Genomic DNA, 144,179 nt, shown 5'->3' with positions numbered 1-144,179 from the left:
TGAATATGGAATTCTCAAGAAACGAAAAACTGCAAATTCCAGCTGCAGTTTTATCATTTGGTTTGTAGTTTCAATGAGATGTTTTTATTAGTCAAATGGTAAAGGGTGTCTCTAGTAATTACGCTGGCAATGGGCAGGACTGCAATTGGTTCTGACCCGGATTTTGAACTAGCTTGGTCATGCCTACCAAGCCAGGCCTACTGAAAATATTGATTTTACCTTGCCTAGCCCAACCCATTGTTATCCACACTCAGTAACCTTGGAATCTAGATTTAATAAATTTTGAAAGACATTGACGTCAGTATTCTCCCAAGTAAAACCCTAGAAATGGAAAATGATTTCCATGCCTACTCTTTTCTCAAACAAGGAAAATGTAGGTTTCTATAGAAAGCATTTTCATTTCTAAAGCATTCAACGTTAAATAAGAACTTTCATTACATGGAAGGGATATCCGTTATAACTTCCCGAGAGAAAATGAAGTGATAGGATCTCCACATCTTTGCCGAGTGTGCTCAGGTTTTCAGTTTTGACAAGTGGAGATGATGGTTAGGTAATTTAGACCATTAGCCTGCTGTTTTGTTTGTGCTTTGGATAGACTATGCATAGAATTCTCCTTGATGGACGATATTAACCTTTCAATTTATCACCACAAATGGTTAAGAATGGATACAAAAATGGTTTATATTCAGTTTAAAAAGATCATAAAATTAGTGATTCGAAGCTTCATGAATTCCAATTTGAGATATATTTAGGGCATCCTCAATGGATTATAATAGCTAGTGTATCCTATGCTCCATGGAATTCTATGGGACTCAACAAATCAATGGCCTGCATCACAAAACCATGCACCCCTCTAGTTGGAAAATGATGAAACATAACAACTAGTGTAACATGTCAATAGCCGATTTTATGTTTTTATTTCACTTTTTCACCATGAGGTATAAAATAAATAGCTCTTGTGATGAGTAAAATAGTCTTGTAATAATTGTTTTTCTTTTTCTTTTTTTTTTCTTTGATAACAATATTATTATCATTAGAGGGTATTAACAACAAACCCTCAATGGGCCAGCCTCATTCCAACCTCTTGATAATAATGTTTATCAAACTAATGGAAGTTGAGTTTTATCCATGGTAAAATAAAGGAATTCGTATTCATCACGTCCAAAGTTACTATTGAGAGATGGATTCCATTTTGAGTGGTATGTCTGATTTGCAAGTAAAATCTCCACTTCATTTTATAGAAGGGTCACCTTAGATTTTGTGTTTGAGAATAATTGAAGTGAAAAACTATAATTATTACATCATAAAATTCATGATTTCCTGGCATATCGAGCAAGAAAATACTCTGATGATTACACTTTTTTTCTTTTTTATGGATTCCCACTTATTGGGCCCTAAAATTTTCTAAACAGAGGAAATGATCTAGGCAACTCCATGTCGCACCATTGCACGGATGCCCAAATCAATGACCTTGATTGGCCATCTAACAGGCCCCACTTACACAAGCCATCAATTAAGTGGCCAGATCATCGAATGGTGTTACCCTTACAACACTACACCAAAATCGTTTATTAGGAATGTCCCGTGCTTTGGTTCGGGAACAATTTTAAGCCGTTCCTGATTGCACACGGTTTTAAACCGTTTTTAAGTGTAGGCATAGACCACGTTTTCAAAACCCATGGAGTGTACATGCTTCCACATTTTACGGATATTTTCTCCCCCTTTTTCCTCAATCTTGTCTCGCGTCTCTCTCAAATGGAGATCGGCGTCTGTCCTCCAGTCCACCAAGAACCACCCGGCGTATCCATCTCAAATGGAAATCTCTCTCTCTCTCTCTCTCTCTCTCTCTCTCTCTCTCTCAATCGGAGATCTGGCATGGTGTTTTTGTGCACGATTCATGAAGGAAGAAGTTGCAACCCTAGGGTCTCTCTCTCTCTCTCTCTCTCCCCCCTCATTGAATTGCTGAAAAATGCTATGTTTATGTGATTCTCAGATTGATCTCGGCCATCATAACCCTTGGATTGAAGAAACGGGGCCCTAACTTGGCCTGAAGATATGGTGACCTCGGATTGAATTCCTTTCTATCTGTCAAGAAGCTGCTTTGCATGCTGCCTCATGTCAGCTCCTTGTCAAGAGGCGGACTGATGAGCATTCACCACAAATCTCCGTTACCTACATCAACGGCGTAGAAGAGGTGATCGACGCCACTGCCACCTCAGTCCAGGACATAAGGAAGAGGATCCTCGAGAAGGGGCAGCTCCTCGAGACCAAGCAGATGTTCAGGGATGCCAACAAACCATGGCCTGTCATCATCCCTGAGGACGAGCTCCACCAGAAGGCCCCATGAACCAAGCCAAGAAAAGCAGAAGAGAAAAAGCAGTTGTGTGCATTACCATATGTCAAGCTGTTGGCTCCATCTTCAGTAGAAACTGAATCAGGTATCCATGTGCCTAGGCCCTTCATTTTTTGGAGAAGATAGGACGATCTTGAGCTTTATTTTTTTTTTTAAAGAATGATGTTGAGCTTTATCTGTTTCTTCTCGGTAGTAGCAATTTATCTTGTCAGAGAAACATCTCTACCAAAAAAAAAGAAGGAAAAAAAATGCTGCCTCATGTCATCTTTCAGTTTCCACGTAGCTTTGTTTTATTTTACGTGATTGAATGGATTTTTTTACTTGTTGAACACTGTTAGTTTTTCTGTGTTATCATCACTATTTTGATGGATAATATTGATTTTACATGTAAGTGCTAGAAAGGTTATTGATATTCTTGTGTTTGACGTCCATATTCTATCAACTCTATTTCATGTTTTTAAAAAAAAAAAAAATTTATTTGTGAATATGAGTACTCCATGGGCATTGAAGCAATGTCCAGTTGCATGGAGATCAGGATGCATCATTAATTGGATCTAGGAAATATGTAGTGTGTTAGGAATTGATTTTATGTGGTGCCAGTGAGGTTGAGTTCACTCTGGCTAAAAACAGAATATGCAGGCATTGTCTTTGTACCAGGCACAATGCAGCTCTATTTTCTACTTTACAAAATTTTCCTTTTAACAGAAGAAAAGGAAGCTATCTGCACAAGTATTTGGCTAGGTAGAGAAAAGGCATGCAATAGAAGAATGCTGTTGTCAGTCCTTACATACAAGGCTTGTGGTTATCCTACCTTGTATTCCACTTTCAGTTGCAAGATCCTTCTAACCAGGTGACGCTCCTGCTTCAAGTCACTCTCTGGACTCATGCTTCTACTCTAGCTTGAGTTGACCATTCATCAAGAAAAGAAAAAAATAAATTCTAAGGAAAGGAAAGGAAAATGAAAGAGGGTTTCCCAAGACATGGCTTCTCCTATGGGTGTGTTTGGTTACACCAAATATCCTGAAATTCTGCACCAAATTAGACTGATTAATCATTGAATATGATGAAATTTTGCACCAAATTAGACTGATTAATCTTTGAATACAATGAAATTTCTGATTTGGTGCAACCAAACACACCCTAAACAATGCTCATTACATAAAGGAAAATTTTATATCAGCCATTAAATGTTATAAAAGCCAATAGAATGGACATTTCAGGCAGTTCTTTCTTCTATTATTTCAGTCTTTGAAATACTCAGCATGATGGTTGTTGGTACACAGTGGTAGCCATTACTTTTCCTCTTAGCCTAGATCCTGATATGCGGACTAGTTGACAGCAACTAGTCTCCGAACTGCAATGAACATATTTTGACTTTTACATGGCCATGGCATCCTAGAATTCCTTCTCTCTAGTTTCTTAATTCTATTTTCAGAAGATGTTTTCAGCTTTCACATGGATATGACATATTTCTACTCACGTCTGTAAGCGTGTAGTGGAGCATGTTGTGGTGTACCAGGGAGCTAAGTTGGGTTGTTCAAGGCTCGGGTTCAAGTCTGGCACTATAGTAGCCTACTCAAGCTAACCTGGTTTGGATCTTGCTGGGTCTGGGTCCTTTCAGGCTTGGATTAGATAGATAATACCTTGGGTTTTGTGGCACCTTTCTTCATCTACTATGTGGAGCAGTTTCAGGTTTTACATTTCTTTCCTATTTACATGCATGGTTTCTAAGTTCCAACTGATTTTCTTAATTTTGTTCTCCATATGTTCATAAATGAGGTTTTGACCCCTTCTCAAAGTCTACATGTGGTTCAAATGATTTTTTTTTCTTGTCTATGGTCACTAGGAAATTGTCTTAGTAACAAGACACCACATTTTTGCCATTGGTGCGCAATATTATGATATTCTCAGTTTAGTCTCATTTTGTCCTGAGAATATATTCAATAACCACACAAACTTCATGTTGTCTAATCTTGACACAGCACATGGCAGATATGGATTAGAGGCGTTTTATTGAACTTTACAAACTTTAAAAAAAAAAAAAAAAAAAAGAGCTTTGCAAGACTAAGATATGTCGGAGTATGACATAATATGCAGAAACAGTGACATGCACACATATCAATGTGTTTGGCACATGCAATGGGGTTAATACAGAGCAGCACGAGTAATGGTATTGTCATGTCTCCATGTAATGCACCTACTAATTACTCTCTAATGACAGATATAAATTCACCACCACCACCACCATCTAAGCCTTTTTCCCAGTTCGAGGTCCAATTTTGAATGGTTGATTGGCAAAAGATTTATGGTCATCTACTGTTTGGATATCTACCTGGGCCTGGTCTCTACATCTGGCTGGCCATGGTAGAGGCTCACATGGACAATACTCACATGTCAACATAGTACCACCCAGCACTAACCCCTAGCCCAACTAATACACGCATGTTCCAAAGGGCAAACAAGCTAACTGAGATTATGGAGGGGAGTTGCTAGATATACCATTGAGCACACATGGAGTTTTGTTCTCCATCAGTGTGTAGCAGGGGAGAAAATAATATGAACTAAGAATGCTGATGTTCCTTTCATGTTCCTGTAATTTTCTATTGAAGTGCTTTTCTTAATGTATCCTATTCTTACATGTAATCTTGGCATCTAACACTCACCTACTCTGTGACATATGCAAGGACAAGTTCAATGTCTCAAACAAATAGATGGTTTTTCAACACTACAAATAATATGAACTAAGAATGCTGATTGTTTTTTATGTACAGAATCTATTTGTTACATTTTTTTACGAATTAACATATTGGAACTTGGCTGAATTTTTCTATCCCATCCAACTGTTTCCAATATTGGGGCCCACATGCTGATTGAACCTGTTTTTTTTTTTTTTTTTAGCGGGGGGGGGGGGGGGGAAAATGTTTAAGGCTGGACCAACCTGATGATGGGTTGGGTCCCGGAGTGATGGGCCATGCTAGCAGATGTGTGGAATCTACATCAGCTTTTTTTGATAGGTGTAGCATCTATATTTGTAGAGAAACTGCAGGTTAGGTTCAATTTCACCTGCTAATAATGACTTGATGTCTTCCTATTCTATTCTCTCTTTTTAAATATTCTTTAAGAGCTGAGGAGCAGCTTCAGATCCATTTTAATGTATGATGTTGTGTAAGAGTACATTCTCTTCTGGACCTTGTGAAGAAAGACATGTTTAAATATTCTCCTGTCTTCATCTCTCCTTACCATTTCTCATCTCGTCAGTGCTGATGGCCAAGTTGATATCATTCCATGACATGTATTTGATATTCTTGTGCTGCGGATTATGGAACTTGGACTCTTTTGGTATTGTTGGATTTTTCAATGACCTTCAAAATACAACAACAGTTGGTAAGATTCTTTCTTTGATCAGAATTCATTATGGTTGCTAGTCTATCTTTCATTTTCTAGTTCCAGACATAAGTCAATTGGTAAGCTAGATCTTTATTCTCTTTTTTCCCAGTTATGCGGCCATGAGCGGTGACCTTCCATCCAATGAACCTACTGCCTTCCATATGGACAGTCCAGCTAGGAAAGCATCACATTTTGCCAATCTATCAATGGCCAACTTATGCTTCTACTGTTTGAGGAATTCTATGATCCTCAGCCCATGGATATGTATGGGATCCTCAGTATTTGAGTTCATAATGTGGGGCCCATTGTTTTGTGATTTAGACGGTTGATCCAGAGAGCCCAATCCCGGATGCTTCATGACCCAAAAATTTCCTTGTCGGAGCAATCCTGACTCCTCAATGATGGCAGCTTTTAAGAAGGGGAAAAAACATAAACATTCAACATTCAAATCACATCCAAATCTCGCACCCAATTGTGGATGGAGGATAACCCAAATTAAAGATCACACTGTTCATAGTCTGACCATTCGCCTTTTTCATTTGATCCATTTGATGTCCACCAATCAAATAGTTCTGATTATCTGAAAATGTGATATTTAAGTGCCTCTGCTCTGTTCACAATGTGGCCCATGATTTGGAAGGTCTGGATTTATGTACTTGTATGCCACGCACTATGGATAAGTCACAACCATTTACAAAATGGTGAAAAGCACACATCTGTCCAGCTCATAGGTAAATTCAGTATAACTGTATATATTTGCTTGCATTTTCCATTCCATATCACTCCCTGAGCATGACTATGAACTCAAACTAATACATGATTTTTCTTGATTTCCTTATCTTTCTTTTACTTCATGTGGAAGCACTGCTGGAAAATTTCTACATGCCAACGTTTGAGCTGCTCTATCCTTCATATATCAATCCACAGATGCACATTGGCCTAGGGCCTTATGTGGACCCTCCATTCTATGACGTATTTGGAAAGTGACCACCAGCTGGGCTGTTTCAGGATAACACAGCTGAGCAGGATGCTTCATCTGTACTTGGTCTCAGAATTATTTGATACAGTGATCAATGATAATCATGGCAAACCAGTGCTGGATTTGGAATCAACCCCAGTGGTGGTTTCCAGGCTCATGGTGCTATTAGTCTATTTGTTTCAAAATATCTTTTTAAACAGTAGTTTCTCTTCTTCTCTTCTCCATTTCCTTCTGCTCTTGATTTGCAGCCATGTCTTTCCTAATGGTAAGATTCTTCCGATCCTTAATTTGCTAGATATTTCCTTGTTGAGAAATTGTGATTCTTTTATATCTGACTTCTTTTAGTATCTGTATTAGTGTTTTCTTTTCTTTTCTTTTCTTTTTCCAGAATTTCATGTTTCTGCAGTTGAAATATAATTCGTGTTTATTTTTTTGATGTCCTTCATTTATAAGGTAAATCAAATACACTTCTTGTGGAAGCTGGTCCTATGCAACTCCTTCCATAGTAAGTTTATTCTATATGAGTGTTGCACATGGGGTCCACAAGTCTTTAGTATATTGTCCACAAGTTTCTAAGCATCTGTTGCTTTCTCATCTTGTTCTCAATAATTAGTTTGTAGAGAATTTTGAAGTTGCTCATTACATTCTGATAGATAGTTTATCCTATAGGGGCCCACTCGAGTGGTACTGTTACCACCAGGTGATGACGTGGTTATTTCAAACACACGGCTTTATGACAGTTTTTTCAAGCAAAGATGCTCCTTGGTGTTGCTGGCCAAATGGGTACTCAAAACTTCAATGTGGCTGATTTTCATTCTCTGGATTGCTTTGATTTTTCTCTATCCTAGGACTGATTTTTTTTCTTTTCTTTTCTTTTTCTTTTTTAAGAAAGGAGAACTATCCTAGTTCACTATAGGAATCCTATTTACGCTGTCCTACTTTTGCATGTAACTGTAATAAAATATGATGTTTCTAGTGTTGATGGCAAATACTCCACTAGTCATATACTGAACATTCTTTCTGTGGTCTTGTTTCCACTGAAAATGTAGGCTGTTGGCACTTAGCATTTTTCTCCAACAGTCACTTACAGAACAACCAATTAACCGGATCGGTTATCTTCCTGGCTAATCTCCCACTGTCTGAATTGTATGTCTCAAACTCAAGTGTGTTCCTAGCAAGTCTTTAAACATGTTTTATTTTTGTGCTGCACACTGAAGCATTTGCTGATCATTGATTTGCACTGTGCAGCAGGCTTATTTGTGTAATGTCAGCTGTTTCATTTACTTTGGGTTGGCATCTGTAGAGTCTATATAGGGATTTGGGCTGCACAATTAAGCACAGGCCAATTATCAATCAAGTACAGCAGGCATATCTGTAATGTCATCTGTTGTGGTTGCTTTGAGTGGGCTCCATGGTGCAATCCAATTAGCATATGCTGCATTTCAACATCTCTTTATATTGGTTCTCTAATTCAGCTATCTTTTCCATTGATATCTTCAAGGCAAATTTTTCCCCTAAAAACATCTCACTACTGTATTTTGGGGTTATTTTTTGCACTGTATCCATATTCTCCTGGCATTCTTCACTATTGTATTTAGAAAAGATAAATTTCTTACATGCTTCTCCCTAACTCTGAGATTGATGGTTACAGATTGATGTAGAATGTGGTTGTCTCATTCGACAGCTGTAGATGCAGCCATTACGGACTTTATGTAGGCCTTTGTACTGCTGCAGATATCTTCATTATTTAAGCTCTAATCTAGTCATGTGTATAACTGCGTGCTGATGGAGCCGCAGATCACATCTAATATCCAGCCATCACTTCTGTTGATTTTTTCATTGCAGTTTTCATTGATTTCCATGAGCATGGTTTGGATTGTAGTTTGTCTTTCAGAGCTTGAGTTCCGAGGTTGTGGTGGAAGGAAATGTCAGGTAACTCTATTTATCTTGTAGAATGTATGTCTACTTTGAATTGAGGATTGATAGGGAGGTAGAGGATAGGCTCTTATCCTCTTCCCGTTGTCTTTTCTAATTTTGATGTTTGGGAAAAAAATAAGGGCAATTTAAATAGCAAGAGAGTGATCAGATGCATTTTTTGGCAATGTAGGAATTTTTCTTTGGAAATAGGAAATATGTGCAATTACTCTTTGTTTTGTTGCAATCAGTCGCTGGTTTTATACCATTAGAAATAAGCTATCTCATTTGAACATCTAGACATGTTCTGCCCATGGGATAGTCTCCTCTTTTGATAAATTCTTATGCAAAAAATGGGTGGGATCTGGGTATATTACTTATTAGACTTGAGTTGTAAATCCACAGTTATGGACTGGAGTTCTGGTGGCATCTGTTTTTTTTTTTTTCCCTTTAATTATATACTTAACTGCATCTTACCAGAAAAAATGTAGAACTTGAAATACTCTTTTTGGTGTATATTTTTGCGCTCTCTGCAAAACAACCTTGTTCATTTGTTGTCCTTTGATATGGTGGGGCAATAGCTCCACATGTTTATATCCAAAACTAGTTTTTCTATTCATCCGTTCCTTCTTTCTTAAGTGAATGGAGACCAGAAGTAGTTCATCTGTGAGTTGTGTTCCAGATTTTCTGTTCGTATGTTCTTTCACGACGAAGAAGTAGCATTCTTCTTCTTCTTCTTCATGGAGTTATTTGCAATAGAAAATGTTTCTGTCAGATTATTTTGGCTACTTTTTGAGGTGATATTAAACTGTTTTAGATTATTTTGGCTACTGTGTGATGTGACATTAAACTGTTTTCAGACATGATAGATGAAATTGATACCGTACATTTGTGATTTTGTTGTTTGGTAACACTGTTATTCATGAGAACTCAGTTTTTTTTTTTTCAGCAACTATGTTTAAGATTATTGAGGAGATGCTCCCAGCAGATGTCCGCGTTGCTAGAGATGCTCCCACCTATATCTAGCATCTCCACCATTCACATAGCAATCATCTAGGATGATTTTTACTGTTGATCTAAAGGTCTACCACATGCATGGACCACCACCACATCATGGTGATTGGACGATCCTGGCCAGAAAATCTTGACCCATGGAATATAGACTGTCTTGACTAATATTTTTAAGCCACCCATTTTCACTACAATATCCATTCTTGTGACAGTAATGTTAGTTCGATATTCCCAAATTGTGTTATGACCCTTGCATGTGTTGTCTCACATATCAATGGCAGGAGTTAAGTTTTTCCTGATTTGTCACTCCCATATAGATGTTCATTTTTCTTACATCAGTCTTTCAATTGGTGTGGCACTTTTGGACATTTCTCATGGTTTCCTTCTACGAATGATTGTTTAATGAATATATGTAAATAAATGGTTTTTAAAATTTGACAGAGCCATCTCTTAGTGGCATATGGGCGTGGAATATAACGTTGGTTTTGAAATTTTGAAAATTGGGTTGGAAATTGAAAATTAAAATTTTTTTGCACCTTCTGCAACGCCCAATTTCAAAAACGGTTTAGAACCGTTTCAAAATTCAACCATCCCTAATTTTTTTCGACGCCCTATTTAGCCATGGTTGAAAACCGTTTCTAATTGGTTTAAGGAACGGTTTTTAACCGTTTCTAAAGATTTTGGTGTTGTGCAACCAACACGTACAGCCAGTGGCTGTTAAATAAACCTAAATGCATACGTGTCACATCTCACATGTCATGGGGCTATGAGGCTTAGAAAATGTCACCCATATTTTTCTCGGGCCAAGGACTATCATGCTACAAAGAGGAGCGTACATGCTGAGTTTATTAATATATAAAATACTAATGTTCTATCAAAAAATTTCAGCTAGATAATAAGTACTTTGAAAATAAAAATAAAATATATATTGCATTTATGAAAGACATTTTCTCTTGGTGGTCTCATAGTGGTCTCAAGTGTGCCACAGTTTAGCCTCAAGTGCTCACATGCCTATACGCCACATGCACCCCTTATCCATCTTTGAGTATCTTGTATGTGCCACATATGCTAATCTAGCACATGATAGTGATTGCTTAGAATATTGTCAAGGAAATCAATATTTCCTTTCCTACAATTTCCTAAAAATAAGGTTTCCCAATAAATATCATTTGTGTTCCCATGCTTTCTATGAATCAAAACTGACCCATGTTGGAATTTGTAGGAAACACCATTTAATACTTTCCAACTTTGTCAGAAAATGAACAATCTTCAATGGCCTCGCATGTGCTACATGTGCCAATGTGGCAAACAAGCCATTGTCCATATTCGTCTGTGCCCCACACATCCGACTATGCCACATACTACATGTGCCACATGCCACCATCCATCTTCAATTGGGCTGCATATGTACAAAGCATCTCACATGTGCTAATATGTCACATGTGCTGCCATTCATCTTCTTTTGTACCCCACATGTGCTAATGTGCCACATATACGACCATTCATCTTATCTTATGCCCCACATGCACAAATGTGATATATGCCATCACCCATCTTTGGTGCTAATGTGCACCAGTGCTACCATCTACCTTTTGATTGCCCATACGTGTCAAATGTGACAATGCGTGCCTTGTGCATATGTGCCACCTCACATGTACCATGTGTGCCATAATTCAGCTTCAAGAATTCCACATATGCTACATATGCCATGTGTACATGTCCATCTTCAAGCATCCCATGTGCTATTCGGCATATTCCTATGACTATTAAGAAATTTTTTCCAGATTTTTCTTTTTCTCTGTGATACAACAAATTTGGAAATAGGTCATGGATTTTTAGAAAAATCTCATTCAAAAATAAATATGGAAGATAATATTTGTTCCTAAAATAGGTCTTAAGACTACCTTTACTAGAAAAAAAAAAAAAAAGCTATTACAAGAGGATTTGCATGGTGCTTTTTTCCTACACTAGGATATGAATAAAAAATTCACGTCTACTGATCATTGGGTTGACGTGTCAAATTCATATCTTAAGTTCTCCTAACCTATGACCTAACTTACAATGTAGAGAGGGGGGACTTGAGCTTCTAACATTTGTCGCTAAGGGGTCATTTGGATGGTTATAAGTTCTATAAGTAGGAAGTGAAAGTCACTTATAGGTGGTGTTTGTAGGAAGAAATTCATATGTCACTTACAAGGGCGAGAAGTCACTTAACTTAAAAACTTATAGGCATCCAAAAGAACCCTAATTGGCATAGGCTTACATCACAGAAATCAATAGCTATTATAGGCTATGGGAGTGAACTAATCAAAGTTTTGATATTGGAGATACTAGGTACCTTCTGTTGACAATTTCTTCCATTTTTATTGGCTCCAAAGGCCACTCAAAGATATAAGGATCAAGTTTGCACGTTCCTCCAACCTTAAGCATGGTTATAATCATTTATCGTGATATGAAGGATCCCACTCTGCAATCATGTCACCAACTAGGCCCGATGTTAGGTAGGCTCATCACACCTTTTCCCCACCCGTCCTTGGAAATTGTGACTCATATAACCAAAATGCTCACCCAAGCTCATACCTGACAATGGGGGAACCAACGTTAGGTATACAACTAATCATATGGTCCCAAGTATCCAACAATCCACGACTAATCATATGGTCCCAAATATCCAACAACCAATGATTTAACAACTCCCAATAATGCTCTAAATGTGCATGTATGAGTCATTATGATGCAAGGATTCGAGACGCATTCATTATATAACAAGTTCTTATATAGCTTAATAATCAAAGACAAACAAGATTAAGATATAACATATTTAGGATACATGGTATCTACTTACGCAAGCACAACATAAAAATAATGACATTAATTCATGATATCACATTTAAGGGTTTATGAATATTTGTAACTGTATACTAGATCATCTACAAGTTACTACTATATCCCGCTAATCTTCTTTAATACAAGGGTCTATTGACATGCTACAAAGGAATTTCGCTAGAATACTCAAATGAGGCTATTGTACGCGTACATTGCATAAGTTAAATATGTTACCCGAGTATACTCGAACAATAGTCTGTATGCACATACTATTTGTGCATGTTTCCATCCAATAATTCTTTAGGACCGTGCTTGAATGTGGGTTATGAAGCACCCCATTTAGTGCATGTCACTTAAGTCAAATACGTTTATTTTCCACATGTCCAAGCATGCTCTCTAAGCATCATCAATTATGTTCAGGTAAACCTGTTTAGCCTTAGTGCACACTCGATTAAACTAGAGTAAGTTGAGCAGTTACAAGGCAAAGCCACTAATTTACATGTTGTTCTTGCAATTTAAACTTCAAATCCTAGTAACTACTCCATGCATTGTGGTTTGGGCTTACAATCTCATACGGTGGGGTCCATGGAATCATAAGGTCGACCCTACATCCTACTAGGTAGAAGGTTTGGGATCGTATTCACAAGTGTACTTTCTATTCACCTCAATTCCATGTTATCATGTCGCTATGTTGGGCAGTGGCAATGCCAAAGTGAGCCTCACTTCGTAGAATCACGGAAGTCTGGATCCAGCTGGTATTTGTGGTTTTCCTCCATCCAATCGATGAGCCACCCGAAAGGTTTGAAAACAAGCCAATATTTGCATTTTCCCTTTGTCCTAGCCCAAGCGATGGTATCAACGGACCAAATGTGTTTTTTTCTACCAATCAAGGCCCTCCCTTCACCAACCCCATGGAGATGGTCTACAGGACCAAATGTCAAATGCACATAGTGATGGTTTAAGGACAATGTAGATAACACATACATCGGAATGGCCCTGCGAATGGGCTACGAATATGAAATGCAAAGTTAATCAATGTGATACTTGTGTTTTCATGTGGTTAAGTAGCCACGTATATATCATAACAAAGTGGCCACACATACATTATATGATCACATGGTTAATCGGCCTCCCACAAAAATCTCAAATTTATGTAGTTAAGTGGTCACACAAAAAATCACAAATTCACATAGTTAAGTCGGCCATACAAATTCACGTAGTTAAGTGGGGCTACTGGAGCTTCGACCAACCACAGCCGGTCAAATCCGCTTTGGGGCCGCCCCTTACTCTATCATTTTTATAGGGGCACGGGTTCCGAGACAAAGAAAGATCAAGGCACCCCACAATATCATAAGTTCATACAGCTACGTGGGCCACACAATATCCTGATTTTACATAGGTAAGTGGGCCACACAAAAAGCATAAATTCACATATTTGAGGGCGACCCACTGTCCAATGGAAAATATAAATTAAACCCATCATCAAGATGGGTCCACTGTACAGTGGACAGCGTGGATACATTACACACATCACATTGAGCCCCACTGTCCAGGGGCAGCGGGGATAAGAGATAACTCACAGTGGGAAAACGGATGGACTGGATGGATTGTTCACAAATTCACGGTAGACCCTTAAAGGTTTGAACGGTGGACATCTGGGCGGTGGACATCTGGGCCTGGGCCTTACTGCCCCGCATGGTAGGGCCCATTTAAGATTTGAATCTACTTCATTTGTGGATCATGTCCTAATATGATCTTAAATAACATCATTTTCTCTCCTTTTAAACTTTGCCATCTAGTTTTTGGACACCTATTAATTTCACTCACTTCTTTCCATAACTATTAGCCTATGTTGCATAGTCATGCTCTCTCTCGGCATAACCTTGAAATCCTTACATATGGATATTTTTATTTTGCAAGTATGAAAAACTCTATTTAATTTGTATATGATCTACTTTTGAAAATTAATGTCCATCTCTCTTTTTAATGTATTCACTAAAGCTAGATTGTATACAATAGCAAAATCATGGCATCACTTATTTCATTTCATCTCTTAGAATCTCCTTGTATGCTCTCATATCCACTACTTTCCTTTTTCCAATATGACCATTCAAGTCTCCCCATAGAAATATCCTCTCCGTTCAGAATTCATATCTCGTCAGTTGATTCCATCCTATATATATATATATATATGAAAAGACAAACACCAAGTAAAACCAGATATTTCCAACAATCTTCCTAAACATCAATTTGAAGATATCATCAGATCTGATCCTTTTTCTAGGACATGTTTGGAGCAAGTTACAATTTCAACTGCTCTACGGGAAAAGGCAACCACCAACATTCATTTCATCTATAGGGGAAGGAATTTATTCGAAACTCACTCTCCACAAGTGGGGAGGATCCAGTCTACCACCAACTGCCTTGGTGGTAGACTCACAAGAGTTTCAACATGAGGTCGGTTTGAGTACCCATTGTGGTGAAATCCCACTGTTGTGATTGTGTATGGGGTGTAAGTGCATGTTAAAAATAAAAAATAAAATGGGGAGAGCCGTTGGAGCAGGCATGTGGCCCAGGTGAATGAATTGGAGGGCCGAAACAAGCACCTGCAGGAAACCACTTCAAAACAATTCCATCAACGAAGAACGAGAAAAACTGCTATGGCTACCAAGAGAACTACCAAGGCACTGCACGAGGACAAGACTGTTACGAACTTTGCTCTTAATTATGATTATGGTCAGTCAATTCATTCGGGCTGAGATGCAGATCTTGGAAAGGAATCTAAAGAAGAAAGACTAAGAAAAAGTGGAGATCAAAAGCAATATATGTAAGAAACTTGAGCTTAGATGAGCATAGCAGTCCAGTGAACCAACCCAGCCATCCTATCTAAACAATAAAGTGAAAAAAATGTGGTGAAACGCAACTTACTGGCATAATCAAACCATTGACAAGCCTGAGTCTTCATAGAAAATCCCTTCTTATGCAGGGGTTGGTGGGCCACATCTATAGGAATATGTAAGTAGGACCAAGGAATGTATTGGTCAACCAGGAAGCTACGAAGTTGCGCTCAATAGGCTCTTTGATCAAATGCAGTGCACAGAAATGAATATCCTTGTGGAAGCAAGCATGCATTCTCTAATTTAATCACAAGACCAGGAGTGATATGGAGGCAATGCAGCACACCCTGCCAGGACGGCCAATTAAGGGTCACCTTTACCTGGCAATTTAACACCAGGAGACTGCCAACGTGGGTCCCATTTACCTAGCCATTTAATGCCAGCAGGCTGCCTGGCTCTTATTGGCTGTGCCGCATTTCAGTTTCTCCCCCCAAATTTTCCCACCATTTGAATAAACTTGAGTTCTAAAATAAAGAGCTTGTGACCCTCTGCAGCATGTTTCTATAGAACAAAAGTCACCATCTAAAATACATGACTCCATCCGCCAATCAAGGGTCTTTACTAGTCATTGTTGAAGAACACATCGTGCAGTCAAAGCATGGGAAAAACAGAAAGCCATAGAGAAGCAGGACAACCACAACTGGAAAAGCACTTTCACTATTACAATCCTTGATACCATAATCAGAATTCTTTACTATTTTTACACAGAAAGTGAAGATTTCTGCAACAAGATGGTGCCCCATAGCTTCTCCTGCACATCATCTCAGCAGCTTTATAGCCTCACACATCTGCGACTGCACAGGGTTAATGTAGCTTGACTGACAGGATAACCACGCCAACCGCAAAGCCCCCATAAGGAAGCCAATCCAAAGTCTAGAAACATTTGCAAGGCCTATGCCTGTCTGGTAAATATCAGCCCACTTTTATCAACCCTTACCACCCTGAAAAAATATAATTTCACCCAACTACATTAATATCTAACAGTTTGAAACGTGAGTCAAATGCAATATAACAGATACTTGCAATCATTGTTTGGAGTATCCCCAATATTATCGAAATATCCTCGATACTATCTTTATCTCCAGCTCAGTGATACAGATAAAACTAGTAGTCTTAGAAATTCCAGGTATCGGTGATGTCTTGCTAAGTATCGCCAATGTATTAATATTGCAAATGTATTACCAATATTTTCAACTATGTAAATTCCAGGTTTTGCTTGTATCGCCAGCGTATCAGCGATACAAAATTTTCCATTTTAATTTTTTATGAGCACATGGCTGTTTGATTGTTGACGATAATATTAATCATATCGCGATATTAACATTATCGCAACGTGGGTGATATTGTGACCAAAGTCTTTCATTTGCTGACGATTTCTCAGCAAAATAACATATGTTGTTGATATTCATGCTAGGATGGAAGGTTGAATGGAAATATGGGATGGTTAGATGGATAGATTGAACAGATGGGATGGTTGGACTGGTTTCTTATGAAAACACATGCTTTTAAGCCTCCATTAAATGGAACCTTATTATGTATGCATTCATTTTGCTTTAAAATAATTAAAAAAAAAATCCTAAATATGCAAATATGAATATTTTAGCGTCTCCCGAAGTTTCACTGAAAAATTCCACCATTTTCCCCATGATTCCTCGCATTTCCAGTTATCGGAGATTACAATATTGTTTCTGTATGCCCAGCCAGCGAAACTTGTAGCAATAGCAATACTTTGAACACCGCTTGCAACTACATTATACAAATCCATAGCAGGTACGGAACATTAGTTGCAGGCTTGCAGCCGCCTGTTTCCATTCTTGAAAAGAAAATTTGAACCAAAAAATCAGAAGATGAAAAAATGAATGCATTTCAAATTCAATAAATTAAACTTCATGGTATGGTATGAATCTAATAGAAGACCATAACAATATCTTTGTAACAAAATTATTTGGAATGAGATTTGTGGGAGATATAACATTGGGATGGATGGGAGATCAATTTTTAAAGAGAAGTGGGGAAATTTCATTTGGTTGGGAAGGGAGGCAAAAGCCTGTTGGACAGTTGCATAAGTAAAATTCTAGCTGCAGAAAACTGGACAAAATGCAGAAAGCACATGCCAAGTATGTGCTTCATGTGCAAGGAGGTGATAGTATCCTGTGAGCATCTTTTCATCTAATATAAGTGGCAAAAGATAATGCAATTCATGCCATGCCATTCTTGGAGGTGCTCCCTGTCACAACTTTAAAATCAGTATTACTAAAGCGATTTATGCCATACCTTTCTCGGAGGTGTTCCCGGTCTCAACATGCTGTTACCGAATCCGATCTTTCCCTTCTTCTCAGATGGTTTAAGGATTTGAAATGAACATGTCAATGTATCATCCACGCTCATCATGGCACCAGCATTGTCAAACTCGCCACAATAATTTGGAGCAGAAAATATGGTCACGAGCTGGCGTTTTGCAAAGAACTCATACCCATCTTCAACAACCTGTCCATAGTAATACATAGCTAAAAAATTAACATACGCCTTCTACTATAACTTCCATAGATTAGCCTAAGGCGTTCAATTTCACTCAACAGTTCCTTTCCTTCTTTCTCCCTTTCCTTTTTTTTTCGGTTTCACTTTCAATATGCACTCTTTTTCTTATTTTTTATTTTCTATTTTTGAGATAGTAACTTCTATTGAAAAGCAACTAAACTACAAGAAGAATTCAAAGCAAAAGATTACAAGAAATCATCCTATCTGAAAAGCAAAACCAAACCATCAACCCTGGCACCTAACAAAATCCTCAAACCCTTGCCCAGGGCATACATTTAGGCCCTTCGGCTCCAAAGAACCCTTGACCACGGCCACAGTAGTAAAGATGAACAACATAACATGGAATATGTAATATATATAGCATTGTATAGAAACTCGTGGCAGTAATTTTTTCCCCTTCAAGTAACTCCATTGATATGACTATGAGCATAAATATTTTTTTACTAATTGTCCAAGATGTTGCTCTTATTTCAAATTTTCTTTTTTTTTTTCTCCCTAACGTTTGGAGTTTTATTACACTTCCCATATGTTATCTCATTTCGTAGATTTTTCACATTTAGTTTTTCAACCAAGCCCGAGTGAGTCAACCATGGATCACGCTGGCCATGATTTTCTATTCCTTGATTTGCCATATGATATTGCCCATGATCAGCAGCAACATATGAATTAAATGGCATATTTCAGAGATCTGTACCTACAAACATAAAATGCATAGCATGCGAAAGTACAAACACCAAAAAATTAATATACACGAACTAAATGATGGCTGATCTACAATGGAAAGCAACCAATTAGGAGTTCTGAGAGCTGTGTTCAAGTACATGTACCTGGTGGGCTCGACAGATCAGGTCAAGGTCATGCTTCTGAAGGAACTCGGCAACTTTGTCAGCCCCAAATGTATAGGAGACACCTCGGTCATTCTCACCCCAGCCTTCAACATCTTTGTCAGGATCAGCCCACAAGAGGTCGCAGAGGAGGCCCTGGTCAGGCACGTCCACTGGGCGAGCAATACTTCGAATTTGATCCAAGTTCTTCAAGTCCGGTGACAGCCCACCGTGCATGCAGAGGATCTTCTCATCAATAAGTGCAGCGACCGGAAGACAGTTGAAGCACTCAGTAAATATCTTCCAGAGACGAACATTAAACCTCCTCTTGCACTCATCATAGAAGCCATAGATACGATTGATGGAAGCACATTCATGGTTGCCTCTGAGAAGAAAGAAATTCTCCCGGTATTTGATCTTGTAAGCAAGGAGAAGGCATATCGTTTCTATGCTCTGCTTACCACGGTCAACATAGTCCCCCAGAAAAAGATAGTTTGCCTCTGGCGGGAACCCACCATATTCAAACAATCGGAGAAGATCAGAGTATTGACCATGAATATCTCCTGTTGATGGAAAAGAGCAGTTCCTCAAGAAGATCAATTTCATTTAATATATTGTTCAAGTACATCAAGAATCAAAATCAAATGTTAATTTTTTTCCTTAATAAATAACTCCCAGTGCTGCTCCCTTTTTAAAAGTACTTACACAACTGTTCTAATTTTGTCAACACCTATAGGTACCACTTCAAACTGACTTGATCATTATCTGAACTGAGAACTATGAAGCATACGCTAGCAGTTCGGAACTGTAGGTTTAGTTAATTACAGTGCACAAATAAAAAGGCAGAGAAGAAAGCAAGGCCCTTAACAGATCAACAAAGGGGTCAATCCTCACAGACGAGCACCCAAACAGACCTGTCATGACCCAAACCTAAATTCCAAAAGCATAAACTACTAAATTTATCATAATTTCCGTGCAAATACGATCAGTCACTTACCTTGTTCAGAAAGCCTTGTTTTAGATACACTAATGCCTTCATCCAAGACGGATGGCCTAGCCTAGAATGATGCAATGAGATCATCAACGGATTAACTAGAATAATTTAAAGCACAAAATAATGCTAATCAATCACAAGCTTAATGAATTCAAGTATTTAACTATGCTCAGATACAAGTCTAATGTCAATTAGATCTTATGAAAGATGATTAGATAGGACCTATGGAAGGTAGGACTTCTATCTAGCATAGGAATTGATGTAATTCTAAAGAGAATCTCTTGATTTGTTAAGGTTTTAGTAGGTTAGGGTTAATTTTAAGACCTACGAAATTAGGTAATTGGATTTGGGCTTAGGACTAGAGAGGTTAGAATTTGGGAATTAGGATTTTGAGATTTAGGACAGTTTAGGGTTGGGGTTTAAGATTGGGGTTTTGGGAAATCTACGTTCTAGGATTGGACTTGAGGGTTTTAGGCTTAGGGTTATAGATTTTAGAGAGAAATGACCAAGGATCAAAGAGGGAAAAGGGGATGAGATGGGTTGGTCGTATGATCTTGTCCGTACGGTCATGTGTGGAGGCCTGTGCGGTGGTGCGGTGTCAGTAGGCCTAGGTTTATACGGGTTTTGGAGGAGATTGAGGATGGGTTTTAGGGAAAACAAATAAAATAAAGGAGTAAAGAAAGATTGAGAGAGATTGATGAAAGTAGAGAGAAAAAAAGAAAAGAATAGAAAAGTGTAGATATTAGCTTGAAAGGATAAAATAAGAGAGATAAATAAGATGAAATCACTCATTGGCTTCACACCAGTCCAATCACAAGAGATTTTGCTTTATCTCAAAGCAAAGAGAAAAAAATAATTTTTATTTCATATGCTCAATCATGGGGAAGGGTGTAGACATCCAAGCCTTATATAGTCTCTGCAAAGACCTTTCACAAAAAGACGCTTTCAAAAAATAATAATAATAATAATAATAATAATAATAATGATAATAACAATTTCACACAAGGCGCTTAATAAAATAAAATTTGTTCCTAACTCACTAAACTCGGCAAAAATATAAGCTAAACTAAAAATAACAAATATATAAACAACTAAATAAACTAAACTATTTCATAGCTCGTGGGGTTCACGATTAAGATGTACAATGGTAATGATCCAACGGTCGAAATGGTCCACGGTAGAAATACAACAATCCAAATGGTCCAACCAAGTAACCAACATGCATATTCCAAGTGTAGGGCCTTCAAAGATGCATAATCATGCATATGCAGTATTCAACGGGCTAGGCACTCGAATTAGGCCCAGGGGACCCCATGTATGCATCACCTAGCCGTAAAGAAACGGGAGCTCTCCTCCTCCTTTGGTGTACTCTAGCTAGTGCTCGGATGTCCTCATCAACTCCCATCAACTGAGAAAAGTTTGCCTTTTGCAAAATAACATGGCGGTAATGCTCAAGGAGATCCAAGTCTAACCTCTAAAGCTATACCTCTGTGATCCACGTACAGTCTGACTCTGGCATGTTCTTCCACTTGACAAGATACTTTTGAAAACCTCTGTGTCTGGTATAAACCACTTACTCATCCAAAATATCTTCAATCTTTTCTCTTTTATTGAGTATGGATGGTAGAGAAGGCAAAGGCTAGGAAGAAGGATATGGTAAAGGTCATGGTTCGTGGGGTAGGTCGAGAAGGCTATCTTGGCCAATGTGAGGGTCGGAATAAGCACTAGAGGGTGGAGCTATTGGGCCCTTAAAGGACACAAGATCTTCCACATTAAATGTAGAGCTAATACCCATATCAAGTGGAAGTTCTACAACATACGCATTAGAACCCAATGTTCTTAATATCTTATAAGGACCAGCACTACGGGCTTGTAATTTCCTAACGGCCCCTTGCGGAATCCGTTCTGGCCTTATATGAACCATCACATAATCACCTACTTGAAATTCTTTAAACTTGCAATGAGAGTCGGCAAATATCTTGTACTTTTCGTTACTCATATTAATCTGTTTTCTAATATCATCATGCAAATCATGAATATGGTATGTGAATGCATTGCGGACTCTGAAGGTCTATGTGAGACTGACATGGGAATAAGATCTATAGGTTTCCTAGGCTTGTAATCATGTACTACCTCAAAAGGACTCATGCCTATCGACCTATTGACGAAACTATTATATATAAACTCTGCGACAGGTAGAACTGAATCCCAGGTCCTAGTATGGTCACCCACAAGACATCACAACAGGTTTCTTAAGCTTCGATTGACCACTTCTGTTTGACAATCAGTTTGAGAGTGGTATGCCGACGAGCACTGAAATCTCGTGCCCATCATGTGCCAAAGTGTCTTCCATTCATCTCTTGGGCAAATACATATTTGATGATACACACTTTTGAGGTCAATCTTGGAAAAAATCATGGCGTTGGCCATCACGTCCAACACAGCATCAAGACGCGGTAAAGGAAACCGATACTTGATTGTGATCTTGTTGATGGCCCGATTGTCCATGCATATGCGCCAAGTGCATCTTTCTTAGGCGTGAGGAGGGTTGGCACGACACATGGACTCAAAACTCTTATGAACAAACCCTTTTCTAAGAAGCTCATCAACTTGCCTCTTCAACTCCGCATGCTCCGTGGGGTTTATTCAGTAGTGAGGAGGATTTGGTAAAGTTGACCCGGGGAAAAAGTTTGTGGTATGTTGAATGTCCCGCATAAGTAGAAGCTCATCCGGTAGGTCCTCAAGGAAAACATCGCTAAACTCCTCCAATACCGGATTCACATTAGGTGACAACTTTACGCTAACGTCGGGTGTGACCTCTTGTGACGAGGGCATACACCCACCATCGAATCAGCTTTAGCCTCCCTTTCAAACTCTGGCATTTATTATGTGTAGAAACATAGGCCGAGACTTCCTCACATTTTTAGGATCACCCTTCTTGATGTCCTCTTTCTTCTCCAAGGTGCTCTTGGGCGGAAGAGGATTTAACTTTATCCTCTTACCTTCATATATAAATGAACACGTATTCGAGCGGACAGCGTATCTTTGTAAGAATCAAATTGAATGGGAATAAGACACTGCTGAGAAACTAGTAGCGAGGACGCATCAACCCATGAAACCCGATAAGATTGAGGGTAAGGAATGGGTTTCAAACCCAAAAGATTTATAGTGCTAGCAGAAACCACGTTGGTGTAGCTACCACTATCAGTTATCACCTTGCAGTTTTTGTCGCCACACTTAACGTGTGGAAAATTGAATTCCCACGCCAATCATCACTCTCTTTAACCTAGGCTAAGGCGCATCTAACAATTACAAGTAGCACGGTCTCAACTCCTTCAACTTCTTCATCACTAGCACCGATTTTAGGCTGATATTCTTCTTCACAATCGCCATGATCATTCGCATCCTCATCAAACTCACCAATTACAAGAGCCTTGCATCGCTCTTTCGTAGGGCACTGGTATGTGAAATGATAATATCCTTGGCAATTGTAACACCGGGTATGCTCACCTCCCCTCGAACTGGTACTAGTTAGACATTTGTCCCCCACATCCCTATTGTTGGGTTGAGTACCAGTTGGGGCTTTAGATTGACTCCCAAGACTAGGCTTAGCTCCCTAGGGAGTGGCCTCGACGTTGGATTCACACGTTGAATCGTCTCATGAATTGCAGTTTTAGATACCGCTCAAGATCTTTCACCACTTGATAGGCATGCTCTAGGATGTTGACATCATGAGGAATGAGCTCACGTTGAAGCTCAGGTCGGAGGCCTATCCTGAAACGAGAAAGGGTCATTAACAGGTCCTCGATGTTACAACACATCATTTATTCATCAAACTTGGCGATACAGCCAACCACGGGTATTGATCCTTGACGAAAGGATTGCCACTGATACAAAAGCTTCTGACTGTAAGAGAGAGAGAAACTTTTCCTTTAAAATCTCTTTCATCTCAACCCACAATGAGATTGGGTCATCTCTAGACCTCTACATCAACATTTGTCCAAAATAACTTGGAATGGCCCACCAACTTCATCTTGGCAAACCTCACTCAACAGCAATCGGCCATATCGTACCACTTAAAATAATGGTCCATATCCGCAAGCCAATTGAGGAAGGCCTTGGGGTCCAAACGACCATCATAATTCGAGGCCTCAATCTTCACGCTCTTCATTACCCAATCATCAAGATCATGGTCTAAATATTCTCCACGAGGTGGCTGGGTATGCACCCCGTCACGACCAACACCCTGGCCAGTGGCCACATCCTCTTCCACGCTCTTCATTACCCAATCATCAGGATCATGGTCTAGATATTCTCCACAAGGTGGCTGGCTACACACCTCGTCACGACCAACACCTTGGCCACGTCCTCTTCCACATCCTCCAACTTCACTTCCCGCTTGAGATCGGACATCTTCCCCATTATCGAGGTTTGCCTGGAAGGAAGCTTTCAACGAGATCATGTGGTTGTGGGTCTCATTCCTGAGGGCTACCAATTAGTGACTGGCGGTTCTACTTAGGCCTTGATGGTCACGAGACGATTATTGATAGCATTGATAGCCTCCGCAAGCTGTTCCGAATTCATTGTGGAGTGTAAACCAAAACCACGCCCCAGTACGAGTGGGCATAAACCGGGAGCCTAAAGGGAAACCTGGGAACTAAAGACTCTAGATGCAATCTGTTAAGAACAGTGTTTTAAATAGCGGTAGCGTGATGCGTAGCGCTTAACCCTCTATAGCGTGTAGTGTAAATGCAGTGTGTAGCGTAAGTTACACGATACTTCTATTTTTTTAATTTAAAAATATGTCAAATATAATAAATAGTGGAAAAAAAAGATATATATATATATATATGCCTAAAAGATGATTCATTTTATCAATTATAAGCATGTTCAAACAAGTTATTAGCAATCATTTATCAAAAGCCAATCCACATATATAAACCAAATCAAATAATTATCACATCAATAACTTTCTAAGCAAACCACTTTAATTAACAATGTGTAATTGAAACCACAAGTCACAATTATTAAAAGAAATAAAAATCCCACAAGTATCAAGTACAATACAAGTGTCACATTCCTCAACATTAGATACAAAGAAAACATGGAAAAAATAATTTTTTAAAAAATTAGTATAAAAAAATACATTGTAGTGTATGCTATGTACACTACACGCTACGTAGCTGTAGCGTACGAGGGATTTATGCTATTTAAGATGCTACGTAGCGCTACAGCCACGCTATGCTATGTAGCATAAGCTACGGGCGCTATTTGAAACACTGGCTAAGAATAGGAAGACTGCTAACTCTAGACATGGCAATTTGAAAACCCAACCTACATGTAACATGAAAGTCCTATGTTAGACCTAGGCTTTAATACCAAAATTTGATGCAGGACGTATAGCCTAGCCTAGAATGATGCAATGAGATCATTAATGGATTAACTAGAACAATTTAAAGCACAAAATAATGCTAATCAATCACAAGCTTAATGAATTCAAGTATTTAACTATACTCATATTCAAGACTAGATCACAACTTGTCAGTAAGATCTTATAATACATGATTAGATACGACCTATGGAAGGTAGGACTTCCATTTAGCATGGGAATTGACCTAATTCTAAGGGAATCTCTTGGTTTGTTAAGGTTTTGGCAGGTTAGGGTTAATTTTAGGAACTAGGAAATTGGGTAATTGGATTAGGGTTTAGGACTAGGGAGGTTAGCATGAGATTTAGGGTTAGGGTTTAAGATTGGAGTTTTGGCAAATCTAGGTTCTAAGATTGGACTTGAGGGTTTTAGGCTCAAGGTTATGGATTTTAAAGAGAATGGGGCAGGGATGGAGGGAAAGGAGGAGATGGGTTGGGAGGTTTGTACAGTGTAAGTAGGCCTAGGTTTAAATGGTTTTGGAGAAGATCGGAAATGGATTTTAGGGAAAACAAAGAAAATAGAGTAGAGAATGATTGAGAGAGATTGAGGAAAGTAGAGAGAAGAAAAGAAAAGTGTAGATATTACCTTGAAAGAAGAAAATAAAAGAAATACATAGGATTGAATCACACCATTGCTGCACACCACTCCAATCACAGGAGATTTTGCTTCATCTCAAAGCAAAGAGAAAGAAGAATTTTTATTTCATATGCTCAATCATGGGCTAGGGTGTGGACGCCCAAGCCTTCTATGGTCTCTGGAAAGACTTTTTACAAAAAAGACGCTCTAAGAAAAAAAAAAAGTTTCACATAAAATAAAATCTGTTCCTAACTCCCTAAACTCAACAAAAATATAAGCTAGACCAAAAATAACAAACATATAAACAACTAAATAAATTAAACCATTTCGTGGCTCGTGGGGTCCATGATCAAGATGTCCAATGACGATGATCCAACGGTTAGAATGGTCCATGATCAAAATCCAACTGTCTGAATGGTCCAACTAAGTAATCCACATGCATCTTCCCAGTGTGGGGCCTTCAAAGATGCATAGTCATGCATGTAGGGTCTTCAATGGGCTAGGCACTCAAATTGGGCCCACAGGGCCCCATGTATGCATCACTTAGCCATAAAGAAACGGGAGCTCTCCTCCTCCTCCTCTGGTATACTCTGACTAGTGCTCGGATGTCCTCATCACGCCTACTCAAAACACCCTTGGAAGAATATAAGACACCCCTAGATATGCATTGAACCAATTACTGCAGCCTCTTAGCCAGTGTTGTCAAGTGCGATCACATAAGCGACTGTGATCACAAAATCGCATACATTGGCTCAGATCGCATATGCCATGGTTGCACATGCCATGCAGGAAGTATGCTAAGGCATACAAAAGTATGCGATAATTATGCGATGGCATAACCGCATAACCATGGCATAGTCTAGTATACGGTGGCATAATTGCCAACGGTCAAATTTTTCATAGATTGTAGTAAGTTGTAACTTGTAACTTGTATTGTATGCATCAACTCATCAAGATTCAAGTTATCAATACAATTTCTATGTTTGTAGTTTTCATTTTCAATAATTACTTCTTTCTTAGTGTAACTTGGTAATCGTTTAAATTTGTTTTGTTATATATAATATAATATAACTCTTAACTTATAGATGGTCTAATAGTCAAACTACAATGAAATAGATAAATAAATTCAATCCAATCACTTGTAATTAGACATAGCTTTTCTTAATTTTTTTTAGAACTTTTTACCATTTTTTCAATTTTTTTATTTTTCAAATTAAATTATTAAATAAATATAAAAAAAAAAACATCAGCCTGAGTGATCACTTATGCAATCATGCAATGGCATAAGCGATTAGCCCAAGCTGATGGCTCATGTGATTATATGCGATTTGACAGCATTGCTCTCAGCCATCTAATAAATCCCTGGAAAACCAGATTCTGCTCCCGACTGAGAAAACACACTGTCGGAAAAACTGATGCTACCTGATATCTTAATTGTTCTCCCAAAAATATTAAGACTGAATATTTATACCCGATTAGCTACCAAGTTCTCAAAGACGGCAGCAGCTCACAGACATTGAAATCCTCTGTACATCCATGGTGAAGACATTTGGGTTGGGCCAATACATAAAATGTCTAATATCATGATGAATTACCAGATCCCTGAAATAATGAATGAAAAGATTAGTGCTATTATTGGAATCTTTAAAGCACAAGATCTCCATGAAGTTCTCCTCTGACACTTCATTTGCATCTCTTGCAGCATTTTCTTGTATACAGCCCACGTACCCACCCCAATTCACAAGGCTTAGGGTTCTCAATCTAGCTGACCATCTGATAAAGGACCTGAGTAAACTCTCTCAACCCAAATTCTATAATATCCAGATACCACGAGTAAGATGCAACCACATATTTTACACAAATGCAATATGTTAACTATTTTGAGTATCTGGCATCACTCAGATTGCTGATCAAAAGTGCAGCAGTAATTTCCAGCTAAGAGGCCAGAGCCAAGCCTCGCAAGCTAGCAATCCATAAGGAATTTTAAGCACCCATGAACCCCCATCAAGTTGGCCAACAATTGCACACCAACACCACTAATGTAACAAGCATTGTACACAAAAGTGACTGTAAATAGCAGCAGCTGTTGCAAATAAATAAATCAAAAATAAAAAAAGAGGAAGCACAGCTACAAGTTTGTGGGGATTCAGATACCCATGTTGATGGAAACAACTGAAGATAATAATACTTACGGATAGCCCACAAATATACAGGACAGAAATCCATGATCAATGCCCAAGAGGCAGCACGAACACAACTAGAAGAACTCTCCAAATTATAACAGAAACAAAGAAACATAAGACTTAAGTGTCCCTTTCAGAAACAAATAATTTAAGTTGTCTGATGCATAGGTAGAGTATGGTGATACCAATGCGTTCAGCCATGCACACTCCCACTGTTTACCTGGCATAAATTTACCTCAATCAAACCATTGGCCCCACTGTCATATTATCAAAATCAGATTTGATAACCCTAACCTTTTGATAAATGTACATCCGTTTGTTGAGTTCGGACCATTGACTATTTTTAACTTAACCAATCATTCAATGGCCACTACACAGACAGGTTCATCAGCAAAGCCTAGGTAGTGATCCATCTATGATTCTACAGCGAGCCCATCGTTTGGAGGGTTTGCATTGAGCTACATGTAGAACAGCTGCATCCATGCTCGTGGACTATTATCTAGCAGAGTATCAAATTATTCATAAATAATTGGTGCTGCACAACCTGTCTACAAATGGCCACATGTATAAATGCATTTGAGTACTTGAAAATTAAAAACATATCCGGAGGCAGGACTAGACTGGCAGAACTGTTTGGTGATTCCTTAACTGCTAATTGAATGGTGAATAACAATTGAGGATTTAATTTTCCATGAAGACTGGATAACAGGATTAAATTAGTCAGACGTCAAGGAACATGTGTTTTTGGGAAAATTGTCAAGACAGGTCCCTTTTATATAAATAGTCCGAAAAGATAACCAGAATCCCATATAACCTTAGAAGTCCTACATTTGAATGAGACCCTATCTTTGGGCACTAGCAAATCTTTGATCGCCCGTTGATGGTTCTCTTAAAATTACCCATTTTACAAATTATAACAGGTTCCCAGCTACATCCTTCAATATGCCAGTCCTAAGGACTAGCAACAATATGGTAGTCATAAGGACTAGAACAGAAGATACACACCACACTAAGACATGTTAATCTAATCAAAAGCAAGATTGTTGAAATTGAATCAGACAGAAAAATAGACAACATTGCCATTTGCCTCAAGTGCAATAAAGAATCATTCCAATTCAACATGGAAACCAAACATAGAAAATTTCTAAAGGAAGCTATCCATGTGGAGAGAGAGGTATCAATCAGGGGGAATCACTCTCATAAAAGCTGCACTGCCTCCCAACTTCATATTTTCTTTAAGATAAATACTTTTGTGCAGAAACTTGAATTGCTTCAAAGAGATTTTCAGTGGGAAGGCAAAGGTGATAAGAGCAACTACCACCCAATCAAGTGGAGCAAAGTCCAGCAAAGCAAAGTGGACAGGGGCTTGGGATCAGATGAATGAGGAAGAGAAATTGGAGCCTCCTCAGCAAGTGATGGTGGAGGTCCCAAAAGAGCAAAATGCTCTTCGGAGGATAGCTACGAGCAAGTACAGGGAAGAAAACATGGGGTGGAATTTGGGCAATGGAAGGGGATGAAATGGGTTAGGATTGTGGGAAAACAAAAGCAAACTAGGGATGCTCAAGGAGAAGTACAATTAACAATCTTTTCAAAAGAAGGAACAAGGATACCTAGATTGTGTGAGAAAAAAGTATGTGGCGCGGTACTTCCTTAGATACACAGTATGCTAGAGGTAGGATCATGTCGGTCGCTCTCATACATGCACTAAGTATTACGCAATAAGCTTTACATATGATTTTCAATAAGCTTTACATATGATTTTATGTTGTGATTTACATATAAAATGATGAATATTATTAGTATAGATCACACGTGCATAGTATTATACCATATGGTTATCATTGCATAAATCAAAGTGTAACCATGTTCTAAATGTATATCCATATCGCAACTTAATTAACATTAATAGTATAAAACCAAAATTTTGGATTGCTAAAAATTTCAATCCAAATTCAAATGACCCATGGTCTAGATCGCCGACTCAAAATAGAAAACATAGGGGAATTGGGGATTTAGGTAACACTGAGAAGGAACTCGACTAAAAGTTTAAAACGGTAATACGAAGGAAAAAAAAATGTGAAGCCATATGGGAGGGAGAAGAGCCTCATATGAAAGTCTTCCCCCTATATTGTTGTGGAAAAAACACTTACACAATCAATGCAAGCAAAGCAAAACCACAAAAGAAAATAGCAAACCAATACAAAGAGATAAGAGGAACAAAGATTTGTGTGGTTCAGCAATATACCTACTCCATGGGCAACAAGACAAAATTATATCTTCACCAATACAAAAGAAATCAAAGAGGACAAGGCTTACCTCTCTCTACCACTCTCCCACCATACAAAAGGAACTCTCTGGAGGAAGACAACTTCTCTCTACATGTGTTTCCCCTTTTAAAGACAAAACACAACCCATGAGAGGCCACAAGTCCCAAGCCTTCTAAAACTAAGCTTTATGTTGTTATGGCACAAGAGGGAGAGGTATAGGAAACGCACGTGTTTCATGTGCAAACAACCGCCACCTCAACATTAGGTGGCTGCCATAATAGGTTCCCTAGTGCAGGAGGTAACATAGTCTGAAACATAAAATTGAAAAGATATCGCAAAGATGATGAAATGTAGAACTAATCTCAAAGGATGGAGAATCTTAATGAGGTCTTCATCTCTCAAGGAGGGAAGGTTTGGGAGGACATTCGTATCTAGAAAAGGACATTAAATGTTTCATTCTATACTTATTCCTTCTTCCAACCGCTGATATAAGTAGACCCCCTTGTCCCTTTCTTCGCTTTCTTTGGCCAATCCTAGGGATGAACCATTCCTATTGATGACATGGTGAAGAAGACCCTTACTTAGGACCACCTAAAACTTCAGGCCTTCCGGGTCATAGTGTTCCAAGCATATGTTTCTTGTGGAAGGAAAGGAATTGGTCCATTACCTGCTCTTCCAATGCTCAAAGGATATGAAAATATCAGATCCCTTCAAGATAAAATGGGTTTTTCAAGAAAACCTCAATGGTGTTATGTCTAGTTGGGGAGGAAGGCCATTCAAAGGAAGGGGTAGGATCCTTTAGAAAATGCCACCACTAGCCCTATGTAGGTAGTTGGGAAGTCTTGAAGGAAAGGAATAATCAAATTTTCAATGAGAGAAACAGTTCCAAGGAAAAAGTAATTGTTTGAACCAAAGGAAACCTAATAAACTGGACACGCAGGCCAAATTTTGGGGCATTTCGACGTGGGACTTCTATTGTGAGTGGTCTTTGGTAGTTAACAATGAAGCTTATCATCCGAATATTATGTCGCAGTGGAAATGCTGCCTGAAGGATTGGCCAAAGCTGAATTTTAACAAAACCTCCAAAGGAAATCCGGATTTTGCAAGTTGGGTGGAATATTTTGTGGCGGTAAATGCCACATCATTTGCACTTTCTCTAGACATGCTGCATCAAGACGCATTACGGGTGAAAGCTCAAGTTCTACAAGAAGGGCTAAGATTGGTTGATGAAAAGGATTGCGGACCGGCAATCATCAAAGACAATTCCTAAAACATAAGAATCTAGGCAACTAGAGGGAATCCAAGTATGGAAGCTCTTATGTGTTTTCTATTAAACTCATTTCCTAGCTTTGAGTCCAAAAACATCCTTCTGCCCATGTGGGTATGGAGGCAAATGAGACAACCAATGACTTAGCTAAAGGAGGGTCCTCCTTCCCTACTCTCATTGTACCGAACTTGTTCCCCATCCTCAAATGTACCTTTCTCCATTTTCAACAAAAATTGTGCTCTCAAAAAGATTTACATATATGCTAGTTTGTAGTCCAAAAAGTATTGCATGTACGAACATGTTATGATAGTCTTGTGCACTATCTATCTGCATATTATACCCTAAACATTTTATCCATCTTCTGCTCTCCCCAAAGCCCTTCATCTTGTCTATTTTTACCTATCTTCTCTGCACCTAACATTCCTACTTTCTTCTTTTTTTTGGCTTTTCAACATTTTTAACATTTCCTCCCAATCTTGTTCTACGTGACTGCGCATCACCTTGCCATGATGAAAGCATGTGAGGACAATTTCCAGCCAAAGTTGCACATTGATCTTTCTAAGGGCCCTTTTGGATCATAAGCAACTTTTCTTAAGCCACTTTACCTCAAGTAGCTTATGTTGGCTTCTACTAACTTAGCGAATAAGTATGTTTGGTGAATAGCATACTTATCACCAAAAAGTAAAAAAGTGTATTTGGCTTCCAACATCAATACATCATATAAATAATTTTTTAACATTGCATTATTTGAGATTTTCGTGGATACGGCCTCATGTGGCCATCATCACAAGCACAATGGGGACTAGTTACTATTTCTGACATCACTTAAACAAATGCAATCCAAAGCCATTAGAAAATCATAATACAAATCTAAATAAAAACTTAAATTCAAATACAAAAAATAAATCAAAGTATCCACAATCATATTTAAGAGTTCGATAAAACACCATAAGCATTAATGAAGTTAAAAAGGGAATCCATGACATTTTACCATGTGTTTAAATGATCTCAAACTATTCACATCTCCCGCCGTTGTTGTTGACTTGCATCCACATTTAAAGTGGATGGCTCAGCACCTCCATCGTCATCATCCGGTACCACCATATCCCCCCTCTAGTACATCTCTAATATTAGATCTTATCGAACATGACACCTCATGAAATTGTGCACAACACATTGTGGTGACTTCACTAGTTCGAAAACCTGAACTTTGGCATCCGTTATTCCATTTCTTATTTCTTATTGGTTGCAGATAGCCTACATATGACCAAAGGGCATTAACAAAGAAATGAAAATACTAACATTAACCACAATCCAAAACATAGCACAAGTTAATCTACACAACATGGAAAACTTGTTTGAACGTGTGCTTTTCTAAGCACTGAGACTTGAGCGCAAAGACCTCAAACCATAGCACTACCATCATTTGTACATACACCATTGTAGTTGGAACAGCAGCATACGTGTGACTTCTAAAACAAGTGGTCAATAAGAATTTCAGAAAGAAGAAAGGAAAAAAGAAAAAGAAAGGAAAATGTCCGTAGTGGAGACTCCCATGGACCATAGAATGTAGAAAAACCATGCAATTTTTGCACCTTAGGAGATCAATACCCAGGTCCACCAAATGGATGGCCTCTATCTTAACAGTCATGGCCAAGCATACAGGTGGGGAGCAGAAATCAAACTAAGACAAGTTGTCAAGGGGAATCGAAAAGAAAAATCCCACAACTCCAAAACCATCAAATATTACTTACAACACAAAGAAACCAATTTTATCTATGCAACCAAATCAACCTAAATTACAATCTAAACCTATCAATCTTTCCTTCTCATTCTCAACCTCCAGCTGCGGCAACAACATCTGCCAACAATGGCTTCCAACTCTGCCAGCCAGCTGCTGCACAATCTCTCGCTCTCCTCTCTCCCTACAACCCACATGAAAAGCCCAAACCCTAACCCTAACCAAAAAAATAAAAAAAAAATACACCATGAAACAAAGGGTGGGAGGGAGGGAGGGAGGGAGGGAGGGACGAGGGAGAAGAGAGAGAGAGAGAGAGAGAGAGTGTGGAGGGGCACACCTAATCGGATGGAAGATGAGCACCTAGTTGGAATGGAGGAATGGTGCACTTGTTAGAGAGAGAAGAGCCTTCCCTCCAGCAACTTTTCCCAAAAGCCAAAAAGCAATATTTTTTTTGGCTTTTTCTAAAAGGTCCCTTTTTTGGGGGTTATGGCTATTTGCAAGTTAAATTAATAAGCAACTTTTAATGATGAGCTTACCAGGCTAACTTTTCAAATATAAGTAGCTGATTTGTTGCTGTCAACAAAAAAAATAAAAAAAGCTACTTGTTAGGGTGTAACTGAATAGGACCTAAAAGATTGTGATAGTTGATATGCAGCCCTTTAGAGTCTGGCACAACCTTGCAGTTAGTCCAAAATTCCCAAAAAGGGCCTATCAGATGGTCTAGCATGACCGTTCAAGACTTCGAGTAGCCCAATATGTGTTCAAAAGAGCGACATTTAATGTGATTTGGTGGGCCAAATCTACTGAATCTTTTATTTGCATTGTTTTGAATTTTTATCCGGGGGCAGCTTAGCCTTTTGTAATTGTACAATGATTCCTCATCACCACCTCTTCCTTTCTCCTTGCCAATTAATTATTGTTATTTCTCATCAAAAAATTATAAACAGGCAAAATAAAGCAAAGAAGTTGGTAAGATGAGAACTCACAAAAAGCAAGAAAGCTAGTTGTATTAGAGGGTTCTTAATCATGATCAATGAAGCAACCTAGAAAAACATTCCTTAGCAAGAGAGCTTGTTTTGTTTATCCCCCAAGAGGGTTTTATTTTTATTTTATTTTATTTTTTGAATGGTAACCACCATGTTATTCCAAAACGAAAAATATTTTTTGTGCAAGACCAATGATGAGCAATCATTCAGTCAACAAAAAGAATTCTCCCCCAAACATTCCTAACGGGACTCAATAGTCACATTCACAAAGCTATTAGTAGCCTGAACCCAACTCCACTCACTGTCTCAACCACTAGCCACTTAGCCTTCATGAAGGCCTCCTCTAGGGAGCTAGACCTATTCCAAAATGTGCTGTTGTTACACTTTTTCCAAATTGCTTCTAAAAGAGTGTGATGCGTTAGGATTCTCTTTTTCCTTACTCTTCTACCAAAATGCCACATGCTAAAGAAGTCCCCTATTGAATGAGGCATCTGCATCACCCAGTCAACACAAAAAAAGCACAAAGAACTACCAACCTTGATGGATATATAAAGAACACAAAAATCCTGTCTCTCCTTTAAAGCATGCAATAATCTACATGGAAGCCCATCAACATCATAACCCATCTAATGAGTAATGACATTTGGAAAGTCCAATTCACTATCAAGCTTTGTTGGAAAATTAAGAGACTACGGAATCTGAAAAGGAAAAAAAAAAAAAAAACATTTTCAGTGCTGGTATACGACACTATTTGGTCCATCCACATCCAGCCCTTAGGTTGGCAATTATTTGTTGTGAAATTTAGTTCAAGAACTCCAATAGAGATGGCTTCCATCCACAAACAACTGTCCTTGTCATCCCCAGTTTTCATCACCACTTTACAGATTGCAGCTAATATGCAAGTTATCTCCTCGGATGGATGGAGATGGATGGGTGTTCCCTCTTAGATTTAAGATTAATTAGTTGGTTTCTTGTGGAACAATAAAGTTTGTCAAGCATATGGCCAACACGGTGACATGTAGGAAAAAGATTGCATTGCTTGATGTGCCTGATCTACACAATTGAAGGAAATATAGAAACATGGAGGATGCAGTCCAGACAAAAAAAAAAAAGAGGATACAACAGTTGACATCCTTGCAGAACGACTTTGTTCCTATGACTCAACACTGGGTACACAAAAACCCAACAAGAATTGATGTGAAAATTAGTCGATCACTAGAACGGGTCATTTACATAAATGATGAATCACTCAATTTTTTTAAAGTCTTCAGTTGAAACATTATTAGGAAGAAAGAAAGGAAGGAAGGAAGGGGGGGGAAGGAAAGAAAGAAAGAAAAGAACTTCATTAGCTGGCTGCAAATAGTTGATTTAATAAAAAAAAAAAATCAAGAAAAGAATTAAATCAAGCTTTTGGATGGTGGCTTCATAGCAATGCCTGAGTTCACCATCAAGATAAAAGTATATAAAGAATGCTTGAGAATAGCTGCATCTGTATTGAATATTAACAAAAGGCTGTCTTAGCAAATGCTTGAGAATGACAGCATCTTTGCCTTGAATATTAGCAAAGGGTTAACAAAAATACTGAGCAGAAGCAGCATCAATCATCCCTCAGAAATGAATGTGATCAAAAGAGAAGAGAATAAGGAACGTGTCAAAGCAATAAAAGGGTAAATTAAAAGAATGTAATGTGATCATCATCAAAACATGGAAATTACCACAAATCTTAATAGGAGCTTCCAGCTCTAAGAGATTGGGCTGGCTGATGAATATCTCCTTGGATGTGAAGCAGAGCTGACGTATTTCTGCCTCTGTAAGCTGCACCTGTTTTGGGGTCCTGCTGTTCTTTGCATCTAGAAGCCGACGTATGATGTCATCCAACACGCCCTCGTCCATAGGCATCTGTATTTTTTCTTTCTCGGAACAACCAAAAACCCCAGCCCTTTTCTTCTCCCTGCATAAGCCGATCAAAAGGAAAGAAGTTAAACGATGAAGAGAGGAAGTAAGGGATGGGAACGACGACTTTTGTACGATTCCTGATCAACAGCTAAAAGATATTCGACGGAATAATAGGGCTTTTCCTTTAATAAAAAAGAAACAAGGAAAAAAAGAGGTGAAGAATCGCGAGGGAATAATAACAACAGTAGCGGAGAGCGACGTCTGGAGCGAAGGAAGGAATCCCACGTCCCCTTTCTAGTCTTCTCTTCACAGACAAACGATGAAGTAGGGGTTGGTGTCCGATTCGACGGCGTTGGGCAGCAAAATTCCGGCAGTGGAAGACGAAAATTCCGTCCGCCTCTCTCTCTCTCTCTCTCTCTCTCTCAGCGCAGTCACAGGGAACGGTCACGGGAGATGAATGGATAGGAGCCCTGTGGGCTACTGGCCGCCTCTTCCCGCCCTCTCTCTCTCTCTCTCTCTCTAATCCGCAGGGTGAGAGGCCTGGAAGCACGTCTGAGAACCGTGTCCAGCCCTAAGGCCTTTCGATCATGGCGATCGCAACTCGCGAGTGTAGGCTTTCGCAGCACAGACACTATTCCCACGAGCGTCAAAGTAGCATGTGCGTGAGATCTAAGCCGTTCATATGATGGAGCCCACTTTCTATATTCATCGTCCAAAAATCAAGCCCATTCTGCCTTGTACGGACGAAAAAATCATGTTACAAGAGGAAGCCATATACGTGTGGTCCAACGATCAACATGCTATGCTGCCCTACTTTTCTAGACCGCTGCGTAAAATTGATCGGCCCAACCAACTGTCTAGATCTCATGCACGTGCGACACTGGCGCCTGTGATTACAATAGAGCGCCATCCGCGTTCGCGATTAGCCGCGACATAGCCAAGATCTTCTTCCCCCACACGTGCTACACAAAGTCAACCTCACGTGCAAAAAAGGCCACGTGTCTAATAAAAGATCCGGGAAGAGTTGCACGAGATCAATCTCATACAACGCGCTCGAGTGAGCAATTGGACCCCGCGTTGCTTTTTCAGTTCGTGCGGGTGGACCACCCTTATTATCCAACTCATTGATGTCTGGGACCCCACAATCAATAGTGCACGGGGCAAAATTATCCCACATGGAAAATTTCTGATGCTGGACGCAAAAAAATGCGTTTGATCTTATTTTAGTTAGTCTTGGCATTCTTGTACACCGACATCATATTTCTTTTTTATAATAATTATGAAAATTTTTAACATCCAAAAAACTCTTGAATATTGAAAATAATTAGAATGAGATTAACTCATTGTTTAGGCGTCTACTAATTAAGTCGTGCTCCTAATTCGATAAGACATTCAAATACCAAATGGAGTAAAGCATGCAGCAAAAGCAATGTTAGTACATGAATAGATCTTGGTAAGGGTGGTAAGGGTGTGTTTGATTAGGCTAAACCTGCAATAAGAAAATGCAATATTAAAATGATTGAATGTCAAAGAAATTGCTTTAATACTTGCCAGGGGAAGAAATTTTCAAAATTTTCTTCAATGCGATCATTCACGATGTTTGGATATCTTCCAATATTTCAACGAAACTAACTATGAACATAAACTAAATCAAGATCTTTTTATCGAGATGATAATTAATATTAAGTGTCTAATCTTATGAACAGTTTAGATGGCACATATAATTCATCATTGGTTAAAAGAAAATGTCAACTAGGCATCTTCTTCTTTTTTTTTTTATCATGTGGAATGAACCATATGAGTTTTGGATACACTTCCATGACTGATGGGCATGGTGGATTTAACACATATTTGTATGGGGCCCACGTATCTAATGGTGCATGTATATCTTATTATATACATCAAAGAAATATGTGAAATTCTCGATCATTTCCTTTCTTGTTACTAAATACGTATTAAAATATCAAATAAATGAAAATTCCAATATCATTAAATGGCATAATTTCATTCCATCTTTCCCACAAAATTCAAATGAATGTTATAATTTATCGCTAAGTTCTTCTATGAAGAAGATTCATTAAACCTGACATGCCATAAAGATGTGCAGCGATTATAAATTATTTATCTCATGACTACATTTATATTTGACTATTAATTCCTATGTTTGATTTATTATTAATAAAATCATAATAATAACATTTTTGCATTAATGTTAGGTCATTACTAAAATACATTAATATCATTATTTGGATTCTAAAAATTCAAGTCAATGTAGTAAAAAAGTGCAATTATTACAAAATCCATTACCTAGTTTGCATTTGATTGTAATTTTCATATTTAACTTGAATGTGGTAAAATCATAATGATAACATTTTTCATTTCAATTATCATGACAATTAGCGAAACAAATAAGCCCTATATTAAAGTTTTTAAAATTTATAAAGTTTTAAAATGTGTCTTTTATTTTTTTTTGAATAATAAGTGGTAGACTGATGTAATTGATAACAAATATTTATAAAGTCGGTGTTCCTACATATAATCGTAGTTTCTTCATATAGTAATCATGAGAGTTTCTTCATAAAAGTCTTAAAACTTATTATTTTTCAATTAGTACAATATAAGTTGTTCTCACTCAATATTTCATCTTCAAGTGATAGCCAAATTCAATTTGTAATAGCTAATTTAGTGGCAATGAAAGTTTACTCCTCAACAATATATGTAGGTCTTATTTATGTATGTCGTGTTACTTAGACTAATTATTCTTGTGGAGCATTAGAGCAGGGAGAAATTATTTTGCTTGTCCCAAATGTGAGATACTTGAAAGTATGTGGTGGCATATGCCGCACACATGCGGTACTTAAAAATGTATAATGGTTCATGGAGCACGTGGGGTGATTGAAAAAGTATGATGGCACTAACTGCAGGTGTTTCATATGTACAATTTGACACGAGTGATAAATGCAACCCCTGCAGAATACTTATAGATCTAATATGAAATTTTTATGGTACTTGATCAATGACAATTGTACGCATGGTATGCTAGTACATATGGCATATGGGTGATACAAAAAAAAATAGTACAATATGTATAACAGAAGGCCCTGCAAAAAGCAAAAAGGTAGGCATTTTATCATTACTTTTTTAGCTTATATGCGTTAAGGTAGTATATGCACCATAAACAAGAGGACTACATGAGACTAGTTCATTAAGGGTTAGGCTTTTGCTACTGAACAACCCATGATATTCAATGTTGAATGAGTAAAGATTAACTTCACCTCGTGTGTGTGCAATTTGACGACAAAAAAAAAAAAACACTGAGGAAGTAACGAAGCCATAGCAAATTATTACCATTCAACTAATAAATATATAACATTTAATTGTTACTCAAGTAATGTTGGAGCATTAGTTGGTGCTACTAGTGCAAAAGATGTTGAGGAATCCCTAATTCTCATTTAACAAAAAAGAAAAATCCAAGGATTTTATGTGTATGATCTTTTATTATTAGAGATTTTTTACACATAAGCCAACAACAGGGCCGCGTCGCATCAATCGTTTAGATCATTATATTGTTGGCCCAATTATCAACCGAGATGATTTACTCAACTAAGCAAACCATGGTGCAAGAATTTCATTGATTGAATGTTCATATATAACCCTTCTAAACGATGACATTTCCTTACACTCGCCGATTGTTTACAGGCCATGAACCAAAATCTCCAAGTGTAAGTACTACTCTAGAATCATAAGCATTACAACAATGTAGTTTTTTTAATAGATGTTTCAAAATAATGACCGGACATGTTTTCTCTCTTCGTTCAATCTTACCTATTTATTTTTCATACAATTAATTGATGTTTATGATCATATAATTAGTATAATTTTTACACCATGGTTTACTCATGGATAAATGAATGAATGGTTTGAATTAGTGACATGTCGTCCTATGTCTTATTTAAAAGTTTTAGAGACATTAGATGTTCACAATATACACCCCACCCCCCAAAAAAATACACACACATTATTTATAGGTCACGAACCAATATCTCCAAGCGTAAGTACTACTTTAGAATCATAAACATTACAAAAGTGTGGTCTTTTCAATAAATGTTTGAAAATAATTATTAAACCTATTTTTTTCTCTTCGTTCAATCTTGCCTATCTATTTTTCATAAAATTGATTGATATTTATGATCATCTTATTGCTGTAGTTCTTGCACCATGATTTTCTCGTGGATGAATGAATGAATGGTTCGAATCAATGACATGTTGTCCCATGTCTCATTTTAAAGTTTTCGGGACATCAGATGTTAGCAATCCCCCTGCCACAACACACACATGTATATATTCATTTAAAATATTGGATTTTAAAAATTCTAATTAGTCATTTAAATAATATCAAGTTTTAAAACAAACATAGACTAATTGTCAAGATTTTACTTCATATTTGTGTCATCTAATCACTACAATTATGCGATGACTTCATCCAACACATAAAGCCTCTTTCAATCTAAAAAAAAAAGAGTAGAGAGCCACTATCAAACCCAAGATAAGATTAAGTGCGATCACTAGATAATTGCCTAAAGAATGAGCTCAACATGTGGGATGTATGATGAAGGGAGTAGGGGAGAAACAATTCTCAATTCCTCTTCTCTTCACTTTTTCCTCTCTATTATTTTTCTTACACACCGGATGCCTTAGTGTGGGTGAGGACATGCCAAGGGCCTCTATTCCTCATAACTTGATCTGTTTATGAGGAATCAAAATTGTAGAGGGTATATCTATTATGGTCTTCCCATCCATTTATAATTTATATATGCCATGTACTATTAAAATAAAGGACAACATATCTAAAAAGTATAATTGTTAGTAAGTATTGCATGTCTTTGTAAAAAGCCTAAACAATAACAATGACATCTTATTCGTAGTTTAATGCGCTTATACATATATTCCATACGACAAACATGCCAGATGTGTGGCCATTTAAATTTTATCACCTCACACGTGCACATGTGTCACAAACATAACATATGCAACCATCCACATTAAGCTCCTACGCTTGCTATAGTCCATCCATACTCATGGGGTTGGTAATCGACTTGACTAGGGCTAGTTTAGGGCTAGTAATGGGCCGAGTTTATGTCACATACAAGGGTACCCATATTCATATATACCAATGGGCACTACACCCATATCCATGCCCATGCCAAGCCTAAAAATGAGTACCCATACTCGTACCTATTAGAGCGCGTTGTATTCATTTGTAGCTTGACATGCAAAAAAAAGTCATCCATACTTATATTTATCTCCATCATTATAAATCGGTGTGTATATTAGCAATTAGTCCTTCACTCTTACTCTTTGCAAGAGCATTGCAATTTTTTATTCCATGCTTTAATCTTCCCTTTCAATTGTTGTACATGTGAGGTCACCGTCGTGTGTATATGCCACCCTCCAATTCACACATCAAGTAAGCCTCACCGCAGTGATGGAGCACCTTAAAAAAAAAAAAGGCTAATTCAATCATCAAGTGAGTCACACCATAGAAAATAATGGATAATCACACAAAACCCCTAATTCACTTGGTGACACATATGATAGTTGAATTTATTTAGGGCCCACTTTCATAATGAGCAACCCTATAGAACAAGTTGAATGGCATGCATACTAAACACACCATGGTGGGTCCCAAATGTTAAGTATTGTAGAATTAACTTATGTTACAATGTTGTAGATGAAGTCATTTTTTTAAATAGTTTTGTGAAATGAAAGATGCCCATTATTCTCACTAACTATTGATCAATTAGAGTAGCATGTGTGTATATGTGCACACGTGTGCATATGTGTATATGCATATACATATTAGTAGTAATAGTAATATATGCTATAATTAGGTTTTGGCTTGGTTCGAATATGCTGGGGCATACCATACCTAGCTTAATTATTAATGTGCTTTGAGTTAATACCAAAATTCATATCCACACTCATTTAGTTACACCTATGTCTGACCCATACCAAATTGGGTTTGGGCACCTGTTGGACATTCCTAGCCCATTGCCACCATAGCAATGTTGGGGTTGTCCCTAGTCCTAAAAGCCTTGGCCGTGGCCCTAGTGGAGCTAAAAAGGTATTGGCCATGGGAGACCTTCAAAAGATTTAAGTGATAAAAACTTTAAAATAGATTAATTAAATAAATTATTGAATATGTCATCCATTCATGATGATTTCCATTATATAAATGGACTTAGTCACAGAACACGACTATATATTCAAGAGTTCCCTTCAAATTATATATATACATGAATGATAACAACAATTTCACAGGTGTCGGATGGCCTTAAAAAACTTGAAATGATCAAATATTTAAAATAGTTGAAAAATAAAAATAAAATTATTGAATGTCCCCCATCCATGATGGTTCCCATTATATAAATGGACCTAGTCATTGAACATGACATAGATCCAAGATTACCCTTTGAATCGTGTATATACATGGAATGGTAACTATAAGTTCACAGGTGTCTTTAACCCATCCATTTTGGCTATCCAAACAATAGCCCACTTGATGATTAGGTAGGCCAGTGACTTTGGCTGGGCTATTTGTTACTGGTTTGGGCTTAGATTTTAAGTATGGACTTGGCCCTTAAGCCAGGTTTAGGGGTCAAGCCTTGGCCTCACTATTCGGGCTACCTTGGTTTGGGCATTGTAAGGTGTTTAACAAAAAAATAAATAAATAGAATAGCTAGTCTCAATATGCCTATGCTAGTACAAATGGATTTGCATAGCCCATGCCTGATGCGATTTTGCTCACGTTCAAATAGACACTTGAAATATGACCTGCTAAAACTTTTAAATGATATGTAGGATGCTCACTCGTTTAATAATCACTCATTAATAAGGACAGTTCAACAGCTCACACAATTAGGGCCCGCCATGTTGCAAAAATCACACCATCACTATGAAAACAGACAATCAAGATCCATTTGAAAACAAAATAAGTCGAATCACCACACTGAAACATATAATGGATTGCTTATAATCCCAGGGAAGCACTCTTAGTTGATGGTGCCATCTAATCCGTAGGACCAACCACTCAAAATTGTGCAATTGATGAGGTAAGGCCTTATTGTGGTCACGTCCTTGCCCATAAACCTGGTTAGTCCACTCTCTGGGCCAGGCACAGATGAATGAAAATAGCATAGTGTTGCAAAATCAAGCAATGTTCCACATGTAGCGCCTATGAGCTGACCCATTGGCCTGATTTGTGTGCCAAGTAATAGCTTGGTTTTGACTTGTACACTTGAAAAGTGGGATGAGACTTAACTGAGACCTGAAACTAGCAATGTGGGTGTTCCCTAACTGTGTGGCCCACATTGTTGCATGCATTCTATATCTACATCGTTCATTTGTTTTGGTAACTCATTTTTATGGCATGAGCCCAATAAGGAAGCAAATAAAGATCTCAAGTGGACCACACCACAAGAAATGATGGTCATTGAATGCCCACCATTAAAAACTTCCAAGGATCCATTGTAATGTTAATTTACATCCAACCTGCTAATAAGGTCACATGGACCTGAATGAAGGGAAAAAACAAATATAAGCTCATTAAAAAAACTTTGGTGACTTAGACATAGCTTTTAATATTCATTTATTATTGTTTCCTATAGTGTGGTCCACTTGAGACTTGCATCTACTTCATTTTTGGGTTATACCATCAAATGAGTTAACAAAATGGATAGACACCATATACAACGCCCGCATAGAGATGGGCCCCGTGGTTAGGGTATTACTAGGGTTGGTCACAATTAAGCAATGTCTTGAAAAGTGGGAGCCTATTCCAATTAATTCTAATTTTGGATTCTAATTGCATAACACAACCGCAAGGTAAGTTGTATGTATGGCAAAACTCTACAGCCCACCAGTATGTATGTGTTTTATCCACGCTGTTTATTCATTTTACCATGTTATTTTAGGACACAAGCTCCAAAATGAAGTAGATCCAAAGCTCAAAGTGGACTACCACAAGAAGCAGTTTGGATTGACCACTTACTATTTAAGACTTATTAGGGCTAGAGAAATTATAGATCAAGCCTATATTTGTGTCTTCCCTTCGTTAGCGTCTTTGTGATCTTATGAACAATTTTTTTTTGTACAATGGCCTTAAGGTATGACAGGAGCAAGGGTTCGGCCTCTCTTCTCTATTTTTATTTTTTATTTTTTAGGGATCACTTTTTTCTTTTTTGTATAACAAAAAATGCCCATCTACTAGCTACTCTTTAATACGGTGGTAGCTTGTCTCGGAAGATGAAATGTATGTTTAAATAGGGTATTGTGGGTCCCATTAAACTATGAATGAGCTTATTCCTTGGCTGATCTGATTCATTTATTTTAATCAGACAATTGTAAACTATAAAATGGTGTTTTCAGTTTTCATAAATAAGTTATCTATATCTATAATAGCATTAATATTCTTCATTAATTCTGAATTGTTTCCTCCGGTGTAGTCTATCCGTGATGAGTTATGCTCTTAAATTTTAGTCGATGACACGAAATTAAAACCTCTTTCATGTGAATAGGTTGGATTTGCTTTATGACGAGTCGGTGGGACCTACATAAGATCTCAGATGGGTTCTTGTGGGGGCCCTACCACGGGAAGGCTATTAGGCATTTTCCTTCTTCTCTTCTCCGTCTTTTTTTTTTTTATATATATAAAGGGAGGGACCATACCGGGAGTTGATACTTTTTTAAAAAATTTTTTATGGTTGGTAGTTATACAGATTCCCACCACTCTTCGGGGGAGACCACAACAATCTTCGTTGAAGCTCAATACACTCTTTAAGCTGAAAACAGTGAGGGTTTTTTTTTTTTTTTTTTTAATTTTTATAACAGCCAAATGTAATTTCTTTTGTGTGCTATGTTTGTTTTCTTTAGTGGGTATCAATGGTCATAGTTTGTAAAACAAAATAGGGAGTGGTGGTTCCATTTATAGTTGTTTTTTTTTTTCCCGGTTGAGTATGAATGTTGAAAGTTTGTGAAATGGAGGAGGGTATGAAAGAATAATATAGTTGATGAATTTTTGTAATGAAAAAAATGTTGTAATAGAAGAATGGTATAATGGATGAATGTTGTACTGTGGTCCATTGATATTCACTGTATGGATCACTGATATTCATTGCGTGGATTGCCGATATTCATTGTGGATCGCCGATATCACTGTGACAGTCATAACCAATGTTGTTAAATAGCATATGCGATCGTGCATGATTGCATATGCCTGTGCGCATATGCGATCGCACACTTCTTTTCTTTTTAACATTTAAAAAAAAATAAATTAAGGGGATAAATTAAGAAAAAATGAATAAATTATTATATGTCATTGGCCCTTGAAATACATTTAATTTAAGTAAAATAAAATCAATTACATAATGAATTAAATATTAAGTCATCATTCATTAGCAATTCTACAGTCTATAATATAGTTAACATTTAACAAATATGAAATATCAATATTCAACATTCGACACTATATATACATAATACATCAACAATCAACATTAACACACTTAGTAAACAACATGAAGAGGTTATTTATTTATTATTCATCTAATCATATACTATATACATTGATCTAGTTGTCATTGTGACATATCACCACCAGGTCCACTACCACCACCGCCACCATCATCGTCATCATTTGAGTCATATCTTTCTTTCACATACACTTCTTCTTCTTTTATTTTTTCATCATCTGATTGTACGAATACTTCATCGACATCTAATGGTGGATGATCTTCAACTTGATCATCATTATCACCATCTCCTTCTTCCATCTCCTCGATCTCTTCAACAGGTTGACAGCTACTACTCGTCCCCCGGCTCCCCCCATCATTCACCTTTGAGTGGTACCACCTTTGGCAGGTGTTGATCCGTATGTGACATCTTCAACTTGTGCCCATGTCTAGTTATTTTCGGCAAATATTAGGTCTTCCATTTCTACGAGCTACTCGTTATCTGCATCTAACTCATCTAAGCAGATAGGGTCAAAGAAACTGGATTTTTCTTTCCTAGCTTGGAATCATTCTCCTAATTTTTTATTGTATTGAACGAAAACCAAGTCGTTGAGCTTTTTTTGTCAAGGCGATTCTTTTTCTTGGTATGAATCTGCAAGAAAGAAAACACATTTGGTATTAGCTATTTAGGTTATTAATTTAGCTTAGGCCTTACACTGAAAAAATTGAAGTTTACAATTACTAAACAGTCTAAACTTACAGCCTCGAATGTGCTCCAATTACGCTCGCAACTACTGGCAGAACATATGAGTCCAAGAATCCTCATAGCCAGCTTCTTTAGAGTTAGATCCTTCCCGTTCGGGTCCACTCCATAGGCAGCTCACCAGTCAGCTGAGAAAAATATTTTAGGTAGGTATTTGTAGGACACTAAGATTGACATTCATAATAGTACTAGTACTTTCTGAGTAATTTCATCGTCGATATCCCTTGAGAATATCCATTCACTTTTTATGTATAAGTCCAGTAAAGTTGAGATCTTATGCTGTTCTCCTCTATTTGAAATAATTCTTTTCAATATATCAATAAATCCAACTATATGCATAGTTAGTGCTTCTACTGGATCAGCAGAAATGAATAAATAGGCTGGGTTAAGGATGTAAGCAGCCGAATATAATGGAGATGACATTTGGCTGCCCCATCTTCTATCTATAATATCTAAAATTGATTTGTAATCACGGTTTAATCTTATTTTTTGCCCTCTCCATCGCATCATATATGTGGCCCATTGCAGGCTTCTTATCCCCGTCCACCAATCGCAACACAGTGATTAAGGGCTCGGATGCTTTTAACGCCTTTACCACTTGTGTCCAAAAACTCTGAGAAATGATTGTTTGTTGAACATGTTTCCCTTCAGCCTTCTTTGACCAATGCTCACTTGTAAAATCGGCTGACACTACAAAGCTTTTAAGTTCTGATTTCTTTGCATGTAATCTTTGTAGTGTTAAAAAGGCTGTAACGAAACGGGTGACTGCTGGATGTAGTAAGTTACCCCCAATGTATTTTCTCATTCGACTGAGAAGAAGGGCGTGTTTGTACATAAAGACTGTAATTCTTCTAGCCATTGCAATCATATTTATAAATAATATACATATATCTTCTATTATAAGATTAACACAATGGGCCGCATAGGGGGTTCAAAATAAACGTCGCCTCTTCTTGATAAGAAGACGACCGACCATTACATACGAGGCTGCGTTGTCTGTAATTATTCGCATAATATATTCATCACTTATTTCTTCAACTACACTATCTAGTAAGTTAAACAAATATTCTTTTGTGTGTGAATTGCACGATGCATCCATAGACTTCAATAATATTGTCTCATCTGGACAATTTACCAAAAAGTTAACGAGAGACCGACCGGATCTATCGGTCCATTTATCAGCCATTAGTTATCGCCCATATATTTTCTATGATTCCTTATATTCAGTTATGAATGATCGTGTATATTCAACTTCAGTTTTTATGCGTGTCTCCCTCATTTTATGATATGAAGGAGGTTTAAGCCCATGTCGAAATTGACTTATAGCCTCAACCATTGCTTTAAAACTTATCGATTTAACGATGTTGAAAGCAATATTGGTTTGGTAAAATCACTTAGCAATATATTGAATATTGGTTTTTATATCTTTTTGTTTATATCGGTTCTCCAAAGTTATTTAAGCTGGCTTTTTTTTTTAACCCATTTGGTCTATCACATCTTCGGGGTGTGGTCTACACCATTTATCTATAGGCCCATGCCCTCGGGCTCTTTTTAAGACCGTTGGTTGTACTTGTGGTCTAAACCGACCTGTTGAAATAGGGTGAGTGAGACTAGCTTCATTTACATTAACTATATTTATATCTTCATGTGTATCTTGTTCCAAATATTCCTCTTGACGTAGTGCACTATCACATCTCTTTCTTGACTATTTTTCCATATACTCCATGATGTCTCTTCAGATTTTTGGAGTAATTTCGTCGCATGCTTTTGCATTTGACCCCGTTAAATGTGCAAGGTGTTGCTTGTGCTTTACAATGCCACTAGAAATCACATATCTACATAACTCACATACTATGTAATTCTTTTCTATGACACTACGGTAATACCCATACTTTTAACCCGGGTCATTCGATTTGGGAATTAAAGAGGAAGATTGGGAAGAAGATATTATGTTGATGGCGTGTATATTGATTGCTAGTAGCCTAGTACTAAAAGGTAACTGGAAAGTAAACTAAAAAGTAAAACTAAAGTAAAATAAGAGACTAAGAGTAAAGAGACTAAAGAGATGGGACTTGGGGGAGAGAGAGAGAGAGAGAGTCACACACACACACTTACACACTTACACTTGTAGTAGTCTAGTAGTAGTCCAGTAGAAACTAGAAAGGGAGAGGGAAAAGAAAATGAGATAGATGGAGAGAGAGAGAGTTAAGTTACACTTGTAGAAATGGAGAAGAAAAGGGAAAAGGAAAGGAGAAGGAGAAAGATAGTTGAGTTACACTTATAGACTTATAGAAAAGAGAGAGGAGAGACTGGAGAGAGATTTACACAAACAAATTACAATTACAAATTTAAAAAGAGGTTTTAAATTCTTCAGCCTTCACTTCTTGTCTAAGTTGTCCTCTCTCCACCTTTGCCTCGAGTACTTGACCATTGACTTGAGTCTTAATCTTGATTCTAGAATTATATAGAATGTAGACTTGTAAAGTTGTGTTGTTGTAAGTTGTAAGTTGTAACATGAAGTCACTAACACAACACTAACTTGTAAATTGTAACTTGTAATAAAGTAACAAACAAATTATAAAAAAAAAATGTTAGAAGTTGTTAGAAAACTTATAACTTGGATATTATGAAACTTTAAGAGAAAATGAGATAGAAAGAAAGATAGATAATAGATTAGAAACTAGAAAGAGAGAGTGTTGGGGTGTGTTGTGTGAATATTTATAACTTGGAAAAATTAGAAATTAGAAAGAGAGTTCAATTACATGGATGGAGAGCTTGGTTGTCTTATAATGTCTCTTGAATCTTGAATATTTGTGGATGTATGTACTTGTCCTTTGATTGGAACTTTAATCTCAATCTCGATTCTTAAAAGAAATATTGATGGAGTAGAGCTCGAGGCTTGTAGTTGTGTAAGAGAAAGTGTAAGAGAGCAAAATAGAGATTGAGAGAGAGATTGAGCTTTGAGTGCATGTAGGAGTGTTTAGAATCTTTTTTTTATAGAGAAAAAATCAGGATTAAAAATAAAATAAAATTCCAACGATTAGAAAAAGGTCAGATTTTTTACCGTTGACAACTATGCGATTGCATATGTTATATGCGATCACATACATTGCATATGCGATCACATATTATGACACATGTGGCATATGTAATCGCATATGCCACTGTCACATATGCGATCAAGTGTACATACATCCGCATATGCGATCACATATGCGAATGTGCGATCGCACATGACAACATTGGTCATAACTCTCCTGTGTTACATGTTTGACTGGGGTGATTATATACTCGTTAGAAAGATAATTGGACAATTTTTCAAATGGTTTAGAATTATCTCGTTTGGACACCATTCGATTGCTAAAAAATGGACCCAAAGTTCATCATAGTTGTAGGTCACTGATCTTACAAAAATAGTCATAACTCCCTCATTACATGTTCGATTGGAGTGATCACATGCTTGTTGGAAAGATAAATTGATAAAATTTTAAATGGTTTTGTAATCATCTTATTTGGAGATCATTTGATAGCTCGAGAGTGGGTCCAAATTTCGTGCAAAATTATTGTCGGCGATCCACTTTGTGGGCTATAAAATGGTGTCCAAATGAGATTAATTCAGAGACATTTGAACGTTCATTAAATTATCTTTCAAGTGAGTACTTGATTACCTCGATCAGACATGTGTCGAGAGAGTTATGATTGTTTTTTATGGATAAGTGATCCACACCTATAATGAACTTTAGGCTATCAAATGGTGTCCAAATGAGATGATTCCAAAACCATTTGAAATTTTCTCGAATTATCTTTCCAACAAGCATAAGATCATCCCAATTAGACATGTAACAATGAAGTTATGGGCATTTTTGTGGGATCGATGATCTACAACGAATGTCGGCGATCCACGGTGAATATCGACAATTTACAATATAACATTCTTCCATATAAAGATTCATCCATTACACCATTCTTCAATCACAACATTCATCAATTACAAAAATCTATCCATTATAATATTAATCAATTATAATACTCATTCATTCAAGCATTCATCGCATTCATCCATTACAACATTATTTCATTACAAAATTCACTAATGACAACATTTTCTATTACAAAATTTCATCCATTATATCATTCTTCCACACCCTTCTTCATTTCACAAACTTTCACCGTTCATACCCAACTAAATAAAAAAACAATTACAAAGGGAACCACTACACCCTTCTCTCTTTTACAGACTCCGACCATTAATACCCACCATAAAAAGAAATACAACACACAAAAGAACCTATCTTCGGTAAAAATAAAAAATAAATAAATAAATCGCTGTTAGCCCAAAGAGTGTACTGAATTTTATTGGATATTGACGTAATTTCTCGGAGATTGGTGGTGACACATATAACTACCAACCGTCAAAGAAGCTTCATCTCTTAGTGTGGTTCCCTATCCTTAAAAAAATAAAAAGGCCCAATGGCCCTCCTATAGCAGGGCCCCTTATAACAACTCCCATTGGCTCGTTGTAAAGTAAATTTAACCCGTCCATATGAATGACGTTTTAATTTCATGTTATTGCCCAAAGTCTGAGGGCGGCAAAACTCATCACAGGTGGATCACACTGGAGGAAATACTTCATAATTAATGAAGAACATTTATACCATTATGAGCTACAAAGAGCTTCCCTTTGAAAATTGAAAATATCATTCTGTGGTTTACGGTTGTTTGATTAAAATGAACGGATAATATCAGCCAACGAGTGACCCATTCACAGTTTAGTTAGGCCCACAATCTCCTCTTAGAAATTTCTTTTCATATTTCAAGGCAGCAATTAGTAGATTGACATTTTTGTCTCGAAAAAAAAAAAAGAATATAAAAAAGTTCCCCTAAGATAAATGATTTCAAAAGAGGGAAGTCAGACAATTGCTTTCATGGCCATTATGCTGAAAAATCCCTTATGAATAGGTTGGATGACAAATAAACATCATAGTGTAGAGAACATATTAGGTGTTATTGGCAACATCTTAGTGGGTGTTATCCTTACCGTGGGCCCCCCTTGATGATGTTTTGTATATCCACATTGTCCATCCATTTCTTCAGTCCATTTAAGATAGGGTCCCAAAGTTTATGAAGATTCAAATCTCAGGTGGACCACACCACAATAAATAGCGGTGATTGGGTGTCTCACCATAAAAAATTCCAAAGAGCCTATCCTAAGGTTTTAGTGATGCTTATTTGTAATCTAATCGGTTAACAATGCCATTAAGATATATGTGAAGAGAAAATATAAAAACAACTTGATCTAAATATATATTTGTGGCCTACAAAAAGTTTTTAATAGTCATTTATCACTGTTTTTAGTAGTATGGTTTACATAATGAGTGGATTAGGTAAGACCCTGGGTGGGATCCGACTCTTGGGTCTATTATGATGTGTATTTGACTAAATCCAAACCATCGATCGTATTGAAGCTCATTTTAGAGTATGATAAAAAATGAAAGTTTTAGGGTACAATGCAAAGAAAATGAAGCAGACCTAGATTCTAGACGAACAAAAGTACATGAAAAAAGTGGTGATTGTCCATCAAGAACTTCTTATGGGCCACAAAAGCTTTAAATAAAGATGATATTTGTGTGGTATCTGTACAAGTGTTTTTGATTTTATCAACGGAGTGGATGGAAAATAACTTATAACGGGATTCAATCATTAACCGCTTCTTGCGGTGTGGTCCACCTAAGATTTGAGTCAGCATCATTTTTAGGATCATGCCCTAAAATGAGCCTTGAAAATGGTTGGATAGCATGGATTTAGGGCCCGTTTGGCTAGGCGGATTGGAAGGGATTGGATGGTATTGGAAGGGATTGGAAGTTAAATCCCACGATTGGCCGGGGCGTGCCAAACAGATTGGGTGATGTGATCCCAGGATATAGCAATCCCATGGATCTTAAGACAATCCACCGACAACACCGTCATTACCTTTAAATCCCATCCAATCCACCCTAATCTGATCAAATTTGCCTGGGACGTGTTTGGTTCGAGGGATTGGAAGGGATGGGAAGGTTTAATCCCGGGATTGGCCAGGCTTGCCTAACAGAGCAATCCCGGGATATAGCAATCCCATGGATCTTAAGACAATCCACTGTCAACCCCACCATTACCTTGAAATCCATGCCATCCACCCTAAGGGCCCGTTTGGCCGGGTGGATTGGAAGGGATTGAATGGTATTAGGGTGGATGGCATGGATTTCAAGGTAATGATGGTGTTGTCAGTGGATTGTCTTAAGATCCATGGGATTGTTATATCCCGGGATTGCTATATCAAGTCTGTTTGGCACGCCTGGCCAATATCGGGATTAAACCTTCCCATCCCTTTCAATCCCTCAAACCAAACACGTCCTAGGGAAATTTGAACGGATTAGGGTGGATTGGATGGAATTTAAAAGTAATGATGGTGTTGTAAATGGATTGTCTTAAGATCCATGGGATTGCTATATCCCGGGATTAGGTCACCCAGTCTGTTTGGCACGCCCGACCAATCCCGGGATTTAACTTCCAACCCCTTCCAATACCATCCAATCCCCTCCAATCCGCCCGCCCAAACGGGCCCTAATACCATTCAATCCCTTCCAATCCATCTGGCCACCTGTTTGGCCAGTCGGATTGGAAGAGATTGGATGGTATTGGAAGGGGTTGGAAGTTAAATCTCGGGATTGGCTGGACGTGCCAAACAAAGTTGGTGATCAGATCCCAATCCCCATGGATCTTAAGACAATCCATTGACAACACCATCATTACCTTTAAATCCCATCCAATCCACCCTAATCCGTTCAAATTTGCCAGGCACGTGTTTGGCTCGAGGGATTGGAAGGGATGGGAAGGTTTAATCCAGGATTGGTCAGGCGTGCCAAACAGACTGCATATAGCAATCTCATGGATCCGAAGACAATCCACTGACAACACCATCATTACCTAGAAATCCATGCTATCCACCCTAATACCATTCAATCCCTTCCAATCCACCCGGCCAAACGGGCCCTTAGGCACATACATCGGTGCGAGCTCCACAGTCAGGGTGCCACCCACTTTGAGTCAGCATCATTATCAGGATCATGCCCTAAAATGAGATGAAAAAACAGACGGACGTTGTGGATATGAAAGGAAAAAAAAATTAAAAATCAAAGTGGCTCGGGCAAAATGAATGGACGGCGTGGATAAATCACAAGTATCCCGGTGGGGTCCAGAGAGCTTCTACACGTCCACACAGTACCGCCTCAGTGCTGTGTGGGACAGTACGCAATAGAGTCCTGGGCACTTCTAATTTTCTGCCGGGAGAGGGAAAGAGACAAAGAAGAAGAAGAAGAAGAAGAAGAAGAAGATGCAGTTCTTTGGAGGGGCGGAGATGATAAGCCCATCGGCTCCAGGAGGGGGAAGCGGGGTTGGGGTGGGAGGGAATAAGGCACACATGATGTACGTATTCAACAGGAATGGGGTATGCCTGCTTTACAGGGAGTGGAACAGATCCCTCAAGACCCTCAACCCACAGCAGGACCACAAGCTCATGTTTGGCCTTCTCTTCTCTCTCAAATCCTTCACCTCCAAGATGGATCCCACCTGGTTGGGTTATTTTATTACTCTCTCTCTCTCATATGTTTGATCTTCGATTTCACTTACTCATGCGTTGCTTCATTTTTGTTTCACATTGTCTGTTTGGGCAGCGTTGATAAAGGGAACCTTGGGGTTCCCCAGTTACCGGGTCAAGGCTGTTCCTTTCATAGCTTTCGTACCAACACATACAAGTTAAGTTTCATGGAAAGTCCGTCCGGAATAAAGGTCAGTAGATATATCATCACAAAGCAAAGAAAAATTCACCTCGATTTTTTATTATTCTGTATTTGCTGGAGAACATTGTGTAGCTATTCAATTTGTGTCAAATGTGTTGTCTTCATGAATTTTCTTTTGTCCCAATGTTGAGTGACTCTGAAGGCTATATAAAAGGGGGTTGTCATGACAATATGGATATATATATATTTTTTCTTCTTCTCATGAATCCTAACAATAAGACTTTGAAGCTCATTCTAGAGCATTTCTTGTAAGTGACATGTTGGACTGACACCTAGGTGCAATGAGAAACGTGCAAGGGTTGGCTATGGTGTTCCCTGCAAATAAAGCGTTGCATTGGCACTTAGGTGCAGTGAAAAATTGGCAAGGTTTGTTTAGGTTGTGCCCTATAGGCCATGCGCAACAATAACGCTCAACGACAGTGAGGAATGGGCAATGGATCTCGTGCCATTTTGGACGACAGTAGGTAAAGATGCCAATCCAGGAGTATGATTTTTCTTACTGCATGGAATGTAGGAATGCTGAGTGGATTGAAGGGGAGTTAGTAGTTTTCATACCACAAAAGACTAAATGGAAATGAGCAAAAACTGGAGAAATTGATGGATATGAATTTTAGTATATAGGAAATGACAAAAGTAGAAATGGGTAAGGATTGTGGTAAACAAAGATTAAAGAAAGCGGTAGGCTTTTATTAGTAAAGCTTGTGTTGGGAGAGGAGACGATCAATGTCACTAGTGCATATGCGTTGTAGTTAGGGTTAGAGGATAAAATCAAGAGACAATTCTTAGAGGACATGGACAAACTAATTTAAGGAATTCTAGATGGAGACTACATTCTTTGGGGGAGACTAAAATGGTCATGTAGGAAAGGATAGTAGGAAATATGAAAGGGTACAAGGAGGATATGGTTTTGGGTGAAGAAATGACGTTGGGGTTGCTACCCTTGATTTTTCTATGCATGCGATCTAGCTCTAGCAAACACATATAGAGAGAACATTTAATACCTTCCAAAAGTGGATTATATACAGACCAGATGGACTTCTTTCTACTTAGGAAGACAATCAATCATTATATAAATATTGTAAGGTATATTGGGAGAGAGTCAACTATGCAAAATATGTTAATTGTTATGGATGTTTACTTTGAGAGGTGATTCGGTGCCTCTGAAGGCACGACGTACTTGTGCCTCCATATTCTCTTTTGAAGGATTCTGAAATTTTATTAAAGAAGCCGGAAGCTTACAAAGGATGACAAGAAGTCATCTCTAAGAAAGCAAGAAACCTAAATAGCCCTATAAACAATGTTGAACATCCCCAACTATTTTTGTTGCATGAGTCCATTCCCCCATGAATCTTCTCGCTAAAAGGAAGATGACATCTGGTGTGCTTGATTTGTCATTGAAAGTCCTGTTGTTGCGCTCAATCTAGATTGAGCACATAACTGTTAGAATCCATAGTCTCCACACCAAAGATCTCACATTTCTCCCTCTACACTCACCATTCTTTGCTCCAAGGAACACAATCATGGATTGAGGCACAACCATTGTACTTTAGAGAGGTAGAAGACTTTCTAACAAATTTCTTAGGCAAAGAGTGATGCATAAACAAATGGTTGACCGATTCCGCCTCTCTAAGACATATTGGACACCCATTTAGAATAATCATATTCCTCTTTCGTACTGATTCTACCTCTCTAAGACACATTGGACACTCATTCAAAATAATCATATTCCTCTTTCGTAGTTTATCTATCATGGGGATGCAAGATAGCCTTTATCCCTTTTCTTTGAAGCATCTTCAATCTCTTTTTCGTGCAAATTTATTTGGGAGCAAGGAGACCACACTACCTTGGCCCCCTCCCAATAAAAGAAGCTAGAGATGGAACCCTCTTCATTAGAGGATAAGAGGAAGAGACCGGGGAAACTGTCTCTAGGTACTGTCATTGCATCACTAGTTCATCCAAATCTGATCCGAGTACCACCCCCAGAACAAATGAGATTTCTCTTCCAAAAGAACCCATTACTCTTAGCACCCCTTTCCAAATACCCGATGCCCTGTAAAGAGCCAATAGCCTTGGGAACCAGCCCTGATTCTCCTATCCATATTTGTCCAATACAACCTATTTCCACCAGATATTCTTTTCTTCCCTAAATCTCCGAAGCCACTTTCCGAGCAAAGCATCATTTATCTCTTTTAATCTCCTAATTCCCAATCCCCCCTCTGGTTTACTGACCTCTTCCCAATTCACCAAATGGAACTTCTTCTTGTTTTTTGAACCTTGCTGAAGAAAATTCTTGTAGCTTCTCCAGCTTGTGGACGACACTCTCAGGTAGAGCTGGGTATTTTGACCCGATCTGGTGGATTCAACCCGATCCGAACCGAACTAAAGGCCTGAATTAGTGCCGATCGGGTAGGATCAGTCGGATCCGACCATTCATCGGATTGAGTGCAGATCGTGGTCAATCTGGACCGATCCGATCTGATCCAGATTTATTATTTTTTAAGATATTTTTACCCTAAGTATATATAGTTTTTAACTTTTTAATATAATAAAATGATCTATAAAATTAGATGGATGGCATGGATGAAATAAATATATCATGCTGGGGTCCACAGAGCACTGACCACCAGGCATGGCTGGTAGCAGCGGGAGCAGCCAATCCGTCTCGTCTCGTCGGTCATCTCAACCGGCGCATCGAGCACAACATCGTCTTAGAAATCGGACTTCGTTACTCAGTACGTTTTTATCGTATTGAGTAAACTATGTTGGGTGGGCCCACTATGAATTCATGTTATTTATCCACGCCGTCCATCAGCTTTTTTATCTCATTTTAGCGGTTGAGACCAAAATTGAAACATATACAAAGCTCAAGTGGGCCATGTCATAGGAAACAGTGGGAATAATGATTTCCACCGTTGAAACCTTCCTAGGGCCCACAATGATGTTTATTTGTCATCTGACCTGTTCATAATATCAAAAGGACATGGATGAAGGGAAAACACAAATATCATCTTGATCCAAAACTTCTTTTGCCCCAAAGAATTTTTCAATGGTAGATGTTCAATTCACACTGTTTCCTGTGGTGTGGCCCATTTGAGCTTTGTATATAATTGATTTTTAGTACATGAAAACAAAATTAAATTATAAAATGTATGGAAGGAGTGGATAAAATAAAGACATCATGGTGGGACCCACGTAATTTACTATGTACACAGTACACTTATGGTACAAAGTTACTCGGTAGGCTGCACTTCTGAGTCTTTGACTGACTCCAATCCTGGCTCCTGACAGACGTGAGGAAGAGGAATGGGCTGGTGTACCATGCTGTCCATGCACCAGCTTGTGCATTGATGTCAACAAGTTCTATGGGTCCCATGAGGTATCTGTTATATCCAAATCGTCCATCCATTTGGCGGGCTCGTCTTAATGCCTGAGCCGAAAATAAGACAGATCTAAAGATCAAGTGGACCACATTGCAAAAATCAGTTGGGGGTTGAACGTTTACCATTGAAACTCTTTAAGGGGTCAGAGAAGTTTCGGATCAATATGGAATTTGTTTTCCCTCTTCATCCATGTAGTTGTGACATAATTAACGGATTGGATGGAAAATAAACATTATGGTGGGCCCTACGAATTTTTTAATGGTAAAAATTATATTCTTTTATTTTTTTTTTAAAATAAAAAGTTAGAGGCAAAAGAGCTACACCAGGTGGGCGGGAACATTTTCACATGAAATCGTTAAACCACCCAGTCTCTCACACATGTTCGGAATTCGATTGTTCTAAGCCTCTTTACCCCCACGAGTCCATGACTTCATTTTGGTCAATCCGATCCAGAGAAAACTGCTCGAAGTTTAAACCCATTTGCAATTTTAAGAGATCTCGTTCCGACTAAGGCCAGAGAGCGAAATATCCCCAAAGGACGGGAAAGGGATTTGAATCTCATCACACTTTCCGATTGCAAAATCTCACCAATTGACGGGTTGGATCTCACGGTAACGCTTCAAATCCCGTCATCTCTCCAATCTTTATTTGTTCAAATCATTGCAATGCATGTGTTCCTTCGTGGATTTTGAGTAGAAATGCGACGATTTCTGCTATCAAAAACTCTGGATTTGAGGCTAGGAAGCTTTGATTCCTAGATTTATGCTTTAGATTCGTGTCCTATGGGATGTTTTATTCAATTTTGACTAAAACAGAAGACTCGATCCGAATTGTACCCAATCCGATCTGACTCGGTTTCCTTGACCAAGTCGGACCCGGATTGGATCAGGCCAGCACTTGACCGGATTGGATCGAGCCAGGCGACTTGGACTCGGTCTCGGATCGGATCAAGTTCGGGTCAGGCCATGAAAATTTCGGACCAAGTCGAGTTGGACCCAATCCGATCCGACTCGACTCGATGCCCAGCTCTACTCTCAGGCAAGGAAGAGAGACATAGATAGGCATTCTTGCCAACATCGTTTTGATCAGAGTTATTCTACCCCCCAAGGATAAGAATAAGCTTTTTTGTCATGCTTATTTCTTCTCCATTCTTTTATCACCATATTCCAAAGGTGCTTGGCAGGTTTGTTGATATAAAGCAACAACCCCAAATAAGAAGGAAACTTCTCAGGCTTGCATCTAAATACTTGTGACGGTGGCGCAGGCTTCGATTTCTCCTTTCTCCAACAAGACCCTCAAGATCCCACCCTTAGAGGATTTAATTTTTAAACTCAAAATTGCCTCAAAACACCTAAGGATTTTGTGAAGATGGTCAATTTGGTCTTTTTCCACCTCATAAAATAGAATCATGTCATCCGCGAATTGTAAGTGTTGTAATTTGGAGATAAGCTTGATCAATCTTGAAACGAAGACCAGCTCACTTCCTATGGTCAACATCTTGCTTAAAGCCTCTACCACAATGATGAAGAGGAAAGGGGATCACCTTGTCTTAAGCCTGTGCTACTCTTGAAGAAGCTCTTAGGAAAGCCATTCACAAGCACTGAGAAATGGGCCGAGCTAATACACTACCATATCCATTCCCTCCACTCGGTTCTGAATCCCACTTGACTCAACAAGTAGCTAAGGAAATTCTAGACCACCTTATCGTACCCCTTCTACAAATCTAATTTGCATACAATCCTTGCTTCCTCCACCTTGATTGTAGACCGATGCATTCGTGAGCGATGAGAGTTGTGTCAAGGAATTGTCTTTTAAAGATAAGAGGCCCTTGATTCTTCGAGATGACGCCTCTAAGGACCTTTCTCAATTTGGACACTAAAATTTCGATGATGATTTTGTGGGTTGCCTATAAAGTCATTCAAACTTTTTGCACCTTCTCGCTTATGAATGCGAGCAATAAATGAAGCTCCATTGTCCTTCAATAGTCTCCCTCTCTTAAGAGATGGAAGAGAGGGAGAGCAATTAATAGGTGTCCAAAATGAGGTGCTGGATGTAGAAGCAGAGAATGACATCATTTAGTAGTAAATTAATGGACGAATGAAAGTTCAATGTTGAGGAAGAAGGTAATTTTGTGTGGTACAAGTTGGTTTAGTGCGTTAAGAAAGTGGCAAATGATGTTTCACGAGTATCTAGAGTGCAAAGCCACTCATATAAGGATTTTGATATTCTTGTTTTTCTGGGGATGTAGCTGTGTTTTTTCTTTTTGTATTCTTTCCCTACTTGTGGGCCTCTTGATAAATTTCTTCATTACCTCTAAAAAAAAGCCACTCGTTTAAGGAAAGCTCGGAGGTAGGTTTGATGCAGGACATGAAAATTAAATATGATATGCGAGATTTCAGGCTTAAGATCACGTTAATTCAGAAACAATTACACAAATTCCATATCCCACATGAAAGTCCAAACATTCAATTAAGGGGAATCTATGCGGGTCCAGGCCTACACATGATAGGGCTGGATCAATAAAAATTATGAACCAAATGATACTCAAAGATAAGAAATAATCATCCATACTTGCATAGTAATCAGTCCCTAATCCAAGGGATTCACCAATTTCAAATCAAAGAACCTTAGGGTAAGAAAAGAGGCATAAAATTAGAGATTTGAGTAATTTAGGGTTAGGTTTAGGGATTTTGGGTGAAAGAGAAGTGAAAGAGAGGAGAGACGAACCAGAGAAGTACCGCATGCATGGACAACAACAATGGCCCAGACGCACATGCGTGTGATCTCGGCCGCACGTGTGTGGGGCTCACTATTCAGAAAAAGGCCACCTTGGCCATGGTTGGCCAGGGATGGACTCCAAAACTCCCAAATCTCAGCTCGATCCGATGTACGGTTTGTGCATGGTGCTCCGCCGAAGTTTCAGCTCTCCTGTAAGGCCAGATTCTGAAATTCTGTTGTGGGGAGGAGAATTGCTGCAATAGATGATTGATTCGAAGTGTAGATGATGGGGTGAGATGAGAAGAAGGGATAGTAGAAGATGGGTAGTAGAGATGGCGATGGATGGGGGTGAATCGGGATAGATGTGGTTTCGCACCACGGTAGTTAACCCTTCGATGAAGGGAGGGCTTCGCACCCAATTAGGCTTTACAACTCAGAGAGTAGGAAAACATAGAATTTTTTTTAATCTTCAATCAATCAAAAGAACTACAAGGGATGCCTATTTATAGGAAAAATCCTATACCCAAAAACGCGCGCCATGTGTGCAGCCTATTACTTGGCGATGAAGTAAACTAAAATAAAAATCAATCAAAGAAATCTAAAGCGTTTACGATGTTCTAAATAACATAAAATAAGCAAATCCTAAAATATGAAATCAATCTGACTAGTGGGCCACGATCATGAGATCCCATGATGGGCTTTTCTTGGCTATCGGGGCTACTCTCTTGAACTGAAACTCCGTCTTCTAACTAGGAGGCCCTCCCTGGACGTCGTCATCGATTCAGATTGACTGTGGGGCCCTCCTTCTGGCGTACGTGCGTAGGGGGGGCGGCATGAGTGCGTGTGTGCGCATGATGTCCCCATCAAGGTTGATGTGGTTCAAAAGGCTATTGCGAGAAATGATCATATTTCAAGGCCTAATAAGGAACTAAAAAATGAGGAAAATTTAGAAGATCATAGAATGCAAAAACGAAGGCTAATACAGTAACAAGTGAGGCCAAGCTTAAGGCATATGATGATCTATATAATAAACTAGGGATGAGAAGGTGAGGAAGATGTCTTCAATCTTGCAAAAATGGGAGAGGGTAGGGACCTAGATCATGTTAGATGCATTAATAGTGATGACCAAAGGGTATTGGTCCTGGCATAAAGTTATCAATTGGGTACTTAGGAGATGATTTGGTGCCCCATGAGGACCATCATCAATGATGGGGCACCATACTAACTTCCCATATAAGGATAAGGCCTCTTGTATGTTGGGGGACGGTAGGCCAACTTCCAACAATGAAGTCAAACCCTAATACATGGGAAAGTGGTTATGAAGGAGAATCGTTCTGTAGATGTCCTCTACATCAGTTTATAATTAGTGTGAATTTGGCCAAGGAAGGAAAATATGTCAAAGACACTCTTGATTGTATGTAAGCAAAAGTAGAGCATGGCACGAATTATGAAGAACATGCATACGATGATGGACTGCAAACTGTGTTAGATTTAGCAGATGTGTACGGAGATTGTGTGCAGACACTGTTTATCCACGGATGATGCTATAACCCGATAACACCTCTGGTGATTGATGGGTGGTGATGGTTGCTCTACGATATCTTCTGCACCACCTGCACTTCTGGTGGGAAGATATGCATGATTTTGATAGATGGGAGATGCCTAATTGTATGATCTTTCTAAATAGGTGCTGTTATTGCTTTTAATTGCATTTTCTTTCCAAGTAATACTTAATTGACATTTTGAATCAGACTTTTCCCCTCTCGTTCCCAAATATGTTGTCTCTTCACTTCATGCTTTGTGTAACAATAGGGAGAAGTAGAGCGAACATAATCTCACAAGAAATGGATAAATTAAAACTTAAAGAACAAAAGCATCCATGTCCATACTAGTTTCATTAGTTCAAGAAAAGGGGGCGAAGTCTCTGTTAATTCCAAGTGTTGAGTTTTCTTCTCTATTAGATCCAAGCATAAGGATGAGGCATGGTGTGACATAGTACCCATTGATGCAAGCCACATTTTGTTTGGGGCACCATGTTTGTGAGATTGAGATATGATACATTTGGCATGGGCGAACACTTATTTCTTCATCATTGGATGGTGTTAATATGATGTTCCACTGAATGAAATAACCTCCAATGGCCAAATATGATAAGTAGTCAAACACAAATCACTCAATGTAAAAAAGTTTGAAGAAGAAAACAAGGAGACCAACATCATTTATATTTTGGTTGCTAAAGAAGACATATAACCATTAGATGTTCCACCTCCTATACAGAAGCTCCTTCGTGAATGTGAAAACTTGGTGCCTGAAGAATTTCTATTTGGACCTCTTCTTATGAAGAACATCCAACATTAACTCAGTGTTATATGTTTGGGCCATCGAATCTTGCACACCATCAAATGAGTCCAACTGAATGCCTCGAGCTCCACCGGTAGGTGAGTTGCTACAAAAGGGGGTTACCTTGGGAAAGTATGTCACCATATGTTGTTTTTGTATTGTTAACTCCTAAAAAAGATGGATCTTGGAGTATGTTTGTGGATATTTGTGCGAATAACCAAATTATTATAAAGTACTAGTTTTCGATTCCGCACTTGGATGATATGATGGACGTGCTACATAGCAAATATCTTTATGAAGATTGACCTTGGGAGCGAATATCATCATATCTGTATTCGCCCTAGGGACTATTGGAATATCGTGTTTAAGACTTGATATGGGTTGTATGGGTCACTTGTGATGTTGTTCAGCCTTTTAGATGCACCAAGTACTATCATAAGGCTAATGATAGAGGGAGGTACTTTATCCTTTCATGGGGAAGTCCTTAGTTTATTTTTATGTATTCTTGTCTTTAGTCCTGATTCATCTATTCAACTTGATCATTTGTGACAAAAATTGATGTTCTATGAAGGGAGTCACTATTTATATTCTAGTTACCGAAATGTAGTCCATGTGGTTTAATAGGTGGCATACTTAATTCATTGGGAATTATTGTATACATGGACCATGAGGTGTTGAGATATCTCAACTCTTAAAACCAACTGAGTTCTCGTCATGGAAAGTTGACGGTTTTACCAGATGAATGGTGACACAAGTGGCACGTGGAACGTCGATGATCTATGGTGCCGCATATAGCACATACGACTCTACACCTAAGCAAATGTTGCACTTTGTTTTATTGATTGAAGAATCAAAGTTCACTTTCCCATGTTTTGTTAATTGATCAAAACATTATTATTATTATTATTTTTGATGGCGAAAATGTGTCCTTGCCCCTTTTAAGGCAAGACTATTCCTTGCGGATGCACGCAATCACCCGCCAACATGCATCAGGTGAGTAGAGCATTATTGAGCTTGCCATGGGCAATAAATATCAATGAATGAACTATGAATCTATGACTTGAACAAATCCCTAGTCAATTTGGAATAGTTTGAAACAAAAACCTTGCCCCAATGTTTCTATTGTCTTTGAAGTTTGAAGACATGGAGATTTAAGCTCTATAAACCATTCTTCTTGATAGTGTTAAAGTCACATTGTATGATAAAATTATTATGGGGCCAGGATTGTAAGTCGTAAATTGTAGCTATTAATCTAAGGCTTTTATGATTTTTTTTTACCCCTAGAAAACATAGAAAATCTAAAATAACATTGGAAAAATATAAAAAAAGTGGGCATAATCCAATCTCTTGTGTTCTATCATACCACATCTAAATATATGCGGAACATCATCATTATACTACCACATCATGTTACATTTTTTGGACTCTCAACTTCCAAGTTTTGGAACTAAAAACTCGAATGAAATTTAAACACTCAAATCTCAATCTATGCCAATTTTGTCAGCATGTTCATCCATTGGAACCACCATCGTCGGAGTCATCATTGTATGGTATATCCTGAAAAGATAAGAAACTCTTTCTCACCTTCAAAAAAAAAAAAAAGAAAAAAAGAAGAAAGAAAATATTTGAAATGCAAAAATCCCTTTCAAATGTGCTTAATGCAAGTGCAAGAGATGTTAGTTGGGCTCAAAGCAAACCAAGAAACTTCCTAAAGAAAAGGAAAAGGGAAGCAAATAGCAATTTTATAGACCACCTTTTAGCATACAGCCATGATCCTTGCTTTTTCATTGATATATATATATATATATATATTTGTTATGTTAAATCATCAGATTCAAATCATGAGTTCTAAGATTTACCCAATGAGATTTAACCAGGATTTCTTGAGGGAGGGTTTCAAATTTCAAACATACGATTCATATATCTTCCCATAAGATTTGTTTGGAGTCATAAGATTCAAATAGTAAATTGTAAGACTGTAATAACAATGCTATTGTCAGGCAACAAATTTTTCCATTTTTTTTCTCTTAAGAAATTGCGGTTTATGATCATGAAAATGCTAAGTCCTCTTTTTAAGATGGCAAACTTTATACTCAATTCTTTCCACACTTTCATACTTTCATATTACATCATTGTGAATCTTTCTGCAACCAGATTATCTTGGTCACTCATCCCAAGACTGGGGATCTTCGGGAGTCCTTGAAGTACATATACAACATATACGTTGAGTACGTTGTTAAGAATCCTCTCTATGCTCCTGGGACTCCAATCAGGTGATTATTTAACTCAAATTCATTTGAGCAAGTGTATAATTAGGACATTTTCTTGAGTAAATAGAAACATCTTAAATTATTTCTAGCTACTTGTTATTATTTACTGTGACGTGCTTCATATTATGTGTGACCTGATTATTTGTTTATTACTTTTATAAGAAGAAAGCTGTTTGTGAGTTAAAGTTTTCCGTGGTTGTTCATTGCATGCTTCTCATGGATGTTTTGTTAGAGAAATCAAATATAACTTTCTTTGAAACTTGAAGAAAAACCACGAGCCTTAGTCTCCTGGTAGAAACTTTCTTTCAGTAGTTTATGATATAGGATAGTTTTTCTCAAGATGTTTGAAGTGCACCCAGTGTTTTCAGCATCTTGTGATATCACCAATGTATCCCATGATATATCCGTCATCCCAGCTAGGCGAGTATCATGATATATCGTGATATATCCACACTCCCCTTTTATAAATTCTTGATGTATTGTGTGATATATCGATACCGAGTGCAATATCGAAAGGGGTAAAAGGAAACTGTTGCTGTTTTGTCTGAAAAATCCTAACAAATGTACAAAAATCAAATTTCTTTTTGTAAAAAAAATAAATCTTCCCAATACATTGTATGGTGATTCGATTAGTCCACTCTAGTTTATCGGATGAATTTTTTTGAAATTTCTCCAAAATTGCGATCAGAAGCTTCTCGGGGCCGAATTCTAAAAGGTTTGTATTTTGGGGCTGGATTCTAAAAGGTCTGTATTTTTTAGTTTTGATTTTTTTTTTTTTCATTTTTATATGTTGTAAATAGTGTCAAATGATAAAAAAATCCATGACTACTCATATTTTGAATGAAAAATTATGGATTTGGAGCCTCAGTTTTGAGATTTGGGAGTAGAGCTGGGCATGGGATGAGTCGACTCGGTAGACTTGACTCGTTCGACTCGTTTAGACCCGACTCGACCCAAACTGATTGGGTGAGTTGATTTGAACCGAGTAGACTTTGCCCAATCTGAATTCAAACTGAGTTGAGTTCGGGTCACCCAGTAACTCGACTAGACTCAATCCGAAATTTGGCTCGGTATTGACTTGACTCGGGTTCGGGAAGCGCGCATGCGTGTGTGTACACACACACACATCATAGTGGGGCCCACATAGCTCGACCTCATGGGAAGTTCCCGTGAGGTCGACCTCATAGTACCATTTCCCTATATATTTAAAAAATCTAGTCTAACCTACCCACGACACCCTATCAGTCAAATGCACCATTCCATGGTGGGCCACGGGCTTAAAAATCAAGTCAAGCCATTACTTGGGTGGGCTACACCACATACAACAGATGAGAGGGGTAACCCTCCCATTAAAACATTCATAATCATTTATTGAGCCTATTGAGACATGGTTCACAAATCCAGTCCACCCATTGTGTGTGTCCCACTTGGATGAGGGGTCAGACCAAGTTTCAACCGCATCCAAAACTCAGGTGGGCCCCACGAAGTATTTTTATATGTTTTAGGCATGTCTGCACATGGTTTTAGATGGTATGGCCCACCCGAGTTTCGTATACGACTGATTTTTGGGATATCCCATAAATTGAAGGGGACCAATCAAATGCATAGTGTTGATGTTCAACACACATCATGGTGGGGCCCACACAGCTCGACCTCATGGGAAGTTCCCATGAGGTCGACCTCATTGTACCATTTCCCACCCACCCACACACACACACACATATATATGTCGACCTCATAGTACCATTTCCCACACACACACACACACACACACACACACACACACACACATATATATATATATATATATATATCTAGTCTAACCTACCCACCACACCCTACCTGACCTCTCTCCCTCCCTCCTCTCCCGAGCCTGACAACCACCCACCTCCACTAGGCCACCCTCCTCTCTCTCCTCCACTCCCTCCCTCATCTCCCGCACACGATAGTCACAAGCTCGACAGCTCGGCCTCTCATCTCGACTGAGCACCCACCCGGCCCACTCGCTTGTGCTAACTCTCGACAGCCACCCAGCTCTCCAAATCAACTAATTAAGGTAATTTTGTGTTTGGGAAGACTTATATTTCATGATTTTCATCAATTCTTATGAAATACATAATGCTATGGTATTCTAATTTGGGGGTTTTGTGAAATTGGGGTTGGGTAGGGTTGAATGGACCCAACTTAGTGCTTACTCGACCTGACTTGGTCCCTGTGACCTGGTTAGACTTGGTCTGGGTTAGTCTAGGCTAGACTCGGACTCAGATTGGGCCAAACATGTTGGACTCGGTACCGAGTTTGGGTTAGGTCTATTTCAAAATCGGGTTGGGTCGGGTCATCCCTAACTCGGTCCGACTCGACTCAATGCACAACTTTATTTGGGAGAGATGGGTTGATTTGCGAAAAATTGAAAATTTCCCAACTTTTCTGAGATCAGTTACAATCTTTATGTCCTAACACGAAATTAAACATGTATATAACTTGATCACACATTCTTGGCAATTTGGGGATTTTCAGAAAAAAATAAATAAAATTAAGCAAAAAAATGTTATTTATATATTTTTTCCTTTCGCAATCCATAGGTATATTTTTAGTTTTCTTCTTTTGGTTTTGAATGTAATGCTTTTGTCTCCATACATGTCTTCTAACATTTATAAATTTTATGGATTGACTTGGAATATAGTTGCATCAGTTTAGTTGGACAACGCATGGATTGGGACTCTATAGAAAGGAAGCCTATTATGTGCACTTGTTTTTTGTGATTAAATTTTTTTTTTCTAAGTGCATATTGGTGTCTTTTTTTAACAATCCTTGAAGTTTCATTGAAAAATTCGACCAATTTTCAAATGTTTCCCAATAATAATGATAAATTATGCGATACAACCGATATATCCCATGCGATAACCAATATGTATTCGTATCCCAAGGGTGTGATACATTGCTCGATAATGATATGGAAAACATTGTATCAGTCTTGCAATTTCTTTACAGCAAGCTGGGTTGAATTGAAGACATGAAAGTTGGAGTAGTGCTTTCCACCGAGCTACATGCTTAAACCCATGAATTTGTTTCAACACAACAATGACAACTCAAGATTACAATCTAGAGAAGCTTTATATTTTCTATTCCCAAAACTAGATCCCTGTTAAAATAGCTTTGTAGTATATTCTGATCCAAATTTCATCCAACATAGGACAAGATGATTCAGAATGGCAACTATTTGTGTGCTTGAGTTCAAACTTAGTCTAACTTTATTACCTTAGGTTCACTGCCTTTAGTTTACTTGTTCCATGCTTTGGAAGCTAGAGCTTGCAGATTCACTCCCTCTAATCTTTGAATATCTGCAAAATGGTCTTGAAGGATTCATGAATCAGTTTTATAAGAGTCATGCTACGACATCTAGAGAGCCGTATCAGGATTGACATTTAACAATTTCATCATGACTCTTGATTCTCTACAGATCACAAATCTTTTTTTTTTTTTGGGTGGGGGGTGACATCTCGCCCGCATGCACGCCCCCCCATACACACGTACGCAAGGAGGAAGAGGGCCCCACCATCGATTTGGATCGATGGCGACGTCCAGGGAGGGCCTCCTAGTTAGAGGACTGCGTTTTGGTTCGTTGGAGTGAATCCAATAGTCATTTGAATCCCACAATGGGTTCTCATGATCGTGACCCACTATTTTAATTAATTTGGTACTTTGGGTTTTGCTTTTTATTGTTATTAGGAATATCATTGACGGTTTAGATTGCTTTGATTAGTTGTTTTTTTTTATTACTTCGTCTCCAAGTAATAGATTGCGCACATGGCGCGAGTTTTGGGGTATAGGGTTTTATTATAAATAAGCACCCCTTGTAGTCTTTTTTTCTCAATGAAGATTAATAAAATTACTGCATTTTTCAGCTCCTCTAAATTTCTAAGTTGTGGAGATTCAATTGGGTGCGAAACCCTCCCTTCCTCGAAGGGCCAACTACCGTGGTACGAAGCCACACCTGTCCCGATTCGTTCTTACCTTCTTCCATCCATATTTCTCTTCTCCTATAATCATCTACGCTTCAAATCCATCCTTTATTGCAGCTGTTTTTCTCTCTAAAGCAGATATCCAGAATTTGGCCCTGCAGGAGGGCTGAAACTTTGGCGAAGCACCACGCACAAACCGTGTCTCGGATCGAGCTGAGATTTGGGGGTTTTGGAGTCCCATCCTTGGCCGACCAGGGCCAAGGTAGCCTTTTTCTGAATAGTGGGCCTCACACACGTGTGACCGGGATCATACACACATGCGTCTGGGCCATTGCTGCTGTCCACACGTGTGGTACTTATCTGGTTCGTCTCTCTCCTATCTTTCACTCCTCTTTCACCCAAAATCCATAAACCTAACCCCAAATTACTCAAATCCCCAATTTTATGCCCTTTCTTCAACCTCAGGGTTTCCCGAATTGAAAATTTTGAATCCCTTGGATTGGGGGAATTACTTCTATGCATGTGTGGATGAATTTACCCTCCTTTGATTCTTGTTTGATTTATAATTTTGATTGATCCGACCCTAGCATGTGTAGGCCTGGACCCGCATAAGATTCCCCTTGATTGAGTGTTTGAACTTTTGTGTGGGATGTGGAATTTTGTGAAATTGTTTCTGAACTAGTGTGATCTAAAGCCTGAAATCTTGCACATCATACTTGAATTTCATGTCCTGCATCAAATTTGGTATTAGAGCTTAGGGTTTTTGTAGGGGAATGCATTGTATGTTTAGGGTTTAATTTATTTGTGTCCATTATGCATCAAGTAACATCATATAGAGTTGTTTAGAAGTCCATAATTTCTGATATATACTGCTGTATTTTCTGCTATCAGAAAATCTGCATATCTTTTTGCTGGATTTTCTGTTGACAAATTTTTTGGACAGATATGTTGCTGGAAATTGAGTAGTATTGTGTTGTTTTCTCCATATAGAGTCCTATAGGAGCATTTTGTTTTATCTAGGCGCATATAGTCGTAGTAGGTCCTTAGATTGAGTTAGTAGTTGTATGCCCACACGTATGGGGCGTGGTTTTGGCTTGCACCCTACACTAAACATGGAGCAATTGCAAGAGTCAATGAACAAGCTGACCCAACAGTTTGAGTCTTTGGGTAGGCGCTTGGAATAACGTATGGACCAATGCTTTGAACAATTTGATGTGCGCATTACCCAACTAGAGACCTTCACCAGGGCAAACCCCACCATTGGGGAAGATGCCCAATCTCAGGCAGGTGGTCAGGAGGATAGACCAAGGAATGGAGGTGGCCAAGGAATCGGTTATAGGCGCGCACCCGTGCACCCACCCTGTGAGGTACATCAAGACCATAATGACCCCGATGCGCAATTTCTCAAAGTTTGATGGCCCCACGTTTGATGGCCACTTGGAGTTAGAGTAGATGCCCCCATGTTTGATGGTTACTTGGACCCTAAAGTTTTTCAAGATTGGTTGGCAGACATGGATCACCTTTTTGAGTGGTACAACATGTACGGCCTTGTGGCTAGAGAGTGCACCAGAGGCTAGTGTAGAGTTACCCACTGAGGCCATTCTGGTAGTGGATGAGTTTCGTGATGTCTTTCCTGATGATCTACCGGATGAGTTTTCCCCTATGAGGGATATACAACACACCAGGATGTGGGACACCATACTACCTATAGTCGAGTTTGCGTTTAATAGTTCCGTTGATAGGTTTATAGGTCTAAGTTCATTTGAAGTCGTTACTGGTTATAAACCTAGGAAACCTATTCATCTTGTTCCTATGTCACTGTCCCATAGGCCATCAGAGTTTGCAGAGTCTTTTGTGCATCGTATTCACTCATTGCATCAAGAAATCAGGCGAAAGATTACTACTAGTAATGAACATTACAAAATTTCTGTAGACTAACATAAACGATTTAAGGAAATCAATGTAGGGGACTCTGTGATGGTCCGCATCAAGCCAAAATGGTACCTTCAGAGAGCCGTTCGTAAATTACACACGCGTAACGCTGGACCATTCAAAATTATAAAACGAAACGGTCTCAATGTGTATGTGATAGATCTTCCACATTCTATAGGAATTAGTTCCACATTCATTGTAGAGGATCTAGTTGCATTTCAGGCGACCACTGATCCAATCTGTCACCTAACCATCCTGATTCCCCAAACCTTTCCCTTAATCCATGGCTCCCTCCCGACCTTTCTTCCTAACCTCTACCTCCCATACCTACCCTTTCTACACCCAGAGAGGAGATAGAGGATATTCTGGACTATCAGATAATATCCAAGTCAGACGGCGAGTTTCAAAAGTTCTTGGTTAAGTGGAAGTCACGCCCAGCTTCAGACAGTACGTGGCTCGCCGAGGAGGAGCTTCAGAGACTTGATCCTTACATCTCGGAGCGGTCCAAGAGTTTTGTTTCGCCAGTGGCAAAACCTTCATAGTCAAGGAGAATTGATGGGGACATCTCGCGAACATGCACGCCCCCTTACGCACGTACGCATGGAGGAGGGCCCCACCATCGATTTGGATCGATGACGACGTCCAGGGAGGGCTTCCTAGTTAGAGGATTGCGTTTTGGTTCGTTGGAGTGGATCCGATAGTCATGTGAATCCCACCATGGGTTCTTATGATCGTGGCCCATTATTCTAATTAAGCTAGTACTTTGAGTTTTGCTTTTTATTGTTATTAGGAATATCATTGACGGTTTAGATTGCTTTGATTAATTGTTATATTTGATTACTTCGTCTCCAAGTAATAGATTGCGCACATGGTGTGAGTTTTGGGGTATAGGGTTTTATTGTAAATAGACACCCCTTGTAATTTTTTTTCTCAATGAAGATTAATAAAATTGCTGTGTTTTTCTGCTCATCTAAATTTTTGAGTTGTGCAGATTCAATTGGGTGCGAAACCTTCCCTTCCTCGAAGGGCTGATTACTTTGGTGTGAAGCCACACCTATCCCGATTCGCCCCTACCTTCTTCCATCCATATTTCTCCTCCTACAATCATCTACGCTTCAAATCCATCCTCTATTGCAGCCGTTTTTCTCTCTAAAACAGATTTCCAGAATCTGGCCCTGCAGGAGGGTTGAAATTTCGGCGGATCATTACGCAGAAACTATGCATCGGATCGAGCTAAGATTTGGGGGTTTTGGAATCCATCCCTAGTTGACCAGGGCCAATGTAGCCTTTTTTCTGAATAGTGGGCCCCACACACATGTGGCCGAGATCACATGCACGTGCGTATGGGCCATCGCTGTTGTCCACACGTGCGGTACTTCTCTGGTATGTCTCTCTCCTCTCTTTCACCCAAAATTCCTAAACCTAACCCTAAATTACTCAAATCCCCAATTTTATGCCCTTTCTTCAACCTTAGGGTTCCCCAAATTGAAATTTCTGAATCCCTTGGATTGGGGGAATTACTTTTGTGCATGCGTGGATGAATTTATCTTCCTTTGATTCTTGTTTGGTTTGTAACTTTGATTGATCCGGCCCTAACATGTGTAGGCCTGGACTCGCATAAGATTCCCCTTGATTGAGTGTTTGAACTTTTGTGTGGGATGTGGAATTTTGTGTAATTATTTCTGAACTAGTGTGATCTAAAGCCTGAAATCTTGCACATCATGCTTGAATTTCATGTCCTGCATCGGGAATAGGTGTACAATTTGTGTAGGATCTTCAGGTGCGTTAAGGCTATGCCAGGCCAAAAGGTCAATTTCTATGAAACCAAAGTTCCGATGGTGCGTTTGGAATGTGTGAGGCTAATAGGGAACGTGTGCAAAATTAGGGTAGGATCCTCAAGTGAATCGAGGCGCAAATATGAGCAACACTATTTTATTAATAATAAATTATAATACTCTAACAATTATTACTAGCTTGTGACATGTGCTGCAGTGATTTAAATATCAGTATTGATGCATGCATCACACCCTTGGGATATGGAAACATATCGGTATTGCATGGGAAATATCACACGCATTGGGGAATGTATCGTTGTTTTGGGAAACATCGAGTAAATGACGAAATTTCAATGAAACTTGAGGGATGTTAAAAGAGACATGATCACACTTAGAACTCTAAAGATCACAAAAAACAAGTATACATAATAAGTCGCTTTTATATAGGGTTCTAAACTATGTGCTATCTGACAAAAGTCAAATGGTTCATATCATTCATAAATCATACAAGTACGAAAAGACAACCAATACATCAAAACCAACAAAGAAGTTAAAATACATCTGTGCGGCCATCAAATCTCTCCCTCAGACCCACACAGAGTTCCAAGGCATCTTAAAGACATTGTCTCCATCTCAGTTAGTATCATTTTCTCTATAATAGATCACAAAATTTATGATGGACAACTTTGTTGGCTCTGTCTTTCTATGACACATCAGTGCGATTCCATACATTTCCCATGACGTCCTTAATACATCGATATAACAATGCATTTCAACAACTTCATTATATAGGTAAGGCCCCATAATCTCATGCAGCATAGGCGGCACCACATCCTTGCCCCCATGCTGCATTTTGCTAATCATATTTTTTAAGGGTGGGCTTACAGCTACCTTTGTGACATGTGGTCATATATGAAAAGTCCATAAATTTCTTCACCCTCTTTCTCACATCCCTTCTACTCTTAAGGGCCTGTTCGATTTCGGGGTGAAATGGTAAATACCGTGTAAAAAATTAATTATTATTTCCCTGTGCATTTATATCATACCTGATTTGACTCTTACTTTTTGACACAAAAATCAAGAATATTGCAAAATATCCGTGGTCCCACTGTGATGCATTTTGCTTATCCACACCATTCATCCATTATTCCAGTTGAATTTATAGCATGAGTAAAAAAATGAGGCATATCCAAAACTCAAGTGGACCACGTCATACGAAAAAGGAAATTGAATACTGACCGTTAAAAACTTTGTGCGGCCACTGTTTCTTTTGGCGTGGGCCACTTGAGTATTGGATCTACTTCATTTTTTGTCTCATGCTTCAAAATATTGTAGTAAAACAGATGGACGGAATGGATATATCATATGCATTATCATGCGGTTCAAAAATTAAAGTTACCTCTTTTGAACCAATTTCAAAGACACGAAGTCCTATGAATTTTCAAACACGTGAAATAGGGGGGATTACCGTTTACCGTGTATGTACCATCTCTTTGGAAAAACAAACAGGCCCTAAAGATCCTTCATCCACTTTTGTTCCCCTTCTTATACAATGCCGGATTCAAGGGTACATCTAGCGTCCTCCCACTACCATTGTAGTGCATACCTAACCCCCAACCTTCCCTCCTACCACCATCACTCCTTTGACTGTTGCCCTTTGCTCCACTGCAGCTCCCTGCTCCACTGCTGCCCCTGCTTCACTACTTGGTCTCGCTTCCTGCTACCTACTCTAGTCCCTATCCCACTCCCGACTCCCGGTTCCTCAACAACTCGTTTATACTTGAGGTCATCATCATCATCCTCGTCTATTGCCCTAGGACCTCGTACCGGATGTGCTAACTTATCCCTAAACTCTCTCTTATGTTTAATGCGCTCATTCCTCAGTCTCACACATTTCCACAACGTCTTCATATGTGCTCTCACCTCTTTTAGAACACACGTTTAGTCCACAACTCTCCATTACTCCCCTGCTAGGTGTTCCTTCAAACGGGACAAGTATTGCTCTTTAACATGTGCCTGCAATAGTTGCACTTAGACCTGTGTTGATTGTCAGCAAATAAAGTCCCATGATGCCAACCAATGTTCGGCCACTTCCTTTTTCTAGTCTTTTTCACCTACACGATCACATTAACAAAACGAACATTAGGAACAACAAACAATATCTTTTCAAAAATTTTATTTTATTTTACCCAATGCGCGTGGTTTGTGGGTGATTGCGTGCATCTACAGGGATTAGTCTCTCCTTAAAAAGGGGTAGGGACACCCTGTTGTCATAAAAAAATAAAATATAAACATCACTTATATTTCCATAATGCATATAATTTCTTAGAACATCGAATGTATTAATTAATTTAACTGAATTTGTATTACAATTTATAGTGCATTTTGAAAATAAATTTAAATTATTTTTACTAATTTTGATAAAAAATAAAATTGAAAATAAATAAAAGAGTGTGGCTAATATTAAGATTAACACATACTCATATAAACATACTAATAACCAATTTTGGTTGGTTATAATAATTAAATTATTACTATTTATTTATCTTTCGATATCGCTGTCGCGTGCGCTTGCGTTTTGAAGCTAGCTCGCTTCACTTTTCAAGCCCTGCTCATAGATTGATTATAGAACACATCTAGTTGGTGATCAAATAAGGAACTAGACTCATTTTAGGTTCCCGGAGTTTGAAGACATTAAGCTATAACAGGTAAAAAAGTGAAATAACATGCTGACTATAGTGTCGAGTTTTGATGGATCTCTCCCAACTCCTCCCTATTTTGAGGAGCAAGTTGTCTTAGATGATGGCAGGTCTTTGATTTCTTGGGTCCCTAATCTGGCATATGCTGCTTGGGTTTCTAATGATCATCTTTGAATTTTGTAATAATTATTTTTGTTTAAAAATTTCAGAAACTTTTGCCAATCCATAGATCAACTTACAAGCATTGTCATCTGATTATTATTATTATTATTTTTTTTTGCAAATTAAATAGGTGAAATTGGGGGATTTTTTTTATTTTCCAAATTTAAAAATTGGAGATAAAAGTAAAACCCATGATCGAGTATGCAAAACATGTAAAATCATGGATTACTAAGTTGGTTCTATTGATTTTATTTAAACAAGGAAAAAAAACACTTGAAATTCAAAAACTCATCGAATGAGTTCCTTTTCATGTCAGCTCGATCCAATCTCGTTTCCTCTACCAAGTCTTCTTTAATCTCTAAACAACTTAAAACAAATTTTTAAAATCCTCCTAGAAAACTAATGTAAGAAAATAATTTGAGAAAAATGGATTTTGAGGGATTTTTTCTGAGGCGCATTGTGTTATGTTTATTGTAGGGTGTTTTATACTATTGGAAGTTCAAAATATCACACTGTTTTGATATATTTCTGATACAGTGTGACATCCTATGATATTTCATACGACAAAGGAGAGTTTGATAACTCCCCCTAAATTTCTTATCATCGGTGTGCAATATCAATAGGTATTGGCCGACTGATACTACCAATATTTAAATCGCTAATGTGCTGCAAAGTTGATGACGACTGATGCCACTCGTACACACACACACACACACGCACATTATCTTCATATTTTGATATTGACACACGGAACCACTTTAAGCGAGAATCAACTTCAACGTGCTTGGTACATGTATGGTATACGTTATACCAGATTGGAGGAGATGAATAACCTGCAAATTGCCATAATGAAGTGTCATAGGAATGCTCAACTCAATTGACAAGGTCTTCAACCAAAGGAGTTCACACATCCCATGATCCATGACCCAATACTCGGCCTTGGCGGTAGGATGAGTCACAATTGGTTGTTTCTTACTCTTCTATGCAACTAGATTTTTACGCACTATAGTACAATAACCCGTTCCGGGTCCTTTATTTGTGAGAGATCCTACCCAATCAACATCTGTATATGCCTTAACCCGAGTATGGCTATGCTTGGAGAAATCTTGGTGGAGATGCCATCTTAAACTGAGTATGGCCATGCTTGGAGAAATATCAGTTGAGGTGCCATGTGCACTTCTTGAAGATCCCATGAAGGAAAGCATTTTTGACCAAGGTATTCAATATTACAATATGGGTCTTAATGGCCCCGTATGGATTGATTTTTTAAAGAAAAATATGAAAAATACCAGAAAAATGGGGTGATTCCAAAGATGTTCTTTTCTGGTTTTGAACATGTTTATGATGTTGCAGTGGGCCATTCTTTGGCAAAAATGCAGTCTTGGCCTGCCTGATGATATTATTAACTTAAGAGGCCAAGGCTGACTTTAAAACTCTTATATTTAATATTCTAAATATCTAATATAAAAGATTCAATATAAAGAAGATTATATGAGTATGAATCTAATGAGGTGACAATAATATATTTATATTTATATAATTATTTTACCACAGAAAACCATAGTATAGGTTTGTAAAATGTTAATGTATGAAGTGAACTTATAAGTGATAATGTCAAACATAAATACAAAAACATTAAGCACCATGTTACCATCACAAAGAAAACCATGCTGCCTGTGGCTGCTTTAACCACAATGTCATCCTCATCTAATCATGGAACGGGTGCCGCATATCCATAATAACTAAACGGGAAAACCATGTCAATGAAAGCTAAGGATGACCAATCACGTTCATAACTGCCACTGGGCATTGTTGTGTCGAATTCGATCTTGAATAAGAATAGCCAACCAATGTTAGAGTTGGACCCATAGTCATAGCCATAGCCATAGCCATAGCTGTACTGGTACTAATACTGCTGACCCTGCAACTACAACTGCAACGAATGACTCGGATTCGGATCTGGATATTTATATCCCTCATGTCCTGCTCCACGTGGAACATATCCAACACTAGTCCAACAAGGAAGCGCCTTAGGAGCTTCTTTAAACTGGTCATAGTGATATCCATATCCATAAGCCAACTAATGTTCTACTGGTGCCCAATCTCCTCCAGTGCCACTGCTGCTGTATTTTCAGTGATGCTTCTTCCGTAGCTGGTGGTATTGTGAATCAGCACACTCATATAAGTCTGGCCTGTTCTGCTCCATTGATTCTTACTTTCAGATTGTATGAATGATTGACTGATTGTACCTCCGTGTGCTGAGCGATGACAGAAGTAGGATTAGGTGCATTATTATCATCATTTTCCATCTTGGTTTCATTAATGCTCATTTCTTGGGTCAAATCTTCAGTAACCCTCTCCAAAACAGCTACATGAATCTCTTGCTAGCTCGTGCGTAAGGTTGGGTCGCGCGCCTCAACTTTCTCATTATCCACTTTTGCTTGTTTCTTCCTTTGCTCCAACTAAGGTGGAAGTTGGTCAGCTTTATCGTAGATGTAGTTCAAGTTTATTAGACAAAGGTCGCCTTCTTGCATCTAGGTCACTACATGCTTCCCATTTTTATAGTCTTAGCTTCATGTTGCAGTGCATATGCATGAGTTGATCTAGTGTCTTAGCTTAAAATATATTCTTTTGTTTTGAATGAATTAATACAAAACAACTTCAGTTCCTTTTGCAGTTAAAGTAAGAAGTTATCTGCTCGAAACTCTTAGTGCTATCTTTCTCCAAAATAAAGCCACTAATCATCTACATAGAAAACAAATATATATATATATATATATATATATATATATATTGTGTATATGATGGCAATACTGTCAAATGTCCAACCCTACATTACTAGTAAGACGTTTTTACAATTTTTAGTCTCTTACCTGGAAGTGTCTGGAAAATTGCCCTTTTTGCAAGTGGATATTGCCTTGGAGAAGTCCATATAATTCCAACTGTGAGCAATACGCCAAGTCATTCATGTTGTTTGAAGCACCGAAATAACAAAAAATGTACGCAATGAATGCCTAATGACCAATAATTAATGAGTTGAACTCATTTTTTTAACGCCCATATTTGCATATCTAACTTAGGCTCTAATATCTTTATCACATTTTCAGCCTAACATAAACCTCTTCATCCTCAACAAATGATGCAACATACCTACATTACAGTAATGAAAACATTAAAGGACTTTAATGATTATATCGTAAAAATAACTTAGTAATAAGTGCACGATGAACATGTGTGGGAGTTGGGACATTAATATACTATTTATTATTGTGCATCACTTCTATATTTTTATCTGTCGCATGAAAGTCGTGGCGAAGCTAATTTGTCTAACTTTTGTTGATCATCTTCCAGTAATCTTTCTAGTTGTCACAATCATGACGAATACCACTACCTTTAGGATGTTTTGGACTTTTTTTTTTCAATACTTAACGTTTCTAATGGTTTCCACAACTTCAATTGGTGTCCCTAATGTCTTCTACCCATGTTTTGTGTTCAACCACCCCCGGGAAGTAAACATCTCACTCTACTCTTCCTTATGCTTGTATAAACTCTCAAGAGCAATAGAATTTATAGTAAATCGAGTCGTTGCATGCCTAAGTAACTCTCCATTTCATAAATTACCTCATTTTGAAGAATACTTAGTTATGATCGTAAATGAATGTGGTGACTTGGCTAGACTTTTCAACTAATTTCACAAAATTTGTCTTCTTTTCAATATCTTCCAGTATGAGGTTGATACAGTGCGGGGCACATGCTAACCAAAATAAATGTTTCCACTTTTTCAACATTTTTTCAGCATATTTATAGAGTGCCTCATTGTTGGTAACAATTTGCACAATGTTTTCCTTCTCAATTTCATCTACCATCTTAACTATAAGACCAAAATTATAATTTGCATCTTTTGTTTCCTTGGATGTATCAATGGCAGTTTGAAACATCGTTCTCAAGAGGCAGTATACCATAAAGTTTACAATGCTCCATCTGCTTGGGCGATTCCAACCATCACACATAATAGTGCCTCCTTCACTTTGCCATATCGGTCTAAAACTGGCCACATAAACCCTAACAGCTATGTTGATGCAGGACAATTAGCCACTCGCTCTAAAAGCTCGAACTATTAGAGTATGACGAATTAATCCCTTTATCTCATAGCCCAGGCCCCACATCGCATGGGTTAGGACCTCGGCTGAACCCCCCTTCGTGGGCCCCAAATCACATGGGCCGCTCACCCCGAGTGCGTCCCCGCATCCCACGGGCTACCCTAATCGAGCCCAGTGTGAAATGCACATTAATCACCCCCGGTGAGGAGTCTTGAACACGATACCTCCTCCGTGGGCTGCACCCACCCTGAGTGTGCCCCTGCATCCCACAAGCGACCCCACTCGAGCCCGGTGTGAAAATGCTCCTGCATTATATGTGTTCTGCATTTGTCCATTTCTCCATAATCTCATGAGCTGTGGGTGGACAAACCCCTTTTGCTTGCCTTTGGTGCTGCATCTGCTATTACTTGCCAATAGGAACAATTTGCAACATTTGCAGCTATGGTGCCATGTGTGAATAGCTTGGTTGCTGTCATACCAAGCTTTTCAGCTGTAGTTTTTACTCACATTTGTTTTAGCTTCTTTTGCTTTGTCTTCCATTTTCTAAACAAACAGGTATCACATGATGGTCTCCTTGGCTCCACATCTGTATCATTTGTCTCCCCAACATGAATTCTACCTCCTTCAATAGCTCAAGGAGCATATGAAGGCTGTCGTCAGCTGAAGATATGCTGTAAATCATTGAACATACTATGACTCCTACGCCTACCCTTTCCCCCACTAACACTCCCAGTCCCACTCTCAGTCCTATTGCTCATCCTACATCAAGAATTGACTCACTTCCTCCAAACATCTGCGATGTTTTTCATCTTCACAGTGATTTGCAGGCTCTTTCTCATTGCCATTGTCACCTACTTATCAGAATCCTTATCAAACTCAATATTATTATCATCACCCACACGCATATAGTCAAGCCCGCCCAAAATCCTCTGCTCGGGTTGTGTCGTGGGCATCCCGCCTCTTCTTCTGTACAATAGCTGTCTTCCCTTTAATATCTTCCATGTTATTCCGCATCATCTCCTTTATCTGTTTGGGGACGCTTGGGCATCCCACGACTTGCTCTTCACATGTGTAATTGCTTCAGTTATTAATCCGCCACAATAATTGCATTTTATGGTATGTCTATTGCCACTTACTCTTTCATAATTTCACCATCCAATATCTTCATTCCCTGTAATCCCTACCTTTTTTTTACCCCTACTCATAAGGTACAACTCCAAACAAGTATCACGAAACTCATTCATGTATCAAGTCAACCCGTAGGCTTAGTTCTGGATATTGCCGATATTGATACATGTTTCAATGTCGCCAAATTATCACCACCTTTCCTTTATAAGGGTTCCCTGTATCAATGATAATAGCTGATATTGTCAATACAAGGGGGATTCTATGGGAGAGGTGCGTAAATACCTCAAGAAAGGGGAGGAAAAAGCAGAAAAAGTTTTTTTTTTTTTTTGGGTGGGACTTCTGTTTCTCTCTAAATTTCGACCAATCCTTCTAGAGTTTTATGAATCAAAACACGATTTGTGGAGAAATCAAAGTTCGAAAGAGCCTAGGTCTGGAACTTTCCAAGGTATGAATGTTGTGAAAAATTTATTTTATGGGTTTATTTTGCATTGATTTCTTTCCAAATCCCTGCCCATGCACAATTCTCACTCATTGACATGGATTTGGGTGAAAAAACCAAGAGATTTTATGATCGAAATGGGGAAAATTGAAAAAAATGGGGGAAATCCAATTTTCCCCCATTTTCTTGCCAAAAATATGCAATTGTGCCCCCATTTTTTTATACGATGATGAGGAAGGGCTGATCTATCAATTGATGTTGAGCTTTTGATTTTTAGGATTTAAAAAAAATTATTTATATCTTCAAAAATTAAAAAAATATGTTTAATTAGAAAAAATAAAATTCAAATTTTTTTTTTTTTAAAATTTTAAATTTATAAAATCCTATTTTCTTTTAATGTTTGCTTATTTGTGGTCCATGTTGATGATCAATGGATTGCATTTATTGGTGGAAAATCATATTTTCTAGAAAAAAACTGTTTATTTTTTATTTTTAAATTTCCATTTCAAATTTTTTTTCATATGGATTGTTGTATGATGAAATGCATGTGTGTATATGTATGTATGCATGGATGCATGGATGGATGGATGGATGGATGGTTAGACATACATGCATGCATGGATGGATGGAAGGGTAGATGGATGGTTGGTTAGACATGTACGCATGTATGCATGGATGGATGAATGGATGGTTAGACATGCATGGATGAATGGATGGTTAGACATGTATGCATGCATGTATGTATGTATGGATGGATGAATGGTTGGTTGGATGATTAGACATGTATGTATGCATGGAAGGATAGATGGTTAGACATGTATATATGCATGGATGGTGGTTGGATGACAGCCCATCCTTCCATTAAATGGAAACTTATCTTGTATGCATCTTTTTTGCAATTATTTGATTCCTAAATATACAAATATGTGTATTTTAGCATCTGTGAAGCATCATTGAGAAATTTCACTATTTTCCCGATGTTTCTCCAATGTTTCCCTCAGTCAGCGATATATGTTTATGCCCCCATTTAATGGAAACTTATCATGTATGCATCTTATTTGCAATTATTTGATTTGTAAATATGCAAATATGTGTATTTTAGCATCTGCTGAAGTTTACTTGAAGAATTCCACCATTTTCCCCATGTTTCCCCAATGTTTCCCTCAGTGAGCGATACATTTCTGGATATCGGCAATATCATACATGCATCCGTATATGTAATGATAATGATATTACGAACACTGCTTGGAATTAAGTCCAACAATGTTAGTACCATATAGCAGCATAGTTGGCACATCTGTGCTATGTGTCTGGCCACGGTATCTCAATGAGTTCCTGCTTGAACTCAAAGTCCCTGAGATCTGGATTTACCTTACAATTTCAGAATGTTAAAAGAGAATGCTGGATCCATATAAGTGAAACTTGTGACTTTTAAATTCTTATTCTAAAATACATTTTTCATGATTAAATGAGTGCTAGCCAAGTTACCAATGTCTGTCACTGATGTTTGATCAGAGAGCCGAATGAACAACAAAATGTTATCTGCATTGAATTTTGATGTTATGCATACGGTGAATGCCTAGAAGTTGATGCAAGTTTTGTAATAAACATGTGGCCAGTGGAAATCAATTAATCAACTGCTGCTTTCTCCTTTATTCTCCCATTGCCTTAATTAGGAAGCCATTGCATCTTTTCAGTCTACTTGGAAAACTTGAATCGGTTTTGATCAAGCCAAAAGGATAGGCTTCTGGTTTCTGTTACGCATAGAGAATTTCTGGCTTAGATACATGAGCTTCACTTTACTCTTTTGTTTGATTCGGAAACATGGACTGCTGAACCTAATCACAATTATGGGTGCTTATTTACAGGTGTGAGCTGTTCAATACAACTCTTGACCAATACGTGAAAAATTTGGTTTAGCATATGAGGTAGTGACAACTGTCTGTTGCCATTCGTTATTCATTTTATGCACCTGATAATTTATAATCAATGCTGTTCCTCAATTACATTTAACTTGTAATGATTCTATTGGGCATTCTTAATTGAGGTCGGAATTTGCATCCAACAACTGTTTATGAGGTTTCATGGGCTTATATTTAAGTATTCAACTATCTGCCCAATTTGAAAAGAATTTAAGAGGTAAATGTTAGCTTAACAGCAATGTTTTAGAGCCTGGATTGGGCCAGATGGTTGGACCGATTTGGACCGGAACTGCCACAGTTTATGGATCGGGTCTTTAAAATGCTCATATTGGGAAGGGAACCTCTTGGGTTGTACATGTTTTCTGCAGTGCCAAACCGTTCAGCCAAGCAGCTTCAAGCGACCTGTGCGTGTCACAGCTGGGGTCTCTCTTCTTCTTCCTTCCTCCTTTTCCATGCTGGTTAGATTCCTGATGTGAAAGAAGGGAAATTAGTTTGATCCTTCAGTAGAGTATGATAGTTGATATATGACCACTCAGAAATTATACACATGGCATACACTAACCCAAATGAAAACGTCCAAATCTGCTACTAGGTTTGACCCCATAGGCAATTGGCACAGGATCTGATGCCCATCACTTTGGCTTCTAGCTTTTATGCATCATTCCCAAACCCCTGGGTAACGTAGGCCTGAAGCAGCTGGCCTAGTTATTGTAGAAACACCACATGGATTTGGAAGGAATGTGGCTTGGTGAGGTGCTGGGTAAACTGATTGACAAAAATGTTGCTTGGACATGCCCCTTGGAATCGACTCTTGCCTTTCTCCGATGGTTCTGCATTCTGTGGTTAGGATTAGCCGAGAGCAGATGAGTGACATGGGAGAGGCTTTAGATGAACTTGACCTGCGGGTCATCACACACATTCCACCACTACCTACAAAAAATGAAAATGCCCCATAGAAGCAATGTGCTGCAACGATGCCCTGTTTCAGTGAAAATTAGGCAAATATTCCTGCACCATTTTGGACGAGTGTTGGTAAAGCTAGTCCAGGACATGTAAGAGCATGGAGTTTGTCAATGTTTTAAATATTGATGATATTGGCCAATATATCCCACGATATATCTCGTATCTCACCTGTACGATATGAAACGCATTGGTAGTGCCGATATATCCCACCTATTCAATCCTTTGGGCATTTTCAATTTCTGATCTCTCTCTCTCTCTCTCTCTCTCTCTCTCTCTCTCTCTCTCTTTTGTTGAAATTATGTTAAATCAGTGTCAAATGGTTATAAATCCATTGGAAAATCATGGAGTTAGAGCTTTGATTTCAATATCCATTGGTTCTTCATGTTCTCCATTTAAAAAAAAAATTCTTTCAACCAGTTGTCAGTTGAGACTAATTTCGAATTATTTGATGAAATGATCATCACATCACATACACTCTAATTTCGACGAAATTTGAGTGTAGGTGGTCCAATTTGGGAAAAATTGGGAAAATTTTAAAATTTCCCAATTTCTCCCAAATTGCTTGCAATGTTGCACTCCAAACATGAAATCTAGCATGTATGAGAGATGATCTACTGATTTGTGAAGTCCTTGTCAATTTTCAGAAAATAGAAATTATTTTTTAATTAAAAATTGTTAAAAAATATTTTTTCTTCAAAATTTCCCTTCAAACAGCTATCAATTGAGACTAGTTTTGAAGTATTTAAGAGTGTTTGATGAAATGATCATCACATACACTCTAAATGTTATGCATTCAATTTGAATATAGTTGCATTATTTCAGTCAGACAACGCATAACATAGGACCCTATGCAAAGGAAACCTATTGTGTGCACTTCTTTTTTGAGATGTTATGTTTTAAAAGTATGTATTAAGGTCTTTTTTCACAATCCCTGAAGTTTTATTGAAAATTCAACCATTTCCCCAATGTTTCCTCATGTTTCCCAAAAAGTGCGATAAATTACCAAATACAAACGATATATCCTGTGTGATAACCGATTTGTATCTGTATCCCAAGGATGCGATACATAACGCAATACCAATATTTCGAACACTGGAGTTAGTATCTATGATGAGTGAAAAGAGAGTTAGCTTAGCTTATAAGAGACCAACTAGAAAGGGGCAAAAGCTAAGGAAGGAAATTGATGGATATATATTTTGGTATATAGGAAAGGACAACAACAGAAATAGGGTAGGGATAGTGGTTGACATATTTAAAGGAAGGATTAGAGGGAGCTCTTTAGGAAAATCTCGATGGCACAAGGCTGAAACCTGGCCAAAGAGGGAGTTTGGAAATAGTTTTCAACCAGCACTTGACACACCCTGGTTATAACCTCATTAGCTGTGTATTTTGCAGCAGATTGTTGGTCTGCGGCTGCATGGGTAGTTTGCTACAAAAGTATGAGGCAGCCACCACTTTTGCATGGCACTTTCAAGGCCTCAATCCAGTGGTAGCTTCCAGAACTTCCTGACACCCAAATTCATTACCATTGGTTTGTGCAGTAACCTTTAGAGAAGAAGCTGTTCCTACTGTTCTGTCTTCTATCCCTCACATGAGAAGCCAAGTACACCAGTGGATTTGGATGGGTTGCTTTGTGGGCTACTTCTATCAATTTCCTTTTAGAGATTGAGATGCTTGGAGATCTGTTGCAGCTCCTATGTTCTATTCCCATCCCTTTGAACCTCTCCACATGAAGCACACACTTAAGTGCTTCCTTTGTGGCAACAGGGCAATCAGAGTCTTGGCCAAACACATAATTTTGTATGTCCATGGTGAGGGATGTCATATTCTCTAATTGTAGTTGCTGTAACGATGAGTTATATTGCAGATCTGACATGAACATGACAATATAAAAATATGCTTTTAAAATTCGTCTTGAGCTTGGTCATGAAACTTCCATTGGCAGCTTTCAATATGAAAAATATGCATCAAAATATAATTGTTTCACAGGGGAACCCACACTGATGGTAAAGAATTACAAAATTTTGTTGCTGTTTCATTTCTCTTGTATGGTTGCAATCCAGTATTATGTGACAATATTTGTATAGCAGGTTACCATCTTCTTAAATAATTCATGGCTGGAAAAGGAGGTGCTATGCTTTTTAGTTGGTGTTTGATATTTCTTGCTGATTGTGACAGTGGAAGGGATATTGTCATGTCTGGTGGATGGATCACGGGGATGGAACAGGGAGTTCTAATGGGAGTCTCTAGTAATTTGAGTTTGATATCTTTCTGTTATTCCTTTTTGTGAAGTGATGCTCCATAATTCCCGAACAAGTTCTTTTTTTCATGGTTTGGCAAACCAGAAAAACATGTATTGCTTTCTCTTCTCATTATTTATCCGTGGCTTGGTGGTATTTTTATTTTTAAGAGGAAAAATGACATTTTTTTCCTTGAGAGGAAAATGATGCTTTTATTGAACATAAGGGTGGAAGAAAAGTACAAAAAAAAAAAAAAAGAAAAAAGGAAAGGAAAAGAAAAAAGAAAAAGAATAAAAGGAAAAAAAAGAGAGAGTAGAAAACAAGAGGGCCCAAAAAGCCTGATAAAGAAGCACATACGATGAGGGATCATCTAATAATACAAGGTCCAGGTTGCCCATGGTCATCCTGTGAGTGACTCAGCAATGGAAAAAGAGAGAGAGCAGAAAATCCAAAGGTTTTAGAGGCATTTATTTATTCTTTCACACATGAATAAAATGAAATTTTATAAAATCAATCAGCTATCAAGTTATAATGAAATTATAGAATTTGTACCAACTCGTAACCCTAATTAATCTAGAAAACTTGTTCTAGACCCTAATTTCTAATCCTAACCATCTGTTTTATTCAAATATAAAATGATAAAAATACCCGTCAATCGTGTCCCTACCATACTCTAGATCTTGTTAATTTTAAGGAGGAGACTGATTTGGAGCGGAAGGCAGTAGCAGGTGCTCAGAACTCATGGATACTCTGGTAGGGGTTACATTATGAGGTGGAAGACAAGATAGATGGGTTCCACTTCACAGGGACCCTTCACTGGGATCAACTACTTTAACGACGGAGCACCTATGCTGACCTCCTATTCCTTAATGGGTAGAAACACTGTAAGGAAAAAGACGGCACTATGGAGGAAGGAATTTCTTGAACCACCTAGCAGATGGTTGTAGCTGGAAGATTTGAGAAAAAGGAACAGTTTTGCCTATCCCTATCCATAGCTGTAGGTAGGGTTATCAGGCACTAGCTATGCCCTCTCCTACCCTTGTGTGGGTGCTTCCCCAGCCCTTGCCTATTGTACTACTGTGCCTATAGGTGGTGGTAACTCCGCCTATGTAGGTTCTGCCTCTACCCATGTAGCCGCCTCTGCTTATGGTAAATCTGTATCTACTACTGAATCCCTAGATATGTCATGGTTGGTGGAATTACTTGCATATAGCCACCAATGGTTGGGACTAGGGTAGGCGCATGGTGCCTGTTCCCTCCATGGTTGGCTTCTGGGTAAACTGATGGTGGGTATCAATAGATCCCTTTTACACGTAGGTCAAAGGGGTATGCTTATATGTTATACTGAAGCATGCTCCTAGGTGATGCCTCTGGACCAGAGGGTCGTATTTGAGTCACATGCTGTCAAGCTCGCAGATGTCAAAATGAGACAAACTGAAATCAGCACATGATCTGTGAATTGTTTTGAGATGTTCCAATGTAATACGCATGGGAAAATGAACAAGGTATTTCTTCCACTATCATTTGTTATGGTACGAGGAGATGAAATTCCTTATGAGGCATGGAAATTTTGTGCCTCCATGTGCAAAACTTGACTTGCAGGCTGAAAACTGGAAATTGCCTTTCAGGTTGAGAAGTGAATGAGAGACTGCTATTCTATGTTTCACTCATACAAAACTCTTTTTTTTTTTTCCCCTCAAAAGGGCTAGGATTGTCCAAAAAGTGAATGTTGGTGTTGGATCTACCGAACGGATACTTTCAATCTTGTCCACGCATACCATGTGTAAGGCAACGGAATGAATTATCCAAAGAGTGCTTTGCTTGCTGACCCATCTTAGTCGTATGTACGTCTTTCACTACACCGACTTTTTACTACTTAAAACGTGTTTGGGACATCCAAACTAGTAAAAATCAGCAGATGAGAAACACATGTTTTGATTGAACGCAGAGCATTGGCGAGTTTCTACTGGCTTTCGTTCTCCTGTTACATGGGTGAGCTGGTGTAATGTGGGTGGCAATGGACAGAGCTCACACCATTTCATAACAAGGCATAAAAGTCAAGCCGAGGGCTGGTCCTTTTTTAAGTTACCAGGCCTTTGTGGACATGAGAGGTGTACGAACAATGTATGCATCACCTTGAAGACATCTATATGGTTCAAAAATCAGAGCAACCCAATCATCAGACAGTGCCCCAAATGTAAGACTTAGTTTCAGTCCACCGTAGTCACATGCAATGTTGGGTTTGGGTCCCGTTTGAAACTTGAAAGAGTGCTGCACCCGGCTTGGAGCATTCGTGCCCTTTTATTAGCCCTACTGCAATACGATAGGGATGGTGAATGCGCGAACCGTACATCACATTGGTTGGAAAATCTTCAGTGTTGCATGCTGACCATTGATCGACTTCTTTGAAGGTCATCAAGGTTATAGTCTATCCTTATTATTGTCCACCAGATGGACAGTCCTGATCCACTATATCCCCAGCCATGTGTACCGCACCATCCCGTGTTTCTGGCCACTTGCAGGATCGTGCCATGCACGAAAAATTCATTCATCAGCTGGTCCGCACTGTTGGAATCAATGTGCAAATGTTGGCATGACCATACTGGTGTGGCCCACCTAGCCAGTGAATCAGCCTGATTTTTAGAAGAGTGTCTTTCGTTGTGGCGCCTAAATTTTTTTCATGGCACGGATGTCCTTCACAAGAGCCATGTTAGCGCGTGGGAGATATATGGTACGGCACTTACAACATGTGGTGCTTGTGCCTGACAGGGATGTTAATGTATACCTGACGGACCTGACCTGATTTTAATAGATTCAGATCCGATTTTTTGAACACATCAAGTAATCGGTCGGGTATGGATCTCATCTTTTGGGAGCCGGTTAAATTCTGGTCCACCAACTAGGACCTGGTTAAAATCGGGTAGGTTCCCATTTTTCACACCATACATGTGCTTAAAGTGTTTCATGCATGTGTGAGATATAAATTGCTATCCACCAAGTGGGCTCAACCATGTAAAATGCTCAACCAGAAAGCTATATCCAAAGATCTGACGGGTACGGATGAACACCTGTAGCCCATCGGATCCAGGTTTTCAAGTACGAGACCTGGACCGGTAAAAAGACTATATAGAAACTATTTGGCCCAGGTAAAAGTTACTAAAGACCCTACCGAAACTGACCTGTTGAAAGCTCTCTCTGTCTGAGGGATTGACAAGATTAAGGTGGACGGTGTCACAACCTTCTCCGGTCCATGATTAGACTGTGAATTGGACTGTCGATCCGACAATCTAAAGACATCCTAATCTACTATAAACTAACTAGTAAGGTCAAAAGTCATCCAATCTCTTCTCATGACTTTAAACTAGTAACTATATATTCATTCCATTTCTCACCTGTGCTGCACTAGTATCAATCAGTACGTACAAGTAGAAGCAAATATTTATTTTAAATAAAAAAAGAAAAAGAAAAGAAAGAAAAATATAATCAAGAGAACATCTGATCCAGTAGTAAAACGAAGGCCATGGCGAAGGCCGGGTGGAAATTAGGGTCTATTACCATCAACAGGAAAACATCTTCCCATAAAGAGATGCCTTTTATCATATCATCCTTTCTCTTCATCTCTGCGACCACCTTACTCCTCGATTTCTCTACTACTTTACATGATCGCCTCTCGTATGACCCTTCTATTACATAACTCAATCTATCCTTGCAAGATGGTTCATATAACACATGAGCTAGAACCTTTGACTTTGAATTTGGAACCAGATTTACATGCTTCCTTACATAGCAAAATGGCCTTTTCTTCTTTTTCTTCTTTTCCTTTTTCTTTTTATTCTTTGGCCATCCACTTGTAAAATCTTCTTCTTCTTCTTCTTCAACCACTTCGCCCTCAAAAACAAGCCAACTATCTGGCATGCTCAATCTCTGAAATCAAAATCCAAGTATTAATACTAGTTTTAAAGATGATTTGTAAAGTGTCTGATAAGTGCATGATCATGAGAGCAAGAAAGAAAAGAAATACCTTGCGTCGCATGGTGAGTATGGTATAGCCAGCTGCATCCATGAGGATGACTTCTTCCTTGTGACCCTCCATGTAATTATCCACTCTATAAACCAAGTTTCCCTTTGAATCGATCACCGTGAAACCCTTGCAGCTGAACATTAGAGATTTCCTCCACACTGTTAGCCTAATCAACCCTCGTTCCTCATCCTTATCATCCGATTTCAGGGCCATCTTCTTATCTTCTCTCTCCCCAACGTTCATATGCTGCACCAATCTTTCTTTCTTTCTTTTTTTCCCCAGCGCCTAGCTTTTTGCTTATGAGACAGACAGTCAATTGATAGCCGAACGTGGAAACATAGAAAATAAATAAATAAAGAAGACAATACACAACATATGATGATATCTTGTCTAGAATACTTTTCTGATATATATAGATGCACAAAGCTGCCTTGCTCCCTCGCAGCCGCTGTTCGCATACGTGGCAATGTTATGTTATGTTGTTATTAGGCGTGGACCCTATTCTTACATACGTTTCCTTTCAAGATAATGAATTAGAATTAGAATTAGAAGAAGGAATTAATATACGTGGGACAACTCGAAGGGTTTGTTGAATCTAGTCACTTAGACTCTTAAAGTCCTTATATTAACTTAAATAAGCTCTTAGGCAGTGGTATAAAAATTCAATTAGGGGATGATGTCTAATGGATTTTTATTCAATGAATATGAAATGTCTTTATTTTAAAGAGTATGAAAACTCTAGAGTTATGATTTGTTTGTCTGTTGATGATTTTTTAATTTTTGGTACAAAGTTAGAAATTATTTTTGAAACTTAATCTTTCTTATCTTCTCACTTTGATATAAAATATCTTGAACAAACCGATATAATTTTAGAGAATAAAATAATTACCATTGTTGATTGAATAGAAATAAACCCAATCTCATTCCATAAAGAAAATTTTAAGAAAATATAATTATTATAAATGTAAATATGCATGTACTTCTTTTGACCCCGGCATGAATTATAACATAACATTGGTGAAGAAGTATCTCTGACAAAATATGCCAGTCTCATTGGTAATCTAGCCTACGTTATGAATTGCACTAGGCAAAATATTACCTCCGTAGTAAGTTGAATAAATATTTTAGTAATATGACTAATATATGCATTGGAGTGTAATTTATATTAAGAGGACTTGAGATTATATTCTTTATTAGAAAAAAAATTCAGTTATAATTGAAGTTTCTAGTAATGTTGACAATTCTAAATTAACTGGTATTTTTATTTTCACCATAGTAGAAGGAATTATTATATGAAAAGTTAAGAAGCAAACTTATATAATTAATTTTACTATGGAATCTGAATTGATTGCTTTAGGAACACTTGACGAGAAGGTTGAATGGATTAAAACTCTACTAAATAGATATACCTTTTAGTTAAACTGATATCACCTATACCCATCTACCAAATAGCTTGGTTGCTATAAAAAGAACTAATAATAAATGTTACAATGAAAAATTCATATTAATTTCTTTACAGTATAATTGTGTACAACAACCACTAAAAAGTGGTATAATAATTTACACTTTACCAAATCTAATGAGAACACGATGACTCCTTTAACTAAAGTTCTAGCACATAAACTTTGCTATATAATGACATAAATATCCTCACATATTTTGGAGTCTCTCTTCCATTGTCCTTTTAATTCTCAAAGTTGATGACTCACTTGCAAATGTGAATCCTAACGTTCATATCGTATCGTATGGGTGTACGATTTGAATCGTACACCCAAATTGTAAATCCCAAATAATCATATGATAATTGTATTGAATCATATGATAATCATAGATTACATAAATGGGCAAAAAAATTACTTAAAAAAAAAAATAAATTTTTTAATTTTTTATTCAAATTTTTTCTTCTTTCTTTGTACCATTTTGCATATAAATAATGAAAAAGGCCTCCCCTATTAAATATATCCTTATTTTTCTCTCTCTTTTTCTTTTGAGAGAGAGAGAGAGAGAGAGAGAGAGAGAGAGAGAGAGAGGCAAAAGGAGATTTAGGAATTTTGATATTCAAAAATCAAAAATAAAGAAATCAAGATAGTGTTCACAATGAATTTGAATGCCATTTTTGATAACATGATTCTACACTTAAGAAAGGTACAAAAGAACAACATTATTAAAGGACTCTTTTATGTTTTTGAAGATAAATTTTTGAAAGAGAACAAAAGAAAATAAATGTAAAAGACAAGAATCCTTTAATATCTTGATATGTAAACCATATACAATTTCTCAAATGATAATATCATGATATGTACACCATATACATTTTCTCAATTAATAATATCATGATATGTATTACTTTTATATATATATATATATATGTTGATAGGAAATGGATGATTAATGAGTTTTAAATCTTTTTTGATTTACTTATATTTGTTCATTTGTTTTTTATACATATATATATTTTTTAAAATCTTACGATTTACGGTATAATTTGCAATTCGATACGATTCAACCCCTTTTACGATTTATGATACAATAACGGTTTTGACAACATTACTTGCAACTAGATGTGTGGGTTAAATTTCCATGTTACCTGCATTTTACAGTAGAGATGTAGTTAACAGACTTTTCTACTTATTTGGAAAAAACTAGTCAAATTAAAGAGGGAGAATTGATCGTTGCACATTTTATGTAGGGGTGTCAATGGACTGCACTCGGGCCCGGCTCAAAACAGTTCAAAATCCAGGCCGAGACCTACCCCAGGCCTAGCCCACTGACAGCCCTAATTTTATGTATACAGAATGAGTTAAAACAGAAGTTAGGTTGGAATAAAGAGCCTTTAAGGAAGGGCCTGACCAGATACAGTGCGATGCCTCCATGCCATTGATACATACTTGGCATGCATACATGAACTGAAGTGAAACTGTTCCTTTAATGGACGCGGATTGTACACTACGTACCCCCACCAGGACCTAGCTAGAGATGGACGGTCCTCTCAAAGGCTCTGTGGAGCCCACCGTGATGTATCTGTTTTATCCATGACGTCCATCCATTTTGACAGATCATTTAAAGGGCATGAGCCCAAAAAGAGGAAGATTGAACGCTCAAGTGAACCGCATCACAGGAAGCAATGGGGGATTGAAAGCTTGCCATTTAAAATTGCTTGGGGGTCACAGAAGTTTTGGATCTTCATCCAGGTCTATGTGACCTTATAAACAGGTTGGATGGCAAACAAACATCACGGTGGGACCTAAGAAGTTTTCGACTGTAGGAGTTCAATCCCCCCTGATTCATGTGCTGTGGTCCACTTAAGCCTTCGATCAAACTCCTTTTTAAACGTATGTCCTAAAATGATCTATCAAAATAGATAGATGGTGTGGATAAAACATATACGGCACGGTGGGACCTACAGAACCCCTGACGGGACAGTCCGTCTCTAGCTGGGTCCTAGTGGGGGGTGGTACCAAACAGCGTCCTCCTTTGATAGGCTATAACAATCCAAAAATCACAATATTTGGACAAATGCCATCCTCAAAGGTAATCAGATTCGTTCTCATTGAATGAGAAAAGTTCTGGCCATTAGATACTTAGTTGTAACAAGTATGAATCAATGGTCGATAATACACATGTGCCACGTGTATGGTATGAAAGAAGGAGGCAAGAGAATGCCGTGTGTCTCGGGAGGCAGTGAATTTACTCCGTTAGAATGAATCCTAGATCATCATAATACCTCTCTTTCTTTGAAGACACGTCCTTTTGGGAACATTCGCTCTCCTTTCTGAATTAGTGTCAACAGCTTTTGTCTTCTTTTCAATTTACACACACAAACTCTCTCTCTCTCTCTCTCTCTCTCTCTCTCTCTGTCTTTTCTAAATGATTGGGAAGATACACTGAACCAACTTTCCAAATGAGGTTGGATGATGAATGTCTTATACGAATAAATAAATAAGAAGAATGCCGATGATTTGGAAGCCTCTTTGCTTTGGCAAAATCACCCAAAGCAAACACTTGGACGTGTCTTGGCCACGTTTCTGAAATCTCCCGTACAAGCCAACTACCCGGTGCTCAAATCTACCCCCGTTTGCATCATTATAATAATAATAATTTTATTATATATTATTATTATTATTATTATTATTATTTTTTAAAGACAAAATAAAAAGGCTACCACTTTTCACTATTGTTCGATTCGCCTCTATATCCAGGTCCAGGTGGGAACTGATTCGCATATTCCGAGTTTCCATACCATTTTGAACACGTGGCCCTCATGGATGAGATCAATGGTCCGTTTGGATAGTTTAATTTACGCTATACAAATAGACAGAGACCATGATTGCTACGGTCGGTTACAAGTATTAGTTTAACATGACTCTCTCTCTCTCTCTCTCTCTCTCTCTCTCTCACACACACACACACACACGATCCCCCGCTCCCATGCATGAGACATGAAAGATGATACGATGTGATGGGAAAGAAAAAAAAAGGAGATGAGAGAATATGTGTGCGTTTGTCGCCTTTGACACCTAAGAGGGGCACGTCACAAGCCTACTCCTGGTCTCTTTTCTGTAGACATGCGGATGGTACGTGGGCTCTACTACCTTCTCTTTTCTTTTCAGATTCGAATCAGTGATTTTGTCTTTCCACAAAACTTATTCACTTGCGTATAAAAGTCATTCACGTGCGTACATGTGTGTCCCAGCCACTGTATGGGTGGTGAGTATGCTATTCAATTTCAACCTGTGCAAAACATAAGCCACATGATAATAATTGAATGATAGAAAAATCAAAAGATGATAATGCAAAAATCAGGCAGGCCACACCACAGGAAGCAATTGACTCAATTCACGATCATGATTGATGATGCACGAATTGGATGCCATAGAGTCGCACCCCCCAAAATTAGAGGGAACTCTTTTACGTCGACTCACCTCACCTCACCTCGTGACTCTCGAAATCAAATATTAAAAACCCAATTTCTTCCTAATCTTAAGTTGGCCAAAGGTTCTGATCTCATTCCTAGGTCAGCCCTACAATGAAGACCATGCGATATAAAGATCACACTGATACAATCATCAAGTTGGCCACATTGGTATATTGACTCCAATGGTGTGGCCCAACTGATGAGTGGATGGACCTGATTTTCAATTAAGTTAGATCTTTCGCATGGGTTTGAAATATTTCCGGAAGGTGCACAGTGAGCTTAGCTTTCTGTAATGTGGTAATACGTTGTCATTGTTTATTCTTCAACCGGACATGAATGCGGCAGCCAAGTTCTTCTTGAACACTGACCTAATTGCAGGAGCACATCACCTAAAAACTAGAATGAGAATATTATAGTCATTTATTTGATTCTTTTTACCATGGAATGTGGAGCATAGTCAACAAAATTATGGACTCCGACTAGACTCGAAATTCAGAACTGGGCCTGACTGTGCCTGGACTCGAAACATGATGGCTCTGTCCAATTGCCACCACTCTTAGGTCCTTGAATAAACCCAAATCCAGCAGCCAGAGTTCCAATGTATCTTGGGATGTATCATGGCAAACCTATTGAAAAGAAAACTGTTGAAGAGGAACCAAAATGGTGCTTATTTGTCATATGAGGGCACGATTTTCACTGCAATGATAGCACAACTTCATGTGATGAGATCCACCTAGTCCATCAGGTCCGTTCACCTGTGTTTGGACCAGGGCCCAGAAATCAGGCAAATTCAAAACTCAGGTGGAGCACACCACGGGGAGTAGTTGAGTAGGGGACACCCACCACTAAAATCGTCCAAATTGTGTGTGGGTTTCACTGTGGGTATATATGCTATCCAATCTATTCATCTGGCATGCCCTACTAGGATGTAAGGATTCCCTAAAACTCTAGACATTCCAACACTCATGTTGGCCACACCAAGTGAATTTGGAGGTTTTAGGCGTTATTCATTCCTTTTGGTGTGGCACACCCAAGTATTGGATTGGACTGAATTTTAGGAATCCATGGTGAAAATGTGGCAGCACAGCGGATCTAATGCATCGTGTCCTCCCACACAGTGCTCAGGCAAGTCGTGTGCACTGTGCGACTACACGTAGCAAGGTGCCTTCAAAAAAGAATGCCATAAAAAAGAATACAAAGGGACTGAAGGGTAAAGTTGGAAAAATGAAGAAGAAAAAACTGTGTAGGACTGATTTCCTAAATAGAGATGTTTGCCAGAATCAAAACATAAGCATGGCAAGAGGAAGGGGGGCATTAGTCATTTTCCTTAAATTTAAACAGAACTGCCAGTCTCCAACTTCTATCCAAAACTGCACATCGCATAATTGACTCTCTCAGAAGGTACAACATTAAAAAGTCCCACCTAAATCAGCATTTCCTGAACGGTAGAAACACAACCTTCTACGATTTTTTTTTTTTTGAATCCCTACCAAAAGCATGGCATCTGTTATAGGGAAATATGAATGAATGTACTTGAGACATACATGGGATATGCTGTGAATCTGGCTAGAAATGCAGACCAATTGATTAGTGACATCTAGGGCTGGGGAAGTGATGAGTTTTCAGTACACTGATGGAGGAACCCTTTCATCGCCTCATATGTAGACCAGCATATTGCAGCTGCCGGAGCATGGAACAACACTCGTGGCTTCAAACCTTGCAATAAAGCTTGGGGTCCCTCTTTGGCAACTATCTTCTTAATAGCCATGCGAATGGAACTACTGCTGAATGTATCAGCACCGCATACTCCCTGTATTGAAACCACAATCTCGTTACAAGCAGGAAAACAAATTAATAAGCATGGTGCACTGGAGGCATACAGCCGAATCACATTAAAATGAATCTAAAAAAAACTTAAGCTAAAGGGACACCGGTTCAGCTGGAATATAAGGGCAGCTATTTCACTTGTGATCCCAGTAACGACCCAGAGTAACAACAATCAAACAGGACTGTTGTTCAACTATGTCAGTATCCATTTCTATTACTTTTGTCAATAAACTTGGAAACAAAAATCCACAAGGCTCATGATACCTTTTTGCCAAGTAATAGTTTTTAAGTCCAAACATGTGACATCAAGACTTAGGTATCTTAGCCAGATACAAGCATGGAGTACTATTACGATTACAAGGATTGGAGCCCAGATGCTAGGGTGAAAATGGATATAAAGGCACTCGAAGAGCTGTTTTTTTGTTCAGTCATCTGAGAATGACATGCAAAGTGATCCTCTTCACCAACATTGCATACTAGTTCCCAACAAATGTATTCGGGCTTCCTTCCCTTGTTTTAACTCTTGCCATGTATTAAAGATAATTTCTAGATCAAATTTAAAAACTCAACTTCAACTTGATAAGAGCCAACTCTAAGTTGACTTCAGACTCATTAAGTACTCAATCAACTCAGGCAATCTTTCCAAGATGTTTGTCTAAATAAGCTTTGAACTTCTATAAATCTTTAAAAGGAGAAGTGCAACAGCAAACTGTCAATCAGGTGTTCAGACAAATTCAAATCTAATAATTGTTTAACTAGGTACTGGTGATAGGTCACATCTGCAAGAATCATAACTTAATTAGTGAGCTATCAACAACAAGCATATCGGGATACAGACCACAGAAGAAAACAAATCAAACAACAAATTGCATTGGCTTTCTGCTTTCCAACTTTCAGTTACAGAAAAGGAACAGAGTACTCAAGTATTATAGTATCAACCAAGTGTAATGTGCCTACTTAAGTTTTCTTTGAAAGATGATGCAATTAATAGGGCCGAAGGCCAAAAGAAAGAAAGAATATATAAACTACATTTTTGGATCGGGCTAAGTCTTGGGCCGTAGGGCTTTCATGAGGTGACTCATCTAGTGGGCCGCTCGGATTGCATATACACATCATGTGAGATGAGTTCTCAAAAAGTGCTCATGAGTTCTTGTGAGAACCGGTTCTTAGGTGAGCATTACTCATATAGTGAAATGCTCACCTGGGAACAATTATCACGAGAACTCGAGCACCTTTTGATACATGATGTGAGCACAAAATCTGAATGGTCCACTAGATGAATCACCTCATGAAACCCTCAAGGCCAAAAAGTTAGCCTGATCCAGAAATCTGGTGGGCCATAGCAAAGTGAGAGGGAATTCCCTCCCTTGATTTGCCTCTTACTTCGCTATGGCCCACTAGATTTTTGGATCGGGCTAAGTTTTGGGTTGTAGGGGTTTCATGAGGTGACTCATCTAGTGGACTGTTTGGATTGCATATACACATCATGTGAGATGAGTTCTCAAAAAGTGCTCATGAGAACCGGTTCCCAAGTGAGCATTACTCTCTCTCTCTCTCTCTCTCTCTCTCTCTCTCTCTATATATATATATATATATATATATATATATATATAAAGACCAGGGATCAAGTGCCCATGTGGTGTGGTGTGGGTGGGTGTGTGAGTGTGGATGTGTGCGTAAAAAAAAAGGCAACAAAGAGGAAAGAAAAAACAACTAAAGAGGAAGTTTCCTCACCTACCATTTTTGGCCTACTAAAATGGCCTAGCGCTTAGGGTGGCAATCAAGGTATTCTGTAACGGTAATGGTGGCCGTAACAGCCACCACCATTACCATTTACGATACGGGGCATAATGGTTGTTATGGCCCTGTAACGGCCGTTACAGTTTCTCTTTTTTATTTTTTTATTTATTGAAAAAACCCCCAAAAAACACGTATTTGCCCTGTAATGTTGATTAAAAAGTATGAAAAACCTATATATGTCCCATAATAGACCATTATGGGGCGACTATGGCCTTTATAGGGGATGTAATGTGCTGTTAACGGCAATGATGGGTCTTTTTTTTTTTCCATAATGGTTGTTACGCCTGTTATTTATTAAATGGGCATAAAATCCAGGTCCATGACCAACTAATGACCTGAAATGAAATGACAAGTTCAGCCGATGAGCAGATTCATAAGCCCTGGCCTGGACTGACCCAACACATTAAAATATATATTTTTTGCATTGGGATGGCAGAAAACCAAAGATCTTTGCGAGGTTCCATACATCCCTACCACTAATACATCCCTACCACTAAAGCAAGTGCAAGGTTCCTATATATTACTAATTTCTTTAGATATAAATAGCATATGGAGTGGGTTGGATTGGGCTAATGTCAACAAAAGCCCAACCCCCAAATGGGCCACCTTTACTGACTTGAACCCAACCCAAAACCATATAAACTAAACTCAAGCCAGCTTTCAAGTGGGTATGGTTGGACTCAACCATCTCCAACTCCACTAGCACAACCCCCACCTAGTGGGTGAATCTCACATCAAATGGGCCAGCTCACAAAGTAGTTGAGATCAAGCTTGCATAGACAGCCCCATCATTTGCAAGCATGCATCAATCCTTTTTTTTTTTTGTACAAAATCATCTGAGCACCTAAAGTTCAAAATAAATAAATAAATAAATAATCTGAGCACCTACTTGTCAAGTAGAGGTTGCTGATGAGTAACCAACTCGTAGCTGCTTATAACAAGAGCCTAGGCCGCCTTCTTCAAGATATACAAGGAAGAAACATCAAAGATATGGCCACTAGCAGACATCACCAAAGGAATGAAGCACTTCGGTTTTTGTTTTTTTATTAGGATTTAGAATGTTCTAGTTATTTTGTTTTTTATTAGGATTTAGAATGTTTCTAAAAGTTGGAAGTTTGACATCAATTTAGAAGCCTACTTTGCGGTGTTATAGTTTTCTAGAAAGTTTTACTTTGATAGTAAATGGGCGATTCTGTGTTTTTTTTTTTTTCCTTTTAGAAAATTAAGGTTTTAATGTTTAATATGAATTTCTACTTTATAGGTTTATAGGTTCTCTTGTGACTCTTTAATCTTCATTTTGGCAAAAGTTTAACAACTAGCTGCCCACCTTAAGTCAACCCTCCTTTACCTGGGCTAGGGAGCCACTCGCAAATCACAACTAGGCAGAGTATGATATCTTGTATTCTCTAAATATTTGAGGCTAATTTCTAGGTCACTGAAATTTCTACCGCTATAATAAATTGTTCTCTCTTTTCATAGGAGTTTCTACGGATGAGATTATGGAACCAATTGAAGGATTCATATCTTGACCCCCAAGTAAGAGTCATCATCACTGCATTTCATCTAGAGGTGTCAACGGGCCGGACCTTGGGTAGGTTTCGGCATGCATTTTGAACTGTTTCGGGCCGGGCAACCCTATTCAAAATTCTGATTTTCAGGCCCAAGCCTGGCCCATTGACACCCCTAATTTCGTCTGTCTATTCTATTTCCTTCAGGAGTCGTCCATAAAGTTGATCTCATTTTTTAGTTGCAGCCTGAGTTAACTGATAGGTGCGAGGGATAGAACAAAGCTTTTCTGATAGTCAGACATGTTCTACCATGTTGGGAGTACTAGACATCTATTCTATTTCCTTCAGGAGTCATCCACAAAGTTGATCTCATTTTTCGTTGCAGGCTGAGTTAACTGATAGGTCCGAGCGATAGAACAAAGCTTTTCTGATAGTCAGACATGTTCCACCATGTTGGGAGTACTAGCGACCCATTGGAGGCACGATCCAGGGATAGAACAAAGCTTTTCTGATAGCCAGACATGTTCTACCATGTGTGTGTGTATGTGCGCGTGTGTGTGGGTGTGGGTGTGGGTGAGAGCAATGAAACTCATGGACTGATGGAAATAACAGTCAGTAATGATGCTTGCCAGTGGAAGTGAGGGCTAGAAAATGGCTCAACCATCTGCCTAACCGTCCTTTCTTATTCTGCCAATTCTTCTCTGACTTGCAACTTTTGTCGATTTTGTAAGTTCTATGATTTTACACCAGACTGTAGCCAATATCAAAGAGTCAGACCATTCTAATCTAGCTTTGCATCATCCATACATTGTCACCATATCCAAGGTTCTATAACTCTTATCTTCAGGTGAGTGTGTTAGATACCCTAATTTTGCATCCTGCTGAGTATATTTTGAAGAAATGCCTAGAGTATGCTGTTCCTTTGTTTTAACTGAGAAAATGGTCCTTGATAGATTGGAACGGATGAAGAAGCTTCATGTAGCCAACCCCGATTAGTTGCAACAAGGCTTAGATGATGATAATGATGCTTAGAGTATGCCATTCTGTTACATTTAAAGATTGATGGACAAATGTTCCAATGTCTTTTATCTCCTTGCTTTCATATCCTTTGCATGCATATAGGTCCTTCCACACTCATGCATCATACAGAATATATAATGTTTCCATCTCTCTTTCCACTATTTTGCATAGTATTAGAGCTCATCATTTCCTATCCTACTTCTCCAAATTTTCTTATTTCTTCTTTTCTTTCTCCTGTTGTCCCTTATACCTTATCTTGCTTGTGCTGAAAATTTCTTAAGAAACATAAGGTTTCTTTTTTGTTTCTTTTGTGTGCTCGCCTTTTGTAATGGTCTGCGTGTGCATAGGGAAATGAAGATATTGACTTCGTGAATGATATCACCTATGTGATTGTTGCAAATGTTTGGGCTGTTTGTCCATGTTGGATGCTATGTTCGCGACTATATTTCTTCGCAGCCAATTAGAAGTAGTGAACATGTCAGTTGATTCATTTGTCTGAGGTGACATGTGCATTGTGTGAAGTGTTCAAGCGTGGCACTCATCGATTGTTCTAGGTCAGCCTGCATTTGTGCTTGTGAAGTATTTTTATTTCATTTGTTATGGAGATAAAAAGTAACCCCAAATCTGGCCTTGTAAGCCCATCTGATTTTTAGAGGTCTAGATAATCTGTTAAGTTAAATGGGGCCAATTACTTACAGGGCTCTTCCTTGGTTTCAGTGGTTGATGTTCCTATGGGTGGGGCCCTATTTACTTGCTCAAAATAATCAAGATTGTCCTGGAATGTCCAGGATGAAAACATTTATAGTGTCAAGTGATTGGGTTTCTAATTGTCCATGTGTTCTTCAATCAGAGGCACCTAAATTCACTTCTTATCACTACCATAATTCTAGATATTGTTATGGAATCATGGGGGTCTGAAGCCATTTCAATTAGAACTGAGGTAGCTAGAAGAACTGGGATTCATAGATAATGGTATGATGGGCTTCTTAAAGGCCCATAAGGAAAGCCAATCATCAGCTAGTGTTGAAATTGAAGCTTCTCAAATTCATAATAAAAAAAATGGAAGAGATCCAATTTTGGGAAATTGTTAAGGATAGAATTCTAGAGATCTGACCAATTGATAAAGAGGAAGAAACCAGAGAACTATAGGAAGAAGAAAAGTCCAAACATCATACTCTTAGGGGTCATTTGGATACCTATAAGTTTGTTAGTTGTAACTTGTGAAGGGTTTACAGGCAACTCACTTACAGGTGGTATTTGGACTGGAAATTCACCAGTGAGTTATAACTTACAGGCTGTAAGTCACAGCTTTTCAGTGCATTTGAAATCTTGAGAAAAAGAAGTGATTTCACTTGCCGGTAAACAACTTACTACTGAAACTCACTTTCACGTGTAAGTAACTTGTTTACAATTTAAAGAGTTATAAGCATAAAAAATGGTCCCTTAAAGAAGAATTTAAAATAAAATTTAGGAACGAAATCAGAAGCAACATCCACAACAAAATGGGTGGAGGAAAAAAACAAATATTTTTCATGGTGTAGCTATGGCTAGAAAAAGAAATACGTCAATTCAGTCTATTCTGGTGTATGGCTAGATGGCGGATGATTGTGAAGATCTACACGGCGGGCAATTGGAGGCCTAAATTGAACCACCTCTAGTTTGGTACGATTTCTGATGAAAATTGTGACATCTTCAAAAGAAACATTTTCATAAAAGGTTCCTTTGGTGATACTTGATCTCGGAACGGAAAGGTTGGAACCCAAGTCCAAATGGTTTCCCCATGGCATTCCTTCCAGATTTTTCTTTTTTGGGAAAAATTAAAAAGATCTGTTGGAGTTCCTAATAGAATTTTATGATAGCAGCAAAGAGGGGAAAGAACTGTTGGGATAAAATATTTCCAATCCATCTTATCAGTGGCCCTTGTAAAATTCTTGCGAAGATTCCTTCTAGAATGGCTCAAGTCTTGACGAAGGTTACTCCTTTCTCCTAAGGGGCATTTGTAGCATATCGTCAAATCCTCGATGGTGCTTTTGTTGCCCATGATTTCCAACACAACTATGGAAAGGCGGAGGCAATGTATTACTTAACGGTATCAGCTGGCATATTAGCTAGCTTGCTGGCTGATGATACGAGGCAGGTCTTGTAACAACCTTTGTTTTTGAGAAAAATCTAAAAAATTATTGGTAAAATTCTAAAAAATGTAAGGATCCCAAACATGCAAATTTTCTTTTTTCTTTTTGGAGATGTATTTGATGTGTAACAGTGTTTTCATATACAATTGTATAAGAGCTTATGCAATTGCATATGCCATTTTGGACCAGTGGACCACATATGCCATGGTGGCATATGCAGTCGCTTAGAGAAGTATGCGACCGCATAAGCTGTAGTTATGTAGTTATGCCATCGCGTACAGAATATGCAATGGCAAAAGCCTCCCAATAGATAGATTTCTGACCGTTGGGATTTTCCCCTTCATTTTCTCTCACCACCCTATTTTCACAACTCTCTCTCTTTCTCTCTCTCTCTAATACTCTCAGTCTCTGCAGTCTGTTAACTCTCATACTCTCTTTCACACTCTATTACTCTCATTCTCTTAAAATGACATTAATAACATTTATACATTGTTTTTTCACATTTTTTTTAAAAGTGTATGTATTCATTGAGCAGTTGTTAGTTGACCTGACATAGTCCAATAGTCTAATAAAACTATATATATATATATATAATTCTCTTCATTTATTATTATTATTTTTCATTTTTCCTTGATTTTTTCATTTTCTTTTTTCTTTTTGCTTTTTCAAAAAGGAAAATTTGTTTGCGGGGTTGTGCTATCGCATTAGCGCACAACCTCGTTGGGTACACGGGATTACTTATGCCTAATGTTGTCAAATCGTATATGCCATAGCATACTCGCATATGCAATCGTATATTACTCTGTTTTTTTTTTTTGGAAAAAATTTAAAAATGTAAAAAGGAAAAATTGTAAAGAAACCTAAAAATTTATGAAAATCTATGCCTAATTACTACAAGTGATTGGATTGGGTTCTTTTACCTATTTCATTGTAGTTTGAGTGTTTCAAACTATTACACCATTTATAAAATAAGCTATATATTTAATTACTTATATTATATTTACATGGAATTAAACAAAACAATCAACAAGTACTAAGAAAGAATTAATCATTAAAAACTAATGCAGAGGGCATTTTCAAACCGGGCACTAGTGGGGTTGCCTGTGGGATGCAGGGGAACACTTGGGGTGGGCGGCCCGTGTGAAGCGGAACCCATGTGAAGTGGGGCCCACGAGGGGGGTTCGGTCGATATCCTAACCTATGGGATGTGGGGCCTGGGCTATGAGATAAAGGAATTGATTCGCCATGCTCTATCAGTTCGAGCTTTTAAAGCAAGTGGTTAATTAACTAGCTATGCAATAATCAATTAGTCAAATCATCTTAATTGCATTCTAGTGCAAGGGCATTTTCACACTAGGCTCTAGTGGGGTTGCTTGTGGGATGCAAGGGCACACTCGGAGTGGGCGGCCTGTGTGAGGTGGGTGGCTCGTGTGAAGCGGAACCAATGTGAAGTGGGGCCCACGAGGGGGGGTTCAATTTGTAAGTTACAAGTTACAACTTAATTTACAAATACAATTTACAATTAAAAAAACACAAAACACAAGCATGAGTTACAAGGTTACAAGTTTCAACTTATTGATTGACTTATAAATTTAAAATATAAATATGATGTTTGGATACATAGATTCAATAGTCATTTTTTTATTTTATTTTTATTTTTTTTATACCGTTGGGACCTATATGTGATCGCATATGGAGTATGCCAACGCATACTTGTCGCATAAAAAGGTATGCCATGGCATACTATCCTGAATCACATATGCCATCCTTCTGGAAAAAAAATAATGGCATACGCGATCACAAATGAAACAATGCTTATGCCATTTGACTATTCACATATGCGATCGCACATGACAACAATACTTATGCCATTTGACAACATTGGGTGTAATGAGCCATCTTTGGTAAGAATGCTATTTTTCGATCGATGTTAGCTTGGCCTACTAATGGTTAATCAAATAGGCCCTAGTCAAACACATATAAAGAATTATTTGGCGTCACATAAAAAGAATGGAAAAATAGGGAAAAAAAAGTGATGGTTTACCCATTCTTTCGATATTTCCTAAAATGGTCCACTTTGCTTCAAATTTTTTTTTTGGAAGGAAAAATGAGAATTTTATTAAAGACCCACTGACAATAGCCAACGAGAAAAGAATACACAGGGTGCAAAAGCCCCGAGGAGAACAAACAGAAAAAAAACCAAAGTTGCTAATAATCGAGGTTCTTTAAAAGGGAGGCCCACTAAAAAATGACATTCGCATTTGCAATCACTACCTCATCTGAGAATGAGATGTTAGTAAAACAATGCCTATTTCTCTTGACCCACTGAGCGCACCAAATAGCCAGGAGGGTCTATGCCAAAGGCCCCCTTCCTTTATACCCAAACCTCCTCCGTGCCACACCCATAGGAGGTCCCTAATGTTGCTTGGTATAGCCCATGACAAGTTGAAGGAAGAGGGGAAATGAGACCACACCTTAGACATGAAAAGACAAAAGATGAAGAGATGATCAATTGACTCTGCTGCTTGCTTACAAAGATGACATCTGTTCGAAATGGCCATAGATCACTTTTGCAAGCTGTCAATCGTCGAGACTTTCTTCCTTCCCACTAACCATGTGAAAGTTACGACTTTGGGGGGATGCCATAGAACCAAAAGTGTTAGGCATGATCACCGTCGACACCCATTGGGAAAGGGCGGGTAATCTTATATAAAGAGCTCACCAAGAACTACCTGAAACTATGAGCTTTTCAAACCATTTCATCATCACCATCGGGCAGGAAAACATAGCAAAGCCGGTCCGAAAGAGAGAAAAACTCTTCCATTTTCGAGTCCATCAAGTCCCTTCTACAAGGAGTCCAACATGCTATGGGATCCCTAGCTGAAGATCAATCCGCCGCTTTAATGTCTACTGAAGGTGCTAACTGAGCTAAATTAGGAAAGAATTGGGATAGGGCTAAATTGTTGCATCACATGTCTTCCCAAAATCTAACTTTAGACCCATCACCAATGGAGAAGGGTATGCCTTTCTTGAACTCTGACTTGAGTGAAATGATCGACTTCCAAGTGTTTGAAGCCTTGTAGAGAGAGGTTTCCTTAGCCTCCCAACCCCTCGGCTGTAATCTGTAATTGGAAGCAATGATTTTCCTTCAGAAGTTCCCATCCTCCGTACCAGAACACCAAATCCATTTCCCAAGAAGAGCATGATTCATGCTGAAGAGATCCCTAAGACCAGCCCTTCAGACTTCTTCCCACTTCAAAAGATGGAATTTGTTGCCTTCTTTTTTCTTTTTCCTTTTTTGAAGGTAACATAGGCTGGGACCAGTGTTCGCATTGTCGACGAATTGTCGATAATATCGCCGATAATATCGGTGTCGCTAGACTAGCGGCACCGAAACCCCCATTTTTCATTTCTCTCTGGATTATCGGCGAAATATCGGTGATATCTTCGATAATTTTGGATTTTTTCCGACAAAATAGGTAAAAAGCGAAAAAAATCAAAAAAAAAAAAAACATTTGATTTCGGTAATACCTGGTTGATGGTTGATCGGAACTCGGAAGAAAAGAATCTCGTGGGTAGAAATCGACAGCGCTCGTCTCGTGTGACTCACAAATACATGATTGCGCAAAAAATCAGGGATTGCGGCGAAAAATCAGGGATTTCGGCGAAAAATTAGGGATTGCGGGAGATTGTTTGAAACCCTCGGTCGAAAATTGCCCTCTTCGCCGAAAACCCTCTTCGCAGATGAAATGTGGGATTTTTTTTTTTTTTCCTTTTATGCTTCAGAACTACGGAAGCAAACCAGCGCATGGTGCGCTTCAGCGTACCGAGTAAACTTTCTGGGCCCACCGTGAATGTATGTGATTTATCCACGTCGTCCATTCATTTTTCTAGTTCATTTTAGGGGTAATCCCAAAATTAAAGCATATCCACAGCTCCAGTGGACCACACCATAAGAAACAATGAGAATAATGATTTTCACCGTTGAAACCTTCTTAGGCCCCCACAGTGATGTTTATTTGTCATCAAACCTTTTTTTAAATATAAAAAGGGATGGATGAAGGGTTAAGATAAATATCAGCTTGATTCAAAATTTCTATGGCCACCAAGAATTTTTTAATGATATGCGTTCAATTCACACAGTTTCCTGTGGTGTGGTCCATTGAAGATTTGAATGTGGTTCATTTTTCGGATCACGCACTAAAATAAGCCTTCATATATGATGGACGGTGCAGATGTAAGGTACATACTTCATAAGGGGTCCCACAGTTAGGGATCCACCAGAAGTGGATTGGCTGCTGTACCTCACACCAGCTATATAGCTGCTGTAGGTACGTGTCGTGCGAAGACGAGCACTGACGCTCCTCGAGCTCCGAGTTGTACGAACGGTTCAAAGGAGATCAAAGTTACATCGGCCCCACAGTGATGTATTTATTATATCTACACCGTTCATCTGTTTTTAGAGTTTATTTTCGAGCATTATCCAAAAAATGAATCATATCCAAAGATTATATGGACCACACCATAGATAGCAGCGGAGATAATGATTTTCACTGTTAAACAATTTGTAGGGCCCACCATAACGTTTATTTTGCATCCAATCTGTTCATAAAAACACAAATATATGAATGAAGAAGAAAAACAATTTTCATATTGATCCAAAACTTCTGTGACCCCAAAAAGGGGTTTCAATGGTAAACGTTCAATCCCCCACTGGTTTTTGCAGTGTGGTCCACTTGATAGTTATATCTGTCTTAGTTTTTTGTGTAAAGGCTTAAGACGAGCTCTTCAGATGGATGAACAGTTTGGATATAACACATACCTCTTGATCAAACCCACATAACTTGATGACGTCAGTGTGAGATACACCAGCCAATCCGCTTCCGGACTGCGCCAGAACGGGAGTGAATTGCGTACTGAGTAAACTCAGTGGGCCCATTGTAATTGTGAATTTGATCCACTCAGTCCATCCGTTTTATTAGATGATTTTAAGGCACAAGCTAGAAAAATGAAGCATATCCAAAGCTTGGGTGGACCACACCGCATGAAATTGTGTGAATTGAATGCTTACCATTGAAAAATTCTTGGGGCCACAAAAGTTTTGTATCAACCTGATATTTCTGTTTTTTATTCATCCATGTCCCTGTGATCTTATGAATAGTTTGGATGACAAATAAACATCACTGGACCCTATGAAGATTCAATGGTGGAAATTATTATTACCACTGTTTCATATGGTGTGGTCAACTTGAAACTTAGATAAATTTATTTGGTTATTATTAGAATAATTTATTATGGAAATGTATGCTTTTTTGGGCCCCATTAAATGAAAACTTATTATTTAATACATTTGTTTTTACAAAATTTTAATTTCTAAATATGCAAATATGTGTATTAGGCATTTCCTGAAGTTTCATTAAAAAATTTCACCGTTATCTCCATGTTTTCGCATTTTTCTCCGAATTTCCGGTTATTGGCGATAATGATATTATATCTTTATCTCTGGCCAGCGAAACTTGTAGCTATACCGACAACTCGAACACTGGCTGGGACAATGGAATTTGTTGCCTTCTTCCAAGCCCCTCCCCAAAAAATCCCTCCTTAGCTTTTCCAATCTTTTTCGGACCAAAGATGGACATAAAGAGAAACATAAAGTGGCATGTTAGAAAAAGCCACTTTAATTAGACTTAACCTCCCCCTAAAGGAGAGATACCGCCCTTCCACTTTAACATTCTTCTCTTAATTCTCTCGACCACCTAGTCCCAAAAATGCTTAGTGGGTCTCCTGAAGCATAAAGGAAGCCCCAGATAAGACGAGGGGAGGGATCCAACCTTGCATTCGAAGATCGAAGCCAAAAAGGAAATCTCATCTTGAGATAAGTGAATGCCCAAAATCTCACTCTTACCCATGTTCAGTGATCGAAATATCGATACTATCGGCCGATATTATCGGTATCGCACCACTGCGAGACGAAACTCCTCCGATAACCCCCGGAAGATACCAAAAATCCAAAACTTCAGATATCGCACGATTTTATCGTCGATATCTGCGATACATCGTCGATATTGCCGATATTATCGGTATCGCAGTCCAACGATACGAAACTCGTCGGAAGAAAGTAAGAAATTTTTTTGTTGTGCGTAAATGTTATGAAAAAATCGGAAAAAAAATGGGGAAACTTTCAAGAGGGTGGATTTCCGTACCTGTAGAGGAGATTTCCCTGATTGGAAGCCGCATTTGGTGGGCCATTCGAATCGAAGCTCACCATTCGTAGGTTAGGGTAAAGAAAATCTCCGATTCCTTTTTTTTTCTTTCTTTGAATAGATTTTTGCTTGAAAATGGAAGTGATTTTGGAAGAAAATCTGAAAAAAATCAGAGAAATCCGGAGATTTGGGGAGAGAATTTCGGGGTTTTAGCGTTCCGGAAGGCCGGAACCCTCTTTCCGGAACCTCTCTGCAATTAAAAAAAAAATGGCTTTCGAGCCGTTTTTTATTGGGCTAAACGCCCGCGCATGAAGTTTCTGCGTTGGGATGATAGGTGGGGCCCACCGTGTTGTTTGTTAGAAATCCGCCATGTCCATCTGTTTTGCGAGCTCATTTTAAGACATGTGACTGAAAATGAGGTTGATCAAAAGCTCAGGTGGGCCACACAAGAGGAAACAATAGGGATTCGGTGAGACCGTTGAAACATTTTTATGGCCACAACAGTTTAATATCAGGATAATTTTTTCGTGTTTTCACTTCATCCCAATGGGAATGACCTTGTAAAGGGTTTGGATGTCATATAAACATCAAGGTGGAGCCCAGGAAAGTTTCAACAGTAGGAAACTCTTTTCCCAGTTTCCCTCTCGTATGGCCCACTTGATTTTTGGATCTACCTTATTTTCAGTCGCATATCCTAATATGAGCTTGCAGAATGGATGGACGGGGTGGAGTTCTGAAAAACATCACAGTGGGCCCCATCTAAGCATCCCAGCGCAGGAACTTGCAAAAGCCTTTCGCAAGAAGAGGCATCCTCACCCACGCATCTAGGCACGTGCGCACCTTTGCACACCTGTCATGTGCCTCCAATCTGAACGGTCCATGTGATGCGGCATCTCATGAAACTTACAAGGACCAATTTTCACCTTGATATAAAACTTTGGTAGGCCATAGCAAAGAAAGATGTAAATCAAGGGAGTAAATTGTTTTCTTTTTCCATGGCCAACCAAAGTTTTGGATTAAAGTAAAAGTTGGGACATAGGGGTTTCATGGGGTACTGAATCACGTGGACCGTTCAGATTTTGGAATAGTATCACTTATGATGAATTATCAGAAAGTTCTCATGATAACTCGTGCGCAACTGAGCATTTTGGTTGGCAGGAAATCCACTTCCGGCATGGATTGGGAGCTAGAGACGGATGGCGGTCCTGTCAGGGGCTCTATATGGCCCACCATGATATATGTGTTTTATCTACACCATCCATCCATTTTTATAGGTCATTTTAGTGCATGATCCCAAAGTGTAGCCAGATATGTGGACACCAAAGAAAACAGTGGTTTCAATGGTGGCATCTTTATTCCCACTGTTTTGTCCTGATGTGGTCCACTTGATCTCTGGATCTACCCCATTTTTTGGCTTATGCTTTAAAATTATCCAAAAAAATGAATGGACAGCATGGATACAATGGATGGTGCCCACACAATCTGCCTCTTTTTTTGTGCCAAGACCAATAAAAAAGTAAAGATGTGTGTATTATAAAAATAATAATAATAATAATAAAGTACATTCAAGTATCGAGTGAACCATGCTAAAGGAAAAAGTGGTGATTGACTATTAATAGGCCACGAAAGTTTTGGATCAACCGTATATTTGTTTTTTCCTTTCATCCAGCTCATGTGAACTTATGAACATAGTGGATGGTAATTAACACTACAAAAACATTAAGGTGAGCAGTAAGAAGGTTTTAATGGTAGGGACTTCAATCAATAATCTTTCTTATAGCATGGTCCACTAGATAATTGGATCTGCTTCATTTTTGGGATTGTACCGTAGATTAAGGTGGCAAAATAGACGGACCGTGTGGATATACATGTCTTAATATATTTATAAATGTTATGCATTATATTTGAATATAGTTGCCTTAGTTCAATCAGACAACGCAAACTTAAGATCCTATACAAAGGAAACATATTGTGTGCACTTGTTTTTAAGATGTTGTGATTTAAAAGTGTGTGTTAATATCTTTTTTAAGAATACCTGAAGTTTCATTGAAAAATTCAATCATTTTTCCAATGTTTCCCAAAAAGTGCGATAAATTATGCGATACAAATGATATATCCCATGCGATAACCGATATGTATATGTATCCCAAGGGTGCGATACATTGTGCGATACCGATATTTCGAACACTGCCCATGTTAACCTTCAAGCTGGAGACCGCCTTACAACACGATAATCTTGTGCAAGTTGTTCATTGTGGAAGGATTGACATCACAAAATATAATGGTATCGTCAGCAAACTGAAGATGAGAGATAGGCTTTCCCATCTTGGACACCTGAAACCCACTTATGAGTTTGGTCTCTGGACTTCTGGCTAATATCCAACTAAAAGCTTCCACTACAATCAAGAATAAGAAAGGAGAAAGCGGATTGCCTTGACAAAGACTACCCCTAGAAGGTTTGAAGAAACCTTTCGAAAATCCATTAACAAGCACCGAAAACGCCGCGGATCCAATGCATGTCTGGATCCAATTTCTCCACTTATCACTGCATCCCATCCTCTTCCATAAGTAGTCGATGAAATCCCATTCAATGTGATCATACGCCTTCTTGATATATAGCTTGAAGATTATCCCCACATTCTTTTCTTTGAATTTGGAATCTAAGCACTCATGGGCCATTAGAGCATTGTCCATGATTTGACGACTTCCCACAAAAGCCCCTTGGTTGTCTGAAATAACATCATCAATAACCTCACGGAAACAAAGCAAGAATTTTAGCTATAATCTTGTATGGGCTTCCAATGAGACTAATAGGATGATAATCTTTTAGGTTCTTTACTCCAACTTTAAGGATAATAGCAATGAATGATGTGCCATAAGCCAAATGGAGGCGACAATTGACCAAGAAATCCTTGATGAAAATAAACACATCACTTCTAACAACATTCCAAAAGACTTAGAAGAGGGCTGCGGGGAATCTATCCGTGCCCAGGGCTTTTATATCTATCCAAATTGTCCATTGCCTCCTTGACTTTAGATTCAGATACCTGCCTTTCCAGAAACTCAACTTTTACCTCCAACAAATTGTCGAAATGAAGGTAGTCTAGTTGAGGTCAAATCCATGGATCCTTCGAAAGAGAATTCTCATAAAAACCAACTATAGCCCCACAAACTTGCGACTTCTCTTCAAATTGTTCTCCGTCCACCATGATCAAAGATATTTTGTTGTTCCTTGCTCTTGCCGAAGCTAAGTTGTAGAAAAAACGCATGTTTTTATCTCCTTTAACCATAGGGCCCTAGATCGCTGACGCCATTTAATTTCATCCTCCTTAAGATGCTTAGAATGTTCCAACAACAATTCACTATGCCTTGTTTTATACTCTTTAAAAAGGCCAGACCCTTCTTCCTTAATGTTGAGGGAGTGAAGTTGATGCAGGGAAGGGCGTGTAGCAAAGAAGAACAGGATTACCATCTCCCTCGAGTAGTCAAAACCTTGAATCCACAAGGTAGTTCTTGGATCCACAAGAAATAATAAGAAAGAAAACTAATTCGAAATTACCCAAAATGACAAAAAAATAATCTCCCAAAAGAATAAAATTTCGAAAATAGATAACGTCAAATAAACCTTACGGAGCATTCCCGAGGATATTACAAGCAACTTTTAAAATGATGGAAATCCTAAAATTGCAGGAAGAAGGAGATACAATGAAAACAAAAATTTCTAAACGTAGTAATTTTTTCCTCAAGACAAGTGTTTCTTGCGAAACGGACATCCATGAACTACCATAGGTTTTGCGTTTTGTGAAAATGCCTGAATCCGAAGTTACGACTGTTTTATGGTCAACACTTTAAATGATGATTTCTCTATATCCGGAATGAATCTCTTTGAACCAGACACGCTTGGGACCCAATTACATCATGCCCTACGTAGTACTGGGTACAGTTTTGACAGATTACTTACCGCTTTCGTTTGGGCTTTTTTTTAAAAAGGTCCAGTCGTGCTAAGAATGCATTTGTGGCATGTCCTACATCAGTCCCCTTCACTTGGAAAGAACTCATTGTCGAGTTATTCAATGGACTCGACTCATGATACTGATACAAGTCTGTTACATTGAAAGTCCGTGCGATCTCCATGCCCTCAGGAAGATCAACAACATAGGCATTATCATTGATTTTCCTGAGTATCGGAATAGTGTCAATCTTCTTATTCCTCAGCTTATTATATGTCTCTATCGGAAATCTCTCCTTGCGTAGGTGAACTAACATGTTATAACCTACTTCAAACACCTTCTAGCGCCAATGTTTATCAACATCTTCTTTATACTTGGCGTTAGACTCCCATAACTTCTTTGGAATGTTTGTGGGTTCTACTTCTTTCCTTTTTACGACCAATGCATAAATCTCCCTCGTCTCCTTAGATTCTTTAATGACATCCCGTATAGTAAAGAAAGATCGCCCCTCCACTTTAGAAGCCTTGGTTTGGTTCTCCGTTCTCATAAGGGCAAGGATAATATTTCTTCCATCTTTAACAAAAACAAATATATTATGCTAGCCTCTATGCATGGCATCAACATCACACTACCATGGTCGACCAAGTAACATGTGACAAGCTTCCATATTAGCCACGTCACATATTACTTCGTCCTCATAATATTTACCAATGGAGAAGGGAATATGACATTATTCAGTTACCTTTCTTTTGTTGGCGTTCTTTGATCTATCCAATCATGTAGGGTGCTTTTCTATTTTTAGTCGCAACTTTTCCACCATAATCTTCGACATGATATTCTCACTGCTCCCGCCATATATGATTAGATCACAAAGCTTTTGGTTCACGTTGCACTTTGTTCGAAAGATGTTGTGCTGCTATGGATCTATTTACTTCTTCGGTGTGTACAATAGCTTCCTCATGATCAGAGTTGTGGCTTGCAATTCACCATTATAACGTGGTGGCTTGTGATTTGTCACTGGTGTCGCATCACGAACATGATAATCGCAAGCTCCTTCGCCGATCTCAAGTTGCTCATCATTACGAATATGGTTTGTCCTAAGGCTTTTGTCAAACGTTCAATCATCGCCTAGCTGATTACTTTTTAAAAGCGCGTGCAAGAAAGAGAAGGCGCTCCTATTTCATACTTTAGATATGCCTTACCATTGAACTAGTCCTTGAATGGCTTGCAGATTATCTCGCTGGAAAGCTTCAAATGTCGTTGTTGTCATAAAATCGTCCCTTAGAACACCGTCCACGGGGTTGTTGCCTGAATCATTGTTAGACGTCCTCGAATCAAGGAAAAGCCTCGCTCTAATACCAACTGACACAAGGAAGAGCATCTAATAAAGAAGAAGATCGTTGTTTTCCTCAAGTAGTGAAAACCGTAAATCCACAAGGTAGTACTTGAATCCACAAAAAATAATAAGAAAGAAAACTCGAATATTTTATTGTATAATGATTTAAGATTTCTCAATTACATCACTTATATGGAAGACCCAAAACCCTAATTCAAAATTACTCAAAATGGAAAAAAAATCTCTCATAAGACTTTGCCAAAAATAGGAATGTCAAATAAATCTTACTGAAACATTCTCAACATCATTTACAAGCAACTCCGAAAAAGACAAAAATCTTAAATCTGCAAGAATAAGGAGATATAATGAAAACAAAAATGTCTAAAAATAGTAAATTTTCCTAAAATCACAATTTTAAACCGCAAATTGAGTGTTTCTCATAAAACAGATGTTTGCAACCTGCCATGCAGGTTGGTTGACCTCGGAACCACTATTACATAAAGATTGATAGGTTTTGCAATTCATGACGATGCTCGGATCAAAAGTTACAATTGTTTTACGGTCAAAACTCAAACAACAATTTCTCTATATCTGGAATGAATCTCTTCGAACCGGACACGCCGGGGACCTAGTTACATCCAGTGTTCGAATTATCTTCAATATTATCGAAATATCTCCGATGTTATCTTTATCTCCAGCTCAGGGATAACAATAACACTGGTAGCGATACCGATAACGCTGGTAGTACTAGAAATTTCAAGTATTAGCAATGTATCGTTAAGTATCGCCAATGTATCAATATCGCTAATGTGATCGCCAATATTTTCAACTATGCAAATTCTAGGTGTCGCTTGTATTGCCAATGTATCACCAATATTTTCGACTATGTAAATTCTTGGTAATGCTTGTATCATAAGTATATCGATGATATTTCACTAATATCGCTAATGTATTGATATCATCAAAAATTTGTTTATTTGAAAAAAAATTATTTCAAATTTTTTTTTTCATGGTCACATAGTTACATGTAGTGTTCAATTTGTCATTGATAACATTGATAATATCTCGATATTATTGATATCACAACATGTGCAATACTGAGACCACAATCTTTCGTTTCCTTTCCAATTGTTGATGATTTCTTGATGAAATATCATGTGTTGTTGATACTTTGCAATATCGATTAATGTTTGGATGGAAAGTTGGATGGTTAAATAGGCCGGATAGGATGGTTGGACTGATTTCTTACAACAACACATGCTTTTAAGGCCCCATTAAATGGAAACATGTTATGTATGCATTCTTTTTGCATTTTTTTTTTTTTTTAATTTCTAAATATGCAAATATATACATTTTAATATCGCCTGAAGTTTCATTGAAAATTCCACCGTTTTCCCCATGTTTCCCTGCATTTTCGGTTATTGTCAATATTATCGACGATATTGATGTTCTATCCGTATCCCTAGCCAACGAAACTTGTAGCGATACCGATACTTCGAACACTGGTTACGTCATGCCCTACTAGGTCTAGTTCTGACGAACTACTTCCGTTTTCATTTGGGGCTTCTTTTGGTCCAACCATGTTAAGAATGCATATGTGGAATGTCCTACATCAGAAGCTCATCTAGGATACCCGTGATTTCAGCCTCACTTTCCCCTAAACTTCCTCGTGCTAAGTATTCGGCTTACCTTTTAGGACTTTTAACTTAAAATGTAGCTTAGAGCCAAAACCGTTGGCGAGTTGAAATGAGTTCCACCATTCCCTTACTAGACCATAGAAACCGTCCACCAAAAGCCATGGTAATTCGAACCTGAAAGGTTTAGGGTCCCAGCTTTTAGTCACTACTTTGAGGACAATTGGTCCATATGATTTGATTTGGGTGTGGGGAGACCCCTAAGCTGAATCAAAGGAAATCTACCCAACCACTTAGGCGAGACATGACCAAATTACTCTATTTGTTGGTCCATGTAAATTTAGCCCCTAGCATAGGAATATTGATCATATTATACCTCTCAGTCCAAATCGGCAAACACCTACATACTTGTGGAAATACGAGGTCTTGATGATTTCTCATATGTGAAGCGAGTAACATTGAAGTCCCCTCCTATACACCACGGAAGAGACTGCTTCGAAGGGATGACCTATAACTCATCCCAGAATCTGGATTTGATAGTAGCTTTACATGGCCTGTAAACTACAAAGTAAAGCCGACTGAAACTAGGCAAAACATAAGAGAAGACCACTGAGGTTGAAAATTCACCACACCAGCTGCCTTCTTTTCTCCAGATACTCGAGTTCTGAGCAACCAAAATTCCCCATGCTGTTCCCATCGTGTCTAAAGAAATAGAATCCTTATGATTAGAGCCCCAAACCTTGTCTAGAAGCTTGTTACTGATAGAAAAGAGCTTGGTTTCCTAAATAGTGATAATCTGGGCTTTCGACTTCTTACACATCTCTTTAACTTGGAGTCGCTTTTCTTTGCTTCCCAAACCTTGGACATTCCATCTTAAAATATTCATCGAGAAAATGATCTCGCCCATAGCATTTGAAAATCGGCTATGTAATGGTCATTATGGCCGTTATGTAACGGTAACTGTCTTAACCATTATAGATGGGGCCAAAACAACCATTGTAAAAAAGACGAGCCGCAACGGCCCCGTAATAGACCGTAACGATCCAGAAACATGTTTTTTTTTTTTTCAAAAATAAAAAATAAAAAGGGGGTTGTAATGGCCATTACTACCCATATTATAACAGTAATGGTGGTGGCTGTTATGACCACCACTATTGTTATGGAACACCTTGATCTTGCCTTTCTGCACCTCATAAGGCCACCCAATCACAAAATTAACCGAGGTTTTTAGGGGTAGTAACTCTTTCTGAACTGTAGGAGTTTGTCGAAGAGTTCTTCTTGTAGCCGCATTGCCCTGATGTTCGGTGAATTGAATTAAAGCCATTGCAACCTTGTCTCGAACCTGGGAAGACATACCTAAATTTCTTCCCACCTCGTTGATCACCTCGTTTTCCGACAGAACCTAGAGGGAAGGAGCAATATCTTCTGATCTATCTATCTCTAGGTACCGAGCCTCATCTCAGACTTGGTTATCAAACCTCTCAACCGTGATTTGGAGGGGCATGATGTCCAACGTCTATAAGAAGTCTCCCATCGCATTTGGACTCCCTTCGAAATGAACTTCGATTTTGACTAGTGCTGACTTGTCAATTTTGGCTCGAGAGTCATAGGGTCTAGCATCGATTCCTTCTCCAAAGCCATCTTTGCCAACTGGTCTTGCACTTCGCTTTAGTTCATTGAATCCCAATCAAGTTTTACAATATTAATCCTCAAAATACACCTAGATTTATCTTTCACACCAAAAAAACAGAAATCTAGTTTAAAATGATTTTCTGAGCTTCCTTCATGATTGATATGAATAAAGAAGTGGAAAAATGAGAGAAGAAACTTTCATAATGAGCTCTTTATGGTCTAATAAGCCTACAACGGCTTTATCAGGCCCATAATAGTGTTGATACGAGTGTATTGACATCTATCAGCCAATACAACACATTTTTTCAGAACGGATAGTTTCACCCCTGTAAGTGACTGTTTCATTTATGTAACGGCCAATACCATGGCAGAAATCGTCAACAAGCTTGATTTGGAAAAAGCCTTTGACATGGTTGATTGTAATTTCTTAGGATATATGCTTAGAAGGATTAGGTTTGGAGTTTGGTGGAGCGGCCAGATCAAGGAGCATGTGGCCTCAACTTCATTCTCTATATCCTCATCAATGGCATCCAAAAAGTTTTTTTTTTTTTTTTCAAGGCTACAAAGTGTTGTGGCAAGGGGATTTCTTGTCTCCTTTTCTATTTGCTAAGTTGGTTGAGGCATTGCATGGGGTGATTTCCAAAGGAATTGAGGGAGGGATAGTCCAAGGGTTTGTTATAGGGGAAATTGTTTCCAAACATCGACTCTCTAGTTTGTTGATGACACACCATCTCTTCATAATCCAAGGAGTGAGTATATTTTGCACTTGAAGATGATCTTGAGATGACAAGAGGTTGTTTGGGACAAGATAAATTCACACCAAGATGAAGTTTTGGGAGTTACAATGGTGGAGATGGATGTTTCCAGGACTGGGGCATAAAGCTATTCCATTCCCTACCATGTATTCATGCCTTTATCACTAGAAAGCCTTCTAAAGAATTATGGGATCCGGTAGTTGAAAGAGTAGAAAGGAGACTATTAGTACGGAATAGTATCTATCTTTTGGAAGAAGAATCACGTTGATAATGTCTGCCCATGCTAACATGCCAGTCTACAACATGTCTCAATGCCCACTGACTATTGTTTCATTCCTTAAAACTCCTTTATCCATTGAATCAGAGGAACCACTTTTGAAACAGACATCAAGTTATCTCACACTGATGCGATTTGTGCCTTCAAGTGGAAGGGATGGTTAGCGATCTCCTTTTTCATTGCCCCTTTCTCAAGGAGTTTGGATATCATTCTACGGCCAGTTGGAGTTCTCTGTCGGGGTGTTAAGAAACTCCTGGAGGCTTGTAATCTTGGCTTTAATACAACAAGAGGCAAAATTCTATGGAAACTTGCTCTCTCAGCGGTTTGGTTGTGGTCCAAGGTGTTTTTGCTGGCCCTATTGGAGTTATGGATTCTAATTTAGCAAAGGTCTGGGATCTTCTTTGGAATTGGTCCAGATGAACACACCTTCTCTAACAGAAGGATATTCCACAAATGCAATCCGATGGGTCTCCTCTAATGGATAATATCCTTGGAGGTTCTCGTGATGGGCAGAAGAGATTAGAGAAAAGAAAGGAACTATCATAAATCCATTCTTTCATGACCATAAAGAAATGAATGCTATTGCTGATGATCTAGCCAGGAAAGGGGCTCATCTTGTGAATCTTGCAATTGGGGATTTTCTCCCCTCCTATAGTAATTTTTCTTCTTCATTTAATAAATTTACTCTATTCTTCAAAAAGAAGAAGAATGAAGGCCCAACAGCCATGCCAGGAGTTCAGATTGACAAATTTTAGCACAAGTGCATCATCCATATTACGTTGGCTCTTCATGAGATACTTGATTCCCATTACCTGAGAAAATCATTTTCCATCATTCCTGCTTAACACTTTTTACAACAGAAATTCGAGTGCATAGATTTCATTCTCATTATTCTATGAAGCAATCCACTACAACATCCTATATGGAGCAATATGATTCAAGTGAATAGATTTCATTCTCATTGCTCTATTAAGCAATCCCCTATTATGAGAAATTCTTTTAGACACAATAAAAGTTTATCAAAAACCCCCTATGAGGTAAAAAGATACAAAAAAAACAAGATCCATCTAGGCAATGGACAGAGTCCCCTATACAAAGAAAGGATCTATGGACCCTATCCTTTACCTCCCTCCCTCCCTCTATCGGTCTGACAAACCAATACAGAGGAAATTCAAAGATAGATAGCTACAACTGAAGACGAGCTAGAATGGTGACTTCATACCTGGCACTGCAACCTCGTTTTGACAACATCCAATGGAGTCGTCACGGCACTGGCAAGAGTTCCTGCAACACCTCCTGCAGTGATGTGGACCAGAAGTTGCTCTTCGTCAGCGTTACCAGGAGAGATCCCACCCAGGACCTTCTTGGCTGCCTCGTAGGTGGAAAAATGCACGGCCGTGAATGGTGCATTCATCACAACAGTCGTGCGATATGAAGCATAAAAGGCCCTCAGCCCCTCCTCCCTGAGCATCGTCATGATGCAATCTCTCACACCACCATAAGGGCTCTGGCGGAGCTGCAGCCGCTGCTTGACAACGTCCATAGGGGTGAGGACGGCATCACTGGCGGTAGTGGCGATGACACCGGACGCAGCATGAACAAGAGGGTGGTGGCCCGGGCGGTTGCCACCAAGCTTCTCCTTGCAGGTCTCGTAGACGGAGAAGTAGACAGCGTGAGCAGGGCCAGCGCCAAGTCCCATGGCGCCGATTCCGCGGTAGAGACCCAAAGGGCCCTCAGAGCGCATGATGGAAAGGAGGAAGCGAGAGACAGGGGCAGAGGGAGATGAGGAAGCGGAGGAGGCGCTGACCATTTGCATGCGGGTCTTGAGGGTGTCGACGGGGAACATGGCCATGTGTTCAACCATACCGGCAATGGAGCCGGCGGCCATGAATTGGAAGAAGCTGAGACCATCTCGAAGATGGGGGTCATCACGGGCGGTTTCAGAAGGGAAAGGGGAAGATGGAAGTGCTTCGAGAACAGGATGATTTTGGAGTTGGGAAGCAATGGCAGGGGTTCCAGCCATTGTATTAGTAGCAGCAACACTGCAAGAGGTTAAGGGCCATATACGAACGACTTTTTTTTTTCTACTTTGCCTACTACAACCCTAAACCTAACCCCATAGGAGAGAGCAGAAGAAGAAGAAGAAGAAGAGGAGATCTTTCGTTCGACCCGGCTTTCTATCGGGAAGACGTTCCTCCACCGCACTCCTTTTGACTCGTAGAAAGTAGAAATAAGAGACCCATGTATTGTATTGTATTGTATTGTATTCCATCAGAGCCGCTCCTCTTGTGAGTCCCACTGCTTAGATGCCATGTTTCAATAGTTAGGCTCGTCTCATTATCAGGTGGGCCACACACCGACAACATATATGGAAATGTTGCTGTTGGTTGATTTTTCTCAACAGTTCATTTGTTTGATAGGCGACATATTTTTAATAAACCATGCCTACTAAGTGGGGATCTTCTTACCAAGGGCTCCCATTTCATACAAGTGTGCCTTATGCCTCATGTGAGACCAGTGCAGATCAGTTCAGAGGGAAGAAAAAAAGCATAGTAGAAAAAGTGTGGCCCACACGGCAAGGCTAATAAACAGTAAAATTAGATTTATTTATTTCAATTGTAACTTGTAGATATGAATACATAATATTGTCGAAAGATCAACCGGTAGTAAGCAAAACTTTAAAATTTTTTAGTACAAGTTAAGAGAGGAGGAGTTCCCACTCCCTGAGCTACAAACAAGTGGAGAAATTTGGCAAACAGGCTGCTAAGGATGAATCCATCTTCACATTCTTAACTCAGTACAATAACATCCCATCTTGTCTATTTCTCCAGCTTATTAACTCCAGCTTAAAAATTAGGGCTGTCAACCACCCGTCTTGGGGTTGGCTTCAGCCCGGATTTGAACTGTCTGGGCGAGCCTGATGGGCTGGGCTTTTTCAAAATTTTGATTTGTCTGGCCCAAGCTCTGCTCATTGACTGCCCTATTAAAAATATTTAGAGAAAATGAAATGGCTACTCCCACATTTTCCAATTGCACAAGTTTGCAAAATATTGGCTGTTCATTAGGTGGGCCTATTGGATGTATGGCCGAAAAAATCAGTGCAGAGAGGGAGACAGAGAGAAGCTGATGCATTTGTTTGATGGAATGGGATTGGAACCATTTGTTTTTCAGGGTTGAATCAATGTGATTACCTAATTCTCTTCTAGAAGGCTTGACATCCTAACAACTAGTCCCTCTCTCATGCCATTGCCCAAAAATAATCATTTTTGGCTTTGGTGGTCGATTGCATTGGACTTCATCTAGTAATAACATTATTCATTAGAAGCGGTTGGCATTGAAAAGCCAGAAAACCTGTTATCTGTTCTGCTCTTAACACATGGGACGTGGTTCATTAGATCAAATGAATGTTGTATAATTTGTAATTGCACTAATTACCAGTTCTACAACCTCGGAAGTGTCATGTTAACATGCGCCCACCTAATTGCATGGTGCTGCTACTTCTTTTTTTTTGCATGTCCACAAGGAGAGGATTATATATTTACTCTTACATGTATATAAATTCAGAAATGGAAAACTGAAATGGAAGTTGCATGGTGTTGCAGATATTGATGTATCTTGACATCCTTGTTCTTCTATATGGAGGGGAGAGGACTAAGGGCCTTCAGATCTGGTTTTTATTCAGCCCGTCATCTAATGGTAGTGGAAGCACAACATCTCACACATGCATGTTGTCGTATGAAAGGTTGACTGGAGGTTGCTATCTTCTCTAAACACATGAAACCATGAAAGCTTTGGTGATCTTTAACACCTCATAAAATAGCAGGAAGATCATGGGTATTTTTCTTAGGTGTACTGACAAATTCTGTTTAGCACGTTTGCCAGAACAACTTGGTGTTTGTGGCAGTAAGGATAAAAGACCTGTGTTAAGCGGCTAGTGTTTTCCTGCTCTCTGTTCCAACGACCAGGGTTTGATGCCTAGTGCAATCCTTTTGGCCTCGGAAGATCAAACATCTGAATCACAAAAGGAGGTGAACTCTATGGCTGATTGTCTGCTGATTAAAAAATAAAGAAAAAAAGAAGTGACCACCTGTTTTACCAGTTTGCCACTGTTAAGGACTTTTACGAATGCTAAGAAACGAGTTGATGGGGATAGCTCACGAGTAAACTACTTCGCCAGCTTTCTCTTGGATGTCTTCTTTCCCCTATTCTAATATCAATTTGCCATCCACTAAAATAATTTCTGGTATAGTACGTGCTTAGCCATTGATTGCAATGTGTGCTGTTGGCTTCTCTAATTTTTGCCTTTTTTTAATTTTCAGGTAGCTATATATATCCAGGTATTATCAAAGCTTAATGCATCTAGCTATAAGAGTAAGTAGTGTATGGTTGTTCGGTGCCCAACATTCTCCCTATCTGAATGGCAAAGGCGGTTTAAGTAAATCCTCAAACTATTGCTAGTTAAAAAAAATAATAATAATAAAGAAAGTGATGGGGTTTTTTCCCCGTGCTCGATCGGTCGTGAGTCTTACACAACCGGTCAAGGGCTGGTGCACGACCAGTCATAGAGTCGAGTCCTGACTCAACTCAAAGTCCAGCAACTTTGGACTTTTTTTCCCGGGGGTGCTCAACCAGTCGAGGGTGGTGCTCGACCGGTCGTGGGTGGCGTTCGACCGGTTGTGGTTACGCAGATTCGTTCCGCGATTTTGCAGATTGCAGAAATCTGAGTCCTTTCGCAACTGGGATGCGGAAAAGAGTTTCCTAAAACTATAAATAGGGGCTCCTAGGATTTTTCTATATACATGAAAAACACAAAAAGACTATCAAAGGTGTGAGAGAGAGAGATAAAGAGAGAGAGGAAGCTAGTAGAATGAAGGTTATGCTCATGGAGGTTATCTACTATGCAATTTATATCTCAGCGCTTCTACGTTCTCGTAATCAGTGAGATCTTTTCGTTTTTCTTTTATTTTCTCATTGTTTATCCACTCCTACATGAGTGAAGAAGGTTGTAACATTCTACTTCATGGTGGATTGTTGATCTGGACGAGGTCCCGTGGTTTTTACCTATTTAAGGATTTTTCACGTAAAAATCTCTTGTGTAGTGTGGTTTATCTTTGATTTATTTCATTGCTTTATTATTCCATAATTCTGATTTGTTTCAGGAGGCTAGATCCTAAGATTTTGTGCAAGGCCCCCAACAAAGTGGTATTAGTACTAAGTTCATTGAATGGATAGGATCAGTTTTTTGAATTATGGAAGGTAAGTCATCAAGGATGATCAGCCTCAATGATTTTAACTGGACCATATAGAAGGCTAAGATGGAGGACTTGCTTTATTGTAAAGACTTATATTCTCCAATTTTAGGCATATTAACAAAATCCAAGGATATGTCTAATGATAATTGAAAGAAGATGGATTAAAAAGTGGTGGGGTTTATTAGACAATGGTTGGATGATTCTGTGTTCTACCATGTATCTACGGAGACCTCAGCCGCTAGCCTATGACTGAAATTAGAAGGGCTGTATGAGAAGAAGACAACTGGTAATAAAATTTTTCTGATAAGGCGACTTGTAAATCTCAAGTTCAAGGATGGTGGTTCTGTGGCCGAGCACATGAATGATGTCAACAATATAGTGAACCAGTTCTCTGCTATGAAGATGGTCCTAGATGATGAATTGCAGGCTTTACTATTACTTAGTTCATTGCCTGACAGTTGAGAGACATTGGTGGTGTCTCTTAGTAATTTCGCGCCAGACGGAAAGATATCCATGGAACAGGTGACCAATTGTCTCTTTAATGAGGAGACAAGGGGGAAGTCTCAGGGGTCTACACAGCATGAGGCCCTTGTGACACAGAAACGGAGGAGAGGAAAGAACAGGAAGGACGGGAAGGTCCGAGATAAATCAAGAGGCAAGTCGAGTAACAGAAATGATATTGATTATTGGAATTGTAGCAAGATGGGCCACTACAAGCATGAATGTTATGGTAAGAAGAACGACAAGAAAGGAAAAAGAAAGAAGAAGGAAGATGAATCATATTCCACTGCGGTCGCTTCAGACGGCGACGTTGTAGTTATTCTTTCAGTAGATCATGATGTTTGTCTCACGGCTACGAGTTAGGACACCGACTGGGTGATTGACTTAGGAGCTTCTTTTCATGTAACTCCACGCAGGGACTTCTTCACAAGCTACAAGTCTGGTGACTATGTGACCGTGAAGATGGAAAATTCTGTCGTATCGAAGATCGTAGGGGTTGGTGATATTTGTGTGAAGACCGATGTGAGCTGCACATTGGTTCTCAGGGATGTGAGGCATATCCCAGGCTTTCGCCTCAACTCGATGTAGACGGGAAGGTTAGATGATGATGGTTATGAAAGCCGGTTTGCTGGTGGGCGCTGAAGCTCATCAAGGGTTCGTTGATCGCAGCTAGAGGAAAGAAGTATTGCACCCTTTACAAGGCAAGTGTCAGTGTGTACAAGGGTGGGTTGAACGCAGCGGAAGATTCAACTATTGACATGTGGTACAGGCGTCTAGGTCACATGAGTGAAAAATGGTTTCAACTACTAGCGAGGAAGCGGCTCCTTCCAGACGTGACTGGTATGCCTTTCAAAACTTGTCTTGATTATTTATCAGGAAAACAACATAAAATTTCATTCATCAAAACTGTTTCTCATATTAATAAAGTGCATGATTATAAATCATTTTTAAAAAGTCGAATAAACCTAAAACTTTAAAAATAAGGAGATATGATAAAAATAAAAATTATTAAAAATAATTTTTAATAATTTTTTCTACTAAAACCACAAAATTGAATCAAAATGATATTTTTGTTGGAATTAGTGCCCTAAAAAACCATCCATACCTTTGTCCACTAGCCACATGGATGCAATTGCTCAGATCTCGGTTGTTGATGGTGGTGACCATAGACATGCGAATATAAGCTTGATTCAAAACCTTTGGGCCCCTAAGAAGTTTTCAACAATAGGGGTACAATTCCGTAGTTTCCAGTGATGCAGTTCATTTGAGCTTCGAAACTACTGCATCATTTTTTGCTCAGGCTCTAGAATGAGTTGGTTGAAAGAATGGATGGTGTGGATATGTCACATAAATCACAATGGACACCACATAATTTTTGTGTATTTCCACCTCATGTTTAGACAATATGTTCACATAGCATGCCTGTCAATGTCACATTGGGAAAGGTGCCAGAATTATAAATGTAAATAATGATTATTCATTTACGGTGAATTACAAGGAAATTAAAAAATCAAACCGGCCCTAAAGGAAAAGTCTCTCCATGAAAGGGGCATTTACTTTCAATTTGCTATTTTAATGATTCAAACTCCAAATTTAGCTACAACACAAATTTAAGCAACACAAGTCCTTCTAGCTCTACCTGCTGTTGAGGCAGTGCATTGAGTACATGCGTCGGACCTTTCCTATAAGGAAACGTCCTCTCTCTCCTCATCTGTGTTAAAATGGTGACAGCTAGTTTCGTAAGTTTGGGAAATGGGCTCTCTTTGTAGTGTTTTATTTATATAAGGGAATATATGTAGGGAGATTTTCTTTTTAGGATCTCTTGCTAAGAGCTTCTTTACCGTGAAAGAGTAAGAGAGAAAAGAGATCAATATTGCTGTCCCATGGATGTAGATACAGTGTTGAATTATATAAGTTTTTGTGCCTCTTATTTCATTTTTCTTTCTAATTTTTAAGTATTGATTTGGCTTTTATTTTTATTTTTATGATTTTACATTGGTTCACATGTTTTTCTACAACAATTAATATTAGTGGAGATAGGAAAAAAAAAAATACAGTTTGGGTGTTAATAAAAAAAAATGTATATGTGAAAAACACAATTATGTTCTACTCGCTGATGGCTGATCTTTGGGGAAGGTGATCCTCATGAAAAGGAAAATTTAATGGACGGGTCAGATGTCTGGTACATATTAAAGGTTTGAAGTCATTCATTGGGTGGACCCTCAAGTGGTTCGACACCTGGAAATCGAAGTTCTTTGTTTTTAAAATCGATGCACGCAAATTCCTTGGGCCACGTGCATGTTAACGTTCAAGCTAACTCCTGTTAATTATGGGATCTCGTGGAGTTGGGGGTAAGTTGCTCCAAGCCAACATCATTCGCGCCACTCCACTCTTTCATGGACCACCATGGTCGGTGGATCCCTGATTTTGCGGCCCACCTTGATGCACATATGTACATGTCCTATATCCATGTCATACATCTGTTTCACCGGTTCTTTTGAGGGCATGAGCCCGAACATGCAGCAGATCCGAGTCTAAGGTGGAGCGCACCTTAGGAAACAATAGTGATTAGGGGTGCACATGGAACCCGTAGAACCGGTAAACCGGACCGGAATAGATGAAATTGCATAGCTTGGTCTGGTTCTAAAGTGCACTGGTTTTGGTTCTAGTTCCGAAAATTAAAAAATCGATAAGTTCAGTTTGGTTCTCAACTTGGGTTATGTAGAACCGAACTGGGGAACCGACCTTGAATTGAACTTGGAACCAAATTTGGAACTGAACTCGGAATCGGACCATCCAAAGTAATAATTTTTTTTTTTTTTTTTTTTAACAAACCCCTAATATCTTAATTCTGTTCATGCCTCCCTTGCTGCCCCATTCCATTCACACCTCTCTCTCACACACACATGACAGCCATCGGCCGCCCACCACTTGATACTCCACCTCACCCAGCCAGCAGCCACGGTCTCTCTCCTGTCTCTCTTGATTGATGGTTATCTCTCTCTCTCTCTCTCTCTCTCTCTCTCTCTCTCTCCCCCAATTGGGCTGGATTATAAAAAGCTCAAAATCATAGAATCGATCCAGAACCGAACTAGTTTTTACGGTCCAGTATCCGATTTTCCTGGAACCGTTAGGAATGGTTCAGTTCTAGTTTCACCCCAAAACCAGGCCGAACCGACCGGTGTGTACCCCTAATGGTGATCGACTGTTAAAAACTTTTTTACGGGCTGCAAAAGTTTTGGATCAAAATGATATTTGTGTTCTCCCTTCATTCATATCTTTGTGATCTCATCAACAGGTTGGATAGCAAATAAACATTTTGGTGGACCTCAAGAAGTTTTTAATGGTGGGCGTTCAATCACCACTGTTTCCTATAACTTGGTCCATGTGAGGATTGGATATGCCTCATTTTTGGGCCATGACTTAACATGAGTTGGATCACATAATTCCACCGTGTACATCACATGATTTTGGGATGTCCTCGCCACCTTTCATTTACCTATAATCTGAGCAACTTTCTCCGGCTAAGTGGCTGCTCAATGTCATTGTCCATTCTCAAGGCCACTCCTCTTCTCTATCTGTAAATTGGATGAGGACCGCTTGCAATTACAGCAATTGATTTCTTTTGTAAACTGTCTTAGGTTCAGACCATTCCCCTCTTCCGTACGTCCTACCACTTCCTTGATGGCGGTCAATTAGACGGATAAGATTGATCAACCAATCTATACCTATATACTGCCCTTTTACTCGGGGTATACCACAAGGACAGTCCAGGTCCTCTGTCCATCCTGTCATTCATATCCAATAATGCAATGGAACTTTTAAGTTAGTTGGCGTACCCTATCCTAGTTGGCCCCATGTGGCTGTGATGATCTCAACCGCCCTTATGGAGGGCCTTACAATCAATAGGTGACTCTAGAATCCTAGCCAGTCGTTGATTTTCATATTAATCTTGGACTGTTCATCATCTGTCCATGCAACCGAGTGATGGGAATTGCTAGTCTTCCTGGTCCATAACAGCTGCCCCCATATGCTTGTTAATATCTGAATCTTATTTTGAGTACTCATCCATTCATGTGAAGCATGTGGACCGGATCATTTGTGGACAAAAAGGTGGGTCCTACCTCTGATGGAAGACTCTAGAAAAATGATACGTTGTGAAAATCCACTGCTTGAGATTTTCAAGTTGAACTTGGACCATATATATCTCTCTCTCTCTCTCATTCATTATAACAGGGATGTTCAGGGCAGTATCTGGTGGACGTACGTGATCCTTGTTGAGAATTGGGAACCCTATTAATTGAACGGATATCAATGATGAATGGTTAGGTTTGGTCAAAATATGAGATGAATGGTATGATTCATTTCAATTTGTACGAGGAGCTCACCGTCTTGTGTATAGGTAATCCAGGCCGTCCGTACCCTCCATCTACCATGGATGAAGGATAATCCTAAAAATCAAGTTGTTACATATCTCAAGTGGGCCCGATCGATGAAAATTGAGGGTGGGCATCCCCTTCCACCTCGTTGCTTGTGCTATTAGGGCCCGTTTGGCTGGGTGGATTGGAAGGGATTGAATAGTATTAGGGTGGATGGCATGGATTTCTAGGTAATGATGGTGTTGTCACTGGATTGTCTTGAGATCCATGGGATTGCTATATCCCTGAATTGCTATATCCAGTCGGTTTGGCACGCCCCGCCAATCCCGGGATTAAACCTTCTTCCCATCCCTTCCAATCCCTCAAACCAAACACGACCCAGACAAATTTGAGCGGATTAGGGTGGATTGGATGGGATTTAAAGGTAATGATGGTGTTGTCAGTGGATTGTCTTAAGATCCATGGGATTGGGATCAGATCACCGACTCTGTTTGGCACGCCCGGCCAATCCTGGGATTTAACTGACAATCCCTTCCAATACCATCCAATCCCTTCCAATCTGACCGGCCAAACGGGATATGGATTGAGTTGATTTTCGAGCCCACGGGGTAAACTAAGGGGACACATCTCAGATTGGCTGTATGTGATAGAGACACCATGTTACCCCCGCTTGTGTTCGATTCCATGCATTGTGCATGGTAGCACCCCATGCTTCTGATACTCATGTACCTTCGAAAACGATGAGTTAACCAAACAAGAAAAGGATATAAATTAAACTCCTTTCGATGCGAAACTCTCCGGTCCAACCATCTTAGAAATTAGCTATTAATTAATGGATAATTAGTCCTAATAAATAGAGGAAAAATATTTTTTTTTAAAAAGAACAAGTGAAAGGGTTGTCCACTCAGGTGGGGCTTATTATAATGATTATATGAAATCCACATGGTTAGAATCATGGCAATGAACTTAGTTGAATTGTTATACAAGTCAAAAATCACCCTTCCAAACTGTTTCCCTTGTTATAGCTCACCTGAATCATGAATGGGGCTTGATTTTCACGCGACGGACCTAAGTTTTAGCATGTCTAATGGTTGGAGTGATTTACATATAATTATCATGATATGCCTTATAAAAACCAAAAGGCAGACATCTATCTCACTACTGCTTCTCCCTTAGTATGGCCCCACCTAAATCACTGGTCTGCCTAATTTTTTGACTTCAAGGCTCAGATGGGACTACAAATTTGGTGATCTGAGTTGATCTCACATAACATCATAGTGGGCCCGTAAAAAATGAAGGGCTAGATATGGGTAAAATTTCTTTTTCAGTGAGGTCGTTGATGGTTGAATCCACCCCTATATACTATTTCTAATAAGGGAATCCATCTAAATCATGAATAGGGCCGAGTTTTTAGCCCCGGGCATAAGATAGGTTGGCTCACTTGATGGTTGGGTGGATTTCACATAGACACTACTGTGGGGCCCACTTGAGCGGGCAACCCCTTTTCCTTCTCTCTCTAATTAGTAAGACAGATTTTCAGTTGGCTAGATGTAAGAGTTTCCCACTTTGAATTATAGTTTTAAGTGGGATCACCAAACGTGAGTATATTAGGTATATAGAGGCTTAGGTTTTGATTGAATTACAAAAAAAGTTTGCTTTAAACTATTCCTAAAACTTGCCTAATGTTTCAAAATTCAATTAAAAAGCTACTTATTTTGACTTTGACTAACAGTTATATAGAACTCTGTTTGTTGTATTCTAAAAAGACAATAATGTCCTCTTAAACCTTTTCTTCATTGTGCTAGGCTAGCATAATCCACTTCAATGATGGAATGTGTCGTGGGCCGTATAATGACACATTTATTTGATCTATGCCGTCCATCCTTTGTTGATCATGATTTCAGTGCATGAGCCCAAAAATTTTTAAAACTACAAATGTCATGTAAACTTATAAGAGTTAATAGTAACATTTGAATCATACCATTAAAAATTGTTAGGGCAATGGTCGATCCAACCTGTTGATTAGGTAACAAAATTCTTAATTTAGAACCTATTATAATTTTTTTTTCCATCCAACATGTTTGGCCCCTAAGAAATTGTATCCCAAAATTATTAGGTTATCAATTGCATCACTATAATTACTTTAATATGATGATTAGAGCGGTCCAAACATTGTCCATGTAAATCAATGGTTAAAAATTGTTGATTAGTCACTCGGACATGATCTTATGCTTGTGACCCATTTGAGACTTGAAATTTCATCATTTTCAAGCAAAGTATAGCTTATTACAACCATTAACTGTTAAACATTACATACATTCACTAATTAGAGATATTAAAGTTGATTTAGTAATTAAATTCAAACCTTATAAATATACTATGCATAACTACTTTTGGATTAAAGTTGATTCTAATTCTAGGGCGCAGAACACAATAAGAGGATTTCAAATTCAGGGGGTTCCAAATCCACACTCCCAAATGGGCGTTTGTGTTTGAGTTACAAACCGAAACTAGAGTCTAACAGTGCATATTATGTACTCAGATTTTAGGGTGTGACAATGTTGGCCTTCGAAGGTTTGAACAATGGGTGTCATTATCCCCACTTTCCTATTCAAGCACGAGAGAGGAGGAAAGGAGTTGCGACGTTCAGGCGCTTGGTGTAAGAGAGAGGGAGAGAATAGAAATGAGGGACACGGATTGCGTCCTACCCCCGCCCGGATGGTAATCCATCAGGGTAGGGCTCTATAGGGCTCACGGTGGCCCTTAGAAAGGTTTCAACGGTAGGTGTCATTATCATTGCAGCTTCCTCCGATGTGGTCAACTGGAGTTGTGGACCTGCTTTAATTTTACATACGTACCTTAAAATGATCTGAGAAAAGCGATGAACGGCATGGATAAAACACTTACATTACGGTGGGCCCCACAGAGCCTTGCTCGGACGGATTACCGTCCGGGCGGGCATCTAGAAATGAGGGCTTGTTTTAAGGGTATAAATGTCTTTTAACAAATACAATATAAAATATATAATAGTATAAGATTGTATATAGTTTTTTTTCCGCTAACAACAAAATCTATATGTGGGTTTTAGGAATCAATTTAAAAGAAAGGTTTTTTTTTTTTTTTTTCCTTTCATTCAAGTATGTGTCACCTCGTGAATTGGTTAGATGGCAAATAAACCCCTCCATGCTAATTTTTCGTGGTGTGTTCTGCTTAAGCTTTTGATGTACTTAATTTCTGGGCTCATTTTTTAAAATTATCTAAAAAAAAATTGATGGACGGGATGGCAAGCATGGTTGCCCCTAAACGTACGTTACACACGTTAAAAGTCAGGTTGGAGAGAAAATCTGCGTCTTTTGTGACCTGGTGTCCTTGGAGATGACGTGGACCAATGGGAAACGACAGCACTGAATTTTCTGCCATCCGCAATCAAACTCCAGAAACAAAGTTGTGTGAGCACGTGGCTAAAGCTCCAGGAGGCATCCTGCCTTTTCCATGTCAAGCATCAGCGGTTACTCCTCTCTTTCTTTCTCTCTCTCTCTCTGGGTTTATATCTCTCTCTGGGTTCGTGGGTGCTCTCTCTCTCTCTCTCACAAGCTATTGCAAATACGATGAAAGAAACAGTGGTCTTGTACCCATCTCCAGGCATAGGTCATCTCGTATCGATGGTGGAGCTCGGTAAGCGTCTTCTTCTTCTTCTCAATGACACCTCCTTCTCCATTACCATCCTCATCAGCCATGCCCCTTATAACACTGGTGCCACCAACCCTTACATCCGTCGCGTTTCATCAACCCATCCCTCCATCTCCTTCCACCACCTCCCTCCCGTCTCCATCCCTCCTCTCCACTCCTTGTCTTCTCCCCACCAAGAAGCCCTTGCTTTCCGCTTCCTCCGTTTCAACAACACCCATCTCCGTCAAGCCCTTCTCTCCATTTCCCAATCTTCCCCCATCCGCGCTCTTATCTTCGACTTCTTCTGCGCCGTTTCCCTCGAAGCCATCCCTGACCTCCATTTCCCTACCTACTTCTTCTTCACCTCCGGCGTTTCTGTCCTTGCTTTCTTTCTCCATTTGCCCACAGTTCACCGCCTCACCTCTGCCAGCTTCAAAGACCTCAAAGACACCCCTCTACATTTCCCGGGCCTTCCTCCCATACCCGCTTCCGAGATGCCCCTACCCATGCTCGACCGAAGCGATGAGGCATATGATGGATTTCTCTATATAGCCCAGAGCATGACCAAGGTGAACGGGATCATAGTCAACTCATTCGAGGAGCTCGAGCCACAGGCAAAGGAAGCGATCTCCGCCGGTGCTTGTGTACCCGACGGCCCAACACCTCCCATTTACTGCATTGGACCGTTGATTGCATCGGACGGACAAGGAGAAGGAGAAGGAGAAGGAAGACGAAATGGTGGTGGGGCTGATGAGTGCTTGTGGTGGCTCGACTCGCAGCCGAGCCAGAGTGTTGTTTTCCTGTCTTTTGGGAGCATGGGGCTCTTCTCGGAGGCGCAGCTGATAGAAATTGCGGTTGGGTTGGAGAAGAGCGGGGTTAGGTTCCTCTGGGTAGTGCGCAGTCCACCCTCGTCAGACAAGTCCAGGCGCTTTATAGCACCTCCAGATCCTGACTTGGAATCTTTGTTGCCACGAGGTTTCATGGAACGGACGAGAGAGAGGGGAAAGGTGGTGAAGTCGTGGGCACCGCAAGTGGCGATCCTGAAACACGAATCTGTAGGAGGGTTCGTGAGTCATTGCGGGTGGAACTCGGTTCTGGAATCGGTGTGTGGTGGTGTACCAATGGTGGCATGGCCTCTCTACGCTGAGCAGAGGATGAATAAGGTGTTTATGGTTGAGGAAATGAAGGTAGCCCTTCCAATGGATGAGGACGACAATGGGTTTGTGAGTTCGGCGGAGGTGGAGAGACGTGTTAGAGAGTTGATGGAATTGGAACAAGGTAAGGTAGTTAGAGAGAGGACGCTGGCCATGCAAGACGCGGCGCTTGCTGCTTTCAGAGACGGCGGGTCATCGTACGCCACGCTCACTCACTTGGCTCAGTTATGGAATTAAAATCCTTCAAACCATTGAAATAACATGTATTACGCTATCTTTATTTACCTGTCGTTATATATTATATTAAATAAATAAATAATCAGTTGGACGTCTAACAATTTTCATTTTCACTAATTTGGATTAATAATAATGAATACAAGGGAGAGAGCAGTTATTTGATCACTTGGAAAATACGTACCATTTTGCACCAGAGCATTCACTCCATTCATGTTGTATATCCAACATCCATTCCATCCATCCGGTTCCATCCGCAATTCTAGGCCATTCGTGAAAAATAAAATCAGTGACATCCACAACCTAGGTCGGCCACACCCCCAAGGGAACAAAGGTGATGGGATTTCAAACATAGGTGGGTTTATGAGGTCAACATTGTGTGTATCGATCTTTCATTTTTAGACTGATCAGGTATATATAAACCACCAAGACAAAATAAATATACAAAAATTAGCCTGACCCAAAAAACACGGAGCAATTTTACGTTTTTCTAATGATCAGCGTAAAAGAATTATATACCGAGCTGTTCTTTTACGTGTACTGTTTATATAAGAAGTTTCACCTAATGGACGTACGAGTAGATTTATATATACAATATGGTAGGCCTATAAGGATTTGGTGCTCTATCAGCCAGGTAAGACAGTTGTTGAAGACATTTTGGTTCCCAGCCCATCATTGGTATATTAGGAAAGCAGATGGTGTAATGTGGCACTCACCAGGCTATATGGGACTCACCATGAGGCACGTGTCATCATCCACACAGTTCATCTATTTTTATGGCTCATTTGAGGGCATGAGCCCAAAATCGAAGTATACCCTGAGTTCAAGTGGACTTTCCGCTCTAGTAGAAGATGCATATTTGTTGCTTTTAGGATTCAAAATGAGACTTTTCGCTCCGATACAATGTCAAACAACTACTTTCTCTAAAAGCTCGAGCCTTTAGCGGATGGTGTATCAATGCATACCAAGGGATCTTAACACTCTTAACATGATCGAACATCAAATCCAAAAGCCGAAGGACCATATACATGCGCTACTGCCTCCACAAGTTTATAAAAGCAGCAAAGAATGAAGAACTTTGGCCCTGGTCAATTCAAATCAATCAACTCTTTTTAGCTCATACTATTTATCAGTCTTTCATTTCTCATGGATACTTATTTCAGCCTAGACTACTATTGGCACTTTCACTTCCATCCAACGTTATGTTGCAGAGCAAGTCCGGATTGATTAGCTTAGTTTTAGTTTAGTTTTCACTTCTACCCAATGTATCGCTATAACATATTATTTAGTTTAACTAAATATCTGTGACCCTGTTGTCAAATTCCCTCCAAAATTTTAAGTTTTTACTTAGTGATTCCCCAATTATATCCTGTTAACTAAAAGCCACGATCGTCTCATGATTGTTAGGATTTTTTCCATGATCATCTCACGACCACCCAAGTCCTGGAGATTATATATACAGTTCATAGTTGTCTCGTCTACTTGAATCGCTCTGTAAGGTTTTTTTTTTTTTTTTTTTTTGGCTTTATTGACTTTTATATGTCAATTGTGTTGGATCTTTAATAATATTAATAAAATTGGCTTAAGCTTTCGAAATTTTATATTACTTTTTTATATTATTTTTGTGGGCAAACACAATCAAGTTATTGCCATTGTGATAAAAGTCATTGTTTTCAATACAAAAAGAATCCATTTGAAGGATTAACTCCACTCCTCATAAATCACCTAATCATCTTGTTAATCGATGACCAAGTAGTTAATTCAATGTTTGCAGATCTGGTTTTAATTTGGTTATCTCGGCACTTGAGGTCACAAGGAGTTTGGTTCAATTTGAGTCAATTATGACTTTGGTACACCTAATGTATACTACTCACACATGCATAAATGAAATCAAGCCATTTGTTGCACGAGTAGCCATGTGCCTGAATTGAATATCAAACAATGGAAATCATCATATGCACACATGTGGCCCAATTACTTTACCGGTCTCCTGATAACATTTGCATTTGACTGCCCTATTCATATGTTTGGGTCATTAGTGATAAAATTGAAATGATCACATTTTTACATTATTTTAATGTTAAATCTTCACTATAAAAAATAATTTTTGTAGAAAAAAATATAACTATTACAAATTTTATTACCAATTTCTTGAATGGATGATTCTGATGACATTTTTAATTACTTTTATATTACTAAAGTAATTAGTAAAACAAAAAGGCCTTTCTCTAAGGTGACTTGGGAAATGAGTGAAGGCCATAGCTCTTAATTATAAGGTTGCAAACAATCTTGACCAAGGGAGCAAGAGCCACATACCCTGTGTAGGTACAAGGTGTTGCAGACCACTCAAAACGAAATGTTACAACTTAATTCACACGTCAAAAAGTGGGATCGGGATTAGAAGAGTAGGCCCCGCCCATTCATGAAGATGCTATGTGATCAGCCATGCATAAAGATCATCAGGCAGTACGCCTGTCAGGTGACCCGCCGTATCAACCATGGAGGAGGGTTCCACAAGTAATTAATACATAGATTTGGCCCATCTAATTAGTCGATTGGCCATTATATATTTTTTCAAGATAGGTGATGATCTTCATGGTTGGGCCCACCTTTTGCACGTTTCAGGTGTGCTTGTGCTCTCAGCAAAAGGAATTCCTCCAGTGGCAATCGGCTGGGTTGGCCCACAAGTAAATTGCCCTGACATGCTTTTGAGGCTTGTTCTGGTCAGAGCTAAATGTGTAGTGGGTCGAGCTTGGGCAGAAATGTTACCCATTTAAATAAATGGGGTTGGGTTGAGCACTACCTGACCTAACCCGTTCATATAAGTCATCAATGCATTGGGGTTAGATGATGTGACCAACCTGACCCAAGACCTGAAATAAAATAACTAAAATAGGGATGAATGATTTTATTATTTTATTATTTTTTATGTATATTTAAATTTATGTATCTATCCACATTGTGGTATAGTTTGTGCATAGCCTTAGCTAGCCTCATGTTCCCCGAGTCTGGCCGTGGCTGTTGGGTCTAGCCTGTTTGGGTTGGACTTGAGTAATTTCAAGTAGATTGGGTCGGGCCAGGGGAAGTGGGTCATGGTTCTGGTTTGGGCTAAAATTCTTAGCCCATTTAGTAAATGGGTTGGGTTGGGCTGACCCTGACCCAGGCCAAAATCTGACTAATTGACGGCAGTGTCTGCCACTTGTTTTGTAAGAAGAATGTGCTCTGTGGTTCCATCGTGATGTCTATGATATCTTCTGTCTCCATCATTTGCTACATGTAATGTTAGGACTGATGGATCAAAAAATTGCCGATGCCACATGGCAAGAAACAGTGGGGATGAAAACTCTCACCATAAAAACCTTTCTAAAGATACTGTATTTTATATGCCATTCAAGTCACTAATAAAGTGATGAAGAGACATTAGAAAAAATCAGCCTAATCCAAAACTCAATATGCCACACCGAGTGAATTTGTAGGTTTAACAGGTGATTTTACAATGTTCCATTGGTGTGGCTCACAGTAGTTTGAGACTGAGCTGATTTTTCTTATATAAGATGAACATCATGTGAAGAAATTGATGAACGAATTGAATCTCACACATGCACCATGGTCGGCACCACATATCTCAGGTGTTGCTCATACTTGTTGAAACACCTACCTCAATCCCACATGTGGTAGAAATGGAAATAGCTAGGCAAGATACATGATGGTCCTGATTGCTTAGCTTATGGGTGGAACTTGGCTCCATTCCTTTGATAATGGACTGGTCTTGCCAGATTCAGCCCAGCCAATTTTCCACCCTTGTGGTGTATTAAATTGGCTACTAGCTGGGCTTGACTTGGACCGCAATGGAGAATTTGTTGGAAAAAGGATTTTGCCTAACCTGTTTTCCAAAAATGAGAACCAAACCAAACTATGGGTCTAAGTTTCTGAATTGGGCCAGGTGACAAAACAAGCAACACTCACTCATTTCAAGCGGCTCTAGTACAGTGTGTATTATAGACTTTGCATATTTAAGCTAATTAAGACCAGGCACCATTGGGCACTTCATCAATCACAACTTGGGTTTTCCCAACTCCCATTACTGCACTCATTTTTCCAGATGAACTCAATGTGCTCAAAAGGTAGCAGGCTAAGTCAAACTGGTACCCTTTTTTACGGGAGGGGATTAGGTGAGACCCTGGACTCACCAAAGATGGTGCGGCTTTTACCTTGGGGCCCACCTTGATGTATGTATTCCATATCCACACTATCCATCTGTTTTTCCCGATCATTTTAATTAGGGCATTATCTCAAAAATGAAGCAGGTCCAATTATCAGGTGGACCATACCATAGGAAAAAGTGGTGATTGGTCATTAATGGGCCACAACAATTTTGGATCAAGAGCTGATATTTGTTTTTTTCCCCTTCATCCAGGCTTATGTGACCTTATCAATAGACTGGATGGCAAATAAATACTACAGAAACATTAAGGTGCTACTTAAGAAGTTTTTAGTGGTAGGGCAATCAATCACCAATGTTTCCTATGGTATGGTCCCCCTGATAATTGGATTTGCCTTTTGGGATGATGCCCTAAAATGATATGAAAAAAAAGAAGAAGAATGGATGGAGATGGCATGGATACAAAATACATACAGCAAGGTGGGCCCCACGGTAAGACAGTAGGGCCTGGGTCTCACCTAATCTGCTCCCCATTTTTACAGGCACTTTGCCCTTCAAATATACAGCATATAAGTTATAACCTTTAAAAAATAAAAAAAGAAAAGAAGAAAAAACAGAAATATATAGCATATAGGGCAAAGCCGAAATATATTGATAAATATATGCTTGATAAATTTCAGGTGGTGTAGTCCCACTTCTTGTTCCAAAAACAAAAAACAAAAAAAGAAAAAAAAAAAAAAGGAAAAAGGAAAAAGGCTGAAAACCAAAATTTGAATGTAGAGGAAAATAGAATATGCTTCTCTCTGATGATAGAACGGTTAGAGCTTCTGTTAAGACTTGTTAAAATTAATACCATACTGGTGGGACTAATATAATGTCCACCACCTTTTCTACTCGTTTTGCACTCTCTCGTGTTTATTGTTAACATGAAATGCGCCAAACGTCTACTTTGGTGAGTTGGCTGCCCTTGTTTTAGTTTTTTAGGAAAGAAATTGGCCACTGCCTATTTTGGGACCAATTCTAATCAAGTTGGCTGGGTTGAATGGATGTTACCTTCACACATCTGCCACACACTAGAAGGGAACTACCTTTTGCACCCATCTCTCTCTCTCTCTCTCTCTCTCTCTCTGGAATTGGAAATTAAATAGGCTTGGGTAGCATATTGGGTTCCAATTCTGACGAGCCAAACTGGGGCCCACCTGGGGTCAGCTCAACCTAAATTTCAGCTTCAGGCCTGTGCCTGTCTAAAGATATGGGATCACGACTAGGCATATGCTTGGCAACTTTATGCATAAGAGCACCAACCTGGGTTTAGGTCCTAACTGCTTGCTAGTGCGGGAAAAAATCATAGCACAAAATGGCGATTAATCTACTATTTAAAGAAGATTAGATGGATAGAGAGAACTTACAATAAAAAACTCTAGCTCTTTTTCTTTGGAGGCTCTCAAACAAAAATAACTTTAAGATCGCAACTCTTTCTTAACTCTAACATAACTGACCTTAAAAGCCACCATTTCAAGAGAAAAATGTCAAAAATATCCCTTAAACGGTCCACTAACACTTGGGACTTGTTGGTATGTAAAACATGGGTTATATGAGCTCATAAAAGTAAATAAACTCATAGTGATTTTGATGTCACACTTTTAACAATCTCCACTTTGATAGACTTTTAACAATCTTCACTTTGATAGTAAAATCACTTTCTTGCTTTATCAATATTCTTTTAAGCATCACCTTCATCGTTTTATGCACACTTCGTTTCAATTCTTTTCTTGTCAAGTTCAGAGAAGTCAAGTAAAACTTAAACTTTTCTATAGAAACGATCTTATTAAACATGCCCACCAGATTCTTACTAGTGTGAATATTCTCAAGAGTAACATCTTATTCTTTTAGCATTTGCAGGATAAAGTGATGAAGAACACCAATATGCTTAGTCCGAAAGTGATATACCAAGTTCTTTGCCAAATTAATCACGCTCTCACTATCACAATGCACATGTACAGCTTTCCACTGAAGCCCCAACTTCATCTCTTTCAACCATACAACTTCATTGAATGCCTCCATCACTTTCATATATTTAGCTTCGGTAGTGGAAAGTGCAACCACTTAGTGAAGCTTAGACATTCAATTGATAACTCCACTCGCTAGCATAAATGAGTAACCAAAAGTAGACATTCTATTTTTCAAATTTTCTAAATAATCCAAATCAACATAACCTACGTGTTTCTCCTCTAAATCTCTAAAAAAACAAGATGTACATAGTCCGTCATACCTCGTATATACCACAATAAGTATTTCATTACTTTCCAATGTTGCTTGTTAAGGTTTGACATGCATCTGCTCACAACACCAATTGCATATGAGATATCAGGTCTCGTACATATCATAACATACATAAGGTTACCAATTAACTACGCTCGAATATGGCACATGAGACATATACTGTTTTTTTAATCTAACGTATGATATAGTTTTGAAGAAAGCCAAAGGTGAGCGGCGTGGGGAGTGTTATTTGATTTTTTCTTTTTTAGTTCAAACTTTATTAGAATCTTCTAAAGATACTCCTGAGATAACCATAACCCGCTCCTCTCTCTATCCCTATGTATATCAATGTCAAGAATATTCTTTGCTACCCCCAGATATTTCGTTTCAAACACTGGATAACTGAGCTTTTAATATTTTAGTTTCTGACATGTTACGACTGATAATAAGTATATCATTAACATATAACATTAGAATGATGAATTTTCTGCCACTTAGTGCTCTAAAATAAATACAAAGATCAAATTCACTTTTAGTAAAACTTTAGCTCAATATGAAAGAATCAAACTTCTTATACCACAGTTTATGCGACTATTTCAAGCCATATAAAGACCCCATCAACATGAAAATAAGATCATTCTTTCTCTGCACCTCGAACCCTTACAGTTGCTTCATGTAAATCTGGTATTTTAGTTCATCACGTAACGATGCACTTTTAGCATCTAGCTGTTTCAATTTTAGATTGTATTGGGTAACTAGGGTTGATACAAATATGGCTTTTCCGGACTGCCAGAAACTCCAGCAGGTTTGAGGGTGTCCAGCCTTCCCCAGCCAGGGCCATTCAGCAGGTTCGGAATTGGCTTTTCCGCCTGGTAAGCGAGTTTCCACTCCCTCCTTGTAAAATCAGAGGGACAGAGACGCCCTAGCTGACCTTCACCTTCCCCAGAGAGATGGGCCTCCCCGCTCTGTCTCTTTTGTGAAGTGGGTCCGCCCGGATCTAGGCTGTCTAAAGCTGAATGTGGATGGTTCCTCTTTGGGTAATCCTGGCCCCTCAGGTAGTGGTGGGGTCTGCCGCGACGGCATGGGGGAGTTCAAGTTCGGTTTCTCTAAGGGCTATGGCCACGGCTCTAGCTTCCAAGCGGAGGTCAAAGCGGTGGTGGACGGGCTTTCCATTTGCTTCGCCAAAGGAGTCACCTCAGTTGTTGTGGAGATCGACTCTCGTGCGGTGGTGGTGGATCTGCTCTCCCGCACGAGTAAAGCTCCTTGGAATTTATTTTACTAGTTGAAGAAATTTGAAGCCTTCCATCTCAGGGGTTCCATCTCCTTAATCCACGTTCTGAGAGAAGGGAACAGGGTAGCCGACAGCCTAGCTCGCTGGGCCAGTGCCAACCAGGCCTCGACCATCTATGACTCCCGCTCCCAGCTCCCTTGGATGTCCCGTGAGGAGCTCGTCCTGGATAGAACGGGCCTGGGAGGGGTGCGGGTCTCCTAGTTTTTTTCTTCTATTTTTCTTGTTGCTCCTTACGATAGGTGGGCCATCCTGGGGTGTGGCCTTCTCGAATGTGCAGTCTCTTTTCGGTGGGCCTCAGGACCTTTTTGTTAACCTGAGTCCCCTTTTATTAAGCTTTTATCTATCAATGAAAGCCGTTCATTGGAAAAAAAAAGAAGATATGTAATCACACCTTAGACCAAGGGTACTTTTCTAGTTGAGCCAGATGTGCAATCGCACCTAGGCCTAGTGTACAAAAAACCACGTTGAGCTGTGATTCCAGTGGACTACACCAAAGAAAATAGCTGGGAGAAAGACAATATACCCCAATGCAGCATGGCCCTGTACTTCTGTTCAGCTTATGAGTTGTTTTATCATAAATTAGTGGCACATTGCTTTTAGATTTTAATTAGAAATTTTTTGACATACAAGCTATTACTCTTGTAGGAGCCAGGAGCTACAGTTTAATTAGATTTTTTTTTTTTTTTTAATTATATGAGCTCTTGCTTTTTTGGGAGAAGCTAAGTGGCACGCAGAGGCGATTGGATGGGATGTAGAGGATGGCTATGAATGAAAATTTATTTCTCTTTTATGTTGTTTCTATTAATTTATTCATGTATTAATGGTGTGGGATATTTGGATGATCTTTTCAAACTGCAGTATGATAAAATAAAAAAAAGGTCGATACAAATCTGATAGATACCTGCTTTACTATCATCGTAAAAATCTCATTGAAGTCGTAATATTCCTTCTGAGCATATCCATTTGCTACCAATCTGGCCTTTTACTAAGTAGTTTCTTCAGGAATATCCACTTACACCCGATCACATTCTTCCCAACGGGCAACTCAACTAACTCTCACGTTTAATTTTTATACAGAGAATCAATCTCTTCATGCATAACTGCTATTCACTTTTCTACATCTTTATCTTCTAAAGCTTCCCGGAAAATAAATGGATTCATATCATCCGTAATGAGAGTAAATGCATTATTAGAGTTATTTTAGTATCTCAGTGGTAACCTGTGATCCCCCGGTGGATTTCTTCTGATAGGTGGCGGCTTCATCTCTTCATATACTTCAACCTAAGGCTCAGGTTTCTCAAGTATCTCACTATTGTCTAATTCTACATCAACAATCGACTTTTCGTTTCTCTCATCTTGAAAAAATGACCTTTATTAAATTTGACGTCTTGACTAATAATGATCTTCCGTGAAGTGCGGTTTAATTAACAACCTGTAACGTTTCACCTCATCATCATAGTCAAATAATGTGCACTTTTTTATTCTTCGATTTAGTTTATCTCTTTCAATAGATGTTACATAAGAATAAACATCACAACAAAAAAAAATCCTTAAGCTGAGTAATCAACTCGTTAATTACTTTATAATTCATTAAGATTTTTATAATTGATAACTCTAGAGAGAGAACTATTCACTTGATAACAAAACGTAGAAATAACTTTAGTCCAAATATTAGGTGAAACAGGAGATTGTATACTTATAGTTGAAAAGTTTTGGGGTGGGGTGAAATAGTGGGGATTGAATGCTTACAGTTGAAAAGTTCTAGTAATGGGGGACCACTGATGTTAAAGATCAAGCTTATATTTAATTTTTCCCTTTATCCATGTCCGTGTGACCTTATCAATAGGTTGGGTGGCAAATAAGCGTTACAGGGAACTTAGGAAGTTTTTAATGGTGTAAGTGTCAGTTAACACTGTTTTTATGTGGTGTGGTCCACTTGAGATTTGGATCTACCTCATTTTTAAGCTCACATCTTAAAATGAGCTAGCAAAATGGATGGACAGCATGGATAAAACACATACATCATGGTGGGGAGGTCCACATACCTTTGACACCAGCTAA

The 144,179-nt window shown here is 38.8% G+C and overlaps 5 protein-coding genes and 1 long non-coding RNA gene across 11 annotated transcripts; 3 read left to right on the top strand and 3 right to left on the bottom strand.

The window, feature by feature from the left end:
- The first annotated feature begins 6,623 nt into the window (after positions 1-6,623).
- On the top strand, positions 6,624-8,151 carry LOC131238778 (uncharacterized). 2 transcript variants are annotated; one of them, XR_009168048.1, is made up of 2 exons: positions 6,624-7,502; positions 7,800-8,151. It is a non-coding gene; the product is annotated as an uncharacterized LOC131238778 (long non-coding RNA). The 2 variants fall into 2 exon arrangements; XR_009168046.1 differs by having other exon boundaries at positions 7,769-8,151.
- Positions 8,152-15,907: 7,756 nt separating this feature from the next.
- LOC131241342 (serine/threonine-protein phosphatase PP1) lies at positions 15,908-36,618 on the bottom strand. Of its 2 annotated transcripts, none has more exons than XM_058240151.1 (5): positions 36,308-36,618; positions 35,887-36,122; positions 18,733-19,292; positions 17,642-17,854; positions 15,908-16,308 (listed from the first exon to the last, which is right to left on the bottom strand). In XM_058240151.1, exons 2-5 carry the CDS (start codon positions 36,068-36,070, stop codon positions 16,294-16,296), a joined length of 972 nt encoding a protein of 323 aa, XP_058096134.1. In that variant the 5' UTR covers positions 36,071-36,122; positions 36,308-36,618; the 3' UTR covers positions 15,908-16,293. The 2 variants fall into 2 exon arrangements, with proteins under 2 accessions (XP_058096134.1, XP_058096133.1); XM_058240150.1 differs by having other exon boundaries at positions 36,311-36,617.
- Positions 36,619-53,682: 17,064 nt separating this feature from the next.
- Positions 53,683-86,373, top strand: LOC131241340 (uncharacterized). Of its 3 annotated transcripts, none has more exons than XM_058240148.1 (5): positions 53,683-53,947; positions 54,049-54,163; positions 64,767-64,885; positions 82,948-83,007; positions 86,055-86,373. In XM_058240148.1, the coding sequence occupies exons 1-4, from the start codon at positions 53,709-53,711 to the stop codon at positions 82,997-82,999; spliced, it is 525 nt and encodes a 174-aa protein (XP_058096131.1). In that variant the 5' UTR covers positions 53,683-53,708; the 3' UTR covers positions 83,000-83,007; positions 86,055-86,373. The 3 variants fall into 3 exon arrangements, with proteins under 3 accessions (XP_058096131.1, XP_058096132.1, XP_058096130.1); XM_058240149.1 differs by lacking the exon at positions 86,055-86,373 and adding an exon at positions 85,506-86,032; XM_058240147.1 differs by having other exon boundaries at positions 53,686-53,947; positions 86,143-86,373.
- Positions 86,374-89,555: 3,182 nt separating this feature from the next.
- On the bottom strand, positions 89,556-90,623 carry LOC131241339 (protein LURP-one-related 8-like). Its single transcript, XM_058240146.1, has 2 exons — positions 90,226-90,623; positions 89,556-90,128 (listed from the first exon to the last, which is right to left on the bottom strand). Exons 1-2 carry the CDS (start codon positions 90,466-90,468, stop codon positions 89,688-89,690), a joined length of 684 nt encoding a protein of 227 aa, XP_058096129.1. The 5' UTR covers positions 90,469-90,623; the 3' UTR covers positions 89,556-89,687.
- Positions 90,624-96,435: 5,812 nt separating this feature from the next.
- LOC131241338 (uncharacterized) lies at positions 96,436-121,447 on the bottom strand. 2 transcript variants are annotated; one of them, XR_009168997.1, is made up of 3 exons: positions 120,437-121,447; positions 99,657-99,724; positions 96,812-96,950 (listed from the first exon to the last, which is right to left on the bottom strand). XR_009168997.1 is itself a non-coding variant. In XM_058240145.1 (2 exons), exons 1-2 carry the CDS (start codon positions 121,235-121,237, stop codon positions 96,738-96,740), a joined length of 1,014 nt encoding a protein of 337 aa, XP_058096128.1. In that variant the 5' UTR covers positions 121,238-121,444; the 3' UTR covers positions 96,436-96,737. The 2 variants fall into 2 exon arrangements, 1 of the variants encoding a protein (XP_058096128.1); XM_058240145.1 differs by lacking the exon at positions 99,657-99,724 and having other exon boundaries at positions 96,436-96,950; positions 120,437-121,444.
- Positions 121,448-132,887: 11,440 nt separating this feature from the next.
- LOC131241337 (UDP-glycosyltransferase 88A1-like) lies at positions 132,888-134,569 on the top strand. Its single transcript, XM_058240144.1, has one exon. It carries the CDS (start codon positions 132,955-132,957, stop codon positions 134,404-134,406), a length of 1,452 nt encoding a protein of 483 aa, XP_058096127.1. The 5' UTR covers positions 132,888-132,954; the 3' UTR covers positions 134,407-134,569.
- The last annotated feature ends 9,610 nt before the right edge of the window (positions 134,570-144,179 follow it).

The sequence above is a fragment of the Magnolia sinica genome, chromosome 3 (genome assembly GCF_029962835.1).
Source record: "Magnolia sinica isolate HGM2019 chromosome 3, MsV1, whole genome shotgun sequence".
In the NCBI taxonomy this organism is placed as follows: Eukaryota; Viridiplantae; Streptophyta; class Magnoliopsida; order Magnoliales; family Magnoliaceae; genus Magnolia; species Magnolia sinica.
Note: the sequence above shows the minus strand (reverse complement) of the source record. Positions and strands in the feature narration are given on the sequence as shown.

Excerpts from the sequence above, each read along its gene's own strand:
- LOC131241339 (XM_058240146.1), bottom strand. The coding sequence starts at position 90,468 with ATGAACGTTGGGGAGAGAGAAGATAAGAAGATGGCCCTGAAATCGGAT. Across the intron at positions 90,129-90,225 it reads TACTCACCATGCGACGCAAG|AGATTGAGCATGCCAGATAG; the intron begins GTATTTCTTTTC and ends TTTTGATTTCAG.
- LOC131241342 (XM_058240151.1), bottom strand. The coding sequence starts at position 36,070 with ATGCCTATGGACGAGGGCGTGTTGGATGACATCATACGTCGGCTTCTA. Across the intron at positions 19,293-35,886 it reads AGCTCCTATTAAGATTTGTG|GAGATATTCATGGTCAATAC; the intron begins GTAATTTCCATG and ends TTCCATCAACAG. Across the intron at positions 17,855-18,732 it reads TGATCTGTCGAGCCCACCAG|GTTGTTGAAGATGGGTATGA; the intron begins GTACATGTACTT and ends TACTATGGACAG.
- LOC131241337 (XM_058240144.1), top strand. The coding sequence starts at position 132,955 with ATGAAAGAAACAGTGGTCTTGTACCCATCTCCAGGCATAGGTCATCTC.
- LOC131241338 (XM_058240145.1), bottom strand. The coding sequence starts at position 121,237 with ATGGCTGGAACCCCTGCCATTGCTTCCCAACTCCAAAATCATCCTGTT. Across the intron at positions 96,951-120,436 it reads AAACGAGGTTGCAGTGCCAG|GGAGTATGCGGTGCTGATAC; the intron begins GTATGAAGTCAC and ends GTTTCAATACAG.
- LOC131241340 (XM_058240148.1), top strand. The coding sequence starts at position 53,709 with ATGCAGTTCTTTGGAGGGGCGGAGATGATAAGCCCATCGGCTCCAGGA. Across the intron at positions 54,164-64,766 it reads AAAGTCCGTCCGGAATAAAG|ATTATCTTGGTCACTCATCC; the intron begins GTCAGTAGATAT and ends TTCTGCAACCAG. Across the intron at positions 64,886-82,947 it reads GCTCCTGGGACTCCAATCAG|GTGTGAGCTGTTCAATACAA; the intron begins GTGATTATTTAA and ends GCTTATTTACAG.